Genomic DNA, 106,218 nt, shown 5'->3' with positions numbered 1-106,218 from the left:
TGTGATACAATATGACACCTTAATTGGCTTATATTGTGCATCCATGGCACATTATTAATGAGCTCAAGAGAAAAATCGGGTCAAGGGGTTTTCTTCCTAATTTGTTTAGCCGTGATTAGACGCTGTTGATTTGTTGACACTGAACACATGTGACAGCAGTCATGTGCCTGATGTCTTACAGGGATCAGTGTGGATGTGGGCGGGGCCAGTTCTAAGAGACTTATCTCCGTGCCCCGATGTGACTCTTCTCCCTTATTGGCCAGTGTTGCCTGGTTTACACCAGACACATCCACAGTCTGTATTTAATAAAATGGAAGGGAGGGACCAATGAGAGGCAGGCTCCTGGTGGGGGTGATCCGCAGTCTGGAACATATGAGCAGAACTTCATTTTACTTACCAAAGAGTCTGTGTGTGACTTTAATTTGTTCCAACCGCCTTCATAAGTAATTTAACATTATCAAGGTAACAATAATATTTTTAACAAGAAGTGGCATTTCCACGTTGGTTTAAAAAAAAAAAAAAAAAAACATTTTATGCTTTTTTCCCTAAAATTAATATTTAGACTGCAATTATAGTGAATTATTTCAAAATTTGAAAAAATGCATCATTCGTATTCAATTTTTAGAGCTTTCACGGTTAACTGATTAAATGATGAGGCCTTAAATGATTAGTTCAATAGTTATAATTGTTATAAATTAACCAATCACAGTCGGCAAACTTAATTATCCTTTAAGTTGCACAAACAGCTCCAGAAGCAGTTAGGCAGTCGGGCTTTTTAAGGCCTTGGACATGATGTCTGAGAAACGCGCACATGCTCACACGCGGAGCACCGCAGTTTGACCTGCAGAAGCGATGATAACCGAATGAGCTCATGGCAACCCCTCTGCACTTTGAGCCACCACTCCATTCTTACCAAGCAAATGAGCCTGTACTGAGAGCAAGCTGCACGGGCAGGCAGTCCCTGCTCAATCTGCTGCATTGCATTATGGGAACACAGGTGGAAGGCTCATAATGTTGTGGGCATTTCAATACGGGAAGTCTGGCGTGGAGATGTCGCCTTCTAAAAATGGCCGTGCCGTCACTGGAGAGGCGGGTGTACGGGGGGAGGCGGGTGTACGGGGGGAGGGCACCGAATCTGGATTTAGCATCCGAGGTTCCTCCGAGAGCGCAAGGCGTCTGTTTTTTTTTAACACAGACGTGCCAATACTGGTGACGTCAAACAAACGCAGAGCAGAGGCACTGGGAGAGCACTGGGGTGGTGGGGGGTGAGACAGTGGGGTCACAAGGGCTGGGGGGAGGTGCAGGGGGGGCTGTAACTGCTGTTAGCGATATGCAGGCTATGCCCACTCATGCCTGCATGTGTGCTCCTGTGTATGAGGCTCCCATTACAGAACAGTTACTTGCGCTTCCATTACACATAAACCTTTAGCTAAGATTTCTCACCTTCTACCATCTCTGTGAGCAGGAATATCTCAACGAGGCCAGATCCTCGGCCCCGTGATCCGTGACACGGAACGTCACCCTCATGCAGAGGGCTGTGATGTCACGGCGACCTCTTTGGGGACAAGGTCTAAAACCCTCAGCCTGTTCGTCTGGAGGGAGGCCACTGCAGAGTGGCAGCAGTGGATTATCTATAGATGTTCCGCTGACACCTTCATCCATGGCCACTCAACCGCTCACGCAATACAACGTCTACCAGAGTCGCTTGGATTTGATGACCCTCTCAACGGTACAACGGAGAAATCCTTACACTGCTCTGAATCTGAAATGTTACACGACTGAGGGTGCAGGTCCAACAGCAGCTCACCTTGCAAGCTACCAAGAATTATAATGTTCGTTTACCTTTAACTGACTTTTATTTCTCCTGAGAGGACAGGAATCTGAATCCTTTTATAGACTAATTCATAGATTAAAAGATTGCACTTCTCCAGTGTAACCCATTAGCGGATTAAACATAAGACAATATACCTACCTTAATGTGATTACTATCACTATTTACCTTTGAAAGGCTCCTGCACACCTATGGCAGGTGACCAATTCTCTTATAATCTTTAAAGCAACAAAACGACGCTACCATTTTTATGGCCAAAACCTGAATAACTGGTTGAAATTATTGGAATGGTTTTCCACTGCACATTTTAAAAAAATGATAACAGGTTAACTAATAAAGCAGGACGACGAATTATAGTAGGTCTCTCGACCAAAAAAAAATCTGTTGTTTTCTTTTGACGGTGATCAAACTAGTATAAGAGAAAAGTCATTACTACGGATACATTTGGTCTGTAGATGTTTAACGTGAGTACGCGGGAACATATGTCCATTTTCTGCCCAGCAAGCTATAATAAGAATATGCCTAAACCAGCTAGTGAATATATAAATGAAAATTAGGGATTTCTTAAGTGTCTTTTGAATTAGTTTCCTTTGGATCTGCCAAGTGTGAGGAAAGGCTTCTAGCAGCTTACATGCGTTTTTGCCTTACTATTACATGGAAGTAAATTTAATGTATATATTTAGCCCGTGATTTGCAGTGCTGTGAATCAGACAATCCCATTCATGCCCTTATCTGGCAGACCACTTTGCCATTTGCGGATCACATTCAGCTGATCCACAAATGGCAAAGCACCAGCGGCGAAAGCTAGTGACTTCTCGGTAGATCATATATATATATAACATATATCTATAGCGTACTTGGCGTGATATCTGTGCCGTTGACTCCAAATGTGTTCAAATTTCATGCAGATGTGTATCATGCATATCTGGCTGAGTCCTTCCACTAATGTTTTGCATTCTCTTTCCAAGAAGTTCTCATTCACGGTGGAAATATGACCCTAAATTTCAATGAACAGTCGTAGCAGTAAACAGTCACAATCCATGCAGTCAGTGGTCTCACTGTAGTTAATACCCTGATCCTTAAGCATTTAAGCACTTAGCAGCTATTAAAAAGTAAGACAAAACAGGAAAATGCGGGGATCTGTGAAATTGCTTTTATAATTAATGCATGTAGGAGAAACACAATTCTATGTTGCATTTTTAATCACCAGCTAATTTAATAAAACGTTAGCAATTACTGATACATAAAGAACTGTTCATACCCCCAAAAGTGTGTTGCAATGACTTAGGTGCACTATGTTGGACTTACTTTGTCCTTGTTCAGTAGTAATTTTTAAGACCCTGCCATTCAGACGTCAGAGAGCTACGCGGCGCATTCGTGACCCGTTCCCCTTCCCCCATACCTCATAAAGGACAAGCAGTCCCTTTAAATTCAGAGAGAGGCGTGTGCCCTCGTCCCCCATTCAGTATCCTTATGACGTCTGGGACGGCATCACCACCTTAGTTACGCGAAAACCATTCACCAGTGGCTTTTAGCTGATTTTCAGCCAATCAGGATTGGGCTTCCCCCCCACACATACACACACACACACACACACACACAGTGACTAAGCGCAACTTTGCCACAGGTACTAGCTGCTTGTATCTCTCCGCGATCCACTAAGGTAGGTTAAAAGGCATAGTTATGGGCTCTGAGAGACTTATTTTGGTGCCGCTTGTCTTTTACAGCACTTTCGGCAAATATATCCTTGCGGCGCATTGGCCAATAGAGGTTTTGTCTGTTTTATGACTTAAGAAAATATTGTTGTCAGAAAGTTTTGGAAAGGTAAAATTCAACTAAATAACCGCATAAGAAACGTGAAATTCTGCAAACGCATTTAAAAATCTCGAGTTCCATCAATTTTTACACACTGCTGCAAAAAGAAAAATCTACGGGTAATAAATCGCTGGGTAATTAAATATACAGGTGTATTAAATGTAAAATTTACTACTGTGGCCAGGCAAACATGAAATACTTAAATATTAATTGAAAAAATACAATAAAAACTAAATATTATTTCACGGAGAATACTGTTAAGTATAACTAATAATTTTCTGCATTGCATTAATTTTGCTTGGAACTAGCTGTCGTTGTCGGCGTTTTGTTTGGGGAGAGCCAGCGTTCGTGATTGACAGGGCAATCCGTCCAATAAGCACAGTATCGTGTAATTTTTCACCGGCGTCTCTTAGCCATTGACCAATGGGAGGCGTCGTTGTGGTTTAGTCGTCGCCGTGACGTTGACGAACCGCATTACCGCCCACCCCTTGCCCGTGGCGGAGGGACGCTATAAATATGGAAGCAACTGCGTCTCTGCTATACTCAGTAGTAAAATTTAGTGGTAGGTGTACAGTAGTGCTAAGCTAGTATTAGGAGGGGATACCCCCCCGAAAAAAATCTTTATATATCTATAACTCGGTCGCAAAAAATTGCAGAAGTTCACACGGACTGGAATACCTACTCATATTAATATATTAATACATTTCATTTGAAGAAAGTCTTTATTTTCTGTTTGCACTAAGCCTAGATAGCTTGCCGGTAAGCTACTTCATAACTGATGAGAATATTTTTATTACCCTAATGTAAGTATCGTTTTTTTTTTTTTGCCTGAGTTTGAGGCTGTGGCGACAGTTTAAAGTGGAAGCTGTTAATACGTGGCAATCAGATTTTAGTAGCAACTTGCTAATTAGCCCGAACCACGGTGTGAAAATCGGTCCGGTTGATACGAGTTCAATATCCATATAATGTTTATTATAACATTGCACAGGAGTTGCAGTCGGTCCAACAGGAAGCGTAACGGGGCAGCTGTCAGCCGTTTCTGCTTAATGTCACATTCAGGCGTAATAATGTGGCTTTAACTACGCTTATGACGTATGAATGGCTTTGTGACGTTCTGTTGCTAAAAACGTTCAGATTTGGTCTGCTTAGGTTGTTTCAGCTTGTCGTATGTCGCAAATGGCAATTTATCGATTGCCTCGTTGTTAGCTCTCCGGTCAGTTAATTGGATCCCTGTGCGCGTGAGCTGCCGGACCATTTAGGTGTGTCCCCCTGTGATCAAACCGAGCACTGCAATATGCGGAGGGTGTAGCCAGGCTCAATCGCTAAAGTGTGCAGTGTGTTAATTGTGTGTTACTGATGTTTCGTCGTTTCCGTACCTCCGTACCGGTTAATTATTACATGGACCGATTCTGATTCGGTGGCTGATTACTGGTTTGAAGCACGACTGGACAGTTCGCTGAGCTTTTAATGGGGATCGTGTTACGTAACATGCTCAGCCCTGTGTGTATAATATGCATGTCCATGTCCTCCGTGCTTAAGTGCATGTTTGTGTGCGCATGCACGCAGTCTAGTGGTATCGGTGGGCGTTTATAGGTATTTAAAGGAATCTTGGATTCAGAAATTTCTGGAGCTTTTCAGGAGCACGATTCAGACGCACAGCGGTTCATTCACTTCTTATTTTCAAATTAAACTACCACTGAAAGGTGATGATGCAGGAATATGTAATGCACATATAAATTGCATGTCATTTTGCTGCATCCCAATATTTTTATGCAACAGCTTGCTTTAAATCTAAAGGTCTCTGTTTTTTCTCACCCTTTTAAAGGAACTGAAGCATTTACCTGTGGGAAAGGCACTTATTTGCAGCTAGGATTTAAATTTTTTTGCTTGGTGCCAACTGAAGATACTTTTTTGTTTGGGAGGGGGGGTGTTTTTCAACATTTTGGGAAACAAGCAGAAGGAAACCCTCACTCCTGTGCTCTGGCAGGGCTGTAGCTATGCAGCTTGAAATCCAAGTGGCTCTCAATTTTATAATTTCGTATTTGTACAACAAGCTCCCTCGGCGGCGAGTGAATGTGTTTGGCGAAGAGCTGGAACGGCAGCTGAAGCAGAAGTACTGCGGCCACTGGTATCCAGACAAGCCTTTCAAGGGCTCTGGCTTCCGATGCATTCATGTGGGGGAGAAGGTGGACCCGGTCGTAGAGCTGGCGGCCATGGAGAGTGGCCTCGACATCCACGACGTTCGCAACAACCTGCCTCAGGACCTGAGCGTGTGGATCGATCCGTTTGAGGTATCGTACCAGATTGGGGAGAAGGGTCCCATCAAGGTGCTCTTCATAGATGACTGCAACGAGAACGGCACTGAGCTGGACAGAGAGATCAAGAGTAGTTTCAACCCTGACGCCCAGGTATTCATGCCCATCAGTGAACCTGCGGGGCTCTCCCCGCCTTCCAGCTCTCCGTCACCCCCTATTGGCCACTCTGCCGCCGTTAGCCCCTCCTTCGTGTCCCGTCCCTCCCAGCCCCTAACCTTCACCACTGCTGCGTTCGCGGCCACCAAGTTTGGCTCGACTAAAATGAAGAGCAGTGGCCGCGGTGGCAAGGCTTCCCGCGCCTCGCCTACCAACCTGGGCTTGAAGCAGAAGCCCCCCCCGTCGACTGGGCCCCAGCTCTATGGCCTGGGCCTGAGCAAGCCCTCCGCCCTGTCCCCCAACGCTAAGGAGTTCGTGCTGCCCAGCGCTCTGGGGCAGGTGAGCCCCAAAGCTGCCTTCCCCTCCGACGGGGCGCTGGGCCTTGGGCCCCTGCCGTACAGCGGCGCCTTTGACATGTTTACGACATACGGGAGCCTCAACGACAAGTCCCTGGTGGACGGGCTGAACTTCAGCCTGAACAACATGCAGTATTCCAACCAGCAATTCCAGCCAGTCATGGCGAATTAGTGACAAACCTGCAAGTGAGATATTCAATAAAAAGAAACAAACGAAAAAAGTTGTACGATTAATGCGCATGAGCCGAGAGGAGGGTTGACTCCCTTTGCCTTTTTTCTTTTTTTAATAAGCTTGTAGTACAAAATGTTCAAGCTTGGTTACTTAAACCCAATGTGTGTCGTATTTTGCCAGCCAAGCACAACATTTGATTTTTATTTTTTGTTTTTTTTTGTACTGACTGCTTTAAAAACAACAAAAAAATGAATCTCCAGGTTTTGACTTTGGCACTATTAAGTGGTGTTTCTGCTCTTCTTTTTCTAATGATAATTTAATTTAGTACGAAGTTTGTAAAATATCAGAGTATATTGTTTCTACGACACTGTATTGCATTTCTATCTTTTTACAACTTCAGTGATGTGGGGCTGCGGCACATTTTTTTATTTTTTTTGTCTTCTTTCAGAAGTTGTGTTAAAGTCCATCTTGGGAAACGACTGTTGACTATGAATGACAGTCGTCCCTAGTGGTGGAATTAGAATTTTTTTTTGTTTTTTTTTCCCCAATTTTGCTATCTCACAAATATATAAAAAAAAATCGAATTGTATATAAAATTTTGTACTACATTGTGCAATACTTGATAAAACAGTATAACAAAGTATTTTGAGTGTCTTACATGTTAAGAGGGACTGATAGTTTATTAAGTTTGTATTAAAATGCTTAAATATGCTTGTCTATTTTTTTTAAATTTCATATCTGCATCTTGTCATTTCTAATAAAAACTATCTACGATGAAACCTTTTCGTTTTCTTGAGGATGTGGCGTGTCAGGAGACCGATTGGGATGAAATACAAATCCGCTTGATTCGTGGGCTGCGGATGGTGTGATAAAGATTACGAAATGGCATTTCACACTTAAGAGTTGTTTCAAAGTTAAAGCGGGGGAGGGACTTCCTCTATCGGGGAAAAAAAACGTGTTACTCAGCATTTTGAGTGCAGCTTGGCATCGACGGCTCCAAGCTTCCTCGCTGAGACATTTTGCATGTTGCATTAGGCCTGAACTGCGCTGGGGGCTGCGTGAGTGTATGTGTCCTGAAAGACGGGTATGATTCCGTCATGTTAATGAATTATCACCGTGCCGGTGGCTTAAGGAGGCTTTTCGGAGGGAAAACTTTCCATTCCTGTTGCGTCATCCTGCCGTCTTTCATTCTTCCTTGCTCTAAGCCCTGCTGTAATGCAGATATCTCTGCATGGCAGAAGGGCAGTTGTGGTACCCTGCCAATTCGTCGTAAATCCCTGTGATGCCCGTTATTATGCAGCTGTTTATAATGTAGCCCTGATTATTCTAATGCTTAAAGCAGGACAGGCTTTCAGGCTTCTGCTACTCATCTAGTCTGGATGCCCCTTTTAACAAAACTAATATATTTTAATGTCTAAGGGTCCCAGTCTGTCTCTCTTGCTTACACTTACAGCAAGCTGGTCTTGGTGTTAAAGCTAAAGATGATATGAGAGTAACATATTACTCCCGAAAATATCCGAAGTTCAATGTTAACATGATTCTGGAGATTATGCAAGCGTTTCACCAGAGTGGATCTCCAAGCTCAGGACCTCCCAGTTCTGCCTGTGCTCATGAATATTCATAAGGAATTATGGTCATGGTGGGGGGGGGGGTGTTATTGACTGTAAGTGTTTGATTGCTCCATCTATTCTGTGATTATCTAGCGGTCAGAAACGAACTGATGAATATTCAAATCCTTTTGGAAAGTGGAGAGCTTTCAATGAAAGGTACACTGTCCGATAGCTGAAGTGGTCTTCGTTATGAATACCCTGGATTGCAGTGCAAGGCTGAAAAACATGATGTGTGTGTATATAGACATGTGAGTGAGTTGAAAATCAGGAGACGGGGGGGTCTGGACCAGGCCAGTTCTGGTCTTGACTGGTCCTTACTGGTACTATACCCCCTCCCATTTCAGTAGTAGGTCACAGAAGAGCCCAAACTCAGCCCACTCTGCCCTCGTTGTGAGGCAACCGGGTGAGATATGCAAGCAATGCAGGTCCTCAGGTTCCTGTGCTGTTTGCCTTGGGGGTGTTACGCCGGCCGCTGCTAAATCTGCCATCCGCTCAGCCCTTTATGCAGCCCTCCCTGCGCCTCAATAAGCAGACAGTCTTTCCCCATCACAGCAGCGCCTGGGAATGAGGATCGGTACCTTAGATTTCTGCATATTTTTGCATAGCTATTGTTCGTGTTTTTAATAGCACATAATGAGTTTCCATGCCATGCATTCAGTTCTGGCATAAAAACAAACACTTTTGTCTTTTCTCGGTGTCTTAAGTCATTTTCTTCGATGCTCAACCAGGAATAATTGAGATGGCTGAGTGCAGGTCATGTGATCTTTTGTGCTGAAGGAGTCTTCCGCCTTCTGAGCATGTGCTCGTCCTCAGTCAGGTCTGCCACTTCCTGCTTGCAGATAATTTGATGACTTTCTGGCGCCACATTCTGAGCCCAGTTTTTCTGTGTTGCTGTGGGGATGTTTTTTCTGCCGCTGGGCCATTTTTTCGTGATGGACACGCGTGGCACCGGAACCGCGTTGGTGGAAAAGCAGGCTGCTGAGACTGGTGCTGGTAGGTTGGGCTTCTCTTGATCTGACTGCAGATGCATTGTGGGAGTTTCTAGCACCTTCCCGTGAATTTGTTTGCATAGTTTGCCCTTGAGGCCCACAGGGTCCTCCAGGGCCCCCAGATTTGTCTCCGCCCGCAAACCCGTCCCATGACATCCGGACCTCCATTCGCTTTCTTCAGTGAAGCAAACTGAGAAATCAGGTTTGTCGTTTGGCCTGTTTTAGGGTGGCTTTGGCCCCTGGCTGAAAAGCATCACGATGTGAATCTTCAGTGCCTCATCCATGGGATCAGCTGGTTCACTGAGTAGCTCAAGCTGCAGTGAGAAAGCCAGGTGGGTCACTGAGCCCGGTTAAACATAACCATGTCGCAGACAGCTATGTGCACAGCACAAAATGTCATTTGTCAGTTTAGATAAACAAATAGTCACATAAGAATGACACACGAAAATTGCACTGTTACCCAAAACAAAAACTGTAAAATCTTTATGCTCTATTTGCTATGAAAAATTTTATAATATAATTTTTTTTTATCAAAACGTATAAGCTTGTCAAATAGGTGGAACAGTTACAGAAATTCAGACGAGGTAAAAGAGCTGAAAGAATGGCACCTTTATATGCTCAGCCACACATTTAGGTTTATTTTACCTAAACGGAGTAGAACTGGACTTGTAATTCAAAGAGAAGGTAAAACACATGGGCGTTGACCCAAAATGGCAGAGCAGGTCACAGCTTAAAACAAACCTATATGGTTTCACACATAAATGCCCTTCGCCACACATACACATCAATCATATGGTGACACAGGACACACATACATGTGCAAAGACACGGTTCCAGGTGGTGATGACAGACATGGATCTGCATGGATACGATTCACATTTTTTGGTTCCTAGTACCAGCTATTAAGCTGCACTTGACAAATCGTTACCTCTGGGTACAGCGGTGATAGTGCTGACTGCAGCTGTTGGGCATGTGAACAGTTTATTTCCCTTTTGCCTGTCCTCGTTTGGCCTGGATTTTGGGACGTGCAGGCAGCTCGCTCCGCCTGTCTCCTGCCCCGGTTTGGTTGGACGTCGCCAGCACTGCACAGCGGAGAGGCTGCTGACGAAGAGCCAGTGAAGAGGAACAGCTGACTGGGGTCAAAAGGTCGCCGTTTCCAGTCCAGGAGACCCTGCTGATGTGTCCTTGGGCAGGATGCTTCATCGGAGTTACTTACAGGATTTTCCACCTGACCTGCTAACGACACACTCCTTCAGAGAAAAGCACCACCGTTTTGGAGCCTGAAATGTTATGCATCATAACAAACAGCACTTACTAGGTTAATTAGTATTAGTATATTTATTGTTTAATATATACATTTAATTATCATTTATTTTATAACATTAAATATGATACTCCCCAGCTACATAACAGCACAGCCTTACGCTATATCATACTAAATTAATACTCAAACTAAATACTGCCAAATGTTGTACAACAGGCGTCAGCGGCAGAAATGTATTTTATTCATTTCCACATCGATCGGTGTTTTTGGCTTTTAAATCCTCACCTTGCTCCCTGCGACATTAATATTGTTTATTCGGTCAGGACCTGACGAGAGCCACTCTGTTAATGTGTCCACGCGGGCGGAAGGAAGGACAGAAGTCTGGCCGGCTTCTCATTTTGCCGAGTCATGGTTACAGGAGCTGCTTGAACGCCGCATGGATACTGGCTTGGCGGCGTTTTTCCGGCTTTGTCCGGTGAAGAGTCGGCTTTCGGCTATCAGGCCGTGATGAAGGGCACTGATACAGTGTTGCTGTTTCCTCTGACCAGCTCAGCCAGGAGTGTTTGCTTTCCCAAATGCTGTATTTCATATCAAAGATGTCCCATCAAGGATGGTAGAAATTCTGCTTCGTGTGCAGGCGTCAGCTGTCACGGGTATATTGATTTTCATTAGACTTGTTGGAAGGTTGCATGAATTTGAACACGACATAATAAACTTGATATACCCGTTCATCTTCTAGCAGCTTGTCCTGGTCAGGGTTACAGAAAGGTCTAGAACCTATTCCGCGCCGCATAGGGCATAAAGTAAATCCCGCAGGCGATGCCAGTAGAAGGCAACATTATTGTCATGGTGTGCATGAGTCCATCGCATCACACACAAAGAGAGAGAGAGAGATTAAGAATCTCTGTCTTTGTGGGGACTCTCCATTCATTTCTGTGGGTATGACCCGAAACCCAACATGGCGACCTTAACCCCTACCCAGCCCTAACCTTAATCATAAGTAACATAACAAAATGCAAGACTTTGGGCCTTTTTAGTTTTCTTGATTGCATTCACCGATTTTGATAAAATAGAGGTTTTCCTAGTAGGGACTGAAAAAAATGTTAATTCCCACAAGGTGATATTTACATCAGCTCTCACACGCACACGCATACTAGAGATGCCAGTTTGGACTGCAGGAGCAACTCCATTGAACAAAGCATGCAAGCTGCATACACCTAGAGTGGAGGCGGGACTCGAACCCCCGACCCTGGAGGTGTGAAGCATCAGTGTGGCGTTTTGAGCCCCAAATATGCCACAGCTTAAACCATAGAAGAACCATATAAATGGATTAGTACCTTCATCACCCCAAACCAGGGCACTAGACATACTGTCAGATGCACGCAAAAGCATTTCAGGGAGTTCGGGTCAATTCCTGTATTGGGAATCCTGTCGTCACGTACTGCTGAAGGTGCCTCATTCCTAAATATGACCGTTTAATAAAATCTTTGTTAACTTCTTTGTCTGAAAAGACGAAAAAAGGGAAAAAGGTTGAGAACACATTAAAAAATACATCAGCTTTAACGAGTGGCCTCAGCGCTGAATGGATGGACACTCAGGACCTGCAAAGCGAGACTCGGCAGAGTGTAATTCACCCCGTTAACAAAACTAAGCCTCCGCATCAGCAGCAAACATTGCCGGGTTGGTTCTGATTTTATCATATATTTCGAAAGGGGGGGGGGCGATACCCCAATGCTTCTCCCCAGCAACTATTACAAGTATTAATTATGCCGACACACCTAAGGAGAGCTGGCTGCAGAGTCAACATCACGAGATGCATTAGCGGCATTAAGTGCGGAGGATGCAACCCTTCAGTGATTTCTTGTTGCATAACATTCTGTTTATCTTCCAATTCACCTGCCAGCACGACTTACTTAGCTAACGTAAAATGGTTATTGCCTACAGACACACAGCTTTGTGTGATATGTGCCATGGGCAGCAGTCTTCCTGGTGCTTTATCAGATGTATTCTGTTGCTTATAAGTGAGGGTGGTTCGTAGCTCAGCAGGTTAGGGATGTATGTATTGGTCTAGTTGTGGGTTTGAATCCCATGAGCGGTCGAATCCTTATTTTGCTTTAGGGTCCTCGAGCGACACCCTTAAGCACAGCGGCTCCCGCTGCTGTCTGACTCTGCTCGGCTTTTCTCACTTATATGTCAAGTTGGACGAAAGTGACCGTTAAAATGAAATTTAAACATTTTTAAAAAATTAAAACACAGATAACATATTTGGGGGCGGCATGGTGGTGCAGTGGTTAGCACTGTTGCCTCACACCTCTGGGACCCGGGTTCGAGTCTCCGTCTTCGTCACATGTGTGTGGAGTTTGCATGTTCTCCCCATGTTGTCGTGGGGTTTCCTCCGGGTACTCCGGTTTCCCCCCCCCAGTCCAAAAACATGCTGAGGCTATTGGACTTGCTAAATTGCCCATAGGAGTGCATGTGTGAGTGAATGGTGTGTGAGTGTGCCCTGCGATGGGCCGGCCCCCCTTCCTGGGTTGTTCCCTGCCTCGTGCCCATTGCTTCCGGGATAGGCTCCGGACCCCCCACGACCCAGTAGGATAAGTGGTTTTGGAAAATGGATGGATGGATAGATAACATATTCAATGTAAAATAATATGAAGTTTTGTGTTGCATTCCCTGGGTTACGATGGTCCATTTTATGACTTTAAGATGGGGAAATGTTTTTCACGTTCAGTACATTATTCGATAAGTAAAATGAAATATTAATCTCTTTATTATAACGTAGGGTTTGTGTTAATGATTTTGCCCAATTGTAGGCTAATGTAAGTGTTCTAAGCATGTTTTTTGGTGGCACAGTGCTACCGCCGTTATCAGTACTGGCTGAACCCTAACATTTTACGTAAGCTTGGCCCGTCAGTCCTGCCAGGCGCCTTTTCACGCTGACGCCGGATGTTCTTCTCGAGTGATGCTGAGGTTTCTTCATCTGAAAAGGCAGAAAAAAAACAAGCCGCTTCGACACAAACCAAGGATCCCGTTTCCGTGCTCCACGGTCCACCGGCTGGTTCGCCTGCCAAGCGGCTGCCGTAATTCTCCTCTTCCTGGCAAATATTAGATACTTTACAACTGGTGCTTTTTTCTTGCACCGTAGATAGAATTTGGAGCTTTTCTTCATGTAGTTAGGACTCCCCATCCAGGGTGCCCACCCCATCCTACTACAGCCTCTGCTTCCTCACAGAGCTGCCAGGCTCATCTCACCCTTGCACCAAGTAAACATGGTATATGAATGCAGGCATAGGTTATAAGTATATAAAATCTGCACAGGTGCACAAGAGTGAATCTGCTCGCTTGGTCAGACAAAGCCGTCTTCATTTTGCACGTTTTGCAGTGTTGGAATGTTGGACCCGTATATCTGCATCTTAATAAATTTTATTCCTTTATAACTAAGACAGCATTCTGTTCCTGATCCTTCCAGAGAAAGTACAGAAAGGCAGCTGAACGCAGTCTGGCTCTGACTCATGGCTGTGGGTGTGAGCAGGCTAAGAGTGCACCCCCATCCCCCCCCCTCCCCCACAAACACACACACACGGGGTGGGGGGGGGGGCTGACACATGACCAGCCATGTCTAATGACTGCCAATCACGTGTAGCCCAGAGTTCCAGGCATATTTTACTGCAGCGATCTCGGTCCTTCCATCCACATGTTAACCTGGCACCTGACATTCATGGGGAAAACAATTAGAATCGGGGAAGATGCATGTGCTCTGGGGGGGGGGGTGCGAGATAGAGACAGTGTTATGCAGCAAGGAGGTGGGAGGACTGGCACACACGTGGCAGCACAGTAATTTAGCATAAATGTACGGCAAGTGCGTGATGTCAGCTTGAGGATCCGCTTCTCCTTGCCGAAGCCCAGAGACCAGCACTCAGACAGCGCTCTGCAAATCGCTAGCTAATGAGGGCTCTTCTCTTTTTTTGAGCATTTCAAAATCACATTTTTTTTTTCTTTTATTCCAAAATATAAATTTATGCCTAATGAGTCTCTGTAATTAGGCAATTTTCTATATAATTAGCATAAACCGAAGCAGGTAAATGATTAGGAAAACATCACGGGACCAGCAGGCGCTGAACACAGACAGAAGGACAAACCAATCAGTGGCCAATTAAACTAAATATGAAATTATGCAGCAAATCGATTGTCCTTGGGATACACAGAGGCACAACAAAACATTACATTGTCAGTCATATTACTGCTGTTTAACTCTGTCTTCGACTAACACTGGCTGTTCACCAAACAGCTAAACCAAGTCGACAAAGAGGCAAAATTCTAACCAGAGCCTTAACATCTGCAGTCAGGCAGCGAGTTTCCCTCCTAAATGTCATTATTTTTCTATTTGTTATTGCAAGCGTGACTCACGCTTGGCTTAACGTGGAGGGCCTTGTGAAACAAAAAAACCTTCTAACAATGTGCCGGATTATTCTAAGGGGGTGCGGTTGCAATTTAAAACATTCATTTGACACCGCAACCCATTTTTAGGTTCAGATTAAAGAATTTAGGGCTGCAACATTATCCAGTATAGACATCCGCATATGACAATGGAGGCCAGTTCTTCATTAATCCAACGAAACAACAAAGAAGCTGTTCCTCATAATAGAGGAAGACACCTGGGAACAAAAGACAATGAAGGACTTACCTTAAACAAAGAGACATGTTTGTATAAGTGATTTGGCTGCTAAATTAGCCGACCTATATTATATGCAAAAAATCAGTTTCCTTGTTGAATACACCAAAAAGCAAAAGCAATATTAATTTTATCATTGTCCTCCTGTAATCTGCAGTCCTGCCTACACGTTTTGTCCATAATTTTTCACTTCAAAATAGTCTTTTAATTCAGATAGTTTACTTATATTTATAGTCAGGCCAGTAACTAGAAATAAATTTCATTGGGGGTCCAGTAACCCCTGGTACATTCAGACTCGTAATTTTGCTACCTGGCTAGACGCCTGCTTATAGTGAAACGGACGTGCGACTTGTCCTGTGCGCACCTTGTGAACGCTGCTCCTGTTTAGTATCTCAGTGCAGTTGTAATTAAATTGTTATTGGTCTGGAATAATAAAGCCTGAACGTGTAGCAGAATGCATTTAACTGTACCCTGTAACGAAGACTCTGCAAAATGAGGTGCCTGCCAGTGCATATATACTGACACACAGAGCGGAATAATGAAACCCTGATGCAAGGTGATGTATGGGAGGTGTCTTCCTGTTTGTTTTATATCTATCCATCCATTTTCAGTCACCATGTTCCTGGTTATCTATAACATCACTCTGGGGCGACATAGAACAAGGCGTGTGTTGAGTGTGAAAAAGATGCTATATAAATGAAACATTATTATTATTATTCATAAAATTCTTCTTCTTCTTGTAAGACGATGTACCATTTACACACGATTTCTACAACACCAAAGGCATACCAGCATGTAGCACTGAGGACGCCATGGTCAACTCCTCAGCATTTTTTTGTGCAGCTCCAATAGCTATAATCCATTACTGGGCACACCTAGGAAGGGCTAACAGTGTCGACCTCGGTATGTTAAAAATCCTGGATACGGCCCTAACCATGGGTCAGGAGTGGCGGTCCAGTGGTGCTGGTTTAACTGAACTTTAGCCTGGATTGTAGGAGTGGTAACGCTTCATCTCAGGGGACACGAGTAACTCAGTAACTACTTAAGTACAAATCGTTAGCAAATATAGTAAATGCGTTAAATACAAGTTAAGATTGTTTAATGATGATCTAACACGGGATTAGTACGTAACTAACACTTAGTTTCTAGTTAATTATACATTACTTAAGAGTGTACTAGTACAATGTGCCCCCTCAGCTACAGAACCAAACCTTACAATTGATTTTCAGCGTAAATACAAATGATGTGTCCTCAAGTCAGATGGCCTGCATATTATTTGTCAAAGGGAAAAATCTGCAGTAATGTAAATGAACCACACACCGTGACGGTGCGTCACGCGCGCCGGCGGACACTGGCGGACGCAGCCGGAAAAGCGTTTCTCTGGTGACTGACGTCAAAAGGACTGATGCTATGAAACAAGAACATTTCGTTTCCCAAATTTTGCAAAAATGCCGACAAATTGATTGAGGGTTGGAGGGCCAGCGGCTTCTTGTTATTTGTATTTACTCCGGCTACAAAATAACGTCTTACAGTAAAACTATCAATTTTCCACCTTTTATAATATGAGAGGAGTAAGACATGCATTATTAACCAAGATTTCAATAATGATTTAATCGTTCCTGAATCGGAGAAATGTGGTTTTGATATTCCTTTTTGCAGTTTCATCAGAGAGGTGTTTCTACGGGAAAGGGGAGTAATAGTTCTATTTATCGGGGAAAATTAAATAGGCTAGATTTCTAAATCGAGCAAATTTTAAACTTACGGGTCATAAGTTAAAACTTTTACGTTTGTAAATGGATGCCCATTTCAAAGAAGCTCAATAAAACCTGTTAATTTACTTTTATATGCATGTTAACTTGTGTTTTTAGAAAAAAATTTAATACACTCGATTATATCCACCGATCTCCCACAACTGCATTTCCAGCACAGGGTCGTAGTAACCCTGAAGCCAAACTCAGGAAAGAAAAAATAATTATTTAAAATAAAGGACTGTATGATCTTTTACATTCCCAGTAATATCCTGAAGGCCTATTTCAGTATTCTTCTGGCCAAAAATTTAGAACTTCACAGGTCCGTACCAAAACACCACAGAGGTGCAGACTGGGAATCAATACTCACTCCCCTCAGCTGTAGATGGTATGTTCCAAGACTGTTAATCATTCCAGGCGTAACCGAGCAGCGGTGGGCCAATAATAAAAGGCCCGATGACTAGCATGCTTTTCGTTGATGTTCAGTTCAAGGACACCTAGAATTGTGCTCTGGAAAGATGCCAATAGGCTCATTTCTCCTGATGTTATCGGCTGATATAATATGTGTGTGTACGCAGGCGCAAATTGAGCTGGGAATTACCCGTGGAAAGTGTGCACTGAGTGGAAAATTGTTTTATTTACCAAGAGCAGGTACTGTGTACACCAAGCCACCGATAATATCTTTCAGGCCAAGAAGCAAGAAAATGTGCATGTTTGAGAGAGGCAGCATTTCCCTTCTCATTCATGGGAATGGGAGCCATTTCTTGCTCCGTTCATCAAGGCAAACCCCACATTTGGTCCATACAAATCCTGCCACTGTGATTGTCTTTTTGATTGCATTGAGGTGTCTCGCACATGTAATACACCCACATTGCGGTTTGACGCCTCAGACCAGAAGAGGGAATCGCTGACGATCTGAATGCCTTTTGTTCCTTCCGCATGGTTATCAGGACCACATATCGGGCCCCGAGAAAAATAACCTTGGTGAAAACTAATACTGGGTACCTGGTCAAACACACAAATGTTAATGATGTGAGACCTACTGATTTGCAGTGGGACTGAAATTGCCGTGTGACGGTTATACATACAGACGTAAGCAGGGATACGTCTCTTATATACTGCAGGATTTATTGACGTAGAAGGTATCCTTATAGATACCTTATGACATTTATTACTTGGGGGGGGGGGTGATATCTTGGGGTGTTCCTAGCAGTGACTGCCATGTCAAGAATGTTGCACAGTGCATTGTAAAGACGATTGTGAAATCTATACTGTACGTGTTTCAAGAATCCTTCATATTAGTATTTATGGTTGAATCTTTTGGATTTTGAGTGGTATGCTTAGCAGTCAGTGTAAAAATAAATGTTTTTGTGGTAATAAGTCAGGAGAACCATCCCACTCTATAAGAAAATGTACTAATGCTGTAAAGTGTGAATGGTCACATTTAAACAAACAAGCAAGAAAGCAAGCAAACAAACAAACAAAATGTGAATTGAACGGTTTTAGTGATACAGAACTTCAGGTGACCAAGATTTTGTATAAGGCTGCAAAGCTGTAGTGAGAAATTCATATCGATCTCATGATCGCAGCTCACGGACAAAACCGAGGTACACTAATTCATCTTTGTCACGACGCAGATTACGGTCTGCTTGTGAGATAATTATGATTTCGCTGGTAATAATAAAATATAACGCATATTAGCTTCAGTGTGTCACTTTCCCGCGCTCGTTGACATTGGTAGGACTTGGCAAAATATCAAAATAATTAAATAAATAAAAAATAATAAATAATACTAATAACTTGTGCCAATGTGTGTACACTTATGCTTGGATTTTTAAATCCTGCCATTCGGAGTCAACCTGATAATTTCTTCGGTTTCTCCTATCTTATCCTCTCTCACCCATCCTGGCTCTTTAATCCCTGACCCAGGATACATTACTGGGATTGCCTTATGTAATATATGTGTGCTGTAAGATAAAGTCCTGCAAGGCTGGCAGTAAAAGCCCATTTTGACATGAAGAGTCCCTTCAGCGTGGGTTCCGCTGGAATTCAATCTAAATGCAAAACCGGGTATAAATATCCAGCCTTGCTTCTGGCGGCATTAATCAGCAATAAATATGAGTGCTTTTTGGCAGTCTGGCTGGCTGCTGAGAGCTAGCATGCCACGGCTAACGCAGAAACAGCGTACTCTGGTTAAACCGGGTGCTAATGGATGGACGTAGCACCAGGGCTAATGTACAAGATGAGCGCGCCGCAAGTAACGGACTGACACGGAGAACAACCGCTAGCAAGCTTGCTAATAATCCATCCATCCATTTTCCAAACCGCTTATCCTACTGGGTCGCGGGGGTCCGCAGCCTATCTCGGAAGCAACGGGCACGAGGCAGGGAACAACCCAGAATGGGGGCCAGCCCATCGCAGGGCACACGCACACACCATTCACTCACACACGCACACCTATGAGCAATTTAGCAACTCCAATTAGCCTCAACATGTCTTTGGACTGTGGGGGGATGTCATGTGGTGTAATGTTTATGTGAAATAGTTAGCATTGTTGATAAGCAGGCCTATTTGCAACCAAATATCACCTGTTAAAGTAGTGTATTGTAGTGATAAGGTGAATTTTCAAGAAAATTCTAAAATGTGTTCACTTCGGATAAGAAAGTGTGTAAATAAAGGTGTAATTGGTGATGATTATAAATAATAACAATAACCATTAATTAGTAATGCTTTTCTTACGTGGCTTTGCCTAACAGAAGTACTGATGTACACACAAACCCAACGCAACCGTGTCCCAAGAGAGCCTGACGTGGGGGTCCAAACCAACGTCCCGCAAGGCAGATGCAACTCTGTATAGTGATTAAGGCTTTCGTGTTTAGGAGATAAATAGATTAACAGCTCCCTCCCCAAAATAAATAAATAAACAATAAAATTAAACGTTTTTCAAAGTAATAAAGACGGTACCAACCCTGTTTTTTATAGCCGTGCATAATCTCAGGAAATTTGAAGGCCAAAACATGAAATAGTTGCTGGCTGCTGAGAGCAGCACAGAATATCCTTCAAACTGTGCACGTAATGCTGGAGGTTTGGAGCACAGAAGGGAATCCGCAAGATTTGCTTAGAAAGAACTCATGTCCTCGTGCGATCGGAACCCTTCATTTAACGACCGTTTCACAACTTTTAGGATCCTTTCAGTTTTTTTTCTTACTGAATTCTACGATATGCTATATCGCATAAATATCTAACATCCTGTATTTTGATAATCCATATTGCTTGTTTGGGTTGAAATGGCAGCTTGCGTAAGCAAATTCAGATACTACCCCCATGTGTAAATCTGTCGACTAATTGCATTAGCCTCTGCATGCCTGAGTGTTTCACAGTGTAGGTCTTGACCTCGGGGGATCGGCTGCGGTAAGCTGGGGATATAGCGACTGGCAAGATGTCCTTCAAGAGGACAGGTCTTGCACACATACATGAAGAATGAAGAGTGCTGTTTTCCGGATTTACTCTCAGGCGCTGGGGTTCTGAACGGATACAGGTACCCGACTACTCCTGGGATAACTCTAGTACTTGAATATAAGTTATCACTGCCTCAAGTATGTTAGTCGCGTATCTAGAATGCAGAATTTATGATACGCTCATCAGTATGTAGACAGTAAAACAGTAATTAGGAAGTGTTCCAAGTTGGATATAAGCTTTTAGAGTATGTACATATATGGAAAACTGGTTGGAACATGGATGGATAATTACTTTTGAATTAACGTCAGTGGTGCATTATAAAAAATCTATAAATACAAATTGCCGAAATAGGTAACACAGTTGGTCTGATATTCCGCTACCCTTGCTTAATTCGTTGTGGGCTATGTAAGAAAATAAATTAATAGCCACTACAGATGCCTAGATTTCTTTAAGAAAGAAAGATCTATTATGTTATATTCCTAATTTATGTTGCGAAATACTGACATCTAGTGGCAAAAATGATTTTTCTTTTTGCCCATTCAGAGTGCAATAAATATTGCTATACAAAAATAGGCCCTTTGTATAACTTCGACAAGTTAGACCAAGCTAATGGTTCTGGATGTACTGGGTTTTCCCAAAGTCTGAGTTCAATCCCACTATAATCCAGCGTGCTTGTATTTTTAGCGTTGAGACTAGCATCTGAATTTTCTGATTTAACAGAATTTTCCATGCCATCGTCTGTACGGAAAACGAGAGAAAACAATCATTAACACCATTAGTGTCTTTGACACTAGGTGTCAGTGTTTCCACACCATAGTACCACGTGTCCGCATACAGCCCAAATAAACTATAAATGAGCGTTATGGGTCGGACGCTGTTCACACACAGCCCTTTTCAGAACCCCCAGCAAGGCAAGGCCCTGAAACCCCCCCCTCTACCCCGCCCCCCACCCCACTTCTGAGGAGGAATGTGACCTTGGGGGCAACCTATCAGCGGGGTTTTCATTGTCGTAAAATATCCTACTGACCTTGATGCGAATCTGCGTTGATGGCTCAGAATCCAGCTGGAGTGAAGACGCTTTTATCTATGTATGAGGACATGAACGACATTTCAGGACAATGGAGGAAGAGCGACTGGGGAATTACTGGTTTTACATTTTTTTATTTGCTCTCAACAGATTTTTTTTATGATAAAATTCCAGATGCCTTTAAGATAAACAAAGTGGTTGTTATTTTGCTCTTAATTAAGATAACAACAAAATAAATAAACACAAAATTAATGCCAGGCACAGAAATATAGGGACTATAGTCAATATTACTGGGATTTTAAGTGATCGCCTTTTGAGGGAATATATTACAACTTTTTTTAACTGCACGGGACTGCAGATTAGTGCTAGCAGTTCACTATGTCTACCCTTAATTTCTTTAAGCACCTATCATATTAGACTTTAAGGCACGAGCTACAGATCATAAATTTAACAACACAAAGAAAATATCGTGAAAGCAATACAAAGAATCATTTTAGTTTAACTAAAATGGATGCTTTAGCATATGTGCTTAAGTGCTTAATAAGAGCTACGTTTTCAACTGAGAATCCTCGGGGGGGGGGTGTTTTAAGCGCCGCGCTTTAGGACAGCTGGGGTAGCTTTGCGGGTTTGCTGTCCGATAACGTGTTATCTAACTTTTCCATGTGATCAGGATGTTACCCCATCAAAATAAGCAGTCCAGACCTTCTCACCACGACTCACGACCAGCTGGTTTACCTCAGATGCTTTTCAGCTTTCCATAAAATGTTCACTTAAAATTCGTATGTGCGATTTCACTTTATGCCTCTATTAATACCATTAATAATATAACTGTTCTACAAATAAAACCCTATTGCGTATTATAATAAGCCAATGTGATGTATGGAAGAAACATAGGTAGTGAGAAAAGGGTGAAATACTCATTCACAGAGTAGAAAAGACTACTTATAAAGTTAGTAATTTCTAACATGTTTCATCTTTCAGAAAGTGAAACAAATTATATATTATTATTTTGAGTCCAGAATCTGAACGGTGAGAATGATCAATGTTTTCAGACCAGTTTGAGAGTCACTGAACTGCTTTTCGGAAACAGATCTTCCAACAGTATGGGCTGTAGAACGGTGTCCATTTGGTTCTAGATTCCCAAAGAATCGTCTAGAAGGTATATGTTCATTGGACGAAAGTGAGGAAGAGTCGCTAAGTAGTGGGCTGGATGCCAGAAGCGTATTGGCCGGCAGCTTCATAAGATGGTACTGAGAGCCTACTGGGCTCCTGGGAACTCCTTGAGAACATCGCAGGAGTTCTTCTGGATCACCTCGCGTAGCTTCTTCAGGCGCCGTGCATTGGACGGTCCCACGAAGCTGTGGGGCTGCAAGACGGCCATACCCTGGTGAACGTCACCCATGATGATCAGCTGGCCTGAGGCGGCGCTCACACTGGGGCAGGGGCAGCCGCGGTCCACGTCCAGCAGCGTGACCTCCAGTGGCTCCCGGCCCAGGAATCGCAGCCCCATCTTCTCGTCTTTAAGGATCTCCTCGACCGTCACCAAGACATGGCCCGAATCCTGGTCCGCGGTCGGCTCAGCCATGCGGCCCAGGACCACGAAGTCGCTCTTGCAGAAGCTGGTGGCCATCTTTTGCCGTGGTTTGCACTGTCGGCAGCCCCGGGCCTTCTGGGACAGGCACGCCGCCTCGCAGGCCTCCTTGTTCGCGAAGTTGTTCCCGTTGCCGCCGCAGCCGCCGTACACAAAGGGCTCGCAGCGCCGCTTCTCGGCGCGGAACGCCCATCGCGGCTCGTAGGCCTTGCAGGGTCCCTGGAGCCAGGGCTGGTTGCAGGACGTGGCCGAGCCTGAGCTGCAAACCCGGGCGCAGGCCTCGTAGCTCTCGAAGCGGTTCCCGTTGCCCCCGCAGCCGCCGTAGCTGAACGCGAAGCAGTCGGCCTTCTTGGCGTCGTAGTACCAGCTGCTGCTCTCGCCTCCGCAGTCGTCCGTATCGGGGGGCTTCCGGCACTCATCGACAGAGAAGTGCGAGCCGTTCGTATGCAGCTCCTCCTTCTCCACGGACCCCCTCCTGACCACCGACAAGGGAAAGTGGGCCTGCAGGGAGCCCCCAAGGTTGTATGCGGTGCAGGTGTAGACGCCGGCATCCTGCGGCTGGGCGTTGTAGATGACCAGCTGGCCGACGTTGGTCACCACCACGTTCCCCTGGACGTAGTTCGGCCGCATGATCTCGTTCTCCTTCTCCGCCCCTGCCTGCTTCTGCCAGGTGAGTTGGGGCACAGGGCGACCGGTGACCTCGCACAGGAGGCTCGCAGTCTCGCCCTCCAGCACCGACTGGTGGGTGGGCTCGGCGGTCAGGCTCGGAGGGATGGCATCTGGGGGCGTGGTCTGCGGCACCGTGGTCGGCGGCGGGGGTGTGGTCTCGGCTGGGGGCGGGCTGGCGTCCGGCCAGGCCAGGTGGAACCTGCAGGCCACCTCGGTGAGGGAGACTCCGTGGGAGCAGGCCTCTGCGTCCATGTAGCAGCGGTTGTAGTAGGTCATGCCGTCAGACGCGCAGGTGAAACGCGGCTCCCGCTCGCATCGGTCCCGGCACTTGCACACCAGCTGGCCGTCCCAGACATCGCACTCGGACCCCTGCTGGGGACACATGAAGCGGTCGCATGTGGCTCCTGCTGGCATCCCCAGGGGGCCTTTCTTGCCCTGCGCGTCCAGGTAGCGCGCCGCCACGCAGCTCCGGCTGCCGCACACGTTGGAGCAGCACTTCTCGAACGGCTCGCAGTCCTGCGGGCGAAGCACCAAACTCACCTCCCTCCTTTGCCTCTCTACAGCAATGTGCAAGAATTGTTTCCTAATACATTGCAAGAAATGTTTCCTAACATGTTTACTAACGGCTAAAGTTTCTGAAACAAATTTCCGTTTTCATTAAAATGCATTTTTCATTTTTATATATATTCTCATTCTAACGCAATATAGTTTTCTGGGTGATATATCATTACTTTATGTATTAAGGATTAAATGTTATTATATATCACATATCATTCAACACGGCAGCACCCATTTATAAATACCATTTATATTAGTGCCCCGTAAAAGTATAATCGAAAACACTGAGGCTGAGGTTTAATTAATAGTGTCTTTCTTGTGAGTGGGTGGTATTTATTAACATAATGATGAATAATTTAATTAAGACTTTCTCGTGCACGATTTCTGGAGTGTAAACTTTTCTGTGTTGATTTGTTGAAATGTGGTCATTTTGATTTAATTTCCGCCTACCCTGAACCGTTAGTAAGAGAATCGTTTTAACTTCCCCGCGTAAAATGAACTGGATTGTAAGCAAATACTGATTTTTGGCACCCCTTTGTGCGTCCGGCAGACTGATGCCTTTGCCATTGTTCATTTTCGCTCCTCTAGCCGCCCCCCGAGCGCCGAGACACCGATGGGAGACGGACTCACCTGATCGGACTCGCACTCTCGCGTACAGGTGCTCATTGCATCCACCCACAGGTTGGGGTTCATCTCGTTGGGACACATACCCGCATGCGAGTAGGCGACCTTTGGCAGAGCCACGGCCTGCGAGCGGCCGTGCAGGAGCAGCACGAAGCTCTGTCCAACAAAGAACCAGATCCAGCGGGGGAACAGCAGCCACCACATCCCTTCGGCGCTCGGCGGTCGGCGGCCAGACGGGACAAAAGCAAGCTTCGATTTCGGCTCGGTCGCCGCGCTGATTTTATTCTCAAAGGGCGATATCTAACCTATCAAAGTAATAATGATGGGGAATAATAGGAGGAGGACTTGTACTCTGCGCGGAGCGCAAGGATCTGTGAAACTCCTCCCGTCCCGTGCATCTCGTTTAATAGTCTAGATTAGGTCGCGGTATTTATACCCTATTACTTAACTTCTGCGCTTCAGTCAAAGTTATTCTTTGATTCCTAGAAAGTAAACTTGGAAAAGACACCAGTCCTGCAACACACGCCGATCGACTCTCTGGCTGCAGCTGGCGGGACACCTGTGACTTTAGAAATTGCTTGAAAACCCCGTTAAGTCTTCGCAGTTACATGGGGGGCAGATGAAGCCGCCGCCGATCGGTTTTTAATCTGCCTTACTGTTTTATTTATTCATTTTGCATTGCATATTTTTTTAATTGTTTTTTTTTCTGATTGAACCCGACTAAGTCCGCTTAAGACCTTAATAACAATGTCGCGCTTTTCCAAACAAAATCGGCTGTTATATGAATTATCTATCTCAGTTATATTAGAACCATTATCCATAACCGGATGGTAATATAATGGTGAACCATAAACAGGTTTTTAATAAGTACAGTATACTTCTAGAAAACTTCTAGAAAGTTTTTAATCGGTGTCCCCAACTGTGAAATATTAACTCGAACGTTATGGTAGCGCGAGTAACAGGGACTGTATAAGTCAGGACTGAGACCGGGCTCAGTGGACTTTCGGCTTTTCTGAACTTGAGGGAGGGATTGCTGGTGAGCTGTAAACTCGTGAAGTGTTTTAATCGACGTTTTCTCTAGTTGCATTGTTAAGTGCGGCAGTAGGGACCTTGCTTGTTTTTGGTTCTGGGTTGTTTTTGGGTAGCCAAGTACTTCCATCTGTAAAAATGAAATAAATGTTATTCTGAGGTGAAAGTCCTATTTTTCACTCACACACCGATATAAATATCTAAAGAAATATGTATCTGTTTAACGTTAATTAATTTGGCTCCTTAGATTTTTGAATTATTTGTTTTTATTATTAAATCAAGTGTAAAAGACATGTTTATGTCAACCCGCTGATATAAAAGTGGAACTTGTTCAAATGAAACCCCGAAAATAAGATATAATTATTTAAAAAGAGGCTGCAGTATATAAACCACATGCAAAGCACTGGGATACTGGATTTATGTGAGTTAGTTATACAGTATTTGTTGTATATATATATGCAGCCACTATAATGCATACAGTGTCATAACTGAGTATAACTTCAGGTCTTGATATTTCAGTAAATTATTGCCTTGCATCATATATAAAGGCTCTCTTTTCTACATCTCATCATTTTTTAATCTTTCTCATATTTCCAAAGGATTTTCAGGGCCGCAGTTGTTTGCCCTCCCAAGTCAAAGGAAACCAAGCCTTTGGACTTGAAATTTTATGTTCAGTTTTCTATCAAAATCCATACATGTATATATGCACAGAGTCTTACTGGGCCAATGATGCCATTTTAAAATCTTTTCGTACTTAAATACACGTCCAGATTCTAAGCCACGTGTTGATGTAAATCAGGAGGACTCGCTCACTGCTTCCCACCAGATATGAGCCAGTGCTGTTTCCTGTACCGTTTAAGCATTTGAGGGGCCCCAGTGATCCCTCTGGTGCCACTGGGGGGGGGGGGGGGGGAGCAGGGACATTGCATTCCCTGCCCCGCGGGGCGCAGATGGGGTGAGCGGGTGGATGGAGCGACAGATGTAGCAGGAGCCATGCGGTGGGGCGTGGAAGCGGGTCTGGCCGGACTGCAGAGGCGTCTGGACCTTTGCCCGGACCCGGTCATTTGGCCTCCTTTAAGAATCGCCTCTCAGGCTCATGAACGGACCCTTTGCCTCCTTTTCCATAATGTGCTGTTTGAATTGCATTATGACATTTACAGTGGACATGATGAGCGTGATGAGAAGGAAAATGTTATGCTATTGTGGCCCCAACCATCAGCAATGACAAAGCCACAGTAAGAGTGACCTGTCGCTCCAAAATAAGCGATTTCACACCTATTGGGGAGAGATCCACGCACCTTAAACCGACTTTTTACTGGAAGACCACAGACAAGCATTCTGACATGATGTAGCACATCTGAGCCCTGGGAAATGGGTCGAGATTTCTGGCAGTGTTGAAGCGAAGCCAACGTATGAATAGTAGCATGAGCCCCAGCCTTCGTAGAGACGCTTTTGTCCTCTAGATTGACAGAGGGGGCCCGCAGGGGCGAGCGCTGCGCCCTCCAACCTACAGGAGCACCCAGGGAGCAGCGCAGTCAAGATCCATGCGTGGAAAGTGTAGGCTCACTCGTAATCTATAGCGTTGTCACTACGTGAAAGAAGGGGCGATAACAATGCTATGAATGACACCAGCTTATTGGCTCAGACTGTGGATGAAACGCGACCGCCAATGAGGTGAGCAGGACCTTGCCAGGCCCACAAGGCAGTGGTGACAATCATATGTCAGATTTGCGTCATTTTTTCATTCCCCTAGGCCGTAAAATTACAAGTTTTACTGTAGGAGCAGAAAACATCTACAAACTAAGTAACGCAGCTTTTTGTTTTTTCATTGGCACCAAATCACTGGTTTTTGTGCAGTGTGGCATCGGAGAGTGAATGGGAGAGGTCAGGGGACTGGAGGTGCCATTGGTAATGAAGAATCACCTTGCAGTGGAACTAACCAGATGTGAGAGGGGGGGATGACAACTGAGGCATTTATTCGTTCATAAAACCTCAATTAGAGTGAAAGAATTTACGCTGATCATATTCAGCCGATGTCTCCTCCTATAGATGTGCAATTTTCATTGCAAAAATGTCAGCGGATTAAATATACCAAGTTTAGAGAGCCCTGATTTAAAAGCGCCCTCTAGTGGTGTGAAGAGAAACGCAGCGTTTCAGTTTCATTTCAAATAAAAACAGAGCTATCAGAGCAGATGTCAGGGTGAACAGAAGCCCTCGCACAAGTTATCCGCAGATTTCTACAAAAGAAATGTATGTGATGCAAAGGCAAGTCTCCACACGGTACACTGGTTATGAACAGACATATTTTTAAGTAACTGCAAACGTTTGACATTTCTTTAATACTACACGTTGGGGATTTTCCCTGCACTGAAATACACAATAAAAATTCTAATTATTCATCTGAAAGTAAGGGTACTCCCCAGAAGTGCAAATAAATGAGGTCTTAAAATCATACTAAGGCAAACGCCACAGACCAAAATCTTCAAGGTCCACGACAGCAAAAGACTCCTCTAGTACTGTACGCGGGTGACATTTTTATCGCATAATTTTCGTTCCTCAGTCATATTTTTTAACTTGATATTAGCCATGAAATCACCGTATAACTGTCTTCATCCCAATTTGCATAGACCGTCTTCACATTATATTCGGGGCAAGCACGAACTCATTCATTCTATTAAATAATCTATACTTTATAGATGCAATATTTTTTTTTTAAAAAAAAAAGGTCGGCTCAGACTATTTCAGCCCCAAAAAGCAACACTCGTGATGAATCAGAAGTCATCACAAAGTGCACGTTATGCGCATGGACCTCCAGTCCAGGACACGGCGTGCTCTCCACACCGCGCAGCTCCAACAGCTGACCCCTCTTCGCTGCATCATGGGTAACATCTGCCGTACCGTCGCTGCTGCCGGCTGCCATTTTGTCGCTAAATCCTGATCGGCTTCCTCACTGCCGTAGAAAAAAGGGGGTGATTTCCAGCGGGGCTAATAGGTGCGCGCTGAGCGTGTATGTGCAGGGCAGCATGCTGTCGGCGGCGCAGTTGTTGGACGAGCTTATGGGCAGGGACCGGAACCTGGCCCCTAATGAGAAGCGCTGCAACGTGCACTGGGACGACGAGACCGTGAGTCCGACTCGCTCCAGACCCAAACGCTGCCGGTTCTGCGCCGATCGCACATCATATTCATTCTTACCTCTTTATTCTAACTTAGTCTCTGTCGGCCTCGTGTAAACACACGTTATAAAATGACGGCGTTATTTTACACAGCCGGCAAGCAAAGGGCGATCGTGCCACAAACTTTGTTGTGTTGCCGGATCTGCTTTAACGTCTCACTGTCAGTTCCTCACTTTTGCGGTGACTTTCCTCGTGTTGGAGAATGGCGGGATTGCACGCTCATTATGTAATGCCCAGTTTTTCCGCTCCCCACAAAAAACAACACCCCACCCCCCCGTAGGTTTGCAAGTACTACCTGTGTGGATTTTGCCCGGCAGAGTTATTCACAAATACACGATCAGACTTGGGTAAGTAGCTGGACCAACGCAATACACCCTACGCGATTTTTATGCTCGAGCTGTTGCATTAAATTTTAGCAGATTTTACTTAAAATTATTTTTTGTAGGTCCTTGCGACAAGATCCACGATGAGAACCTACGGAAAATGCAAGTGCCAGATGTTAAGGTCCAGCGTTCTCCATCCTGCCCTGTTTGACCCCCTGGGTGTCTGTTAATCCCGACCGCCCGTGTGTTGCAGGTATGAGAAAAGCTCCCGCTTCATGAAGGAGGGCTATGAGCGGGACTTCCTGCGCTACCTTCAGAGTCTGCTGGCCGAGGTGGAGCGGCGCATCCGCCGGGGTCACGCCCGCCTGTCCCTCTCCCAGTCCCAGCCCAGCTCTGGGGTATGCCGCCTTCGCAGAAAGGGTGTTGAAATCAGCCGAAAGCTGAACTGGAACTCATGAAACGAATTCAAGTCAGGTTCTTGAAATGTATTTATAGCCTAAGTTTTTAGTTTTTTGCTTTTCAGTTTTTTAGTGATTAGTCTCATCAGAGGCATCTAGGGGCGCCAGGAAAAAAAAATGTATAAAAAAGGTATACTAAATTATATAATGATAGTCTACATTAATATCAATAAAGACAATTTAGTAAATGCCATTTTCACTTTTGTGAAAAACAGAATACACCAATAGACTAATAGAGCTAATTCGTTGCTGTGATCTATGCTGTAATTGGCTGCTCTGGAACACTGTCCCACCCCGGGGGCCCTGGCTATTGCCTGCCTTGTCTGTCCTGTTGCTACACCTCTGCTCATCATTTGAGTCGGTGACCATTAGCCTTTGATTGAGATACCTTGTTGTCAATGAGGAAAAGAAGTTATTATGGTTCTTATTTAATTTGGCACTAAGTTGCAGTTTTCCACTCCTTACAGAAAGCTGTTGTGTGATCTAGAAGGTACTGTTGATTTGTAGAGCTGCGCAGCTTTAACACATTTAAAAAAAATTCTGCGTAAGGTTGTAAGTCTTTCTCAATAGTTGTTTCCGTTTGCTGTTTTTAGATGTAGTTGTGTTTGTGGCTTTGCTCCTAAAATAACCCTAAGTGTGTAAACACACGGCAGTATGATTCACAGCTAAAGACCTGTTCTTAATTATAGGCCTATAGCCATGTACAGACGCTCCTTCACTTACGAACTTTAAACTTACGAACTATCAGACATACGAACGAAGAGGACCGTAAGTCCAAATTTGTTCGTTGGGCTCCTGTTTCCTGTCCACAACATTTATTTTTCTGCACTCCAATTCCGCCCAGTACGACTTCTGGCCGCTACTCCCACCGCACAGCAGTGTAGCGTGCGGACTCCCAGCATCCTAGGTCTTTGTACTTGCGTATACCCTTAAAATGATGTTGAATAATGACTTACGAACATTTCAAGTTGCGAATGGCCGTTTGTAACGTATCTCGTTTGTAAGTAGAGGAGCGTCTACGTTTTAAAGAAGGATGTGGATAAAATGGAGATGTTTCTGCAGCAGGGACCAGGTTCAGCAGGGAGGAATGAGGAGAAGGCCCAGGTTCTCACGGAGAAGATTGAAGATCTGTTGCTTCAGGTCCAGTATCTGCTGGGCTAAATTGTCCTTCCTGGGGTTACTAAGGGACGATTTCTCAGCTTGTAGCATTAAACTTAATTGAAGCTGATTAGCATAACTTTTAGTTTATATGCTGTAATTCACATTTAACATAACTTGGCGTGCGTTTGTTTTCACTTATACAAGTGAATATTTATAGTGAATTGACTCCTTGGAATCTTTACATTAACGTCCGGATAATTAGAAGCCTTATCTCCCGTTGCCATGGTGTTTGCTCGTGTTGCTGCGCAGATCGAGGAGCTGGGTAGCGAGGGCAAGGTGGAGGAAGCTCAGGGAATGATGAAGCTGGTGGAGCAGCTGAAGGATGATCGAGAACTACTCAGCTCCGCCCCCTCGGTGAGTCTCTCATCCCATTGGTTTGTGTGTCTCACATGGTCTGCATACATCAACCTTGCTTACTATACTGGCACACTCCTGTTACTAACCCTGGGTGACCCCATTTTATGCCATTATGTGCACGGGGAGACCAGTGTGTAATTGCCACTCTTTATTTTTAAGTTTCAATGCATGTTCATGCCCAATTTAATCTTTATAATTGTATACTAGTAAGTAGAAAGTTGGTGCTTGTTGACAAGGGTAGTGATTTGGTAATAAAATCATGGATTACTTGTCATTTGCAAAAGTACCGACCCTCCCTGGGTTACGATGGGGTCACATTCCGATAAACATTGTAAAGCAAAAATGCATTTGAATACAGTACACCTAACTTAACAAACATCATAGCCTAGCCTAGCCTACATAGAACACTTACATTAGCCTAGTTTGTCAAAATCATTAGCACAAGGCCTATTTTATAATAGTCCAGAATATTTGTAATATTTGAATAAATGTAATTTATTGAATCATGTACTGAAAGTGAAAAACATGCACTAATCGGAAAGTCAAAATGTCATAAGCTTAGGATCTGAGTGCTGATCAGGCCGTTTATCTGACACTCCTGGGCTGAGATGGTGGGAGGGGGGCAGGTTTAAGGGACTTGCTCGAGTGTCCAAAGGACGCGTGACTGTTCTGTTGAGGATGGGATTTGAACTGGCAAACTTCTGATCATGCCCTGCAACCCCCCCCAAAGGTTTTGACTATGTGCATCTCCCAGCTTTATTAAGCATTTCTAACTTGTTTGTCTGAGATCATCAATATCACAGTTCTGACTGCTTGTCTCCAGACCATCGAGAGCTTCGTGGCTCAGGAGAAGCAGATGGAGGTCTGTGAGGTGTGCGGGGCATTCCTCATCGTGGGTGATGCCCAGTCCAGAGTAGATGACCACCTGATGGGCAAGCAGCACATGGGTTATGCCAAGATCAAATCCACTGTGGAGGAGCTCAAGGTATGTGGCGTGGCAGCCTGTAGCACTGGGGTTATGGCCTTTTTTTGTTAAGGTGATACTCTTAAATTAATCTGAACTCTGTGAGTGTGAAATCTTGTTCTTGGTGTCCAGGAAAAACTGCGCCGACGGTCTGAGGGACCAGAGAAAGATGACCATGGCAAGAAGGAGAAGGAAGAGCGAGAGGAAAGGGAGAAAGAAAGGAGAAGAGGAAGAGAGAGGAGGAGGAGAAGGAGAAGGAGCGGGAAAAGGAGCGGGAGAGAGCGAAGGAGCGGGAGAAGGAGAAGGAGCGGGAGAGGGAAAAGGAGCGAGAGCGCGAGCGAGACAGGGACCGGGACAGAGACCGGGACCGGGACCGCCGCAGCCGGCACAGTCACTCAAGCAGGACATCGGAGCGGAGGAGGAGCCGATCGCGGGAGCGTGACAGGGAGCGGAAGCGGAGCAGGTACCATACGCTGTACTGCAGCTAAACACTAGTGGGCGCCGGCAGTCAGGGTTAGTCTGAATGGCATTTAGGGGGAATCACTAGCATAAATTCTCCACCAGTTCCCACAAGCATACAGAATTCGTCGCGCCGTCCTTTAGGAGCAGAGAGAGACGGCGTAGCCGGGAACGCTCGGACAGGAGGCCTCGCTCTCGCAGCCGAGACCGGGACCGGAGGCCGAAGCACCGGAGCCGCAGCCGGGACCGGGACAGGGACAAGGATCGGGACAAGGACAAAGACAGGGACAGGAGATCCAGAGACAAAGGTGAACGTCTAAGTCACTGGTCAGAGTGTCAGCTGAGCGCATGCTTCTGTGCGGCCAATCACATCAATGAGGGAAGTTAACCGTGACTCTGGCTGCTCCCCCCCCCCCCCCCCCCCCCCCCCCCAAAGAACTCAGAGGCAGCGACGAGAAGCGGGCTAGCAAGAAGCCTCATGCCGAGGAGGGGGGGGGCACGGCGCCGCTGAATGGCACCACTGAAGACAGGCACTCTGAAGGTGACACTCAGTCCAATTAAAACAGATGTGATAGGACCTGAGACCGGGCCCAGGTAGGTGCACCTACCCGCCTCCTCTCTCCCTCTCCTTCCGATTGGCTTGTTTTTTTTTTTTTCCCCTCCCCCTTCATTTATTGTAGTGCGTGTCTGTTTTCGCTGGTGCAGCGTAAGTATTCTCTGAAGACTGAAGTAGCTTGATGAGTAACGCAGACGCCGGGCTGGAGGTACTTTGGCCTGTCCGTCGTCCCGTCTTCCCTCGTATCGGTGACGCTTGTGCCACTGGCCAGGATTGATCACCAACCCCCGACCCATGTGACCCTTTTTTAATATATATATATATATATATATATATATATATATATATATATATATATATATATATATATATAAAAATTATAAAAAATCTGAAGTTGTCATTGTGAAATCCTGCTGCATTTCCCAGGTGATCCCAAAGTCTAATTACAGTCTCAGTTTGTTCTTTGCATCCACCCCCCCCCCCCCACCCACCCCCCCGACATAAATGTGCTGCTTCGCCGTCATGCGTCCTAATGCCGTTTGTCTCGAGAGTGCAGAGCTGTAGCGTAATTAACTTAGTGGTCGACTCCTGCTCTTCACCCAGCGTTGGGTCTGCGAAAAGCCAAATAAAAAATGGAAACTGTCAGGCTGTACAGGTACTTTGCCGAGGAACCACCTACATCAGTACGACTTACTGCGTACATTTTTTTGTGTGTGTTTTTTTTATATATATATTTATATATATATATTCTTACATTTCTGGGCATTTGAGAATTTAACTATATTTATCCCACATTCAAATCTAAATTTGTGTTTGGAAGAAATCATTGTTAACTTAATCTCCCCCATGGGGATTAATCATTTGTTAGATTTCTGAAGTTGGTTAAGTCCAGTGTAGTTTTATTGCTGCGCTTCTCGGTCTTGCTCCTGCAGTACCGCCTGCCAGGGCCTTTGTGCTCCGGCCTGACCTTAATTAGCATCAGGAGTTTCTTAATGGAGGCGGGAGGTTGTATGCAGTGTGGGTTTGACCAACAGCAGCCCTGGTGGGTGATGCTCTGGGAGCAGGATTGAGAAACACTGGTTCATTGCGATTCTGATGTTGTAGTTTGGCAAGATGAACAGCAGAGGGCAGCATGGCAGCTACGGTTTGAAAACAGTCAACGTCCAACTTGTGTTATTGTGTAATAATTATAATGTTAAGTTTATGCCTGAAGCTTTTATATTCGCTGGGACCGATAAATGATTGTTATATTATGCTGCACTGCCAGGCTTTATCTATATACTATTGAATTTTAGTGGCAGTACTACGGTATATATTGTATATCGGGGTTCCAGTGCATGTTGTACAGCTAGGAGCTTTCTGCTGTAGTATTTGTACAGTTTTCAGCATTAGCATGCAGTGTATAATTACCCCCAAACTTCATTATGCTGACTGTGTGGGGACAACTGCATTTTGAATGGAAGTCCAGGGTACTGCAGAATGGCGTGCATGTCAGGACTGGGGTTTAGGCTGCGTGTCTCTGTGTGTGCGCCTCGCACGTGCGCGGCGTCCTCGTTGCACTAACTCCCCCCTCTCTGACCTCTCTGCACATCAGGGCCAGGCCGCAGCAGTGCATCCAAAGAGCTGTCCGTCTGTCTGGACCGCGCAAGCCCGTCACGTAAAGCGAGGTGAACATAATGGCCGAGAGTAACAAAAAAAAAAATAAATCTGTAAAAACATCTGTTTCCCAGTCCATATGTTCACTTGTTACGTTTTCCCTAAAAAAAAAAAAAAAAATGGTTTGTTTTTCCTCCATAATTATGGCTTCAGACACCAGCTGGAACTACACAACGTTTTGATACTCGGCTATTTTCTTTTTTTTTTTTTCTTTTTTTTACCGTGCTTAGTAACTGAAACCTGTACCTGTGGCTTGTTTGATTTCTGTCCCTGGTTCTGCTCTTTGAACTTTGAAGTACTTGTTTTTATACACCTGTCTGAGCTGGGTTATTTCAGATATGATGCCCACCCACTTAAAAATTCGGTTTATTTTACCTTTCGTGTGTCGTAATGCTCCAACAGCAGGATCATTTTGTATTGAAGTGAAATGGGTTGTTTTTGCTTCTCAGATTTTTAGGACTTGTATATTTGTGTCGATTTAATAAAACAAACGATGTTTCTTTCCCCTTGTTCTGTCATTCTTTCGGAATCTCATGCCATCAGCTTTTGTAAATAGTATGACTCAGGCTGAACCAAGGTGATTCTTCACACCGCGACTCAACTTCCTCCAGTAACTAGCTACAGATATTTGGATAAGGCACTTCTATGGCAGATTATATATTTACATTCTCTGGCTCAATCATTACTGCGCCAGTAAAGATCATCTGAACTGCCACAGTAAAACAGTAAGTAAGCCTGCCTGCCTGTCACTGCTATCTGCTCTATCCATCCTCTTCCCTAGTACTGTTGTATAGCACGCTTACTATGTATCATTGTTAAACCAGAAAGAGCTGACTTGTTTATCATTTCCGTGCTTTATCTCGTGATTGTGGTTCTTTGATGCAGATTGTGGTGATGGCACAGGCGTAGTGCTTTGTGGCTTGCGTGTGTACGTGTTTGTTTTTATACATTAATTCTGTTTTGGGACAATTTAAATGCTATAGTAAGATAAAAGAGGCTGGTGTACTTGTGCACCTCCAGTCCATCATTCATCGCCCCCCCGTTTTTCTCGCGTTTCGCCGCCGCTGCTGACGATGATGTAACCGTGGAAACCGGAGCGAGCTTCATCTCGCGGAGGTCGCCGGCGCGTGCCGTGGTACTCGCGTCTTGGGTTGCAGCGCTTCACTCCGCCGATTTATGCTTTATATCGTTAACTAGTTACGAAGAACCACGGGCGACATAAAATAAGCGCAGCGCGGCGTTTTTTCGTTACATTTTTTACGCAGGTTACTTTGCCGACGTGTGTGAGTAACCGCGCCACGTTTCGAAAGTTACCTGAGGTGAACCTGACCCGCGCGATATTATTCTAAATCCCTAAAATGTGACTGTAAGCGATAAGTAGTAGTTTTGCCGATGATTCGGATAGGGCGAGTCGTATCTCATAGGTTACTGCCTGAGAACGTCGGTTTATCTAGGTAGTAAATCTGACTAATAGCAGTATTGCTGAAACACTGAATCACCGACAGCTGGAGACTCGGGACTTTTGATGCCAACGAAGCGGTTTGAAGTCGTCGGCTGTATAAGTGGGATGATGCAACTGGCGCGACGCTATTGCGCCGTGCCGAAATGTGCTGTTTATGTGAACTCCGTTAGTATACATGGCGTTAGTTGCGTGTGTATGTCCATCGCTGGTTACGGAGCAGCGTGTCACTGTCCCGTCTGATTCATAAAGGTTTTTTACCCGCTCCCCGCGTTACCGTGCTGTTCAACATGATTTCCAGAGAACACAGTTATCAGATGTCCAAGTCAACTCTGAATATACCTGTGGGATTACTTATCCGATCGCCAAAAAAACGCCTTGAGAAGTTAGGAAGAAATTCAAGCAATGGATCCGTACAGTAAGTAACTCGTTGTGTTTCCTTCTTTCACGTGCTTTAGCTCTGTTAAACATGCAGTTTATCTTAGTGTGACCTTTGGTTTACGGGATGGATAATTCACGTGCCGTAACTTTCAAACTTCTGCAGCGTGAGCTTCGATATACTTTTCCTTATAAGATATAAGTCGTCTTAAGGGGTATGTTAGAGAGACAGCTCAACGCGTTCAAAATAAGACAGGGTTTTCGTTTGGAATCGACAGAATGGCGTATAGTCAATACAGTACTTCTCTAATATATTCAATACAGTACGCTTTTATATTACTTAAGTCGATTAAGTCTGTGTGGGTTTCAGACTCAATCAGTGCTGTATGTCATTTCATCCTATTCCTCTGGTTACCATGGGAAAATGGTTATTTAATCTTATGATCACGTGTGCAATAATATACATCTTATGTGAATTGGCGTCTCTGACCTACCCTTGCACGCCATGCGATGGGGTGATATCATATCCAGGGTACTTTTGTCTCATGCTCTGAACGTCCTGAGATATCATTTTGAAAAACGTATTTAAGCAGTCGACATATTTAGAAGCCCTTTTTATGTTTGTTTTATTGTCACTGCTGCTGTTGCAACTGTAGTTGTATAGTTCTATGTATTGAAGCATTGTAAGCACTGAATCATTCTTCTTCTCCATAGCAGATCTGACAGTTCTCGGCCCCCTTCCTCCACCTCCTTCACAACATGCACACACTTGTGCATTATTTGTCTGCTCAAGCTGAGCGATCAGTGTCGCGTTTCACATTTTCTGCCTCAGTTATGCCTTAGTGATGCCTTCTGAGGTCGTCACGGCACTCCGGTGACCTGCCATACTTGTAGGTCCATGTGAATCCACGTTATATTGGCAGAGGTGTCATGTTCTGGTTCCAGCTACCATCAGCAATACTTGTGTCACCACCCATGCATAAAGATAATGTGACGTCTGTGGTATGGCGAGCAGCAATGCATATATATATTTTTTTTTAATTTATTTTTTATGGCCCTAAATCGTATAGGGAGCAAATGTAGCTGGATAGCCAAGGAGTCACTATAAGGCTGACAGCCATCTTCAGTCTGAACATCATGGGGTATACAGCCATCTTCAGTCTGAACATCATGGGGTATACAGCCATCTTCAGTCTGAACATCATGGGGTATACAGCCATCTTCAGTCTGAACATCTCCAGACCTGGGCGCTCATCGCTTGCCCCGTTGTACATCTGCAGGTCCAAGCTGTCCAGTGCCACCACCAGGTCGGCTGAGAGTGCACTGCATAGGGAGTCCAAAAAGAACAAGGCCCACTGGCACAGCCAAGGGCTCGCGGCCATCTTCAGCAGAGGAGCACACCTCGACGGGGCTGGTGGCGACGGTGCCGCGCTTTCAGACACTCTGAGCGAGATGTCCGGTCCGGATTCCAGCCCCAGCATCCTAAAGATCTTCGGCAGTGCTGTTTCCCAGGGGGCGCACTACAAGAGTGTGCTTGCCACCATGCACTCCACTGCCAAGGAGATCATTAAGGAGGCCTTGGAAAGGTAAGACCTCACATGTCACAGTTGGCATGGCTGTTGTTAAGTCTGATCACTCGTCCTGAGTATTTTTAACTTAGCCCCAATGCCAATCTTCCTTCAAAAAGATAGCAAGCATCAGGTAAACTTCATTGATATTTTCAATAGCTAGAGACTCCTCTGATTGTTGGTGTATTGTGAGTGTTTGGGTCACGAATCAGGGAAGCGAAAAGATGCATCTCAGGAGAATGTGATGTGCAATGAAAGTTTGATAGAGAATTATTCCCCAGCAGCAATAAGTGTGATATATTTATTTTTTATCTGCACCTTTGGGATGTCCCGCAAAGCTGGATTTCTTGCTTAGCCGGACACCCTGTCAGATTAAAGCTAGTCTGAGCCAAATGTAAGTGAACAAAGATAAAGACCATTTAGCCCAGACTACCTTAAATCCAAAAAGTTATCTGGGTAAGCAAGAAATCCTGCTTTGTAGAACACCTTCTGTCATATTATGGTCATGTCACTGCTTTGTGATCAGGAAACCTGGAAAAACTGCAATTCCACTCATAACCAACAGGGCATCATGATATAACTGGTAATGAAGATAATTTGGGCAAATTGCTAGACCTTTTAGAACTACATTTTTCTTGTAGAAGACTTCAGGCTGATGTTTGTCCTTACATGTGCTGTTAGAAGCTCCTGTTAAAGGACAGGAGATGTTTCAAAAGCATTGCAGATTGATTAGAAAAAGGGATCAGACTCTCCAGTGACCAGCTGGGCAATGTTGGTTCAGGTACGGCCTGGAGGACGATGCCGACGCGTACGTGCTGTGCGAGGTGGTCGGCTGTAAGGGGGAGGACCTCCAGTGGCGGAGCGAGTGTTCGCGGGTTGTAGGGGCTCTGGAGAGACCCCTGCTGCTGCAGGCGATGTGGAGACCCGCAGAGGGCTTTTCCCGCCGCTTTGAGATCCAGAGACGAGCCACTTTGGAGCAGAGTGGCCACACGGGAAAACAGGCTGCCACCTTGGGTATGTACGGTCTGAGGGTGGCGCTGTAGAGCTTTGGGCATAGCAATAAGGTCACTTGAAAACGCTTTACAGTTTGTAAAGGTTCTCTGAATTTTATTATACGGGTAAAACTAGTGTTAACAGTAAAGGCTAAATTAGCACAATTAGTCATTCAGTTCTTATAACTGCTAAAGTGCTCGACTGGACTGACAACCGGTGCCTATACCATGGCTGTAAGAGCTAAGCTCCAGGCCAGTGGGGTGCCCCCATCAAATGTGGCTGTCCGGCTGTGGGTGCCACATCTACTGCCAAAAAGTGCATTTTCAGAATATTCCATAGCGGCTACTTGTTTAGCATGGACCGGAAGCATTGTGCTGGTCGCCGTGACCACCAAGGCTGATGCACATAGTATTAAGTAGCTCCTCTGCTTCTACCCATCATCCCGTTTCCCTCGGTCAATGGTGCAGGTTACAGTAAGGGAAACGAGGGCGCCTGTGTGCGTGCACGTGAGCTTCTGCGTGCCTCTTCACTGTGGCTCATTGTATTTGAGCCCCGTGGTTAGCGACACAATCTAATCTCCAAGAAGTTTTTTTTTTTTTTTTTTTTATCGTTATGTTTCCTCATGTTTTTCGCTCTCCATCCCGACCTCCCTTAAACCTCAACCCTGGCAGGCTCAGGAAGGCAGCCAAAGAACGGCTCGCGTGTAACCTCCATGCTGATGGAACTCGGGGTCAAGAGCCCGGAATTGTGGAGGAGCCTCAGTGAGCTGGAGTTGCCCCCTACATCGGAGAATTCCCCCCACGCCAACGAAGTGCAGGGCCCGTCTAGGGAGAGAGAAGAGACTGAGAGCAACGGGGATTGTGGCACCCAGCTTTTCAGCAGCCCGCAGATTTCCTGCACAATTCCCCAAACACCCTGTTTCCTGTTGCTGCAGGGATACAGCTCCAGTCAGGTGGGACACACACCTGTTCTATACCTGGGCGCTATCCTGACTGCATGTTCAAACCCCAACCTGTACCCCATAGTTTGGGTGATGCCCTCACAGTCTAAGCTTGCAGTGCAGAGAGTTACCTGGGTGTGTTTTCCAAAAGCTGGCAATTAACAACTTACACAGTTGGAACCATTCAGTTGTAAGTTGCTAATGGTGCTAACATGCTGTTTCTGACATGCTAGCAACTTGCTATTTCGCTAACGTTGTTAGCAATATGCTTTTGCGAAATGCACCTCAGATTAGTAAGCCATGTGATGGTTTAGCCTGTAGTGTTCATACTGGGTTTAATGCTTATCTTATTTAATCTTTTAAGGTGCCAATTTTCCCAGGACCTGTCTTTCTGGATTTCCTTATTACTGAGTGAGCAGGGACAGGGCACAAAATACTTCCTTGTGTTACTAGTTGGTGATAAACCAGGTTGTCAGATCATGTTTTTACATCTAGTCTTGGAGTGCGTGAATGGAGTGTCATGATGTCATCGTGAAAGGGGTGATGTCGGCTTGTTGTCCTTTTGGTTGGAATCCTTCTTTAACTTGAACTGGAACTTTAAAGAGGATTTATGTTGGTCTCTTTACTTCATGTTATCCATATATGTGACCCATCACCACGAAATGAGTCTTATGGGTGAAATTCTAGGAGTGCGACTTAAGACTCATTTGGTGGTGGGTCACATATACACTTTTTATCAGACCAGCCTTTTCCTGGAATGCTGATATGTACAGTGTCGGTGTTTTCTTCCAAATTCATGTTTGTCCTTCGCTAGGGAGTCATGTTTGCATAGAGTGACACGCCTCTTCAGGTGGGTTCCTGCTTCTGGAACAAACAGATGTGGGAGAGTGAAGCACAGTTTTAACTTCCCATTTTCATAACAAACCAACTTCCTCGTGTGTGAGTCTTTAATGCAAAGAAGCGGCAATGTCTACTCAGTGCCGTGTTCTCCTCGCCTTTCGCTTCTGCCGGCTGTGATCTGGCAAGAGCTGATAGGCACCCAGCTTTCTCCATTCGTTGCTGGAATCTCCCGTATTTACGCAGCCATTCTGCTGGCCTGTGTCATGCTCCTCTTCTGCGGAACATATTCAGTGAGGAATCAGTCAGGTAACACATTTGCCTGCTCCTGGAGGCCTGAAGAAGACTCACACTTAACATTGGGTTTACTTTATAGATCCCTGCAGGGAATTTTTGCTTAGCAGTTTTATGAAGACCCGACACTACAGTCTCCTCATAATGAATGTCATCCTGTACTGATGCATTAAAATGAATATTTCTCATAGCACAAGGGTGTAGCTACTACCTTCTGCTTGTGGGACTTATTTTTTCCACTGAACCAGTAAAGCGGTCGATGTGCCAACACAGGGATAATGCAGAAGATCCAGAGGCGGGTTAGAGCGCTTTCAACAATAGATTCAGGGTCAGTTGATGCCTGAGCTCTGCATCTTTCAGAATGACCTCATGCTGGCCCTGTCTGCAACCTTCCCCTGATCCGATCTTGACAGTGTTGCTGCTTGATTGGCCTCCAGTCAGCAGGACCCACTTTAGAAGAGCTATGGTTTGTTCAGAAATGGGTGACAAATCTTATTAGGACTTTTTGCACAATTTCTTTCTGCGTTGCAAGTCTTAGAATAATAACAAGCCTTTTCTAATCGTTAAGGGGATAAAACGTACTTTTTTTTTTTGATGCCAGGGACAAATTTGGTGATAAGTTATAAGCATATGGTGTTCTGTATCCGGTTCTGAGATGAGTCATAGGGCTTTGTCTTGTTTACACTGACGTGCCCCATGTGATCCTGCCACTCTGTAACCCGTCTGTCTCTGCTTCGCCAGGACTGCGTCATCTACCCGTTAGACGGGACGACCACAGCCTTCGGCCGCAGCCAGGGGGGGGAGCCGGTGTTCGGTGTCGCCCTCCAGCTGCACGCCCCCGACATTCTGCCCCTGCACTGCCGTGTGCTCCGCCAGGAGGCCCAGCGCGATGGGGCAAGTGCGGCAGTACTGTTGGAACCGCTCCACGGCGCCCCCGTCACGCTCAATGGCACCGCCCTGACGCAGCAAGCCCAGCTCTGTCACTGGGATCTTGTAGGTTTCGGGAATCACTACCTGTTCCTGTATAAGGACCCTACTACTGACCCCGCCCACAAAATGCCCCCTTGGCTTACCTCTGGACACCAGAGGGCTCCAGTCTGCCCTACTTGTGGCTGCAGCCCCCCCCGCACCAGCTGGGGACCCTCACTGAGGCTAAAAGACCCAAAGTGCCGAGATCTCTCTCTATCCTATGAGCTGGAGCACAAGGACCGGATCCTCGAGGAAATCTTCGCTGTGGTGGATCCCCGCGGCGATGACCCTAAGCTGACCCCAGCCTTCCTGCTGTGCCTTTGTATTCAGCATTCGGCCGTGAACTTCCGGGCTTCCGACTTCCATCGGCTGCTGCTCCAGATCGCCGGCCGCGTTCAGACCGCCGTGGGGGTGAGTACCTTCACCTGACTGCAGCAGCTGTTTGCTTTCTCACACCTCCTGCATTAAATAAGCTAATAAATAATTAAGCTATGTTCCCGTAGCTTAGTGATAAATGGAATGATGTTCTGCCTGTTGCTATGCTACAGTTTTCCACTCGTCTGAATAGCTTTTCTCCCTCGACAGGACATGACGAAGGAGCTCGCCTCAGTCCAGCCTGAAACGTGAGAACACTGACCTGTTATACTCGTTCAGCATGTTTCCCAATTCTACACCCACCCCAGCCTGTGCCACCTCACCCCAGCCATCCGGGCTTGGGTGACGTTCAGGGGCTTTTGGTTGCGAACAGAGTGATCCGAATGTGCCGTCTGGAAAGTTGGACGGCCAGTGCTGGACATCACAGCGCCCTCTGATGATTAGCGTTTTGAAAAAGGGCTGTTTGTCCTTCTTTTCAGTTATTTCCTCCTTGGGGGCATTATTTTCAAAGGGATGGGAGGTGTTGCTTACACTGGGGATTTGTTTCAGGGAGCCAGTTCTGCTAGAGCTCTGCGTTGGTTACAGTCCCTTTTCTTTACTTTCTGCTGCATCACATACGGTTGATGTTATCTACTGACTGCTTATAGTAACGCTCGTCTGAAATAACCCCTATAGCTGTTTTGGAGTTTGGTTTTACCTGTTAACCCAGAATGCCGTGGGCTTGTGGGTGTGACTCTGGATTCACCCCCCCCCCCCCCCGTAGGCCCTCTGGTGGGGGGCAAAGTGACTTGGGGGAGTCGCAGTCCGTGCCGATCCCCGACATTCGGCCGCTGGTGCTGTGGATGGCCAACAGCCTGGAACTGCTCCACTTCATTCAGCAGGAGGTGCCGCGTCTGCTCCCCTGGGCTGAAGAGGAGGAGGAGGAGGAAGTTGAGGAGGATGATCCAGGTGATGCTTACTGCTGAATCGCTCTCCTGTCATTCACCTCACCTCTGTGTTACTGATCAGGGCATGCTCCACAAGTCTCATGTAAGACTGGGAGCAGTGTCCTTTGCTTGGGCCTGTGAGTGTTTTTCGGGCTTTCAGAACCTCCTGGAGTTTAAACATCTGTTTAAGGAAGGATATTTTCTGTGTTATTAGTCCTGAATGTGCTGCACTTTGTACATTAGTTCACATTCTGTCCCTGTTATTGATGATGTTCTCCTGTTAATGACTGTACTTCCTTCTCTGCTGCTGATTGCTTTTTCAGTCAAAAAGCTCAGATACATATGATGAATAAGTTGCAAAATATTTTTCCACATTATTGTAGGAAAACGTGGCTCCCATGTATAAGTAGTGCTAACAACACAAAGGCTGTGGGTTCGAGTCCCAGGGAGCACACATAGCTTGTAACCCTCCCCTCTGCTGCAAGTCTCCGTGGATAAAAGCGTTAGACAGATGCATGTAAAAGAAACCGGCTGGTAACCTCCAGCTGTCATTTTTCCAGGGAGCCCACGGTCGCCTTGGCAGCAGGCCATAGCAGTCCTGGAGGAGGTGGTGATGTTTACATTCCAGCAGTCTGTGTACCACCTCACCAAGGTGAGTCCTCCCCAGCGTACCCTGTGAAACCGGGCAGATAGTTACAGGTCTGTTATGTTGCTGTCAATAGAGGAAGTGCGTTTTGCACTTGATACTGGAAGATTAGCCTAGCAGCACCTGTTGACTCCTTGATGGCTATATGTTTGTAATGTATTACTTGTGTCACTTGTACACCTGTTAAATAAATTAAAAAATGTGTCTCCGAAATGAATAAATGTAGCAGAAATATGAATTGGAACTGTGCCACGCTGCACCTATGAGGGCGTGTATGGCTGCTGTTATACTCATGAATAGAATTACAGAAATTCACATCGGCTTTGTGCTCAGCATTACACGCAGAGCTCTGGAATCACACAGCAGTCATCTGGTATGTGGTTACACAGAATGGATATTTGCCTTCAGCCAACAAATTCATTTGGAATTTGCTTTCGGCGATGCAACCAAATCTTTGGCCACATTCAGACTTAAAGCAGTGTGGAGCGTTTCAGGTACAGAAGCTGCCAACCCAGACCAAGATGTTGTTTCTACCAAGCAGTTGAATTGTCTGTGACTGACTCTTCATGCTGGTTGGTAGAAACAAAATCTTGGTCTAGGTTTGTAGCTTCTGGACCTGAAATGCCCAACACTGACACAAAGATGTAGCTCCCCTAGTCCTTAGTGAGGTATGTGATCATGTATTTTTGGTGGGGGTCTACTGACATAGACTGTCTAATCTTTATTAAAGATGGCTGGAAATACACCACATAGAAAGAAAAAAACATGTCATTAAACCATTTAAAACTGTATATGTATGTATTTATATTTAGTGGTCAGGGGTGAGCAGTGTTTTATGAAGAGAAATAGCTTATTGCCTGTAGAAACTCCTCTCTTCATTCTCACTGGTTCACTAACCTCTAAGGGCCGTTTCTTAATTATACTTAATTAAGAAATTTAATTAGGAGTTAAAACGATATGCCACTTTTTATAATTCTGAATTATTGCTGAATGCTTATTAGCATAAGAACTTTGAGGTCTTTGGATAATTAACAGCCACCTGTTTGAGGACAAACCATTCTTCTCTGTCCTGTCTCACACCCTCACTTGCATATTTTTGTCCTGTCGTTCGAATGTTGGTAAGCCAAGGTATTCTTGTTGTGTTCGTTGGCCATTTCACCCACCTTTCAGGCCCAGTGCAGACAGATTTAATGTATCATTTTAACCAAACGAACAAGGAACATGCAGGCAAACGAAACAGGTGTTGAGTATTGGGAAGGGCTGCAGCTGGGTGCAGGATTGGGCTGTCGTGGACTGTGTGCGCGCTTTTGGGTTGTGAGGAAAAAAATGACAGTCACTGGATGTCAATGGCATTATGACACAGGTGAAGTGAATCGCTGCTTTCATCACCTAATCCAGCTTTGCCCTGTGATATCCACACCCCCTCTGTCATACATCAACTGCCATGATCTCATTTGCTGAAACTCTTTTGGTTAGGCAGTGGAATGAAATGATGGGGATGGTTTACAGACCAGGTTTCCAGTGTCCCATGTTCAGGGGGCTTCTGGGTTGGGTGTGTCACAAAAATTGTGTGCGTTGAATGTTTTTATATTACATTGTAGGGACCTAATTTTCCCCATAATGCAATAAAAACCCGTCGTTTTCTGATGACCATTTTTCTGGTCTCCAAAAACATCTGTGAATGCAATAAAAATAAAAATGAAAAAAAGTCTCATATTTTGTTTGGTTACTTATGGTTAGGGTTAGGGCTGGGTTAGGGTTAGGGTTGTCATGTTTGGATTAAAGTTTTGCCTGTAGAAATGAATGGAGTCCCCACAAAGATATGATTACAAACGTGTGTGTGTGTGTGTGAGCTTCACATGGGAACATCTTCGTCATCTCAGTTTTCATATCTCAAGGCAGTCAGATCAAAACAGTGAAATTAAACGAAAGGCTTCTTCATTTTTCTAAGTCCCCTTGGGCAGAATGAAGGTTTGATCCAGTTTCTCACAAAGCATTTAGTGTCTGGTGTCTGTTTTAAAGCTTGTTAGCTTAGTTAGTTACTTAGTTACTTAGTTATTCTTTTTTTTTAATGGCCAGCATCGTAGTCAGGGCCTGCACAGGGCACTGAGTTTTAGCTCCAGAGCATTTAGCCAGGTCACATGATGGCAGCCATCCCCCCCAGTTTTAAACGCCTTGGCTCTGATAACCTCCATATGCTTGGACGCCTTCTACCCTTGCCCTCCCCCCTGCAGAGCCTGTATAGCACCTTGTTTGGTCTGCTCGACAGCAGCCCCTTCTCCGAAAATGGTCAGCTTCAAACGCCCAAGGCCGTCCTGGACACGGTGGCGGTGTTCAGAGACGCCATGCGGACGTTCAGCACCTGCGGCGTGCACCGGGACATCGCCACCCAGCTCTTCGCTTACCTCTTCTTCTTCACCAATGCCTCCATCTTCAATACACTCATGGAAAGGGGTAAGTGCTGATGCAGTGGGCGGGGCCATAGTGGGGGTGGGGCGGGGCTCACAGTCTCTGATTGCGATGGCTGGATTCTGTGTTAAGGAGCCACAGATGGGTTCTACCAGTGGTCCAGGGGCGTCCAAATCCGGGCCAACCTAGACCTGCTGATGGACTGGATCCAGGGTGCGGGGCTGGCCGACGTGGCTGACGGCTTCTTCCAGAAGCTCTCGTCCGCAGTGAACCTGCTGGCCACGCCTAGGGAGACGCTGCTGCAGGTATGCGAAGAGGTGTCAGGGATGGAGACCAGCCGGCAGTGTGGTCTGTGGTCCTCCCGAAGGTCCTGGTTGGTCACATTCAGTGACACTACATTAATAACGTTTGCAAGGACAGAATAATGTGGAATTTCAGGTTGCTTGATGCATGTCACGATGGCAGAAAATAAGTAAGATTATAACACCGGACCCACCCATTATTCACAGCATGCTTACAGTCTTAAACTAATAATATTAAATTAGGTGATCTGAATCTTGCTCTTGCCTGTCTCTGTCAATCAGGAAAAGGGGTTATTCGCTTTCTTAGTTTAGGAATGTTATAAACTATTGCTTTAAGTAGCTGCCAGACCCAGCTTGCTATAATGGGGAGTGTTTTTTCAGCGTGGAGAAAGCGCTTAGGGATTTGGCCTCGCGGGCCCCATTGGTTTGATGTGGAGCAAGTTGTATGGTCGTGTGTAATGGAGCGTGGCTTTCCTGCCGGCGAGGCCATGATGTCACGGGGAGGCTAGGAGTTCCTGGGGGAGTTTACAATCCTGCGGTGTGTCTGGTGACAACTGACGCACTCGTCCTGTCACCGTGAAAAGCACGGTACATAGACTTCCTCAGTCTCACTAGGGGCACGGCAGGTTTTGTCTGTGACTAAAATTTCCCTTTAGTGGATTATTGTGCAAATTGTATCCACCTTCACACTAAAATAGACATGAATTGCATGGACTGTTCACTCTTCCTAATCCGTGAATTAAAATCCATGGCAGTTTTTACTGGAGGTACAGTCTGGGCAAAATTTCCTTGTCTTGTTTTTCACGGAATATGTAGTGACAAAGCAAATGATTCTGCCTGAAATGTAATGATGCCAGTATAACTAACAAATAAACCAGATACACTGGATTGAACGTGCATCAGACAACATTTAACTTTTATAGACACTCTGATCCTCAGTTGTGTTCCTTAAGGGCTGAAACTTAACTCTAAGCCCATAGGTGACGTATTCCCAGTTCGGACTTGTCGACTCTGCTCCCAGGGACCAGTGTGGAATGCTGCAAAACATAGCCGGCGTGTTGCTAAGCAGAGGGACTTGCGTTGCCGTGGCGCTGTCCTTTGTGGTTGGTAAAGCACTACCCTTAGAATACTCGCTCTCGTGGTTGTGCCATTTTTTTCAAATTATTTTCGGCTTTTCCGTCGCGGACACACCCAGGACCGATGGGAAGGTGCCAGGACGTTTTCCTGTTTTCTCCATTTCCGCTCTGCAACACGTCTCAGCTCTCAAGTATTTGTTCATGCGCAAGACAAGCAACTTCAACTGCATCCCAACCCTCTTCCTCTTTTTTTTTTTTTTATATCTGGGGGTCCCCATATAGCTGGTGAAGGAAAAAGCGATTCCTTAGTGCTTAACAGCCGAGACCCGCTCAGGTTCGTACGTGGCCGGCCCAGAAAAGGGAATTTACCCTGCGTGCTTCCATTCAGCATCTCCTTTAGTGTCGTGAGGGCATTACATCAAAGGTAATGTAACAGGGCAGTGCCATCTATGGTACTCCGTGATTAAGTTACATTCTAAAGCAGCTTCCCCAGCTTTATTTGCTGAAATAGTGGAAACAGATGGTCTGCCTAAACTTAGTCCTAACCAGGACGGATGTGGCCCATCAAACTCTGACCGGCAGTGACCCGTGGAACTCGTTCCAAATGTTTACTTGTAAAAATGTAAAAAAGTCACTGGTTAAAGACAGGGTTTAAAAATAAGGTTTTAAGGAAAAGAGGACGTTAGAGGAGGGGAATCTGTGTGTGTCTGTAATAGGGGTAACGTTGTGTGTGTGTGTGTGTGTGTGTGTGTGTGTGTGTGTGTGTGTGTGTGTGTGTGTGTGTGTCTGTGACAGGGGTAATGTTGTGTGTGTGCGTGTGTGTGTGTGTGTGTGTCTGTGACAGGGGTAACCCCTGTGTGTGTGTGCGTGTGTGTGTGTGTGTGTCTGTGACAGGGGTAACCCCTGTGTGTGTGTGCGTGTGTGTGTCTGTGACAGGGGTAACCCCTGTGTGTGTGTGCGTGTGTGTGTGTGTCTGTGACAGGGGTAACCCCTGTGTGTGTGTGTGTGTGTGTGTGTGTGTGTGTGTGTGTGTGTGTGTCTGTGACAGGGGTAACCCCTGTGTGTGTGTGTGTGTGTGTGTCTGTGACAGGGGTAACCCCTGTGTGTGTGTGTGCGTGTGTGTGTGTCTGTGACAGGGGTAACCCCTGTGTGTGTGTGCGTGTGTGTGTGTGTGTCTGTGACAGGGGTAACCCCTGTGTGTGTGTGTGTGTGTGTGTCTGTGACAGGGGTAACCCCTGTGTGTGTGTGTGTGTGTGTGTGTGTGTGTGTGTGTCTGTGACAGGGGTAAACCCTGTGTGTGTGTGTGTGTGTGTGCGTGTGTGTGTGTCTGTGACAGGGGTAAACCCTGTGTGTGTGTGTGTGTGTGTGTGTGTGTGTGTGTGTGTGTCTGTGACAGGGGTAAACCCTGTGTGTGTGTGTGTGTGTGTCTGTGACAGGGGTAAACCCTGTGCCTCTGCCCCCAGGCTTCCTGGAGCTCCCTGCGGAGCGACTTCGAGCCACTGAGCCCAGCACAGCTCCATCACGTGCTGCAGCAGTACCACTCGGGCCGAGCCTGCCCCGCTGCGTGGAGCCCAGCGCCTCAGGACGCCGTTGCCGCGTGGTCGGGAGGTGAGCGCGCCCACATCTAGCACCCGTAGCACTTTTTACCCTTTTCGTTGACTCCGCCCCCCTCACCTGTCCCCGCCCACACCTTCCATAGCCGATGTGCTGGAGAGCTTTGACGGACATCCCCCGCTCGTTCTGCCCAGGAGTGGCTTTCAGCTGCAGCTCGGCCAGCCGGTCCCAGATGCCGGCCTGGTGGCGCGGCTACAAAGCCTACAGGACCTCGTCTGCTCGCTCGCTCTGCCCTCTGTGCACCCGGAGCAGGTTAGCATCCCCCGCATATGCCTCCCCTGTTTCTCATGTATGTACAGGTTCTCCACATCAAACACTTATTTTGTTCTCAGTCCCATCCATCCATCCATGACCATTTTCCAGGTTCTTGGTAGATCTGTACCCTATCCCAGCAAGAACAACCCATCCAGGTGTTCTTATATCGTAGGGCACATGCTTATCACTCTCAGGAAAAAAGGTACAGCCCTGGTACAGTTTTGTATCCCTTGGTACAAATTAATGTTTTGTTCCTCCATTGGTACGAAAATGTTCCCCAGAGTCCATTTCTTTACCTTAAAAGGTATATTTACTTACAGCTAAGGGTACAATTGACAGACCCTTGAGGGTACAGCCCCAGTGATAAGTAGTTGTACTCTAAAAGTTGTACTTTTTCTGATGGTCATAAACAGAATCGTATACCGTAGGCTGTTTACAGGCACCAACTCAAATGTTTGAATTGCAGGACAAATCTGAAGTAGCTGATGTTCTCTCCAGTGCTCATTGATCGAGTCATATTATGACCTAGTTTGGCAACATGTTTCTCAGTTATGGGTTCTGGGCCTCAGTGCGCCATCTGCTGGTCAGTTCTCGCAGTATGTCCTCACGAAGGTGTCGATCCTCTGTTCGGTGTCCCTCGATGCAGAAGCCGTGTTCAGAAGCTTCCTCCCCCGCGGCTATGAAGAACTCGACTGGCACGGCTCCGTACAACGGACCCTTACTTGAATCGCAGGTGGGAGAAGCTGCGGTTTTGTCCCAGTGTCCGACGGCAGCGCGATGCACCAGCGTCGGCAACCTGAGCTCCTGCCAGACTGTCCTAACTCAGAAGCTGAGGAGCTTAGAACTGCAGTGCACCCTGCGCAAGCAGCCTGACCTGAGCTGTCACAGAGGCCTAGCCCTGGACCCATCCTGCCTGCTCACCCCTCCCAACACTCCCCAGGGCCACGAGCTGGCTGAGCCAGATGCCAGCCTGCAAGGTTGCGCTCCGGAGAGAGAGGCGGTTGACCAGCAGAGACAACGTAAGTGTCTCCTCCGGGACATTCATATGCGATGATTTAATTTGCGTTACAGACCTGATAGGTTAAGCAGAGAATGGGATGAGCGCTGAAGCTCAATCAGAACGTTGATTGGCTAATGCTTGTGATCCCTTAGGTGAGAACCAATCACCGTGCTGCAAGAATAAGGAAGACTATGCAATGGATGAGGAAGTGTTCAGCGTCGAGCTGCAGATGGGACCCCAGGGGCTCGGACTGGCCCTGGTGGATGGGATGGTGAGGAGGTGGACCGTTCTCCCCATGTCAGTCCTGGTGCTGGTCACAGGCTCATGGTCACCGTTTGCCTATCTGTGTTTCCCAATCCGGCCTGACAGGGGGCTCAGAGGGAGCAAAAATGTGGACCGGCTGTGGGTCCCTGAGGACCGGATTGGGAAACAGTGGTTTATATCAGTATAATTATTATTATTAGAGTTTTATTTTGTTTAAACTGCCTCACAGCTGCTAACAGGACACGTATCTGATACACAGGTTGTCAGTTAGTTTACCTGCTGCTGCTGAATTTGTTCAGTCTTGCATGTAATGGCGCCCCCTGTAAGTTGAAGAAGGAGGTGCTGCTTGGTTCTATTTGTGGTGAGCAGCTACTTCTGGCTGCAGTGCATCGGCACACCAGCAGGTGGAGCCGTTACGGGGAGCTGACTGACGTTTGTTTCTGCTGGATAGTCGTCGCCGATGAAGATGAGCGGAATTTACATTCGCTCCGTGGTTCCGGATTCACCTGCCGCCTGGTGCTGCAGACTGGGCCCAGGAGACCGAATCCTGGCCGTAAATGGACAGAGCCTGGTGGGGATGGAGTACCACAGGTGAGCAGGAGCGGAGCTCTGCGTGTCTGTGTTTCTGTGTGTGTGTGTGTGCTTGCCTGTGTGTATTAAGAGTAACGTCTGTGTTTTTGCTTTTACAGTGGCAAGGAGCTTATGCAGACATCAGGAGACAAGCTCAGTTTGCTGGTGGCCAAGTGTGTATGGAAGGTTTAGCTTGCATGGGAGGTAACTGGGAATTCTGGGCCAGGAAGCATACTTTGAAACTCAGGGACCTTTGTGTGAGCTGCGGGTATTGCGGTTTCTTGCTGGAGTTTTTCCACATAGGAAAACATTTTTGGGATATTTAAATGTTTCCTTTTTTACTTACCGAGGAAAGGTTACTTCAACATATTTTCATTCGCTGAAAAGGTTTATTACATTTCGCATTTGAATTGCAGGCCGAAAACAGTGTATAAGCATGACGCTTCTGAGCTGGATTCTGGCCGGAGTGTAAACATTTAGAATATTCACGAAGAAATTCATTTGTACATAGCAATTAAATGTTTATGTACGGGAATGTCATGCTTTAGAATGTCATGGCGGTAACATGCATTATGTTAAAATTGATGACCTGTTAGGTGTACTGGGTGCACTGGGATTCTGGCTGAGGAAGTTGCTGGACACCCTCTGGTGCTGCTTAACTTTGCTCAGACCCTTATTGCCTGAAAGGCACAGCCAAGTACTTCAGCTCCAGGGTCCTGAGGTCAAAATGCATGAATATATATTTACTGTGTAAACAAAGGTAAAGACTTTTTTTTTTTTAACTTTTTTTTCAGAAGGCCAGTGCATATGGGATGTAAGACTTTGTTACAGTTTATAATTATAATTATTTAATCCTTAGTTAATTTGTTGTACTATTTTATTTGAAAATACCATTTCTGTTATACATTAAATAATGTTGCCAAAGCAAAAATGACAGGTCACACATCTTTAAAAAAAGCACTTAAATCTTATATTCAGCAGCTGATTATTGTCATCTCTCACACCCCTGGGACCCGGGTTCGAGTCTCCATCATGGCTCCATGTGTGTGGAGTTTGCATGTTCTCCCCGTGTCGTCGTGGGGTTTCCTCTGGGCACCCTGGTTTCCCCCCACAGTCCAAAAACATGCTGAGGCTAATTGGAGTTACCAAATTGCCAGCAGGTGTGCCTGTGTGGGTGACTGGTGCGTGAGGATGCCCTGTGATGTGCCTGCAATAGGTTGGTGCCCCATCCTGGGCTGTTCCCTCCCTTGAGCCTGTAGCGTCCAGGATAGGATGCAGGCCCCGCGACCCTGAATAGGACAATCGGTTACAGAAGATGCATGGATGGATGAATGGATTACTGTCACTGTCATGCGATCAGGTGTTCATGGAATCTTGGAGGTCCTGAGCCAGAACTCTATGTGAACACACCTCCTACTGGCATACATGCACACTTAAACACACATCATGTACTTCGGAAAGAGTGTTGCAGTGTTTAACAGGAGCCAGTGTGACCTCTTCATATGAGCAACCTGACGCTTTAACTGCTAACCCATGTATCATGAACCCAGGTATCAGCCGGCTCTGTTATCATTAAATGGCCATGAGTATTTCGGCTCAAAAGCAGCCAACTCTGATCCATCAGTCCAGCTGATTTGTGTCTTGATCACTCTGCTGAAGAAGTACTGCACTATATACCCAGACGCACCAAAGGTCTCAGTAATGTGGAAGAGATTCCTTCGTCATTTTCCCATGAAACTATTGGAAATGCCAACCCAGACATTAACACAAAACTTTTTTTGTGTTAATTTTCCAAACCACATACCAAATCATTGTTATATACAGATATATACAGTACAGTCCCGTTATAACGGACTTTAAGGGACCTGGCAAAACAGTCCATTATATCCAAAGTCAGTTATATCCAGAGTTGCTGTATGCCCAAAACTACAGGACACCATTTACTCATACTACACCCCAGTAGACACACTTGTGGTATAGATTATTATATTGTACATGTAGGCTGTTGGAAGTATATATGGCCTGTAAGTGGTTATACATGCACTAGATATCACTGACACGCCACGCGCCTTGTAGGCGGAGCCTGCATGCCCGTTATAGCCGAACAAAACTACAGCTAAAAGTGGCTCTGGAGAGCAAATTGTTTGTCCGTTATAAGCAAAATTCCGTTATATGTGAGTCCGCTATATCTGATGCTTTTTCTGCATGTTCTTAAAGGCGCACGGCCGGGACCAGCGGACCTTGTCCGTTATAGACGATATTCCGTTATTAACGAGTCCACTATAACGGTATTTTACTGTATAGTCTTTCCTTGAGCTTGTTTTTTTCGGTTAAGTGTCAGTTGTCTGTGATAAAGACCAAGTATTCAAAAAAAAATACTATGTTCTCCATAAAATTATTTTGAAAATCTTTAGATTTGGCACACAGCGACAAAGACAATGTATTTCTCTCTCTTATAATCTCTCTTATTTGACTCTCCCTGCCGGCCCCTGGAGGATGGGCTCCCCCTTTGAGCCTGGTCCCTCCCAAGGTTTCTTCCTTCTTGGGAGTTTTTCCTTACCACTGTCGCCTTTGGCTTACTCACTGGGGGCTTTGGGTGGGGATGCTGTAAAGTGCTTTGAGACGATATAATGTTTTGATAATGCGCTATACAAAAATACATTTGTTGTTTGTTGTATTAAAGCTTGTTTTTTCTAACAAAAAAAAATTGAAATTTAATCCTAGTAGATGCTTTTGTGTAAAACCTGCACACCTTGGTTGTGTGTCCTCAATGTGCTCCTAATTATTTAACAGGCTACATAGACTCCATGTCTCTCGGTACGAGCTGTTAGTTATCATGCGCATTCCGAACTTCTTCAGCATTTCTGATTATGATTGTGGGGTATTGCACGTAGGCTCTGACAATGACCATTTTGGCATGACATTGATCACAGCTCAGGTCACAGTCCCTGCACTTTGCACTGATAGATACAGTTTAGCCAGACGCAATGCAGCAGTAATTTTAACTGGAAATCACTGGTGTTCATTGAAATGCTTGGTACTGGTGATTTCAAGTGTGGTTTAAGGGGACAGTAACTGGCCTCATGCTCTGCCTCCTTAAACTCAACACCATCTGGGGTGAGGAGCACGATATGCAGACTGAAAACATTCTGGAAGATCTTCCACATTTTTATGGCTGGAAACTCCAGTGTTAAATGTGTGACATTTTATTCACATACATATTCTCGCCAGAGTACTTGTAGACATTAATAAAACCATGCTGCACGTTTGAAGTCCTATACTACTGGGACCAGGTAGGATCCTCGTGGCTCCGTATATATAGCATATGATGACGTTCCTTGCTTGCAGCATGAGGTTTGGCAGCTTCCACTCTTCTGCTCGGTGGTCAGTAGGATTGGTTGCACCTTGCATGTTTCTGCCTCGGCCTGATCGCTGCTCCTCGGGCCTGTGTTCGGATCGTCACCCCTGTCATGTTTATACCTGCTGAGATCCCCATCCCCGAATATCACCAGGATTAGAATCAGTCTGCTGTTAAATGTTATAACCGAGTGATATTCTGCAAATGCTATGTAAAGAGTACAAGATACATAAATTTTTCGATTTATGCCGAAAAATTACTACAGTTTCAAGGCAGCAAAAAATAGCATCATCTAAAATCCACACCAGGATTGGCCTGTAGGAGTGGCCTGTTCTTCGAAGAGTTGCAAAATCTCTGACGTTTTGAGCTGCTGTTTTGTCAAGCAACTTAATTCCTGTAATACTGGTGATCTTAATTCTTATCTGAAAAATTGCCTGAAAAAGCAGAATAAAAATCAGTCCATTCTGAAACTCAGGATGACGGTGGACTGCAGAAAGGCACCAATGAACACAACCTGGCAACCCTAGAAGTAGTTGTCGAGAGCCCTTCCTTATATTACATTGGGCTGCATCATAAAGTGGCCATTGAGTGCATTTATTATATTACGTTGGTACATTATATTCCAATATTAATTATAATGACAGACCATACAAAAGGCAGACACGTCATTCAGGGTGACGGGAATGGCAGAAATATACAGAATTAACCTAATATTTCTGTGCCAATGCTCAACAAATAACTTGATTCATGTGGTACATTATTACATTACTCTTTCTACTGGATAACGATCTGTTAGCTATACGGCTCCCGTGGTTTAAAATCCTCAGCAGTAAAATGCAATATTTCTTACATGCGAAGCAGGAAGAGTGTCTCTGGATGGCAGCGCTCTGACATAAACGGATGCCAGTGATGGATGACAGCGCCCATACCTGCCAGGAACTCGGCTGGACTCTAGTGCTCTGAAAAGCACCAGGTAATGCTGTATGATGCCAGCTCAGTGATACCTAGGGGCCTGGAAGTCAGTGCACAGAGCCATCTGGCATATGAGGCTAACTGCGGCGCCTTAATACCATTATTTCGACGCTAAACTTGCACGTAAGAGGTTGCACATCAGTTTGTGCGGATTCTGGTACTTTACCTACCCCTTGCAGCAATTGTAGTACAGTCAAGAATATTCAGAATACAACGTAAAATAGTTACTGATCCATCAGTAAGTTACGTAACGACATTCCTATTCAGAAGCACAGTAGTTGGGCAGTGGTGGCTTAATAGTTAGGGACGTGCACCTATAGTCGAAAGATTACAGGTTCAAATCCCCAACCAGCAAAATACCACCCCCAAGCACTGCTCCCCGGGTGCTGAATTAGCTGCCCCCTGCTATGTCACATATGAGTTAAATGCAGAGAACATATTTCGTCGTTGTGCATTCTGTGGTGTGTCAACAATGACAACTAATCACTGAATTCTAAAAGTTATATGAAGGTTGCATTGCGCAAGTTTCAGGTAAAACATAAAATTCTAACCCGAACCTTATAGTGTAGCAGTTACAAAGCCTTTGCTCAGTCAGCTATACACAAGCTCAGAGAAACCTGTACTCCTACAGTATATGGTGGCTTCTTAAATGGGTAGTGCAACTTATCCAGCCATTTTTTAATTAAAATGCACAGTTGAAGTCCTTAATCAAGTTCATCTTAAGATATGCAGGATTAAGTGATCTGTCATTTTGATAGATTATAGTTACACTTGAGTCTGCTATAATTCTAAGCAACAAAAAAATGATAAAAGTTTTCTCTCACTATAAATGGGGACAGGGTCAGCGCCCATCTGACCTGCCCTTCATGTTACTTCCCCATTTGACCAGCAGATGACGCTGGTCATCCTGTCCTCCTCCTTGTCACTTCCCTGGTGTCTTTTGCTTGTTCCCTGAACTGCTGCATAGCTCAGTGGGCTGCGCGTGGCTGGGAGACAGTTAGCTCTCTAGTTGTGGGTTCTGGGCTGGCCTTTGGTCTGCCTTATCTATTTTTTTTATTAGTTTTGTTCCGCAGTGTTTTATGTTTTCCTTTCTGTTTAGGTCACCCTGCCGTTTTCCTGTTCACAACTGTTTTCGTTTGCATTATTTGGTTCTGTAAATTATCCTAGTTTCGTAATTCCCAGTGTGGTCAGTGTTTTAGTTCTGTGCTCGTTATGGTGACTCGCTCCACCTGTTGCTTGTTGCTCTGTCTCGGTTGATTGGTTAATTGTCATGTTGTGCACTTGCCCTATTGTTAGCTGGTTTGTTGTTCCTATTTAAGAGCCTATGTCCTCTCTGTTCTTTAGTTAGTCATTAAATGTGGTGTGTTCCTGCATGCCAGAAGTCATGTCCCCTTGGCTTTTATTAATGTTTTGTGTCTTTAATAAAACCCCTTTTTGTCTTGCAGCCGCTAAGTGGATGGTCTCCCTCATTTCCGCCTGTACCATGTCGGGCTGTAACACGGGGGTGCCGCTATAAATTTTAGACCTCATGAAAGTCAGACGATGAGTGGGTACCTGTCGAAATAGTCTTCAATTAATAACCAGAAACAGCAGGTGATTTGGTTGAGTTAGGTGTTCCTGTCCTAGAAGGCAGATAAGTAACTTGTGAAAAATGAATGCAAGTCTGATTGAATAACCTGATACATTTGAGCACTGGGTGTTCAACGGCTGAAGACCTTTGTTATCACTGTCTAAATAATGACTCCGTCGAAAATGAGCGCTTTATAAACGAATCCTCTTTTGCTCCTTTAACATTTTGACGAGATTGCAAAATTATCCATATTTCTGTGTGGTTCTGCTGCAATTCTTCATCAAAGCATATCAAATATATATATATAAATATATATATATAGTGATTAATTGTCATTGTTGACACCACAGCGCACAACAACGAAATGTGCTCTCTGCATTTAACCCGTATGTGACATAGCAGGGGGAAGTTAATTGGGGAGCAGTGCTTGGGGGCGGTACCTTGATGGTCGGGGATTTGAACATGAAACCTTTCGATTACAAGTGTGCTTCCTTAAACATTATGCCACCACTGCCTACCATCTGGGCTGATACGTGACCTGTCTTCATTCCTGACCTTTCACAGCAGATGCCATAAGGATACGGTCAGTGGCTCGTTATTTGAATATCAAGGTTGATCATCGCGTGTTTACACAAAACACCTAAGCGATCCTACTGTTGTGTGTTGTACTGCATATCTACACGTAAGGCAGTGTAGCTTATAGAGACTCGGTTTTGAAGAAGCTACCACATATGTATACATGACAAACACCTTACACCTGTACTGTGTCGTTGTCTGCTGAATCGGACCGCGAGATAGTTTTTTACGGTATTATACTATCACCGTAGTAACTCTGTATTGGGTCAGCTAATTAAATTTCAGGTCAATATCCTATGAAACACTCAGCGATACTATTCATTAAGCCTTGTATATTAAAACACATAATATGTATATACGAATACTGGCATTCTGCGATATTATGCTTTAATTTATTCTGTGGTGGCCGTGAATCAGCGAGCTTGGCCAGGCGCATTGTCGCCGAGCATGGAGCGAACTGTCCGAGCGCACATAATGCGCACGCAGGCAGGGGGCTTCTCCGGATCCTGCGTCGGCCGCTGCTCGGGTCTTGGCTACGATTGGGTGTCGGACACAAGGCAGGGAGGGGGGCTTCGCTTCTCTGGACGTATTTCAGTATGAGTAAAGGCGATGTACAGACAATAGGACGGCGGAACCAAACGTGACAGGGGTAGCAGCCGGTACTTGCGCTAGAGATCCGAAATTACGCTCGTCTGGATTTGAATCGCCGCCAAAATCTAAACAATGCAGAGCTGAAGAAAAGGCATTCAATTCTTTTTGCATCAGAATAGTCTTTTCCGTCAGTATAATAATTTTTGTCCTCTCTTCTAAATTGACAGAGGGTTACGGGGATTGCATGCATTACGAACTGAAAGGTAAGTCGTTAAATAACAATGGACAGTGCACATAGGGCATGTAATTATTTATTTGAAACAATCATTTTATTATTTTTAGTATTTTATTTAGGCAGGCGGTTTTGCAGTTAAAATGTATTTGACCAGTACGGCGCAGATAGGTATATTCGTACAAGATATGTGGTTCCCCAGGATTAATTTCAGTCCATTAGGAAAATTGCATGTTACGCAAACAAAGGACACCTATCAGTTTTTTTTTAAGCCCAAACATTATGTCATTGTATCATCTCGTTTTACAGGGATAGAATTTGATTTTCTGTATGTAATGAATAGACATTGTAGTGTAGCGGAGACTTTACGTAATGACAAAATGTACTATACGAAACCGACACAGGGAAACAGGTGAAACAAACGAACGAGTCATGCCGACCTGCCAGCGCCATAAACAAGCGTTTATCCAGGCTTATCCTTAGAGGAGACGCCGCTTCTCTGGTGAGTCGCATTATCTCACACGCAGATATCACTTGCGACATACCTAGATTGCATTATTTAGTGTCTCATCTCTTCCCGTTTCGTCTTCAAGCAGAAAATATTTGCAGCCTTTATGACTTTCTTGCCTGGAAATCCCCATATCAACTGTTGAGTTAAAGTTTTTTTTCTTTAAAAAATAAGCGAATATAAAGTGAACACAGTTGACGTTTGATGAATCGGTTCTTACATTCCCCAGTGGTGCGGAACAGCGGTGTAGTTACTGATGCACAAATCAGTGAACAGGTTAGTCAGCCATAGTGAGTAACTGTGCCTATTAAATAAGACATTTTACGAAAAATGTGAAACTGCAGGTTACCAGAACAGAGGTGGCAGATACCTGACTGACAGGCTGGTGTCTCCTGTTTCAGTCTTTGAAAAAGGCCTTTCTCTGCGAACAGTCTGATCTGTGGCTAATAACCAAAAGGGCGTCCAGACTGTGGGGCTTCTCAGCTGCCTTTATGTACCTTACAGGACCTTGAATATCGAAGAATTCTTTTCTCAGTCTTTATATGTCTCACTGATTAGCAGCACAGAAAAAGACTGGAGCCCACAATCGAACAATAGTAATATTAATCTCAGAAATCACAAGTGGGATAAGGGGTCTTGTGACTGGAGGTAAACATGGATGGTTTAATGTTTTTTCATTAGAGATTTGTGAAGAGAATTCAGGCCTGGTTGCAGGGGTCTGAAAGTTTTGGTGGGCGATGTTCATGAAGAATGCTGATTCTGCAGGTAGCACTTACACCTACAGTGCTGTGGATTCCAGCTTTAGGTGTGGAGATTGCTGAGATTCTGCAGATGTTCTCTCCTTTGCTCTTGTGGGGTATTTAGATCCCCCCCCCCCCCCCCCCCCGTACAAAGACTTACTCTAATGGCCAAAATTTTAAAGTGTAATGCCAAAAATGCTAGGTGTTTCCATAATTTAGGCGAATAGTGAACAGTTCAAATGAGCTGGTGACTCAGAATTTGCTGGCCTGCTGTGTGTCAGTGCCTCGGTATGGACAGACACACTGCACTGTAATCCCGAATAAGTTGGCAAAACTCAAAAAATTTGAGGTAATCAGTTACGTCAAATTGTTTAAGTTGTGAAATTATAATTTTAAGTAAGCAGAAAAATCTAGTTTTGAGTTTGTTGTACTCATGCAAAATAATTTGTTCTTACTTAAAATACCCAAGTTACCCTGTTTATACATTTTGATAGCATTTAACTTAATTCTTTTAATTTCTCCCAACTTTAAATACTTAGTCACCCTGCTTATACATTTTGATAGCATTTAACTTAATTCTTTTAATTTCTCCCAACTTTAAATACTTAGTCACCCAGCTTATACATTTTGATTGTAATAATTTTTTTAAATTAAATTTTCCATTTTGAGTTTCATAAATGAAATTAACCAAATTCTAAATCTGTAAACACTATAAATGTATGAAAACGCATCTGTAATTTCAAGCAAACACACAATACCATTTTTAACATTTATTTTTAAACAAAAAATGTCCAACAGGTAATACCAACATGAATGTTTACAGTAAACATGCCTTCTATAAACATACAAATTTCTCAAAACCTTTAAAACAGTTTGTCAGTAACAGATTTACAATAAACACTATTTTAAAATGAATAAAGTATGCCCAGAATGTTAATACAATGAAAAAGAATAACAATACTTTCTATGGTGTTCTATTTGATATAACAAATCAACATGACACCTGTAAAGTAACCCTTTAAAAGGGTGAAAATTCTCAGGGGAAAAAAACATTCAGGAAAAAGTAATGCATAAAACCCAGTATGACTTGTAACAAAAAAATATTTTTGAAGAATTATTTTGTAAAATATTTTTTAACAGAATTTTACATGACCAACTTTGTTTAAACATGAGCTTCAAAAAAAATGATTTAGTTTGACAAAATTAAATATCCTGATTTTTAAAACATACATTAAGTCATATAAAACTTAGTCTTGCGGCATTCATAAAAAGAAATAAAAATAGTGCATTCTGGTAAGTGACTCCTGTATAGTTTAAACTACACGTACTGACATGTTTTTAAGTTACTGCCCCAGTGCCAGCCTTCATTAAACGAGAAAAAAAAAGTAGCTCTACATCAACTCATTCTTTAATGTTTGCACGCTAGGAGACAGTTTTCCGTCATCCATGCCGAGTAAAACTTTTTGCACAAATTCAAAAGTTTTGGCAAGTCCTTTAGGATATTTTAAGTGAAGAGCATACATGAATCCAAACAAGACAAGAAAGGCCTCTGGAAGTTGGCTATGGGTGGTGACCACTTCATTCTCCAGGACAACTGAGACCCTCACTGGATCGTAATGGATTGGAGCAGCAGCATTTTCATGAACAACTGTAAGCAGGGACACTGGAGCATCCTCAGTCCGTACTTCAGGATTATCAATCTAAAAAATATTATTCAGGGACATGTTATATTCATGTTAGAACATTATCAATATGACTGAGTCAATATTACATGATTCATCAACTAGTGATAATTACAAATATATTAGTAAGTAAAGGTTGCCCCTCAACCTTCACCTTTGCAATAGAACATGCATAATTGTAAAAACAATGAATGAAGGCTTACCAGGGTGGTCCTAAAAAATCCTATGTCTTTGTCACGCAGCAAAACTGGAAGACCTCTGATAACGGTAGTCCATCGTGAATTTACATCATGCAGTTCCTGTAAAGATGAAAAACAAGAAGAAGAAAAAAAACAACATCTAAATATCTGAAATAAAGAAAAATCTAATTACATTTTAAAGAATACTTCATCTTATGACAACAACCATACCTGCTCATCATGAACTTTCAAAAGATTAGCCAGGGCATCTGCTGTCTTGCCTGTCTTGGATGCTTTTTGCCTTAAAATGGTCATCAAACAAGGTAGGAGGTAGTCCAGTTGTGCATAGAATTTGTTGGGCAAATTCTCATTTGTAACACGTTGGTACTCTGCAAACAGCTAAATCGGACAAAAGAGAATTTTATAAAACAAACCCACATCAGAAAATATATAATAATCACTAGAAAACAATTATTATTATTATTATTTACCTCAGATGTTATACGCAGTGCAGGCCAGAGATTCAGAAACTCATTCACAGATGGGCTTCCGCTAACAATGTTCTGTCGTCGCAGAGCAAAAGTTTTCTCCATGTTCTTGTGGATGAGACTAGTATTTTTTTCTGTCTTCTGGACTTCAACAGCAATTTCCTGTCTAACTGTTTCAAGAGATGCTTCATCCTCACCTTGAGGAAAGTTTGGCAAATAATTAACCTCAGAACGTCTTGGTTTCTTGATTTTAGAATGTGATGGTTCATTCTCAGGATGGCCTTGACTTCTTTTCCCAGCATTAACAGTTACCTCAAGACATCCAATTTTCCTCATTTTGTTTCTCAAGTTGCCCATCTTGAACTTTAAACTGGTTTTCCACCCATTCCAACCTGTGTCAGAGCCTGGCTCCTTCAAACAAGGATGCTTTGTGACAAGGGCCTCTGCTACTTTTCCTATCTGTTTGTCGTCTGGGTACGCCTTAAAATCATACATGGTTGAGCCAAGCTTCTCCAGAATGTCATGCTTTTGGTCTCTTGTCAACTTTAGACCCTTTCCGCTCTTCTCAAATTCATCATTTCCCTGTCTAAGCCTTAGCTGAACATCATAGGAAAACTGTGGAATTGGAAAATCACGAGGCCACATCTTAGAACGTTCAGGATTCGGTTAATGTTAATGTTAATGATTAATGTTCGGTTAACGAACGGCGGTTGTCGGTTGGGAAAATTAACCGAGATGAACATCCCTAGTTATACATTAACTACCTAACGTTACTGAACAGCGTGTAACGAGTCCGATCCGCCATTGAAATTAATATTATATAAATAATATTACACCTTTCGGCTGAGAAGCCGCACAAACGAAGTATTTCAAAATAAAACTCCATGTTGTGGATAACGCAGTTTTAAATATAAGTGCGGCATAAATGTTTTAATTTCAATTTTACCTGAATTTATAAACATTGTGCTGGTCAGTAACAGCTCCCAACACTGAACTAACGTTAAAAGTTTCTTATTGACCAACAAGCTGCAGCGCGGGATGAGGAGCTTCCTCGCCTCAAGATTTAAACAGGGCTAAACGCGTACTCTGTAATGCAACACATCTAAACGCATCTACATTACTTTTAAATGTTACTGTGATTATATGGATTAAAACACTTGCTTAAGATTCATTGGATTTGTATATTTCAATATTTTACTTACTGTAGTGTGAAGCGAGGCCGATCCGCCATCTTGAAAAAAACGAACGAGGAATAAGCGCGGGCAAGACAGTTGACGTGAACCTGGATGACGTCATACGCAAAATCACAAGGCTGAAAGATTTTGAGTTAATAAAACTTTAAAGAGACATTTTGTTTAAATTAAACCAGCAAAATTTTCCATCTTACTTGAAAGGTTTAATTTTTACAAACTCATAAATAAGAAAAAGTTCTAAATACTCATAAAGGTTAATTAATATAAACTAATTGTAATTATTTAAGTTAATACAACTCAGTTCAATCAATTAGTTACAGCATTAGGGTTTACAGTGTGTCCTGTCTGGCCTGCTGTGTGTCAGTGCCTCGGTATGGACATACACACTGTCCTGTCTGGCCTGCTGTGTGTCAGTGCCTCGGTATGGACATACACACTGTCCTGTCTGGCCTGCTGTGTGTCAGTGCCTCGGTATGGACAGACACACTGTCCTGTCTGGCCTGCTGTGTGTCAGTGCCTCGGTATGGACAGACACACTGTCCTGTCTGGCCTGCTGTGTGCCCCGTCCTTACAGTCTGTGCTTGTCAGCTCCAGAGATGTTTAGGGACGCTGATAGTTTTCATAAAATGTGATCCCTGTGGTGCACTGGGATCCTACCTATACTGCCTGGGAAGGACTGCAGACCCCCGCAACAGGGACCTGGGCATGGGGCTGCAAGATGGACAGATGGATAAAAAAAAGGCAGCTCAGAAACCAGATTCAATTCAGATTAAAATCTCAGTAGGACCAGAAACTGATTGTATTTAATCTGAATTGCTTGGGTACAAAGAGCAACCCATTTTCAGTCAGTATATGTGTAATATTCATTTAATGTTGATTTGAGTGGGTGGGACTGTTATAGACTCAGTCATCTACCTCCCGACCGATTAAGCCAGCAGCTTCCAAGGTGCCTTCCTCCCATCAGTAATTATTGGTCCTAAATGCTTCCAAATTGCACTTGGCAAACCAATTTGGCAGCGTCTTTCATTGATTGCCGCACGTCTGATTGGTTTGTAATGAGCACGGCGGCACGATTTTACCACGGAAATGGGCGGCTGGCTTGTTTGGTCTGGGACGGCACTGAGGATTAGATGCTGATCCCATGTGACAGGGCCATTATGATGCACTGAGGTCGTACAGCTTTCGTACACATTCGTCGTCACGAGGCCGGGGAATGTTTACAGGTGGGAGGGGTGAGGAACACGATGGATTCGGGCTTCACCCTGTCGTGAGTCATTGATAATTTGTATCTCATACTCATGATGGTTCCTTAAATGGGTGGGACCTGTCCTGCCTTCCTAAAAGAAAACAGACGCTGTTTATGAGACTCACGCCTTGTCCTTCCGTCTCATTTCAGCTCCGCCAGCCTTCAGCCAAAATGAGCTCCTCTTCTACACCCAGCCGCACCTCCCCTGACGTCCTGGAGGAGCTGCAGCTCCATGCCGCTCAGAACCTGGAGAAGGTGGAGATCAGTCGGTACTACGAGGTCATCCGGGAGCTGGGCAAGGGCACCTACGGCAAGGTGGACCTGGTCATCCACAGAATCAGGGGTGGGTTCTATTAATCTTCTGAAGTGGTCTATAAAGGCTACATCCAGATCTCTTAAAACAAAGTTTCTATCTCATTCATCTGAGAAGGACGATCGCATCAAAGTGAATTCCGCCTAGTGGCCAGCTGGCCTCTTCTGAGGAATTGGGGAACCTGCTAGTGATATGCAGGTTCATTCACGTTTGGTAAATCATCACTATGTGGCTGTGCCAGCAAAAGTGTGCGTTCAGTGTATGGAATGTTAGAGCAGATGGCACCAGTGGGAGGCACGTCCTGAGCACGTGATGCGGAGCAGGTCCATAAGGTGGCGCTGTAGAAGCCCCTTTCTGAATCACTCAATACTCACGCCTGCCCCAGAGGGAGAACCCAAGTCAAAAATCAACTTGAAGGCAAACTCATTATAAGGCTGTACACAATGTTACAGACGTGCTTGTGGACATTCTGCAGTTTAAAACTGTCATCCAACGGACGTATGGTCTGTTTAGTATGAAACTGGATCTATGCAACATTGCACTGTGTGTCTCTGGTGCCTCAAGTATCTCCAAATGTCTGTTATTTCAGGAATGTGAAAGAAATTCTTCATTTCTCAGAAACTACTTTACAAAATAAATTTGAAGCTGTTTACTGATACTCCCACAGCACCACAAATAGAAACTTTCTTATGTTTTAAATGAGGTCACGTTGATTGTTGTCAGCGAGGCAGAAATGTCAGTGTCGACAAGATACGAACTAATCTAATTTATGTTTGCTGTTAGCGATGATGCTACTTAACTTAGCGTTGATAGCTAGCTAGGTTTAGCAGTATAGCTGGCCATCATGAATACAAATGTTAACTAGTACAAACATAAATACTAGTTAAATAGATGCCTTCATGAAGCATTTTTTTCATTGGCCAATTAGATGTCAAGTGCTATCAGCAGACAGAGGAGATTGGCCGTAGTCCATCCGTAGTAAAAAGTCACAATTTTCATTGGACAACAACGATATGTATGAATGAGCAAAAGTACAGTGAGACCAGAAATGAAGGGGCTGTGTGTGATTGTGAGGGAAGCAGGCAACACCTCAGAAAACTTTACTTTAGCGGTGCGTCTCGAGAATATTGACTATTTTTTATGCTTTTTTTTAATACTTTATTTTTTTTTATCTTACACCAAAGTTTGGCCAGTCCCTCTTAATTGCATTATCATCATATTATTAATGATCATTATATAATTAATATCCACCATGCAGCATTGAAGTATTCAAATTTACCACCCACAATGATTTAATATAGCTACTTTGTATCAGTGCAGTGGAGCTTTGGCTCAGTCTTGATCACCTGTCAGTCCAGTCATGGACCGTAGAACCAGAGATGCCGATTTTTGGAGTATCATTAAAAATGCGGAACAATCATAAAAAATAAACCTGCAAATAATTTAATACAACCCCCTAAAAGTTCATTAATAAAACCCTGCATTATATCCATGTTTTTCAACAGAAGGTTCTGTCTGAGATTTTAACCAAACAGACAAGTGGACATGACCCCCGCATTCCCATTCAGACGTCGCACGGCCCATGCGTTCAGGGCAGTGGACCTTGGCTTCAGCCATGCAGAATCAGGGTTATACCTGTGACCACATTAAGGCCCGTTGCTGAAATGCACCGTTGAATTAGAGGCCTATGCACTTCCGGAGCTCTGAATATCTGCGCGGTCGGTCCCTCCGTAGGAACGAAGATGGCTTTGAAGTTCCTCTGCAAGAAAACCACCAACCTGCGCAGCTTCCTGCGGGAGTACAGCGTCTCGCTGTACCTGTCGCCCTGCCCCTTCATCATCGACATGCTGGGCATCGCATTCCAGACGGACGAGTACTACATCTTCGCGCAGGAGTACGCGCTAGCCGGGGACCTCTTCGACATCATTCCTCCGCAGGTAAAGGCCGCGTCTCCTGTGAAGACGCGTTTCACACAACAAGGACACGGGTCAGTCCTCTGAGGTACAGGATGCAGGGTGATATTATGCTTTTTTAAACAGGTTTTTCTTAATCTTACACTGAAATTTGGCCAGTCCCTCATAATTAATTACATTATTATCACATTATTAATTATCATTATATAATTGATATCCACCTCCTTTCGCCCCTTTTGGCCAAACAATTGACCCGTTTGAGATTCTTAGTGCCACTGGGGTTGGCCCCCCCATTCTGGGTTATTCCCTTCTCCGCTCCCGTAGCTTCTGGGATCGGCTCCAGACCCCTGCACAGGACAAGTGGGTGTGGAAGATGGGCAGATGGAAGAATATCCACATTAATTACATAATTATCGCATTAATAAGTTACTATGCAGGATGTAATTGTGATGTCAGTGAAATCTCCTGCCGTCTTGCTTGGTTTTTGTGCGCCGTGTTGCGCTGTGATCATGTGACAGTCGCATATGTGACCTCACCCCCCCCCCAGGTGGGCCTCCCTGAGGCAGTGGCAAAGCGCTGTGGCCGGCAGGTGGCCGTTGCCCTGGACTACCTACACTGCAAGAAGCTGGTGCACAGGGACATCAAGCCCGAGAACGTGCTGCTCTTCGACCGCGAGTGCCACCGGGTCAAGCTGTCGGACTTCGGCATGGCGCAGTGGGCGGGGGCGCCGGTGAGGCGCGTCAGCGGCACGATCCCGTACACGGCGCCGGAGCTGAGCCAGGCGGCGCCGCGACAGGGCATCTGCGTCGACTACAGCCTGGACGTCTGGGCCTTTGGGGTCCTGCTCTTCTGCACACTCACTGGCAACTTCCCCTGGGAGGCGGCGCTGCCCTCTGACCCCTTCTACCAGGAGTTCCTACGTTGGCAGCGCCGCCCCAGCCCCGCCCCCGTACCCACACAGTGGCGGCGCTTCTCAGACGAGGCTCTGCACACGTTCCGCCGCCTGCTCTCCCCGGAGCCACTGTGCCGCTGCGCCGCCAGGGACGTGCTGAGCCAGCTGGGATGCCGCTGGACGCTGCCGGAAGGTTCCGGAGAGGATGCCCGGGATGCTCCGGCCGAGCCGGGCTCGCCGCCCCCGGAGGAGGAGGAGCAGCTCGTCGACCGCATGAAGCAGCAGACGCTGTCGCCGGCCGCAGAGGAGGAGGAGGAGGAGGAGGAGGAGGAGAACCGGGCGGTGGTTGCCGTGGAGACCGGAAGCCGCGTCCTCTTGGCTGCGCCCATCGAGATCTGCGTGTAGGTGGCGCTGTGGTCCACTTTGAAAATAGCCTGGAAGCATCCAGAATGCAATTGTAACACGCGCTAAAGGACCGATGTCAACGGTGTGTTATTGGTGTTCTGTAGATCCCATCATTCTCGCTGAAGCTTAGATTTAGACTGGCCAACGGTCCCGTCAGGAACGGAACAGAGCAGCGCCGGCCAAACGGCAGCCGGACCCTCCGCGGGATGGGCGATCAGCTGGTGAACGCGCCCCTTGTCGTCAGAACCGGGCCAGATCCACAACGACATCCATCTGTTTCTTCAAAAACGCGAGGATCCACAAAGAGCGGATGTCAGCATCGCCTGAGCGGTGGAGGGAACGTGGCGGCGTCTGTGAGAGCGTCCCGCGAGACGTGATCCTGTACCATGTCCGCCGTGCTGTAGTTGTGAACGTCGTTTTTAATGAACCAGTTTTAGATAAGTGATTAGATGTGCGGATCATTGACTGTAGAGGCAGGAGGGACACTGGGAAGTGGATCGCGAAGGTCATCCCAACTCATGGTGGAATATTAGTATATTAGTTTATCAGCAACCTTGGGGCTAATGCAGCTCCTACACACCAAACCTGTGTGATGTGCTTCTGTCCAGGTCTTCCTTTCAAGCCAATTTCTGATAGTTTTGGACAGAAGTCAATGGCCGTCCTCGTCCTGCGTGACACGGACAGGCTTGTGCTGCTGAGAGGGGCGTCCGACGTCACCCAGATTGGACCCAGGTGCTTAGTCTGAAGTACATTCACACAAATCGTTTTTTCGTTCATTTCTAATTATCTGTCAGTCAGGGTTTTTACAAGATGGATGTACGTCTTTCATGTTTATTTCAAGATCAAAGCCAGAACTGAATTGGTGTGACGAGTGTTTTGCGACAGCACATTTCTGCAGCTACATCCTGCAAAGAAGTTTCCTGCTAGGATGTTGATCAGAGCGAACAAGACGTTTATATTTTGTGGTCTATATTTGTATGTATCCTTTCTTGTGACTAAGCAAACCAGTTGAGTAACACCTTTGCAAAGGAAATGTGAGATTGTGATTTTAATGGTTATCAATCATTAACGGGTACCTCGTTACAGAACAATTTTCCGTAGTAAGCGTATTGACAGTTTTGTTTTTTTTTTATTGTAAGATCTGTTCTGATAAAGTTCATTTTCAACAGTGAGAAACATTACTGCCCTGATGCATTAAACAAACCCACAAATGCAGATTGTGCCGGAGATAATTTGTGTGTTGTGTTTTCCAGACGTAACCGCATGCGTTCCAAATAAAGCTTTGCTGCTGCAAGCACAGGTATCCATTTTTTTAAAAAGACGCACAATGAGGTCGTCGGTGGACAATCCGAGCACTTCTGGGAGTCATTGTCTGTGTATGGGAGGGTCACGGGGCAGGAAGAACAGGAATGGCACACTCAAGTGCCCTTGCACACTACGCTTACACACTCAAGTGCCCTTGCACACTACGCTTACACACTCAAGTGCCCTTGCACACTACGCTTACACACTCAAGTGCCCTTGCACACTACGCTTACACACTCAAGTGCCCTTGCACACTACGCTTACACACTCAAGGTACCTTGGACGGCAGCCTACATCTGCAAACACTGTGGGGGGGGATGACATTTGCCGCCTTTGAACACAAGCTAGGATATTATCGTAATGTTTTTCAGAGTGAAAATAACTAAAATGTCATAATCTGGTTTAAAAAAATACTTTGTTTACCTGCAGCTGCCGTGATTAAACCACAGAGGATATTTGGTGCATAAAACCAGTAACTTTGATTTTCCCTTTTAATTTCTATGGCAATATGGTGTGAAACAAGGTTACTCTGTGGGCAGAACGGCAGGCCTGGAGCTTTTAAACCCGGGCTGGTGGGTTTAATAGCGCTAACATTCACTGTCTGCTTTAACCATTTATGAAATAGGAGATTAACCAGCGGGGAAGCTGCTGTAACCCCGAGTACCACAGGCCTGAAATCCTGACTTGCCTTCATCAGCGCCGTAATACATCTGCAGACTTACCCAACAGACTGGCGTGACACGACGGAAGCGTCCCAATGTTCCAAGCACTTTATTTAGCAGTACCATTAAAAAAATATATCTGGAAAAGCACATAGTGTCAAATTAGCCTTAATGCACAATGTCACAAACAAAACCAATCAAAGGAGGAAAAAAACTGTTCTAATCATCTATTGTAAAATCTGTCTGGAAAATTCTCCCATCCAGAAACCTACTTATACAGAAACTGTACTTATACAATTCATCTCCATGTCTTCCTCGACACAATGATGTGGAATCACATGAGGAGAGTGACCAAAGCCGAGTTAAAAGGAAGAAGGTTTGTTTCTCAGAGTTATGACGACTGCTCTGCTCTTCCTATTACTGTAGCCGCTTCTTAATCGTTGTTGTTCCTGTTCAGGTGCAATGAGACTGTTACAGATATGCACATCACAAGGCATTATGGGTTAACCAGAGGTGGACATTTCAGGTCCCGGGAGTGCAAATCCAGACCAAGATTTTGTGTCAACCAACCAGCTGAGGACTCTGTGACTGTGACTCTTTATACTCAACTGATTGGTTGAAACAAAATCTTGGTCTGGATTTGTACTCCCGGGACCTGAAATGTCCATCTCTGTGGGAAACTACAGACTAGCCTCGCTGAAAGCATGGTCTGTGTTTAACAATGGCTGTGCGTGACCATGTGACTCCCCATGAAGTCCACAATGTAACCAAATTAGTCACATTGCTGTTTGGTTACATCACACCCATGTTTGAGTCCCTCCTGCCATATTGTCAATTAATTCTCATGCTTCAAATTTGCCAAATCAATGGATGGTCAGGATAATGTTTTCCCTCGAGCACAAATCGTATCACCAACCCACCCCGCTTCTATAGCTGCTTATCCTGGTGTCTTATCCTGAGAAGCACGGGGTGGGGGGGGCGCCCAGGACATGACGCCAGTCCATTACAGTGCAACGGATCAAACATAAGCTATATTTTTCACTGTGGGGTGGCTCGGTTTAAGTAAATAATTATCACAATAATAGATTCGTAAGAAGCCCCCCCCCACCCCCCAGCTGGGCACTAAAGCTATTATTTGGGGTGGGGACCTAACAGAGCTTAAACCAGACAGACACGTGCGCACAGGCTCGTCTGACCACAAAGCAGCAGACCATGGCCTCCAGAGGCATCTTACAAAATGAGAATTTGCTCTGCATTCAGGGTGTAAACGAAACATTTCAGGCGAAATTCAAGCCGAACTGTAGGGGAGAAACAACAACCCACTTCGTCCGGAGACCCCAAACGTAGCTTTTACAGACTAGCTCTTAACGACACCGACGACTTCATAAATAACTAACGATTCCTAAAACCATTCAAGGTCACCGCTGATGAGTCTTATGTCATCCGATACCTATTTAAATAGGAGACAGGCTGAATAGAACCGTCTTGGTAAACGGCATCACGGGATAGCTATTTGTCCAAAGGATTTCCCAGAATCCTCCTGGGGGCTGGGGGAGTGACAGCATCCTGTGGGTGGGGCACATTGGGTTTAGGAATGGGGAAAAAAACAGAGTACCTTTGGCACTTTTGGAGACCGGCATGTACGGCCATCAGTTTCAAAACTGCAAACAGTCTCCGAAATCACTCTAAATGGATCAGTATTAATCACTTGCAGAGGTGGACAGTTCAGGTCCAGAGTAAAAATCCAGACCAAGATTTTGCTTCAACCAACCAGGCTGAGTTCCCTGTGACTGGGACTCTTTATTCTCAGCTGATAGGTTAAAACTTGGTCTGGATTTTTACTCTCTTGACCTGAACAATCCAGCTCTGATTTAAGGTGGAGATCTTGATACAGCCTTAGGAAAACACAACGTCTGAGCCCTCAGGCTATAAAGATGGAGCTGCTCTCTGGAGGGGGGGGGGTCACAGTCTTGCGTCATTCAGACCTGTTAAGTACCAGCCATTCCCCCCCCAACATGACAGCATCCTCACACTACATGTTTTATACCACAGTATATAAAAGAGGCCCAGATTGGTCAGAGTACCAGCAGGCAAGAACCAACCAGAAAAGGCTTCTTTACCTCATGCCCTGTGCCACTGCTCGGCTGATTGGAGGAAACGACACGACCTGCTATGCCCCGTGATGCAAGGTGACCCTCAGTGGAGGAGGGTGGGGAGGAGGAGGAGCCAAAAGTAGCAGCTACAGGGACTGAATCGTTACTCGGGTTCAACCCAGGCGAACTCCGAGAGAGAGGAATTCTTTCGTTCACATTCACCTTGGTGTTTTACAGAAACAGACCGTGTGAATTTTAAAATAACTCTGAAATAAAATAGAAAAAAAAACATCATTAAATATACACAAGTCAGTCAACCCAGCCCAACAAAATATAACTTCCTGAAGAAAATAAAAACATTAATGTCTTCAGTTCATTTTAGTGGACAGGATGCCACCGGTTTCACAGTGAGATCTAAAAAAATGTACATGCGAGGCGGGTACTACATATCTCCCCCCCCGTCACGGTCGACATCGTGGATTACGATGGTCCCTTCCGTAAACGGGCCCCACTCTGAAGATATGGTTCTGGAATCCGTCAGAGCAGATAAGGACCAGCAAAAACAGATGAAGGCTTCCAGGAAAGAATTTTAAAAAATAATCATTGAAAAAAATATTGTGTTTTGCATTGAAAAAGGCCACTCCTCAGGTAGGCCCGACCCTCCAGGGGCATTGTGGGTACTCGCACAGCACAAATGTGAGGGACATGCTCACATTCCTACACCCAGCTCACAATGATGCCATCCAACCTGCAAGGGAGACACGAAGAAGGGAGCAGAGAGTTAATTCCAGGCACCTGGGTCAGCAGAGTGCCCACACACCGTCAGAACTATGCTTGGGGAACACAAGACATACAAGCAAAGGGATCAAACGGGCTGTGGCTCAGCCCCGAGACAGGCATACCCTCGCGGTAGTGCGTCCACCGCCGCTTAAGTTAGTCAAACGCGAAACAAACGTATCAACGATCGAGATGGAAGCTGGAGAATGAGGCCAATGTTTTACAGGGTGTTCGGGCCGCGAACGCAGAGAGGTTTACACCTGGGCAGGTCACATGGTACAACACCAAAGGGCACGAGTGATGTTTTTGAAGATAAAGACATCCCCCAACCCCCCCCCCCCCCACCATTGCTGCCGACAGGCTTCACCATGCAGAAAACCTAAAGCCTCGTTTCAGCCCCAATCCTTAACGACCCAATGGAAATTACCAGAAAGCTGCTGCCACACAGGAGGTTTCAAACGCCACCTTTTAAATACTTTAATACGAGTTTTGCGTCTACAGCGTGTGTGTATACAAATGTACATTTCCACTTCTATAAACGCTTTAAATAATTTCAGTTCTGTCCAGCTCCAAAACGTAAAACTATGGCAAACATCCTCGCAGGATTTGAGGACATTTCTGCTCAGACTTACCGGGTCGTCCTGCGTCCAGAGAAATGTCGCGACTCTTTAGTAGACTGTAAAGGAGGGTAGACAGTAAAATCATTAACTTTGTACAGTACGAATAGCCTGAGATCTACCTGAATACCATATAAAGTTCTGGAAAAATTTAAAGAGACCACACTATATATTTTTTAAATTTGCATTCTTAAATCCTGGTTTAATCCTGATTCTGCTACACTGAGCAGCAGGTCGCTTTCAGGCTCAAAGTCTCCAAGATAACAGCACACAAGAATAAGGTGAAGCAGGAGACGCTGGGAACGACCAGAAACCAGCCAGGCAGAGGGCAGAAGGAACTTTCTAATGCCAGAGGTGACCGTCAGCTTATCCGGCAGTGCCTCATGAATCAGAGGGTGACCTTCAAAAGGAAGTGCACTGCTAGGACAGGTCATATCAGGGTCCCAGAAGCAGGACTGAAGACCCATGAAGGAAGGAAGGAGCCCTTCATTAATGAGAAGCAGGGAAGAGCCAGACCGCAGTTTGCAATGATATTTTACACAGACTCACACCCATGAACTGAGAAATGAATGTGGCTGAAAATACTGCTGTGGTCTCTTCATTTTTCCCAGAGCTGTACATGCAGTATTTCGGAATAACGGTTGGTTTTATACTGTATTTTTCTGTCTGTTTTGAGTCTCAGACTTTTCAATTGTCAGATCGTCGGTGTTTAATGTCTTTAATATTCAAAATAATATTCTATTTGTCACCATTTTCTTGCAATATGACCAGCAATATCATAATTTCATCTCACTGTATGGATTATATATATATAGTACCAGTCCAAACTTTGGACACACCAAAGCCGCCTACAACGTAGAATGATAGAGTGTCGCATCACATGACCTGGTCACCTGACCTAAAAACACCAGAGATGGTTTGGGAGGCGTTTGACCAGAGACTGAAGGAAGAGCAGCCAATGAGAGCTCAGCATATACGTGGGACCTCCTTCAGGACGGCTATAAAATCATCTCAGGAGGCCACCTCATGGAACTGGCCCAGAGGAGACAGGAGGGTCAGGCAGTGCCTGGAGCGATTGGGGTTAAGATTTAAGAATAATATTTTTGGTTTAATACTTCTTTAGTCAGTGCAAAATTCCATATGTTATTTGATAGTTTTGATGTCTTTATAATTATTCGAAAATGTAGAGAATAGTACAAATAAACCTTTATATGAGCAGGTGTGTCCAAACTTTTGACTCATACAATAGCTGAGGGTGAAAATAAAGAAACTTGACTTTAAATGCTACCAAGAAGTGAATTTTAAAGGACAGTCAGCAGGAAGCACACAAGACCGCAGCGTAATAACGTGAGAGCGGATGACAGTGAGAGTGACAATTCCAGAGGAGTGTCACCTGTCATGTCACTCGTCGTGTCACCAGTGTTCCGGTGGAGCCGAGCCTTTCACTGGTCTGTTCTGGGGCAGAGAGAGAGACAGTTTATAGCTCATCCCACCGCAATCCAAGGCAGGAAGAATCAGATTATTAAGGTTTCAAACTGACAGTAGGGGAGACCATCACGTCCTCAAGGTCGCAGCCAATATTATTTTGCTTTCCGTACACATTTGGCAACCTTAGTCGACCAATCACAAATCAAGTCGATCTGTTGCGACCGTCTGAAAACGTCGAAATATTCAGAGGTGGATAGTTCAGGTCCAGATTGGTCTAGAGTTTTACTTTCTGGACCTGAACTATCCACTTCTGGAAATATCTCCTTACTTTCTGTCCTTGTTCCATACTCTGAATCCTTACTTCTCCTACCTTATGTGTCGGGCACTTCATGGAGAAATTCTCTTTGTTCAGCACACAGTCTGGAAGGAGAGCGGTTAAATCCGTCAGCCTCGGCGAGGCGGTCAAGCGAAGGGATTCGGGGGATTTTAATGGTAACCGGGTGCTTATCGGTCTCTTACCTGCCTGCACGGCACAGCTGAAGTGGAATTTGCTGGGGCAGGTTTTGAAGAAGCACCCCAGAGTGGCCCCATCCTTGTGGCACAGGGAACATACCTGTGGTATGTTTTTTTTTTTTTAGGGTGAGGGTGACAGATGATAAACAATAAATCAAAAGTATTTACGCTAAAGACGACGGCGGGAAACGGCCCCCAGCGGGCGGCTCAGTCTTACCGTCTCCCGGCCGAATCGGACCGCCTCTTCCAAGCCATACAGCTTCCCCTGGACTAGGAAAACACCCGGTGACCAGACTCCGCAGTCCTCGTGGATCCAGTACTCTCTGGGGTCCGGTTCGCAGTGACGCTCCTCGGCGGGGGCGCCCTCTTTGGGCCACTTGCTTGGGCGTGTCAGGCACACATCCCTGTCGCCAAGCCGCCCGTGAGCCGTTTCCGACGGGAACCCCCGCTTCAGTGCACCGCCCTGCAGGCCGCAGGATGAATCTGACTGGTTGGACTCCTCCTCCTCCGGGGCGTGGGAAGGAGAGGGCGGCGGTCGGGGCGGCCCGGTCCCAATGGGACGGTACGGTCCGTGCAGGTCACCCAGCTCTAAGACGTTGGACGCCCTGTGGCACAGGCAGCACAGGGGCCCGGGCCTGATACCCACCCCGGTGGCCAGGCGACCCAGAAGCAGGCAGGAGCTGGTGGGCACAGCACTGGAGCCGAACTGAGAGTCCGCCTGCGGCTGGCCGTTCTGCCGCCCGGTTTGCTCCTCCTCAGGGCTGTTCACCACAGAGCAGACGCTGAACTCCCCTCGCTCCAGGCGCACGTAGGGCACAAAGGCGTCTGTCGCGGTCGAGCACCGACGGTCCCCCTTGTGGCTGGCGTACCTCAGCGTGATTTCGGGCTCCCGGGGGCCAAAGAGGGCCGACGGGCCCAGCTGCACACTCCTGGGCCTCTTTCTTGCCGAACGCGGCTTCTTCGCCACGACTCGGCTGCTCGCAGAACACTTCCTGCCCCCCCCCTGGCCCCCCCTGGCCGCATCCAGGCTTCTCGGGTCATCCCTCTCTTCGCCACTAGGCGGCGAGGTACCCTGTAGACCACTCTCTGGTGGGGTGGCGGCTAAGGTAGGCCGCGCCGGAGGAGAGCAGGTCTGCGGCAGTACGCCCACGCATTCAGGCTGCTGGCCGCTGTGATCGTCACATGCTGCCTTCGTCCCCAGCTCTTCCCCAGACCAGGCTGACATCTCCAGTGAGGCCTGAACATCTCCAACCTCGCACACTCCACTCTGCAGACTCATCGGCATTTCCTCGCCTTCTGCATCCAGGCTACCATGCTGTTCAGGTGGACGGCAATTTGCTGCCTTTACACCTGGCAGAGGTATGATGTTGTGAATGGTTTCGGATGTGACCGTCCTTACTGAGCAGGTACTAAGCCCCGCATCTCTGAAACAACAACCAACAGCGGCATCAAGTTGGCTGCCCCAGACGCCCTCATTATCTAATGGACTTGCTCCGGGCCTCGGCGATGCGCCGGACGATTCCGTGACCAATGCCTCATCGCCACGGTCCCTTCTGGGCCGTTCTGGCCCTGCTAGAACCGTAGAACCGCCGGATCTCTCCCCTGCTGGTCCAGTTCTTTTAGCATCTAGAACTGAGGTAACAGGATTCTCCCCCGTGGCTGACCGAGGCTCTATGGAGGGGGCTGCCCTGCCACCTGGTGACACAGGAGCGGTACATGCGGCGCCCCCTGCACCATAGAGGTGCCCCCCATTTACAGCATAACACCCCTGTGTGGGGACATGGCCCTCGGCCCCACCTGAGCACGGGCCTCGACCCCATGACCCAGCGGCACACCCGTCCCTTTGCCGGGGGTGCACGGACCCATTCTGTCTTTCCGCTTTCTGGCCTCCCCACTGGCTGGCGGTTGCTGACTTCCCGTGGCCCAGCTGCGCAAAGCAAGCTCCCCCCGCAGCTTCTCCCTTGGTCCTAACCGGCCCATCAGGCACCTCTGTCCTATCAATGGGCCATTCCAAACATGGGGGGGAGACCCTGCGGTCACCCACCGGCACTCCGCTGACGCAGCCAGACCCTAGTGCCCTGTTTAGCGTCTCTGCAGCGCCGGCATCGCCCAGGGTCTCTCTACGCCTCCTCGACAGATCGATGGCTCCTGCCATGCTGTGCATCTGAGCGTCCTGAGGATGGGGTCCATCGCACTGGCTTAAGGGCCAGGAGTCCATATCAGCTACAAGAGACACAAAGAGCACCATCAAACCAACAGGAAGCAACGTAACTAGCAAGCAGAGGTGTATGTTTGTGGCATTGGGTTTCCTATAGATACTGTGGTGCAAAGGCAGGCAGTTGGGCTGATTGGCTACTCAAAAATGCCTGTAGTGTGTGATTATGTGCATGAGCATGTACCCTACATCCCATTCTGGGTGTGTTCCTGCCTTGTGCCATGTGCCCTGGGACTGCCTTCAGGCACACCCATCCAGAAAAGGAGTTGAATCCTTCATGTACTTTAGTTTGTCTTGGAGATTAAACATGATGTCTATACATTACACTAACATACCGTACTGCACACCTATCTGTCAAAATCAATTACTTGTTAAAACTGTGCAACAATTTCCTTGAGTTGTAACTGAAGATTTTAGTTCCCACATTATGAGATCACACCCTCTATAGAAAATAATTTGATCGTAATTATTAATTGCGCTCTGTACTGTTCACAAGCGTTTCCAACCGTATTGCCTAAGAAAAGCTGCCAAACCTGTCGATCGTGTCGACTTCTGTTACATGGATGTTAATAAGTTCTGACACGAAGCCATGCGCCGATGACCCCTTTTTATATTCAGGGATCCTGCGGGAAGCACTGGCGGGACACCATGCTCTACATTCGCTCGCGTGAAGCCCCCCTTAAAGTTTCGGGATCGGTCGGCGTGTCCCGCGGAGCCGCGAGCCCCCCGTGCTGCGTTCGCACGTTACTGCTCGCAAACCCCTTTACCTCGGTTACTGGGGTGGGGGGTGGGGGGGGGATACGCGGCTAACCAGCTAACAGCCACGTTCATTGAAAACTAGGTAAAATAAAAAAAATTACCAAACCATACCAGAAACCACGCCGTAGGACCTTTCAGTGCCGATCGTTTATCTGCGTAGCTTTACATAGATATAAGTTACCCAGTTACCGCAGAAGTACCCTGCGCGAATGCATCACGAGTTAGGGCTCCGGACGCTAATTGTTCTTAACCTTAAAACACTCAGCAGCATCGACGGAGTAATTAATTTACTGTGTTTCTGACATGATATGGGGGGACTGCATGTCCATTTCACGTTGGACTCAGATCGCCTTTCGGAAACTTACTTTGTGAGCGGATGGCCAGCCGCCGGTCCCAGGGCCAGCACGCCGCAGCGCATCGCCAACGGCGTTAACCGGTGACAGATGATATAACTTTGCTCCCCTTCCGTGTTCCAGTTGTGCTCAGAGGCTGCCGGAGAAGCCGGCTTAGGATCCCATCCCGCAGCGGCTAGGCCCGGCTTTCGCGGCGGAAAACAAAAGAACCTGCCTTTACTTAACCCGACAGGAAACTTACCGAGACGCTAGGGGACGTGGATGGCACGATCGGCTAATTCAAACTGAAATCGGTGGCGCCTTGCATCTTCTTCGCCCACCCCGCCTTGTCTCCAAGCCGTCCGGACGGCACCGAGCCCAGCGTATCACCGCCAATCGGGGAGAATAAAGGGGAGGACGCCGGACTTCCTAAACTCTCCATGACCGGCGAGCGGCGAACCGTGCCAGCTCCTCCAAAGACGTTTTACTAAACAAGACCCACGATCGACGATTAGTTCCGGGTTTTGATTTGTGAGGGACAACCAGACCTCGGGGGCAACAAAGGATTACTCACATCATTGTCTATAAACATTCACAGTATGTGTAAGATTGCTTAGTGAACTTCATCTCAACAATATGTGGTCGTGCATAAATGTAGCCTAATTCTTCATTTATTGTTCATTCGCACAATTACCAAGGAAATGCCCTTTTCTATACCAGTACGTCTACACGGCAAAATACAATTGTGTTTCTAATAACAAATGCAGCCAGTACTAATGTAAGTAATAAAAGGCAAACTGTACTAAATCCTATGATTTCTGATATAGCTAATTTATTTACTACAACAAGATAAATGCAATGTATATGATCTAGGTTGTCCTTTAAAAAAAATTACAGTTTTAATATTTATATTAACATCTGCTTTTCAAGACGTCCATGTAGCTCATGTCGCCAGTATAACACAGAACGAATCATAGGTCTTGTTCAAAAAAGTCTTTGGTTACAAGAATATATATCATCTCCCGATAACCACTCAGCAAAGCATCATGGGTGACGCTCTCTGAAGAACGCCGACCAGAATGCAAAGGTAGACATTGTAGAAAAAAAAAACGTTTTTTTTAATTTATTTTTTAAAATATAAGTTATGTTTTAATTACGAAAGCCTACATTTGAAAAAATAAATAATAATTGATGTAAATAATTTCAGGCTCCGGTGTCCAAAATGCGTTGTTTTCTATTTTAATTTTAAACTGCTATAAACCTAAAATGCTATAAACCTTTTGCAATAATAACCGTACTATTATTATTATCATTATTATTTTATTGTTGTTGTTGTAGTGGTTGATTCTTATCAACTGCATAGGCTACCGTTCATTTGTCTATTAATTCCAGTTTTGGAGGAACTGTCCAGTTGCATTATTGTGGAAATTTAGTTTAGAATGATTTTGAACCTAAAGTATTAATCAGGAAGGTAGGTAACAAAAATGAACCAAGCAATTGTGCAGTTTGAAGAACAGAGTTAAATTTCCTTGCGTAATTGGCACCAGGTATGTCATATTAAACCCCGCGGTGCTTATAATTATTATGTCGCGACATATTACAGGTATCTAGGTGTAGCCATTCAGCTATGAACAAATACGGCGTTTCGGTGTGAGAGGTCTCCATTCAGTGGAGGTGTTATATAGTCCCCACGCACGTCCCCTCTCTGGCCTCACCATTGCCGCCATTGCCACCCAGCAACAACATGTTAAGGAAGAATGAAAAAGATATAACGTGTTTTGCTGAAAAGTATTCTATTAAGAAACGTTTTATGTTATTGAATCGTATGTTATCGACGCTGTTTTTCAATTTGAGTACTTTATCTCCCTACTTACATACTAAAACCATTAAACCACATTTTTTTTGGACAATCTCCACTAATCTCCCGTGTGCATAAAAGTACACGCAGAGGCTGTGCATTTAAGAATAAAGCTTTTTTTTTTTTTTAAATAACAAAACATATTTTTTTATACATAGACTCGGGGCAGGCAGGCAAGCAGATGACGGTGGCGGAGATGGACGCTGCGTGCAAATCCCACCGAAGGGGAAGAAACGGATCTGTTCACAAAGCAGACAGAAGTGTAATCTGACTGCAAAATGCTCCTGAAAACATTTGAGGGAGTGTTACTCTGTCATGTCAGCAGCTGGAAAAGCCAAATCACTTGACACACAAGTGTAAACATTTTCAATTGATTTTATTTTTGGGAAGCTTTATTTTTAGTCAAAACATTTTTTTGGGTTGGGGGTGGTGGAATATTAACTGTACAGGCATTCCCTAGTAAACCCAGTCCAGACTATCATTTTGGATCCTAAATCTCTGCTCTTTGACTCGATGACTACCAGAATGTTCTGGCATTTGCAAAATAAGAATCAGAGGGCTTGCATCAGTTTATTTTTGTAGTTTACCGTTCTCTTCGTCAGTCGCCTCATAGTAATGTGGCAAGCCCAGCACCCGTTTCACAGCACGCCGTGAGATCCAAACGGCTGATCTCGGCGCAGTCCCAAACTCAGTGAGCCGGTGTGTCAGTTTCAGCGGTCCAAACAAACAATCGATATTACAATGATTGACAAGTGAACAAGCCAATTGGAAATAAAGCGGCTCCCGTGGGCAGGAAGTGAGCCTAACGATAATTACGGGTGACGTAATCGCAGCGCAGCTCTCCCGAGTCACAGACACACGGAGAGCCTGGAGAAAGAGGGTTTTATTCAAAGCTTGGCAGTCGCAGCTCAGGGGTTAAAAAAAAACCAGAGACACGTCTCGACCCGTTCTCACATTCAGATGCACGTTTATAAAACATCAGGCGATTAAAAACAGTAATTACTGCCTCCCATGTAGCGTTCAGGCTCGACAAGAGATGCGAAACCCGGCAAGGATTCAGCATGACGCCCCCTGGTGACATTAGAGCATAACATCTCAGCATTGTTACCGCGACGACCCTCCCCCCAAAACACGCACACTTAAGTCGTGCTGTGGGTGTATTTAAGACACGAACCAAACCCGCCCAAAGAGCAGCCCAACATTGTTACTCACACACAATCGTAGCAGTTCCTTTAACTCGAACGCTAGTTTATTGCAATGCACATGTGATAAACAGCAAAAAATCCGTAACAGTAGGAGGGTGTACAACCATACACACACACATACATTAGACACACGCGCACACACGCAAAGTCCTAAATGTCCAACCATAAATCTTTTTTAACGAGTTATTACTCTGACCAAGCTGTAATTATTTCGTTTTCCCGGAACCTAAAACAAATCCCAGTTCGCTAATGTCGGCGCGATGATGCGTCATTCACAGCTTCCGGCCAAGTACGTGACGAGCAGCGATCCGTTTTCGCCCAAAAAAAGATCTAAAAAAACCTGCAGGTTAGCTTCACAAATACATTAGCGTTAACGAGCAACCGGAATATTCTATTTACTTGCCTTGGGGAGAAACGTACGTGTATGTGCAGTACTACTTAAAGGGAATTAACTATCACAAACTACAACAAAGCAACTAGACACATTCTTGGGCAGCTTGCACTCGCCGAAGACGGTGGTACATGATCCGGGCTGCTGGCTCCACAGGGATCGAAGGGATCTTTTCTCCCAAACACAATCCCCACAACCCCTGACCATGCTGATTTTTGTTCATCTGAATCAGTGGCGATCTTGTAACATGTTAACTGCTATGATTCAAACGCGTTGGGTACTATGACAAATCCTCTAAAAATTAAATTTACCGATTAGGATTTAATGCTTAAAATTTGGGGAAGGGAAAACTACCACTGGATTACTCATTGTAGGCAAAAAAAAAAAAAAAAAAAAACATTTTTCGTTATTGTGTTGCACAACTAAATGCAAGCAATTTAACAATACTGAACCCCACCTAAAGGTTTTACTTATTAATGTTATTTTAATGTTGGTATCTGATAGACGACTCACATGGAAAAAACACATAAATAAAAACAGCACATCCCAAGGGCCATCTGAATTAATGAGAACATTCCGGAAACCCTGAAATAATGTGTTTAATTGGGGGGAGAATAAAAATAAAAAATAAAAACTCTGACCAGTTAGTAGATGGGAAGAGGGTGTGCTGTATGAGAGGTTAAGCAAAAATATCGTACAGGAGAACTATGTACTTCACAATGTCAAAGCGCTCAAAAGTCAACGGGAAGGGGGTCCAGGGTCAAATGTTATGCTAAAGGGGGCACTACCGCACCCGCTGCCCACCACCGTTCCTGTCCCGCCCCTGCCCCCCGATCAGAACTCGTGCCTGTGGTACATGTCGGGGTCATAGTATTTGGTGACCACCACACGGTTGGCGAACTTGCGTCCCGTCAGAGCCTGCATGGCCTGCTGGCACTCGGCCGCAGACGTGTACTCCACGAAGATCTGCAAGAGAAGGCGTTTCTTCAGCGGCGACAGTGGATTTTGAAGGCCCATTGGCAGCTACGTGCTGGTTATACTGAATGACAACATAAACACAGTAAACAGTAAACGTTCTCATGTCCGGCGATGCTGCCAAGGCGCTCCTGGGTTGGTGAATTTTCCACACTGTGATGATCACTGCATTTATCGTTATTTTACCACGTTACAAGATACAATACGGCACAAGAGACTGTAAGGTAAACCATGGTGGAACATGCAGGAGGACTGCTAAAGCCTGCTACTCTGTAGGCATGCGCAGGAACTGACATATGTTTCGCACAATATCTTCTTAGTTATTGTTAGTTTTAGGGGGCAGCGCGTGGGTCAGAGAGCCAGAGGGCTAAGGGTCAGAGGGCTAAGCCTCTGGGCTGTATGCCTGTGACTGGAAGGCCGCTGGTTCGAGCCCGGCCTCGTCTGAGGGCCCTTAACCCCCAGCTCTAAGCTCTTCGCTGCCAAAGCTTGGTCTCGGCTACCTGCGTGCTGCTCTCTCACAGAGAGTAAGATGGGGCAGGTAAGAAATTCCCTCACGGGTATCAATAAAGCGCCGTTAAGTGTACATTTTTAATAGAATAGTATTTGCTTTTTAGCATGACTTTTTAATTTCTATACTGATATTTTATAATCATGCTAGTTACTCAATGTGTCGGTTACATGACTTTGACTCTAAAAGGCAGACATGTTATGTTTAGCTCATGGGAATTTTCTTACACAAAGAAAATGTTGAGGGCAGAATGAAAAATGATTGTCCGTCGTCTATCTCAACCAATCACATTGTCCGTCGTCTATCTCAACCAATCACATTGTCCGTCGTCTATCTCAACCAATCACATTGTCCGTCGTCTATCTCAACCAATCACATTGTCCGTCGTCTATCTCAACCAATCACATTGTCCGTCGTCTATCTCAACCAATCACATTGTCCGTCGTCTATCTCAACCAATCACATTGTCCGTCGTCTATCTCAACCAATCAGATTGTCCGTCTATCTGAACCAATCAGATTGTCCGTCTATCTGAACCAATCAGATTGTCCGTCTATCTGAACCAATCAGATTGTCCGTCTATCTGAACCAATCAGATTGTCCGTCTATCTGAACCAATCAGATTGTCCGTCTATCTGAACCAATCAGATTGTCCGTCTATCTGAACCAATCAGATTGTCCGTCTATCTGAACCAATCAGATTGTCCGTCTATCTGAACCAATCAGATTGTCCGTCTATCTGAACCAATCAGATTGTCCGTCTATCTGAACCAATCAGATTGTCTGTCTATCTGAACCAATCAGATTGTCTGTCTATCTGAACCAATCAGATTGTCTGTCTATCTGAACCAATCAGATTGTTTTTCTTACACAAAAAATTATTCCGTTTTCAAAACACTTTTGTGCAAGAAATGCTCCCATGAGCCTGTGTTTAGTGCCTACAGAGGTCTTCTTTTTGCCACTGGTACAGGAGAGTACGGGTCCCACCTTGCCACAGCCAGGCACCTCCACGCCATCGACGGGCCGCGGAATCTCGATGGAGCGCACGTTGCCGTACTTGCAACACTCCTCCCGGATGTCCTCCAGGATCTCCTCGTAGTCCTCGTCGTCCACCAGCTCCTCGGGCATGACCATGTTGAGGAGGCACAGCACCTCCGTGGGCATGCCGGAGCTCTGCAGCCGCTGCAGCCCTGGAACCTGCAGCGTCACCGGCGTCTCGATGATGGCCGTCTGTCCCGGGGGGCGACAAGAGTGTCAGATACCCCCTGATCGTCCAATCGTCTCGAGTAACAGCGAGAAATTTACATGGACCCAAATAAACCCAAGAAATAGGGGCATTAAGCTTCCTGGGAGGCACCCAGGAACCAAGTTGGGTTTAGGACATCAGAAAGGCGGCAGCCGAGGGCAAATACTCACAGCGTTGGCATTCTTAGCCCCCACGCTTGCCCGCTGGACGATGAGCTTCTTGTCTCCGAGCTGCATGCCATTGAGTCCAGCCACGGCCTGCGGGATGCATCCCACACAAGCGTCAGCAATTCCATCCGGAAGCCCCGAGTCACCCCAGACCTTCCAGCTGCTGCCCCACCTCACGCACCTGGTCAGTGGCACTGATGTCCACGTATTCACAGAAAGCATAACCCTTAGACAGTGACGTGGCACTGTCCTTCACAAGGTTGAAGGCCTTAAGAGGTCCGAACGACGTCAAGAGTTCCTTCACCTGGGCAAGAGGAGGAGACGCGGGGGGGCGATTAGCCCGACAGTCCAGGCACGGCGCCTCGCTAGAAATGCTAATCTTAACTGTGGGAGAAGCAGCATGTTAAACTTTGCAAAACGACATGAGGAAACAGTGAAGACATCAGGAAAATGGCTTTATGACAAGTGGCTCGACATTACGGTGCAACACTAGAGCTCAAAGCCCCCTGTGCCCTTTCTGCATGACTTACTTACTGGGAGCGTACAAAAGTAACTATTTTGATTCTTGTCAATGAATGATAACACAGATTCCCCCCCCCCATCCTACAGCATATACAACACAACTGAATTCCTAATCAAGTTCTCTGATAATTCCAACTACGAATTTTGAAATATGGACCGAGTTGCATCTGATTTTAAGGGCCACAATAATTAAGCTAGATGGTATATAAAAAAAAAACTAAATAAAAACAGCTAATTATATGTTAAGTGTTCCATGTATACAATGTGGAGGGGGGGGGGCGACTCGGCAGAACACAAACCCAGCCGAATCACTGACTTCCTGTTCTTAAAACCAAGAACCACATTGGTGCAGTTAATTAGAGGGACAAAGCCTACAGGAGATAAACTCACAGGTAAAGCTAAGAGCCGCCACAGGGTCCTGCTAAAGGGGCCACGGCTTGAAGCCAAACAGGACGAAATAGCTCTGCTAACATCATTCCTCACTTATTCTACAGGAATCTACTGTAAAGCCGCATTAACCACTGACTTCAGAAAGGAGTCACCTGGGACACTGGCAGCCACAAGAGGGCGCTACCTCCTACCTTCTCTTAGGGGCAAAAAAAAAAAAAAATCAAATTTATACCCTGTGATCAGCATAATAAGTCTCTCCCCAGCCTTCAACCCCCAAAAAAAGGACCCCATATGCTTAAGAGCACTCCAGGACAGAGCCCCCCCACAGGGGCAGGCCGTCGACAGGGAGGATATCCGTGCGAGGGACGGAATGTCTTACTTGCCTTGTGTTACATGTTGGCATGGCAGCAGTAGGTCAGTACTACTGAACAAATTATGAGCGAAGACTTAACGATCTTACAGGCCCCTAGCTGGGGACAAAGTGGGGAACAAAAATGAAAGAGCTGTAAGTATCAAAGCGGTAGCAGGGACTGCAAAAAAAATGTAAACACCAGGATACAAGCAGCGGTTTCCATTTCACCTGTCTATGGCACATTTACTGGCTTTGACGTGAAATACATTAACAGTTCTGCTGGATTCAAACTCTCTCCCCCCAGTGCTGCTTTGGTACAGCCTTCCTCTTGACTTGGATTACATGTGACTCACACTGGATAAGAAAGATTACGATGACAATCCGAAAAGGAGGAAAAAAATCAAAGAAAAACAAACTGACTGCACTTCTCACTTACCTTTCACTGAAACCGCGATCACTATCTTGTGGGCTGAGTCTTGCCATTTTTAACAGTTTAGGCTAAAGTGAGTGGGACACCGGAGCTCAAAATGTTACAATGCAGGGGTGGACGCAAAACGTTTTGCGATTAACTTTTGCAAAATAAATAGGTAAACTATTAAATGCCTGTATGGATTATGTCTATAATGGGCCGATTTCAGTGGGGTGGCGATATAGGAAGAAAAAAAAAAATCATAAAAGATGCTAATGAGAAGTAGAAAATGTCTAAAATGTGACCCTTTCAACACTTTCAGAGTAAGACGACCTCATCTGTGCATGTTGTTATGGTAATATTATCCATCACTGACGTCATAACAGAATAGGGCATGGGGCACGATGTGAAAACTCCAGTGAAGCTGATAATCATTCACCGGGAAAAAGGTCCGAAGTATTTTCTGCCTTTCGAGCGACACAGCAATGTAGGGAACGATTCTTCCGCAGCTCCCCATCGCTGTTAACGGGATGTGAAGTCATCGTTCTCAGTGTGCGGACATGGACGTGAGACACGGCACGTCTGCGAATACTGAAGCGTTTGGGGACTTGGTCGATCTCCCCCACATTTCAAGCACAGTCTATGGTAGTGTTTCCCAGCCCAGTCCTCGGGGGTACCCCCCCGGTCAGTCCACGTTTTTGCTTCCTCTCAGCACACCTGTACCAGGTATTCGGTGTTCCTGATTGGCTGGGAGCTAGGAGGGAGCGAAAATGTGGACAGTCGGCGGTTCCCCGAGGACTGGGATTGGGCAAACACAGGTGTACGGCAATGTGGAGGTATTCGTCAGTTAGGTGACGCGCAGATGACTCGATTTTAAATTTTCATGCAGCAAAACGACGCGGCTGATTCATCCGACTAACACTCAGCAATTAACCCGATATACAAATATTCCAGGGTACCCAGCAACAGGCAGCACAGGGACTGGCTACGTGACTGGTTTGGCAAGCCGCCAGCTGTAAGGCACGTTTCCCAAAGCCTTTGTTGCTAATAAGGTTATTTGCTAACAACATTAGCAACTTACAACTGAATGGTTCCAACTATGCAAGTCGATAACATGAGGTTTTGGGAAACGTACCTTTTACATTAGCGGGGTCTCAATATCTTCATAATTTACAGCTGGATAAACAATGAGCGTAATGTAACTGTCAACTCATTACCTACATGTCTAATAAATGTTTAATAAATCCCATGAATATCTTTAAAAAAAAAAAAAAAAAACCTCAAATGTGCGGCTATTTTCAGCAGCTAGCTTTAAACATGATGCTGACATTTGACCCCCCAGTATCTTGTAATGAATTTTAAGCGATGAGGTAACTTTGACAGGCTTTCTTTTCCTACTAATCAGTTACACAGAGACGAGTGTTTATTTTATGTATGTATGTGCGTGCGCGTGCGTGCGTGCGTGCGTGTGTGTGTGCATGCCTGCTTGAGTTCCACGTGCAGCAGTGGGACAGAAACACAGGAGGGTTGTGGGTCGGCTCCCCGGCGACAGAGACTGAGGGCGGGGTACCTGATCGTCACTGAGATAGTTGGGCAGGCCTCCGACAAAGAGCTTGTGTGGCGAGTCTGGAACCACGGTGGAGACGACCCCTGCAGACAGAGCGGCACGGCGCCCAAAGCCGGCCGATCACAGCAAACCGTCAACATGCCGGATAATGACCACGAGCAAACGGCGCGAGTGAAATAAGCCAACTTCAAATCAGTATGACGTCGTTATCTTCTATATAATATCAGATAAATGTAACTCCAGCAAAAAAATACCTAAATACTGGGGCAGTTTGACGACTGTTTTTTGTCTCTCCCATCTTGCTCTCCATGGGAGATGCTGACACATGCAGCACCAGTCAAAAGTATGGACACACCTGCTCTTAATGCATTTGTCTCTATTTTAGCTGTTATTCACCTTGTAGTAAAAGGCCTTTGGGCATGGAAGTTATGCATATGAAGTACTGCAAAGACAAAATTTTTGTCTCTTCAAAATAGGAGCCATTGGCTTCGATGACAGCATTGCGGACTCAACCAGCTAACATATGTACCCACCTGGACCGTTTCTCCAACAGTCCTCGAGTTTCCACAAGTTCTGCGCGCAAGCTGGCTACCTTACTCTTACTCTCATCCAACTGATCCCAAACCAGCTCTATAGAGTTTAGGTTGGGGGGCTGTGGGGACCATCTCTTTCCTAGTTCACAAGGTAATAAGCTACTTGCATAACCTTCAAGGTGGGCTTTGGGTCATTATCTTGCTGAAAAACAAGTCATTTTCAGTAGGTGTGTCCAGAATTTTTGACTAGAATAGGAGCCAGCAACCCTAGAACAATTTGGGGGTTAGGGTCCTTGCTCAAGGGCCCAGTGGTGAAATCACTCTGCCAACCCTGGTATTTGAACCAGCAACCTTCTTTTCATGGGCAAACATCACAGAGCCACACAACACCCCTATGTTAACAGTAAGAAGTGAGTGACTGAGCTGTGTGTGTGTGTGTGTGGCTCAGCTGGTTAGGATGCCAGCGTTATCATCAGAAGATCACTGGTTCACATCACTGGTGATCACACCACTGGGCCGGCGAGTTTGCTCTAGGGACAGGCTGACCCTGATTTCTCAAAAAAAAAAAAAAAAAAAAAAAACATTCTTCACTTTGGATAAAACTGTCTGCTAAATATTTACAACATTAAGTAAATAAAAGTGAAAGTCTCCCTCTTTATATGACAAGACATCCGCAGCTTGCGAAGGACAGTCAGTCCGTAACGAGTACAAAAAACTGGCCTTGCCGATCGGCTCTTCAAAGGTAAATAAAGATTAAGGTTATGACGGCGACAAGCAAAACGGACCTGGTACGTGGAAGGCGGGCTGCTCTGAGATGCCAGGCAGGGGGCGATAGTCGTGGGGCCGCCTGATTTTTAACGACTGACCCTGGAAAATGATGCCGTCGAAGGCCATTGCCTGCGTGGTCTCATCCACGGACCGAAACTAGGGCAGAACGAAGAACGTCGTTAATCAGGGAAGGCTGCGGTCTCCGCCTGGACACAGCAGCCATTAGGCAGGAAAGACTCTTACTTCAAGGAAGGCAAAGTTCTTGTCCTGGTTTATCTGAACAGCGAGGACGGGATTGGTGGGACCTTGACATAAGCCAGCCAATCGCATCTGGGTATTGAAGAAATCCGCCATGGCCTCCTAAAAAGACAGGCAGACACACTGAATGAAGACAGGCAGACGTCTGAAGACATCAAAACAGGCAAACGAGAAAAAAAATGACTGACAAGTCTAGTACATTTATCTATTTATTTTGCGGACACTTTCATCCAAAGCAACATACATTTCATTGAAGAAGCAGGACCAGACAGTTCCTAGAGCAAATAGTGCTTAAGGGCTGCGCTCGGGGGCCCAATGGTGAAATCACTCTGCTGCCCAAGGGATTTGAACCAACAACCTTCTTGTGACCGGCTCAGTGTCCTAACTCACTGAGCTACACATGACACCAGTATGCATGACAGAAGGCAACGCGGGACTTTGCCTGGACTCACCTCCGTCAGGCCGAAGGGGATGTTGCCGACATAAAGCCGCCTGGCCTGCCGGGTCATCTGGCTGCCGACCATCGGCACCTGGGTGGGCGTCACTGCCACGCCGCTGGTGGTGGATGTTGCCAGTAAAGCTATCGTGGGGATCTGCCCTGCAGCTGTGGGGAGGAGAAAGGGCTTCAAGACCCCAACCAGGGACGGCCAGAACATCCGGATCGTCGCCTTCATTTGCTTCTAACCCCTAGGTTTAAGCTCTCTTCACACTGTCCGAAATCATCCCAAGTGTTATTCCCTCTTTGACCAGCAGGGGGGAGGAGGGCACTCCAGAATAAATGCTTTCATTGCAACCAATATACCATAACCTTGCAATACTGAACTAGCACACATGGAAGCGTCGCATCCATACCTTGCATTGCCTTGTACTGCATGGGGGTGATGTGCTCGAATCCCGGAGGGGGAACATCCCAGTACTTGTATGTCCTTTTCTTACGGCTTCTCCGAGGAGAGTAGCTGCCCAAACACAAAACAGAAGGTTGTTTTCCCCAAACAATACAGTGTAAACACTCAGAATCTGGCAAAAACAAACAGATGGCAGAATGTTTACATTTAACTTTGGATCGCAGGCAGTTTAAGGTCATGAGGGTGTGACCATACGCCACTTTTTAGGCTGGCTTTGAGGTCCCATCGCTATGGCGGGGGCTACTTATAAACGCCAGTTAAAATTTAATATGGGTACAGTCCCCCTTCCCACCACGAAGAAACCAATTGGTTGATTGTGAAAGAAACTTGTTAAGAGGCCTCAAACCATGCTAGATATCAGCTTCAGTGCCTGTAACCGGGACCGTGAGGGGGGGTACCTGTGCTTCTTGTGCTCGCGTGAGCTGCTCCGTCGGTCACGACCCTTGCGGTCGCGGCTGCTGCTGCGCTTCTCGTGACTCCGCCCCCTGGAGTCCTTGCTCCAGCGGCGGTGCTTCTCGCCACGGCTCAGAGACCGGCTGCGGCTACGCTTCTTGTGTCGCTCCTTCTCCCGCTCTGGGGGACGACACCGTGGTACCAGTGAGACGGTGGGCGGAGCGACATGACTGCCCCCCTACCATCCATTTCGATAAATCCAAGATGTGTAACTCAGAGGGATTATGAATGTGTGTCCGGATGGTTGTGGGTTTGAAGCCCATGAGTCACAGAGTAATCATATTACCAACTTCCCTGGGGTGCTGGATGCTGACTGACCCAGCGCTATGCCTTAAAAGTCACTTACGGAGACCAAGATGTGGTACGGGGTCTAACTCCCCAGTTTCCTCACCAGAATGAAGCACCTCCATTCAATTCACATATTCAATCACACCCTCCTGAAACAAACACACCCATCTCTCAATGGCTAATAATTTCAAGGGCACAAGGACATCCCCTTGAATGTCAGTCTGTTGTGAAACAATAAAAACATAACCAGACTAATTAATGATATAGGAGCACAGTGGTGAGTACAGTTGCCTCACGCCTCCGAGTCTGGAGGCCTGAATTTTGCCTCTGCTCTCTGTATGGGGAATTTGCCTGGAATAGGCTCCAGGGGAGCCTGACTAAGATAACTGGTTGGACGATGGATGGGTAATTAATATCGTTTCAATCTGACAGACAGCACTTTATTAAACTAGCAATAAAATATCACCTTTCTATCCCAGCAGGTCCTTCATATAGAAGCTTAAATAAATCCCTGAAGGTGCAGTTTTCAGTGAAGCATTTAAACGCAGGTGCTGCTCGAGGAATCAGCTTCATGCATCAGTTATAACAGCGTTACGGTAATGCACCGCTGCAAAAGTACAGACACGGAGCGGCCAATGCATCTTACGTAAATCGGTAATAACCAATTACCGCAATCGCAGGCATAGTCAGAGCGCAGATATGAATGACTGGAACTGCTAGTTTATCAAACACGGCGGCACTTAGTGCTCGTCTAGCCGAATCAGGTCGTTTCGAATGACATTTTAGTGATTTAGTGATAAGGAGCTGATATGACAAGATTGCCATTTGATAGGTACATAAATCAATCCTACTTTCGACTCCGTTGTAACGCATGTTGTATATTTCAGTTGCGTTAGTATGGCTTAAGTTTATTCAGTTTACTGGATTCTCTGCACTTTAATGAAGTTATATGTGTATTGTTATATAACTGTACATCATTGTTAGTTACTGCTATCCGCTGTAAAGGTAGATGCAGGTGCAAGACTTTGCAATAACGACCTAAAAGCAGTTGTTATGATTCCAGGGAACGCGGCTGATTTTTAGAGTCTATACATCATGAAGAAACGGCGATCGTGTGAGAAAGACTTATTCTGTACGGATGACAGGGCCAGCATTTCGGACCCAAGGGAAAGGCTATTGTGCATCGGAAAGAGACAAAATCATATCATTATATAGAAAACTCGTCGTAGTATTTAAAAACCAAGTAACTAACACTGTTATTAAGTGCGGACTTTAAATCAAGTGGTCGCGGTCGTTTTTATTTGCATAAAACTTTAAACGTGATCTTGAAAATATAACGCTTGCAACAAACATCCATGCATAGTGTGTTACTGCGAATGAAAATACGCGGGTCGCAATTTATGATCCAAGTGTATAATGGTAAATAATTAAATAAATAAAACCGCAGGCTTTCACATCGAGTGCACCCCAATAACGTTTCATTGAAATGTCCATGTTATGTACGCCGGGCACTGATGGATGCAGGCCTAGCGATCTCTATAACAATGCCAAGCAAAGAATGTCACTGATTTACCAAAGCGGTCAGTTTTCGGGGATCCTGCGGCAGCTGGGAGAAGAAGAATCGGGCAGGTTTCAGAATCGGCGAGCGCTCGGATAAAAGGCACCGATTTCCCAGCCGCGCTTTTCTTTTCGGAACCAGCAGAAGTGCCCTCCGCACCATCCTCGGCGCTAGGACACGCCGGCCACTTTATTACCCTAAAACAGGGAGCATACACCGATCTTCAAAGCCAAACTTACCTTGCCGATTTTCGCTTAACTGCTTCTCAAACTCATCGAAATCGGACATTTTTCAGTCCGTACTAAAGACGTATTGCAAAATAAGCAGAGGTCCAACAGTAGGCCTTTGAATGGGCTACAGGCTGCATTGGGTTCTGCTGCTTTTTCTTCCGAGTCGCCTGCCCCTCCTCCCCCGAAGTCATCGGCTCTTCCTCGGTTGTATCACACACAGGTTCGGAAACATTCGATGCGCATTACCGTCCCCTCCTGCACTGGAGGGTTAAGGACAACGTGATTATATCGAACCAAAATTGAAATGTGCAAGTTGACTTTCCTAGTTATACGTCTTCATTTTTATTCTGGGTTTAACAACCATGAGTTTATGACGTATTTTACATGATTAGTTGGCGACTGGACCTTATTGTTTATATCTCTTATTAAGGATCCATCCATCCATACATCAATTATCAAAACCACACACTTACAATCCGAGTCTAGTTTCATATGCTGCGCTGCTGAGCGACCCGCAGAATATTATGCATGAGTACAAGTCACAAGCCCCGTTTCCACTAACACGGGGCCGGTTCTAGCTTGGTGCCTTTTGAGACCGAGGCAAAAAGATGCAGACTCTCCCCGTCGGGGAATCGAACCCCGGTCTCCCGCGTGACAGGCGGGGATACTCACCACTATACTAACGAGGAGATGTACGCGCACTACTTTTACATCTTCAAGATAAACAGCGGATGACTACTAACATTTGCGAGTAATCAATGACTGAGCTTCATGTCATGACCATGGTGCTCGAGAAGAAAAAATACATAATGTACGCCCACTGATACCAGAACAACCATATAGCTTTATACTAAGACGATGATTAAACGGAAAATTCCTTTACAAAACACTGCCACAAAATCATAGTTTCGCAATATTACATCGTGCAACGGGACACAGTGTAAGTACGTGAAGTCGGTAATCAAATCAAGAAAAAAAAGTGAGAGGAAAAGAATACTTTTCTATTATCATATTTTTCTAACTGGCCAAACTGAGTCATATTTTGATTATACACACTAACAGAAAAACAGTGCAAATCTCCGGTAGTCCGTTTCACTTGCGCTCCGCTATGGGGCAGTAACAAGCAGAGCTTAAGTGTGGAAGGAAAAAAAAACACAGGACAGCATCAATCCCAACTTCACAAACGCCGGAGATCGAGATGCTGTAAGCATGACAATTAACATCTTTATCCAAGGGAACAGCTGCAAGACACAGATGCCGCGCCTAACAAAGGTAGGATCGATTCCGAAGTTCAGGCATTTACAGACGCGGACTCTTCTGGAGTTGATTTTTTTCGGGAGATACGCATCAACTTCAAAAGTATGAACCGCATTATATCTATATCTGTTATGACGTTGTAGCTATTGATACTGATGCATCACAAAAATAATTTAAATGTTTTTTCATTCTGACATATGTTCGTTCGGACGAGGATTTTATTATATGAGATAAGTTTTAAATGAAAACTTTTTTTAATCTATATGATTAATTCTCGAATCTAAGCCAGACTTCACATAAATCATTCATTCATAAATATAATGGAACATACAACATCCAGGTATCCATGAAATTTATGATCAGGCTATACGTTTGTGATAACAACAAAACAACACAACATGTATATTTACAATATATGGGCCTATTGTTTAATATTGCCTCCAAATTATAGCCAGACAATAACGCAATAGGCCGACATCAAACTATTTTCATGTAAAACAAAAGTGCTGGCAGTTTGCTTGTGCTTACAGACCCCGCCTTGAGCCCATCCAGAAAGATCCCAAAAATAACCGACAAGCAAAGGTTGTAACAATCTGAGCATGTTTAGTTTAATGTAATCAGGAGCCGAATTAATAACGCGAATAAATGATCAAACCGAAAGTCTGTAGTCGGGAATATCCGATAACGTCTTTGACGTGCAGTTAAGATAGTCAGAGGAAAAACCTTGTAGTTTACTTATATATATGCCTAAATATATGAGTGTGTCTCTCCGGTGATTTAATGATGAATATAACGATTACATATCAAATCACACATTAAGCAATTATTATATTACTAGGTTGAACGTTTTCACTATGTCTGTCGTCACCTTGATTTCACGATTTTGACTATTCTTCTTATCCCAGATTGAACAAGTCATTGTGGCGATGCAAGATCCCGACATGGGGATAAAGATGAAGAATCAAAGACTGTTAATCACAGTGATTCCACATGCGATGACAGGTGCACGATACATATTTTACTTTTTAAAAATAATTTTTCGTGCCGCCCGGGTTGTCTTACACCCGGCCGTGCAGTGTCCCGGGGGCCGGGTCCTAATGGTCATTTAAGCCCTTCACAGGAAAGCCCATACATCGGCGGTCTTCGGGAATCCTGTGCATTAAGACTGTCATCGATCTCCTTGCGCTCATATTTATTTATGTAATTTATTTATCGAGTTCAGCGTTTTTGATTTATGACGGCTTAATGCATTTCTCGACTCTAACTAGATGCCTTCCTCGCTATGCCTTCCCAGGAAATGATATCGTGGAGTGGCTAATTCAGAAGTACTCCATCATGGAAGAAGGTAGGGCCGAGAAGTCTGTAGGGTAGCGTTACCTGGTGCTCTTATGTGAGGTTAATTGATTGTTTTTTTCCCTTCGTGACGACGATGGCGCCCCAGCTGGCTAAAGACGTCATCAGGTTTTTTTTTTGTAATAAAATAACAGAAATAAACGAGTCTTTTTGAATAATAAATACAAATGAAGTAATAGAATTTGTCATCCATACAACAGATTAGCCTAGCTGCATTTATGTGTAAGCATATGCAATTCACGTGTCTGACAGAAGCATGTTCTGTTCCATTGATATTGCTGAGCCTGTGAATTAATAAATGTCAGAATTGAGCTTGTCCATAACATAGACACCCCATTCGCCTGAAGCTTTTGGGATTTTCTTCCCCTGGCGTCAATTTATCTGCTGAATTATTTATCTTTCTGCTGAGAGGCTATTAGTACAAATAATCTGTAGGCCAGTCCCGAGTCGCGCCGCTACGCATGCTGAGCTGTACGGTTTGATAGTCCCGATGCAAACTTCGCTGATAGCCAGAGGCAGTCAGTCATGCCTGGAGAAATATCGCTATCCGTCTCCCTCATTATGCACTTCTGCAAGACGCTGTTGTCCTGAATTCCCGGGCGATGCAGATGAGGTTTTAAATAGCAAGGGAGCAGATTTCCCTGATTTACAGCCCAGATTGGAAAAGAAGTCGGAATGGAAAGGAGGGGACTTTTAGGCAGTAGATGGCAGATGCATTAACAGACTTGAATGGGCAAAAAACCTGTTGCCCCGGTAAGCAGTTACCCCTCCCTGTAAACACTAGGCTTCCCCCTAGCAGCGCTGTTGCTGCGCCGGTCTGAAACCCCCGGGAGCGCCTGACTGCCAATGGCCGCGGAGGCAGCCGGAAAGTGGAAAGTCCCAATTACTCGTAATTAATTATAGTTCCGATGAGGAATGCACCATCCCCGCGGCTTATTCTGTGCACCATGTCAACGTTTTTTCCAGTTACTTGCTATACCGTAAAATAAAATATAATATGCCTACTCAGTTTCTAGTTATCGTGTGTTCTACTGTATTCCACTGACAAAAATTTAGAGAATTACTATGCCTAAATCTGGGCTACGAGTAGTGGATTTGTTTGAGCTTTGAGTAGTTTACGTGGAAATGAGTGACCACTTTGTGTGTTTTCAGAGGCACTTCATGTGGGGAATCTGATCGTGAAGCACGGCTACATTTACCCCCTAAAGGACCCCAGGACGCTCGTCCTGCGGCCCGACGAGACGCCGTATCGCTTCCAGGTAACCTAAAACCACGGTTTCTTCAGATGGAGGGCAGCGCGAGAGGGTGGTGGCCATGTGGGGGGGCACGCATATCGAAACTATTCGTTGGAGAGACTGCGGAATTACCGTGTAGGACAGTATTTCTCAATCTGGTCCGGGCTCCAGAGCTGAGAGGGTGCAAAAACGTAGACTGTCTGGTAGGGAGCTGGGAGGGAGCAAAAACGTGGATCATCTGTGTGTCGCCGAGGACCGGATTGGGAAACACTGATGTATGAGAACCAATGCCAGTTAAAGTAGCAAAATGCCTTCCACCCGCCTTGTCCCTGACATGTTAAATCACAAAGCACCTTTGTCACGCTGCTTCTGAATAGTTTCAAATGACAGCATCTCCTTTTTGCTAGACTCCGTACTTCTGGAGCTCTCAGCAGTGGCCAGCCTCCGAGCTAGATTACGGTGATTACCAATTATTAATCATGTGCTCGCCTATTACATCATTACTTCCCTTTACTAGAATAATAGAAAAACACAGTTTCTTGCCATGTCTTTCTTTTGCTCTTCTAAAGCGATTTATTTGACTAAGAAGAATATCAGAAAGCAAGGGCAGCTGATAGACTATGAAAAGGTAAGAGAAAATTTTTATTTATGTACATTTCAATGCTATTCTTATTCGCTGGTCTGAAGCATTGCTTGATGAGATCATGTGATAGCTGAATGCTCATGGGAGTTTTACTTACACAAAATATTATGAGGGTAGAAGGAAAAATGATTGGTTCAGAGAGATAACCAATTAGATTGTACATGAGGTGGATCCGAGCAACTAGAGGAGGCAGGAGCAACCAATCAGATGTCTTGGTCCTGCCTCCTCTGCAATCTGATTGGTTATCTATCCGAACCAATCATTTTCCTTCTGCCCTCAGAACATTTTTGTGTAAGAAAACCTCCCACCAATTATGTACATAGTAGGATCGCACATAGACATCCACCAACTTGCCGCCATGTTGCGTCAGGGTCAACGCATTTTAGGTTCTCATCAGTAAGAGGGTTTGTGAATCCGACACTGCCAGCTGATATCCTGGGAGGGGTTCGGCCTGTGAGTCATAACGTGAACCCATGCAGCAACGCAGCCAGCCGTGCGACCTGGCAATGTCGCATTTAAACATCGTCTCCGCAGGACAGCTACAACATGTTGCACAAACGGATCAACCACACCTGGGACTTCGTGGTGATGCAGGCGAAGGAGCAGCTCAGGTAAACCCCACCCCAGCCCGGGAATACTGTCGCATCGAGCTATGAAATCAATTTCATAAATGCACACAAGGGGACAGATGAGAATGGATGAATAAATCTCGTATTAAGAGGATGATGATGTTACCTAAATTAAAAAGTAACATGGTGTGTGGTCATAATTTCCCTCCTATCTGTTAAATCAGACCTCAGCCTAAACACTAGAGTCGGAAATCCATTTCTAAGTGAAAAAGGAAACAGAAAAATGAAAACCCTACCTTGCAGTTCAGTGATTACCGCTATATGCTAATTACCCAGTATGCTTTCTGACTCTCCATCGACTGCTCTGCTCCTACCAGGGCAGCCAAACAGAGGCGCAAGGCGGACCGCATCGTGCTGGAATGTCAGGAACAGGCCTACTGGCTCGTCAACAGACCGCCAGTAAGCACCTCCCCCGAAACCCCTGACTCCCTACATCTGCCCCGGCGAAAACCCAGTATGCTGTGATTAGAGTAAAGCACACACTGGGTAAACCTGAACTCAATGCACCTTGGCAGCTCGAATATCGCCTCAGGCTGGGGGCGATTCTAGGATTTTTTTGAGGTTGTGGGGCAGAGTGGTGGCTCTGGGCCTAGGGATCTGTGCAAGCAAGTGGAAGGTTGTTGGTTCAAATCCTGTGAATGCCCAGAGTGATTCTACTCCGTTGGGCCTTTCAGCAAGGGCCTTAACCTGCAATTGCTTTGTCCTGGGTATGACATTAATCTACATGCAGGCCTGTTAGGAGATCCTTCAACTTACAGGGGAAACTTGGCAGGATTGGCAGGAAGGCATAGGCAGGGTCCCATTCCCCCACAGAGAGCTGGGGGATTGTGCAGTTCTCTCCCACGACAACGGGTTTGTTCAATGAAGGAAGGCAAAGGAAACATCTGTAAGGACATATGGAACATTTCCGGTATAATTTTCGATCTCCGTCATCTCCAGAGCATTGAGCTCAGCAAAATTCACGGGGGGGGGGGGGGGGGGGAGTTTTATCTTCGTTAAGTAAGACACACAGAGTGTCTCCATGCATACTTTGTGGGGGAGGAATATATCACTTCAGGCCTGATAACCCACTACTGCTTCAGTGTGATCATGAAATATTTACTTAGCTGGGAAGAAGCCTATGTTCTGTGGGACGAGAGCTTTCAGAAGACAGACAGGACAGCAGGCTGCGGGGATGAGCAACTGCACCCTCGCTGAGTGTAATTTGGAGTTCATGAATAACACAGGAGAGTGGAGAATGAAAGTGTGGGACAGGAGCAGAGTGTGGTGTGTATCTGGCTTAATCCCGGCCGTCACTAGGGCCCCTTTCTGCTGGGTGCGCAGCATCTCTCAGGGCTAATAAGCATCAGCGTTTGGGGCCATTATCCCCATCCGGGGCGGCATCAGGAGGTGGGAATGGCAGCCACGCAGCTGCGGATCACATCCTAAATTCAGCTTATTTTGCAGATGTACCTTTTATTGAGACTAGAGCAGTTGGGGGTTTAGGGACTTCTCTCAGGGGTCCAGTGGTGATGTCACTCTGCTGACTGTGGGATTTAAACCGGCAACCTTCCAGTCATAGGCGGCGACTGCCAACCCGCTCAGCCACACACCACCCTCATTGATGAAACCCACCGTTTTGACGCCAATTAGACGGAAACACAGTTGAGCCAAAAACCACGCAGCGTAGGGCCCCCCAGTCAGGTGCTGCTCGTGTTTAAAAGGCAGGGACGCTCTGCACTCTGGTACGGCCAGGTGGACGGGGGAAGCTGGGGGGGGGGGGGGATTAAAACCAGCAAATGACAAAACGGCCGCTTCCTGCCTCCTTTCTCTTTGCCCGAGAAACACGAGACGCATCGCTAAGACTGGTGATGCTTGGATCTGGGAGAGAGGAGTGCGAAGGGACTGGGAGACGGCCTGAAGCTAAAATGCAGACATGCTGTGTGTCTCCCCCCCCACCACCCCCCCACTTGTTGGGCCTTTTAAACGAGCTGGAAGAGGATCCCACCTCCGGAATACCGGATCCATTATCTGACCTCTATTCCTGCGGCTCAGCCTTAATGCTGCATGTTAGCGGAGAGATAATGGATGTAATTGCAAATAGCAGCGTAATAATTTGCCAAATAGTCTCTCTGCTGTTAAGTCCTGAGCTGATCTGAAGCACTTTAATTGGGATTTAAGGAAACCATGTTAAATCAGATTGCATTCAGTATCGACATTTGGTTAGTTTATTCTGTAAAGCAGGGTACCCCAGTCCTGATCATGGATACTGTGTCACCGACTGGCCCTCCAGGACCGAATGGTCCTTTTGGAAAGCTGTCACACTGTCCCCTACTGGGCAGTGTCGCCATGGGCTGTACCCAGTGGCATCATGGGAAATGTGACCAGTAGTGCTAAGGGGTATTAATGCAGCGTTAGACCGGCGTCAGTCTGCTTGAGAGAAACAAGCTCACTCTTCATCTGAAGTTCAGCTAAGGATTTCTCACCCTCTGATTTTCTGCAGCCGGGAACATTCAGCGTTCAAGAACAAGGCCCTGAGCGAAGGAACCGGCACAACTCCCGAGTCCAGCTGGTCTGAGCTTTTTATTAAGCATATACATTTTTTCCGTAATGTAATATGCCAGTACCTGCTGTTTATCGCCTCTGTCAGTCACAGGACCGGATCCGGGCAAACAAGAGAGCCGCTCGGGGCCTAGATAAGATCAAAGTCATGAAGAAAAAATATGTATATTAATATCTATATATATATGGCAGCTATAGGCAGAATAGGCTGTTGCCTTGGGCCCCCAAATTGCCTAAGGAAGTGAAGTGATAATCAGTGGGAGGGCATCCGAGGGAAGCTCGTGTGTGAGTGTGACAGCACTTCGTTGTGCTCATCTTTCTGTCTCACTTCTTCCTCACTTCCTGCTCTCGTTTTCCATGCTAACGTAAGTACGTCAGCACTCCCAAAATACATACTCGTAATAGTGCTATATTATTCATGGTTTCTAGACTGGATGTCTGCTTAGTAAAGCCAGGAGCTGAGTGTGAGCAGAATTCCTACTGTCTGATTCCTTGCATGTGATTCGCTCGTGGGAGTTTTACCCTCACAAAAATGTTCTGAGGGCAGAAGGAAAAATGATTGGTTCAGAGAGATAACCAATTAGATTGTAGAGGAGGTGGGTCTAAGCAACTAGAGGAGGCAGGAACAAGGCATCTGATTGGTTGATCCCCCCCCCTCCTCTAGTTGCCTGTATCCACCACTTCTACAGTCTGATTGGTTATCTCTCTGAACCAATGAACCTTGTGCCCTCAGAACATTTTTGCGCAAGTAAAACTCCCATAAACATGTGGCTTATATCATGTTTAGAGACGGTTTTGTTTCTTCCTTCTGTACAGAACAGAACGCGGACTACTACAAAAGAGAGGTAAGCCTGAAAGAATTTAGAGTGAACCTATTTCAGCTGATGGGATGGTTGCCAAGAACAACCAAAGAGGGTGATTAAGTGGGCTCTTAAGAATGCTGTCATAAGAAAATTGCTTCGGAAGGATCTACATCTGTGTTGTCGTTTTCTTTTGTTGGCTCTCAGATATTGACAAATTCTGTTTAAAGGTACAACAGCATGGCTCTTATCAGGGCTTGGATGTGTACCATGCTGTGCCTTTTTTCTGACTCTTATCTTCCCCGTGTGATTTTTCATGGCTCCCGACACCAGATTGAACACATCAGGAAATCCCTGGGCCGCTCGAGGGTCAAGTCCTCCATCTGCCTGGAAAGGTTGGATAACAGCCTCCCCCACCTACCCCCCCCAACACCTGTGATTCAGCCTCAGTCCCAGCATAGCTGGGGGGGCCACTGGTTCGACACCAGTCCACATTAGTCCCTAACTGGGGGATATCTCTGGGTATTCTGTCTACTGTGCCTCTGATTGGTGGGGGGGGATCTATTTCATGTTAATTCTGACAAAAATGCTGGGGACTGCTCTTTGTGAAAATCTAACCTCGTTATTTCGTTCTTTCGTCCATCTGCCCGTCCATCTTTCACCATAAATCTCAGAGTCACACATATCCTGGATTAATGATGCCTAACTAATATTGAAACCGGTTGACTATTAAACTGAATTGAACTGTATTTAACTGCAAATAATTACTTAATATTGATCAGAAGGTCGCCGGTTCAAGCCTGGCTTCAGCACACTTGTGGGTCCTTGAACAAGGCCCTTAACCCCCAGGTTCCTGGGAGCCTCTACGGGCAGCTGCCCTTTGCTACCAAGCTTTCTCTCACCTATGGAGAGCAAGATGGAGGAGATGAAAAGAGAATTTCCTTATAGGGTTCAATGACGTATAATCATTTCGTCACCATTTCGAGCTCCAGTTTGCTGGAATATGCCAGCATTGAACCTGAATATTTGATGACTTGCAAGGATTATAGAAAGTAGGACTAAAACTGGGAATGGCTGGTCTTCTGTGTTCAGCTTCCTTAAGTTCAGCGAGCAGTACCTGAACCATGACCCCATGATGCAAGGCTGCCCCCCCAGCAACCCCTGGATAACAGATGACACGGCACTCTGGACGCTGAATGCCGACATGTGAGTGTGCGTTACCGCGCCCCATCCTGCCTCTTCAGGGCCACACCCCCAGAGGTGACTGTCGTCTCTTCACTTCCACGCCTCCTGGTGCAGGGTGGAGACACCCACCAAGCTGCGGGTGGAACGATGGGGGTTCGGCTTCACGGAGCTCCTTAGGGACCCTCTGGGACGGTGCAAGTTCAGGGAGTACCTGGAGAAGGAGTTCAGTGGTGAGCAGCATGTAGACCCCCCCGCCCAAGTAGATCAGCTTCATGGAGGCATCGTCAGCAAGTAAGAATCATATTCATTATTTGATCACTGCGGGCCTATTTGGGCAGTGTGTGACTCAGCAGATTGGGATTCATTGCAGGAGGTCATCAGCTCAAATCCCAGAGTCAGCTGAGTGACCTCACTATTGGGCCGTCGATCAGTTACTCCAGGGACTGACTGACCCTGCCCTCTCAAAAAAAAAAAAATAGGATCTAGCATCTGCTAAATTAATAATCATGATCCCTCTATGAAAGGCAATTCTCCTCCATATTGGCATCGTGATGAGCGCCTCCTGCAGGTAGCTGATGCATGCGCTGTTTCATTCACAGTGGAGAACCTCTGTTTCTGGGAGGCCTGTGAGGACATCCGGCACGGCGAGAGCGCTACGATCCCGCAGAAGGTGGAAGAGGTCTACAAGTGAGTGCGACCTTGTGGCCCAGTGGGACAGTTTGCATCCCAGTTGAATTTAGAGCAGGCCCTGATGTGGCACTTGCTTACTCCCAGTGGGACTGCAAAGCTCAGGCTCATCACTTCCTTCCCCCCAGGCAGTTCCTGGCCCCGGGAGCCAGCAAGTGGGTAAACGTGGACAGCAAGACCATGGAGAAGACCCTGCAGGGCATGAAAAGCCCACATCGTTTTGTCCTGGATGACGCCCAGATGCACATCTATTTCCTGATGAAGAAGGTAGGAGCATTAACTGTGCACAGCCATGAAAGTGGATGACAGCTTCATTAAAACGGGCTCTCGGCCTCTCCTCTCACCCTCAGGACTCCTACGCCCGCTATTTAAAGTCCGATCTCTACAAAAACATGCTGGCTAGAGCCATAGAACCACAAGAGACCAAAAAAAGGTAAAACTATTATCTTCTATAAAAGGGGTCTTTCTGTAATATATTCCATGTATTTTATATAAGGGGATAAGACTTATATTGGTGTGGGATACACACAGGTTCTGTTTCTGGGGTTGTTAACGATTAATTCCAGGGATTTTTGGGCTTAGTGTGAACTGCTGGCTTCAGCTTAGCTTCGTCACTAAGACTACACAGAGTTCTGTAATGTTAATTGCTTTTGCGTCCCCTGTGATGCTCTCCAGTTTCTGTTTGTAATTCCACGGTAGTCAAGGATTTTCCAACATGGCTGACTTAGAAAAGGCAGTGCCACAAGTGTTAGCGGAACGCTAACATGTTCTCCTTCCCATCATGCCCCAGTGTCTTTCCCTTTGTGAGACGCCAGCGGCACTCCAGCCGTAACCCTGCCCTTTTCGCCCAGGCCTTAGAGGACAACGGCAAGACCAAGTCCCTGGGGTCACCAGCAAGTCCCACAGCAGCCTGCTCTTCCTAACACTGCCTCCTGGGGGGGGGGTGCACTCTGAGCTCACTGCTGCCCCACAGAGGCTGTTTGGGGGCGGTGCTCTGCTGCTCTATTTGACGCAGTCTTCCAGGATTTTTAACTTCGGATGTATTTTTATTATAGTGTCATGTTAAATAAGAACAGACTAAATTATGGTTTAGATCAGAAGTGAGAAAAGTCCTGTGTCTCTATATATAGGAAAAGTTTATTTCATTAGTAACAGACAAACCATAGTTGAGCCAAATATTGCCTTATTACTAAGTAATAAACATCTGCATACAACTTTCACTGAAACAATGGTTGTAATAGATAAATAGCCATTTAAAACTTGGCATTTAGCTCAGTGCTTATAATGTGGATTGTGTCCCATATTCCAGATCAAAACTGTGCAGTTTCGAACCTGCATCATGTCTGCTTCAGATTCCAGCAGCTTCTCTCATCCTTTGTTCATTTACTTCTTCAGCATTTCTCAATAAATTAAGCAAGTTTTTAATTCACCTTTAGTGGAATTCTGTCACTTAAATACCAAAATAGAATAACACAGGTGTCGTACTTTTCAACCATTTTTCTTTTGGCTTATAAACGGCATGTGCTACTCTGAGATCACTGACCTGCTGGAGATGTGGTTCGGAACCGCAGGTGACCTCGAGTTCTTTTTTTTTTCCTCCGTGGAGGGAATCAAACAACAAAAGAGATTAGCCAGAGATCCACCCTGCACGGACTTGCTGGTATGATGGGAACGGGACCTAGATTTACTGGAAGCACAAAGAGAGCAAACTAAATTCTGCCCAACAGACAGGCGGAACAAATCGCTACAAAAGGTTTCAGTCACCTGTCTCCCCTGCCAGGACAGCACCTCCCTCCCACAGCGCACCAACAATACATTATACTATTATACCGTGTCTTGGAAAAGTATTGGAATCCTACTTAGTGTTTTAAAAAGCAGCACATTTCTAAATTATCTATATCCCAGTCCCTGAAAGCTATAACTAAAGATTACTGAGGGT

At 45.7% G+C, this 106,218-nt stretch overlaps 9 protein-coding genes and 1 non-coding gene across 21 annotated transcripts; 5 read left to right on the top strand and 5 right to left on the bottom strand.

Annotated features, from left to right (window-relative positions):
- Positions 1-3,389: 3,389 nt before the first annotated feature.
- Positions 3,390-7,364, top strand: LOC125717964 (protein Tob1-like). 3 transcript variants are annotated; one of them, XM_048991384.1, is made up of 2 exons: positions 3,390-3,494; positions 5,472-7,364. In XM_048991384.1, the coding sequence occupies exon 2, from the start codon at positions 5,644-5,646 to the stop codon at positions 6,583-6,585; it is 942 nt and encodes a 313-aa protein (XP_048847341.1). In that variant the 5' UTR covers positions 3,390-3,494; positions 5,472-5,643; the 3' UTR covers positions 6,586-7,364. The 3 variants fall into 3 exon arrangements, with proteins under 3 accessions (XP_048847341.1, XP_048847342.1, XP_048847340.1); XM_048991385.1 differs by lacking the exon at positions 3,390-3,494 and adding an exon at positions 3,965-4,405; XM_048991383.1 differs by lacking the exon at positions 3,390-3,494 and adding an exon at positions 3,965-4,449.
- A 14,104-nt stretch (positions 7,365-21,468) lies between these two features.
- Positions 21,469-28,499, bottom strand: LOC125717955 (WAP, Kazal, immunoglobulin, Kunitz and NTR domain-containing protein 2-like). Its single transcript, XM_048991369.1, has 2 exons — positions 24,803-28,499; positions 21,469-24,130 (listed from the first exon to the last, which is right to left on the bottom strand). The coding sequence occupies exons 1-2, from the start codon at positions 24,998-25,000 to the stop codon at positions 22,613-22,615; spliced, it is 1,716 nt and encodes a 571-aa protein (XP_048847326.1). The 5' UTR covers positions 25,001-28,499; the 3' UTR covers positions 21,469-22,612.
- Positions 28,500-28,696: 197 nt separating this feature from the next.
- On the top strand, positions 28,697-35,435 carry LOC125717961 (luc7-like protein 3). Of its 2 annotated transcripts, XM_048991377.1 has the most exons (12): positions 28,697-28,947; positions 29,279-29,345; positions 29,444-29,483; positions 29,575-29,719; positions 30,845-30,919; positions 31,190-31,294; positions 32,121-32,282; positions 32,394-32,521; positions 32,581-32,724; positions 32,865-33,028; positions 33,157-33,314; positions 34,871-35,435. In XM_048991377.1, the coding sequence occupies exons 1-11, from the start codon at positions 28,849-28,851 to the stop codon at positions 33,279-33,281; spliced, it is 1,254 nt and encodes a 417-aa protein (XP_048847334.1). In that variant the 5' UTR covers positions 28,697-28,848; the 3' UTR covers positions 33,282-33,314; positions 34,871-35,435. The 2 variants fall into 2 exon arrangements, 1 of the variants encoding a protein (XP_048847334.1); XR_007384720.1 differs by having other exon boundaries at positions 28,704-28,947; positions 30,809-30,919; positions 32,394-32,724.
- A 61-nt stretch (positions 35,436-35,496) lies between these two features.
- On the top strand, positions 35,497-52,665 carry LOC125717951 (ras-interacting protein 1-like). The gene is made up of 16 exons (XM_048991357.1): positions 35,497-36,809; positions 38,050-38,355; positions 39,119-39,351; positions 40,002-40,282; positions 42,143-42,781; positions 42,956-42,993; positions 43,509-43,693; positions 44,232-44,323; positions 46,552-46,771; positions 46,859-47,031; positions 49,568-49,712; positions 49,804-49,970; positions 50,620-50,992; positions 51,126-51,244; positions 51,689-51,828; positions 51,927-52,665. The coding sequence occupies exons 1-16, from the start codon at positions 36,682-36,684 to the stop codon at positions 51,997-51,999; spliced, it is 3,312 nt and encodes a 1,103-aa protein (XP_048847314.1). The 5' UTR covers positions 35,497-36,681; the 3' UTR covers positions 52,000-52,665.
- Positions 52,666-58,696: 6,031 nt separating this feature from the next.
- Positions 58,697-69,959, top strand: unm_sa1261 (un-named sa1261). 2 transcript variants are annotated; one of them, XM_048991378.1, is made up of 6 exons: positions 58,697-59,137; positions 59,511-59,608; positions 65,293-65,485; positions 67,190-67,392; positions 67,916-68,661; positions 68,770-69,959. In XM_048991378.1, the coding sequence occupies exons 1-6, from the start codon at positions 59,119-59,121 to the stop codon at positions 68,786-68,788; spliced, it is 1,278 nt and encodes a 425-aa protein (XP_048847335.1). In that variant the 5' UTR covers positions 58,697-59,118; the 3' UTR covers positions 68,789-69,959. The 2 variants fall into 2 exon arrangements, with proteins under 2 accessions (XP_048847335.1, XP_048847336.1); XM_048991379.1 differs by lacking the exon at positions 59,511-59,608.
- LOC125717963 (uncharacterized) lies at positions 61,112-64,192 on the bottom strand. 3 transcript variants are annotated; one of them, XM_048991381.1, is made up of 5 exons: positions 63,906-64,192; positions 62,707-63,318; positions 62,447-62,614; positions 62,240-62,335; positions 61,112-62,054 (listed from the first exon to the last, which is right to left on the bottom strand). In XM_048991381.1, exons 2-5 carry the CDS (start codon positions 63,196-63,198, stop codon positions 61,746-61,748), a joined length of 1,065 nt encoding a protein of 354 aa, XP_048847338.1. In that variant the 5' UTR covers positions 63,199-63,318; positions 63,906-64,192; the 3' UTR covers positions 61,112-61,745. The 3 variants fall into 3 exon arrangements, with proteins under 3 accessions (XP_048847338.1, XP_048847339.1, XP_048847337.1); XM_048991382.1 differs by having other exon boundaries at positions 62,707-62,900; XM_048991380.1 differs by lacking the exon at positions 63,906-64,192 and having other exon boundaries at positions 62,707-63,899.
- A 763-nt stretch (positions 69,960-70,722) lies between the features above and the next one.
- LOC125717953 (retinoic acid-induced protein 1-like) lies at positions 70,723-79,897 on the bottom strand. Of its 4 annotated transcripts, XM_048991361.1 has the most exons (8): positions 79,400-79,896; positions 76,278-78,283; positions 76,067-76,160; positions 75,918-75,967; positions 75,513-75,574; positions 74,135-74,178; positions 72,753-73,473; positions 70,723-70,771 (listed from the first exon to the last, which is right to left on the bottom strand). In XM_048991361.1, exons 2-5 carry the CDS (start codon positions 78,276-78,278, stop codon positions 75,533-75,535), a joined length of 2,187 nt encoding a protein of 728 aa, XP_048847318.1. In that variant the 5' UTR covers positions 78,279-78,283; positions 79,400-79,896; the 3' UTR covers positions 70,723-70,771; positions 72,753-73,473; positions 74,135-74,178; positions 75,513-75,532. The 4 variants fall into 4 exon arrangements, with proteins under 4 accessions (XP_048847318.1, XP_048847319.1, XP_048847316.1 ...); XM_048991362.1 differs by having other exon boundaries at positions 70,723-73,473; positions 74,135-74,179; positions 75,518-75,574; positions 79,400-79,897; XM_048991359.1 differs by having other exon boundaries at positions 70,723-73,473.
- A 2,554-nt stretch (positions 79,898-82,451) lies between these two features.
- LOC125717956 (splicing factor U2AF 65 kDa subunit-like) lies at positions 82,452-94,126 on the bottom strand. Of its 3 annotated transcripts, XM_048991370.1 has the most exons (12): positions 93,959-94,126; positions 93,735-93,767; positions 91,819-91,993; positions 91,368-91,471; positions 90,968-91,119; positions 90,501-90,617; positions 90,275-90,413; positions 88,960-89,039; positions 85,898-86,020; positions 85,720-85,806; positions 85,291-85,533; positions 82,452-83,786 (listed from the first exon to the last, which is right to left on the bottom strand). In XM_048991370.1, exons 1-12 carry the CDS (start codon positions 94,005-94,007, stop codon positions 83,655-83,657), a joined length of 1,434 nt encoding a protein of 477 aa, XP_048847327.1. In that variant the 5' UTR covers positions 94,008-94,126; the 3' UTR covers positions 82,452-83,654. The 3 variants fall into 3 exon arrangements, with proteins under 3 accessions (XP_048847327.1, XP_048847328.1, XP_048847329.1); XM_048991371.1 differs by lacking the exon at positions 93,735-93,767 and having other exon boundaries at positions 93,959-94,125; XM_048991372.1 differs by lacking the exons at positions 91,368-91,471; positions 91,819-91,993; positions 93,735-93,767 and having other exon boundaries at positions 93,959-94,121.
- Positions 94,127-94,566: 440 nt separating this feature from the next.
- trnad-guc (transfer RNA aspartic acid (anticodon GUC)) lies at positions 94,567-94,638 on the bottom strand. The gene has a single exon. It is a non-coding gene; the product is annotated as a tRNA-Asp (tRNA).
- A 3,084-nt stretch (positions 94,639-97,722) lies between these two features.
- On the top strand, positions 97,723-105,590 carry rgs11 (regulator of G protein signaling 11; the record flags this gene model as incomplete). Its single annotated transcript, XM_048992298.1, has 13 exons — positions 97,723-97,818; positions 98,202-98,253; positions 98,364-98,422; positions 98,972-99,048; positions 99,384-99,459; positions 102,390-102,452; positions 102,741-102,802; positions 103,500-103,613; positions 103,707-103,822; positions 104,192-104,279; positions 104,408-104,546; positions 104,630-104,712; positions 105,070-105,590. Coding segments are annotated over 13 exons (1,158 nt in total), but the record flags the coding sequence as incomplete, so codon positions are not given.
- Between the last annotated feature and the right edge of the window lie 628 nt (positions 105,591-106,218).

Source organism: Brienomyrus brachyistius, chromosome 22 (genome assembly GCF_023856365.1).
Source record: "Brienomyrus brachyistius isolate T26 chromosome 22, BBRACH_0.4, whole genome shotgun sequence".
In the NCBI taxonomy this organism is placed as follows: domain Eukaryota; kingdom Metazoa; phylum Chordata; class Actinopteri; order Osteoglossiformes; family Mormyridae; genus Brienomyrus; species Brienomyrus brachyistius.
This window is presented reverse-complemented; position numbering and strand designations above follow the sequence as displayed.

Bases quoted from the DNA above. Each gene is read 5' to 3' on its own strand.
- unm_sa1261 (XM_048991378.1), top strand. The intron at 59,609-65,292 runs GTGAGTCGCATT...GTCTCATTTCAG, and splicing joins GAGGAGACGCCGCTTCTCTG to CTCCGCCAGCCTTCAGCCAA. The intron at 67,393-67,915 runs GTAAAGGCCGCG...CCCCCCCCCCAG, and splicing joins TCGACATCATTCCTCCGCAG to GTGGGCCTCCCTGAGGCAGT.
- LOC125717951 (XM_048991357.1), top strand. From the start codon at position 36,682: ATGATTTCCAGAGAACACAGTTATCAGATGTCCAAGTCAACTCTGAAT. The intron at 39,352-40,001 runs GTATGTACGGTC...CAACCCTGGCAG, and splicing joins AAAACAGGCTGCCACCTTGG to GCTCAGGAAGGCAGCCAAAG. The intron at 51,829-51,926 runs GTGAGCAGGAGC...TTGCTTTTACAG, and splicing joins GTGGGGATGGAGTACCACAG to TGGCAAGGAGCTTATGCAGA.
- LOC125717955 (XM_048991369.1), bottom strand. From the start codon at position 25,000: ATGTGGTGGCTGCTGTTCCCCCGCTGGATCTGGTTCTTTGTTGGACAG. The intron at 24,131-24,802 runs GTGAGTCCGTCT...CTTCGCCCGCAG, and splicing joins GAGAGTGCGAGTCCGATCAG to GACTGCGAGCCGTTCGAGAA.
- LOC125717963 (XM_048991380.1), bottom strand. From the start codon at position 63,348: ATGTGGCCTCGTGATTTTCCAATTCCACAGTTTTCCTATGATGTTCAG. The intron at 62,615-62,706 runs GTAAATAATAAT...TGTCCGATTTAG, and splicing joins CACTGCGTATAACATCTGAG to CTGTTTGCAGAGTACCAACG. The intron at 62,055-62,239 runs GTAAGCCTTCAT...AATATTTTTTAG, and splicing joins GATTTTTTAGGACCACCCTG to ATTGATAATCCTGAAGTACG.
- LOC125717953 (XM_048991362.1), bottom strand. From the start codon at position 78,278: ATGGACTCCTGGCCCTTAAGCCAGTGCGATGGACCCCATCCTCAGGAC. The intron at 75,968-76,066 runs GTAAGAGACCGA...CTCTCCTTCCAG, and splicing joins CAGCTGTGCCGTGCAGGCAG to ACTGTGTGCTGAACAAAGAG. The intron at 75,575-75,917 runs GTAGGAGAAGTA...TCTCTGCCCCAG, and splicing joins TGAAGTGCCCGACACATAAG to AACAGACCAGTGAAAGGCTC.
- LOC125717961 (XM_048991377.1), top strand. From the start codon at position 28,849: ATGCTGTCGGCGGCGCAGTTGTTGGACGAGCTTATGGGCAGGGACCGG. The intron at 29,346-29,443 runs GTAAGTAGCTGG...TATTTTTTGTAG, and splicing joins AAATACACGATCAGACTTGG to GTCCTTGCGACAAGATCCAC. The intron at 31,295-32,120 runs GTGAGTCTCTCA...GCTTGTCTCCAG, and splicing joins TACTCAGCTCCGCCCCCTCG to ACCATCGAGAGCTTCGTGGC.
- LOC125717956 (XM_048991370.1), bottom strand. From the start codon at position 94,007: ATGTCCGATTTCGATGAGTTTGAGAAGCAGTTAAGCGAAAATCGGCAA. The intron at 86,021-88,959 runs GTACCCCGCCCT...CCTCTTGCCCAG, and splicing joins ACTATCTCAGTGACGATCAG to GTGAAGGAACTCTTGACGTC. The intron at 83,787-85,290 runs GTGGGACCCGTA...CTTCTCTTGCAG, and splicing joins AGGTGCCTGGCTGTGGCAAG to ATCTTCGTGGAGTACACGTC.
- LOC125717964 (XM_048991384.1), top strand. From the start codon at position 5,644: ATGCAGCTTGAAATCCAAGTGGCTCTCAATTTTATAATTTCGTATTTG.